This window comes from Peromyscus maniculatus, chromosome 3 (genome assembly GCF_049852395.1).
Source record: "Peromyscus maniculatus bairdii isolate BWxNUB_F1_BW_parent chromosome 3, HU_Pman_BW_mat_3.1, whole genome shotgun sequence".
Classification (NCBI taxonomy): Eukaryota; Metazoa; Chordata; class Mammalia; order Rodentia; family Cricetidae; genus Peromyscus; species Peromyscus maniculatus.
Genome location: NC_134854.1, coordinates 47,582,955 through 47,704,850, shown reverse-complemented (window position 1 = coordinate 47,704,850; position 121,896 = coordinate 47,582,955). Strand labels below are relative to the sequence as shown.

At 39.3% G+C, this 121,896-nt stretch overlaps 1 protein-coding gene and 3 long non-coding RNA genes across 4 annotated transcripts; 3 read left to right on the top strand and 1 right to left on the bottom strand.

The window, feature by feature from the left end:
• The first annotated feature begins 201 nt into the window (after positions 1–201).
• Positions 202–6,053, top strand: LOC121827945 (uncharacterized). Its single transcript, XR_006070288.2, has 3 exons — positions 202–511; positions 918–1,033; positions 5,125–6,053. It is a non-coding gene; the product is annotated as an uncharacterized LOC121827945 (long non-coding RNA).
• Positions 5,023–44,076, bottom strand: LOC143272299 (uncharacterized). The gene is made up of 5 exons (XM_076566408.1): positions 43,915–44,076; positions 42,250–42,334; positions 39,672–39,751; positions 39,264–39,425; positions 5,023–5,195 (listed from the first exon to the last, which is right to left on the bottom strand). Exons 1-5 carry the CDS (start codon positions 44,061–44,063, stop codon positions 5,078–5,080), a joined length of 594 nt encoding a protein of 197 aa, XP_076422523.1. The 5' UTR covers positions 44,064–44,076; the 3' UTR covers positions 5,023–5,077.
• A 1,672-nt stretch (positions 44,077–45,748) lies between these two features.
• On the top strand, positions 45,749–51,678 carry LOC143272298 (uncharacterized). The gene is made up of 2 exons (XR_013049734.1): positions 45,749–45,884; positions 51,556–51,678. It is a non-coding gene; the product is annotated as an uncharacterized LOC143272298 (long non-coding RNA).
• Positions 51,679–103,997: 52,319 nt separating this feature from the next.
• LOC121828289 (uncharacterized) lies at positions 103,998–107,326 on the top strand. The gene is made up of 3 exons (XR_006070773.2): positions 103,998–104,701; positions 105,334–105,469; positions 107,208–107,326. It is a non-coding gene; the product is annotated as an uncharacterized LOC121828289 (long non-coding RNA).
• Positions 107,327–121,896: the final 14,570 nt, after the last annotated feature.

Genomic DNA, 121,896 nt, shown 5'->3' with positions numbered 1-121,896 from the left:
GCTCCATCTGATTTTAATAGGAATTATCATGATCTTTTTCTTTTTTAAAAAAGAGTCATTTGTTTTTATTTTATGTGTTTGGATGTTTGCTTGTATGCACGCATGTTTATTGCATGTCTGCCTGGTGCCTGATGATGCCAGAAGAGGAAAGAGATTTCTTGGAATTATAGATGGGTGTAAGCTGCTGGATAGTGCCAGGAACAAAATCTGGGTCCTCTGGAAGAGCCACAGATGCTCTTAACTGCTGAGACACCTCTCTAGCCCCAACTATCTGTTTTTTTTTTTTTTTGAGATAGGAGTACGTATCACCGAGGGTGGCTTTGAACTCACTATGTAGCTGAGGATGGCCTTGAATACTGATCCTTCTGTCTCTAACTCCCATGTGCTGGGATCACAGTCCCGCATCACAACATCTGTTTGGTGCAGTGCGGGGGATGGAACCTACAGCCTCATGCATGCATCCTAGACAAGCACGCTACCAACTGAGCTGCCGCTGCAGCCCCTACAAATGGTAATTACTAAGTTACTTCTGTTGGGAGAATTTTTTCCATTGGTCATTTGCTTCTCATGATGGAGCAAGAGTTAGTTCTCACTCCTATTATGCAGAGAAGGAAATCCATATAGTCAGTGGTAAGGGCGGAAGGAGAACTCTCGCCCCCTGCCTCCTAGTCCTCTGTGTTTATCTGTGTGTAATGGATGTAAATTGCACTTGTTCAGCTGTGTACTCGCTTGAATGTCTCCAAGTACATTGTCACCTGTTATTGCTGCTCTTTGAAAGTCTAATTACAGCACCTCTGGTAGCACTGAGCCACATTTTGTAACACAAGAAAACAGCTTGTCTGTTTTTATTTCCAAACTTTAAAGTTTATTTTTGAAATAAATGTTTACTTCCCCATGGGCTTCTGAATCCTTTGCAGGTGTGTGAAGGAATGATTCTAGCATTAGAAAATTGCTTTGGAACATTAGAGAGAGCTCTTGGTTTCCTTGCTATCACCTGAAGGCCCCCTTTGGAGCAGAAAGCTGTCAGATTGAGGTATGTTGTTCTTTCAGTGGTCAGCATGTTTTCATTATGGAGGAGTTACGGTTTAAATGTATAATTAGTCTATCTTTGCTGTGGAATGAAAGCTTCCCCTTTTGCTTAGACAATATAAACATTTAAAATATTTAACAAGAGATATAGAAGGGGCAACTTAAACATTATTACACTTTTATTCATTTTATTATTGTGTGTGGGTGTACAAATGTAAACTTTGTCCAAGTAGAGGTCAGAGCACAACTTTTGGGAGTCAGTTCTCCCCTTCCATCTAGGTCCTAGGAGTCAAACTCACATTGTCAGCCTTGGAGGCAAGTGTCTTTGCTGACTGAGACATCTGGAGGACTCAGAATGGGGAACTTTTGACTTTAACTAATGTCTGCATGTCTCTGCTTATAGGCTACAGGTGCCAGCTTCTTGCTAATTATTATAGCAACACTGCAAGACCAGAACCTCAAAAGCTGCATGCTGTCCATGAAGTATATCACATGAGAACTAACAGTATTAGCCATGCCATTATGTACACTTACAACTTCATGTGTCTTTCTCTGGCAAGCCAGCTTGAGTGGAAAGAGAAGAAAGTGAGAACAGTGGGGGGACGGGAGAGACAGAGGAAGGCATAGTCTATGTTGCCTCTGCTTTTGATTCTAGAATTGCAGAGCCAGGGAGCTTCACTTATCTGGATTCTCTGAGAACTGCTGAGCCCCAATGAGAACTTGATTCCTTTTTTCCTCCCAATATAAAATGTTTAAATACACATAAGTTTCAAGACTATGTTGAAGTTCTTGATGAGTTTTTACAGAATGAACACATCTATGTGATCAGTGCCCACCGAGACAAAGGACATTACTCCAAGGTTCTGATTTTGTCATCTTGGTCCCCACCCTATCACCATTTTCCTACCTTTGCAACCAGAATTTCAACTTGTAAAGTCACGAATTAGTTCTTATTTTTACTCCAGGTCTAAGCCAGGGCCTTGCTGTGCTACCAAGTGGCTTGAACTTGTGGGCAAAAGTGATCCTGTCACCTCAGCCCACTGAGAGGTGGGCTAGTACACATCACTTAGTTTTCGGTTTTATTTCAATAGAGTAAGAATGGTATGCATTCTTTTATGTCTGGCTTTTTTTTTTTTTTTTTTTTTTTTTTTTGCTTACAGCTGTGTGTGAGAATTATCTATGTTGTGGCATGAAATAGAAAGTCTTCTACATTTATGCCTATATTGGATTCTGTTTTATGAGCACAATGCAATAGATGATTTTCCATTCTATTGTGTAGACATTGGGTTTAAGTCTGGAGCTTTTACAAGCAAGCTGCTATGAACATTCTTGAATGTGTTCTTGGTGTACATGTGCATGTATTTCTATTGGCTGTATAATCTGGGGAAAATAGAACTTCACTTGAAACTCCCATGTTCTTGTCAAAAGTTCTATCCACAGGGGGCTGGAGAGAAGGCTCAGCAGTTAGGAGCACTTTCTGTTCTTGCAAGATTCATTTTCCAGAATCCATGTCAAGCAGCTTACAGTTACCTATAACTCTATAGCTCCAGGTATCTGATGCTCTCTTCTGTCTTCTGTGGGTACCTGCTCTCAAGTGCACATAATCCCACAGAGACAAACACACATGCATATAATTAAAGCATAAATAAATAATAGCCTGAGCCAGGGAAGCAAATATACTTAATATGCTTTAGAGATATACTTTTATATCTCTTAGGATTATTTTCATATACTATGAAGATTAGATCTGCAGGCATTTAAGGGCACACACATACACATACATATGTATTAACATCTATATATTCTGTTGTGGGATATTTGTACACTGTGTGAAGGTGCATTGCTGTGATTGGTGAAATGAAAAGTTGAACTGCCAATAGCTAGGCAGGAGGTATAGGTGGAACTTCCAGGCAGAAAGAGGAGGTAGGAAGAGATAATTGAGGCACAGAAGAGATGCCAATGAGACGTGGAGGGAGTCAGACATACATAATTAAAAAAAGGGTAAAAAGCCATGTGATAGAATGTAGATTAATAAAAGCAGGTTAATTTAAGTTATAAGAGTTAGTTAGGAACAAGCCTAAGCTATAGGCTAAGGTTTCATATTTTTTTTTCAAGATAGGTTTTCTCTGTGTAGCCCTGGTTGTCCTAGAACTCACTCTGTAGACCAAGTTGGCCTTGAATTCACAGAGATCCACCTGCCTCTGCCTCCCAAGTGCTGGGATTAAAGGCATGGACCACCACCACCAGGCTTGACCTTTCATAATTCACAATGTTTCAGTGTTGTTATTTGGTGCTGGTAGTGGAAAAAAGTCCACTTACATATATCCCAAACCCTTTACCTTCTCCCTATAACTGTCAGGAGAGGCACTCAGGTCAACCTCATTCTGGAGGTTGCTGCTCTGTCCACTGAGATGCTGAGGTGACTCCCTGACTACTTTGCATTTGGAAAAAAATGTATTTACATGTGAAAAAAACTATAATTGAGAGTGTCATTTCAAGGCAGGGAGAGAAAAATTCATCTACTTGTCCCCAGCCATGGGGAATCTTGCCATTGTTTATGAGATGTGTCCACTAATCTCCCTGTATAACCTCAGGCAGAAGTGTGAAATGGTTGGCATGTTAGAGGACTCACTGTGAAGTAGTAAAAATATATATAATATTATAATATATAACTATATATTATATAATTATATATATTATTTATATGCTTTAGAGATATACTTTTATATCTCTTGGAATTATTTTCATATACTATGAAGATTAGATCTGCAGGCATTTAAGGGCACACACACATACATATATGTATGTATTAACATCTATAATATATATATATATATATATATATATATATATATATATATATATATATATATACCTTTGGTCCAGAATACCTTGTGTATGTCCTGGATAAAATTATTTAAGACAAATAACTGAAACCAAAATTGCTGAGTCTTAGTATGTATGCATTTAACTTTAGCAGACATTCCCAGTAGTATCAATTTACATTCTTAGCAGTAGTTTTTCAGAGACTTATTTGCTCAAAACACTAAGGTACACTCAATGTGTGTGGCCCCAGCTCATTGTGGGTGGGACCACCCTTGGCTGGTGGTCCTGAATTCTATAAGGAAGCAGTCTGAGCAAGTCATGGGGAACAGGCCAGTAAGCAGCACCCCTCTATACCCTGTGCATCAACCCCTGCCTGCAGGTTCCTTCCCTGTTTGAGTTCCTGCCATCACATTCCTCAGTGATGGACTGTTACCTGAAAGCGTAAGTGAAATAAACCCTTTCCTCCCCAAGTTACTTTTAGTCATGATGTTTCGTCACAGCAATGATAACCCTAACTAAGATACGCATTGATTTTTAGTTTTAGGCATGGTGATGTTTCTGCCATATTATCTCCTTGTGGTTTTGATTTGTGTTTTGCCAGGTGATCAATGGATTTGATCAGTTGTTTTGCAGGCTTTTTGTCTATGCAAATTCTCTCACTTTAAAAAAATGCAAATTAAGTTACTTGTTGGTATTTGTCTGGGGATTCACCTTCTCCTTACACACTTCCCTCATTTGAATTGTAAACATTCCTTTCACACACTAACATTTTATATATATACAAAGCTCTATCGTGAACCCTTTTAAGTGATAAGTAGTACAAATACACTTTCCACTCTGGCTTATTTTTCACTCAATTTATGGCCATTTTAAAGTCCCAATTTTCATTAACTATGATTTATCAATCTTCCTTTATGCTTAGTGGGTTTTGTGTCATTTAAAAGTAATCTTTCCCTAATCCTAATGTCATGAAGATAGTCTCTGCAGTTATCACTTAAAACTTTAAATCTTTTCTTTAGTATTCTGATCTACATTCCACTTGGAAATGATTGTTATGTTAAGAGTAGAGGTCCAGGTTCATTTTGAAGATTTTATTAGCAGGGATCCCTAGAGGAACAGACATAGAGAATGGATGTGTTATTCAAGGGGATTTTCTAGAATGACTTACAACCAGTAGTGCCTGGGTACTGCACGCTGGAGAGTCTGAGAGGCAGTTAGCAGCTCAGTCCACGATGCAGGATGCTTTAGTAGTCTTAATTCTGGTTCCAGAGGCCTGGAAGATTCTTGAACTGCCATGATCTTCAGCCCACTTCAGGAGGTAAAGAAGCTGGGTTCTGATGCTGGTGGAGAGTGGCAGCAGAGGCAGCAGAGACAGGATAAATGCAATCACCATCGAGAAACAGAAGTAAGCAGATGAGCAACACTGAGCTTTTCTTCAGTCTCTATATCTGGGCCACCATGGCAAGATGCCACCCACTCTGGTGTTGGGTATTCTCCCATCAGTTAATTCTCACTGGAAATGCCTTCACAGACTCACTCCCAAGTCTGCTTCTCAGTTGATTCAGAGTCCAGTCAAACTGCTAATCAAGGTAAACTGACATGAGTATTTCAAAGTATCTAACTAATCCAGCTTTTTTACTTTAAGGATATTACTCCTTCACAAATGTGTACCAGCCTTGTTTTGTGATGGCATCTTTATCAGCACACATCACACACACACACACACACACACACACACCACTTTGGGGTTTTAATTCTGCTCTGTTTGTCTATTTGTCACTTCCCATAAACATCATAATTTATCTTACTTTACCTTTATAATTAGCAAGAAAATTAATAAGTGTTTATAGAAAATAAATGCTAGGCTTTTGATGACAGTGGTATCTGAAGTGCATTAATATGGGGAGTACTGTTATCTCTGACATCTAAGTCTACCACCTCAAGAACACACCCACTTTGTTTCTTAAATGCTAATTTTCTGAGGCTGGAGCGATGGCTCAGTGGTTACAAACATTGGCTGCTCTTCCATAGCTGTGTTCAATCACAGTACCTACAGGATCACTCACAACTGTCTGTAATGCCAGTCTCAGGGGGACAATGCCCTCCTCTCACCTTTGGAGATACCAGGCACACACACACTGCACAAACATGCATGCATGCTAAATACCCATACACTTTAAAAAAGAATACATGTTAATTTTCTGTTTTCTAAATTTCTATTTTCTAAAGTAATTACATTGATTTTTTTGTTTTGTTTTTGCTTTGTTTTGTTTTTCGAGACAGGGTTTGTCTGTGTAGCTATGTGCTTTTCCTGGAACTCACTCTGTAGCCAAGGCTGGCCTTGAACTCACAGAGATCCACCTGCCTCTGCCTCCCGAGTGCTGGAATTAAAGGCATGTGCCACCACCACCTGGCAATTACATTGATTTTTTAAAGTCAATTTCTTTATTACAATCGCAGAATTATGAAAGCATTGAAGATTATGTTTTACCTAGAGATACTCTAATTTTCCATATGAAAAATAGTGTACCCTGATGATAAGTTGTGTCTTAACTTCTAGTTATCCTTGTATTATTTCCAACCTGAGAGGTGCATCTCCCAATAATTGACTCTTCATCTGATTCATGGTACAGGAATTTTTTATAGTTAATTATTTGATAATGGAAGAACTATTTCTAGTATACAATGCATTTTTTAAAAAAATTGAATTTGTGTGAGTGTGCATCAATTTTCTTCTGCACTTTTTGAGATGATCATATATTTCTCTTATTCTGTCAATGTGGTAAATTGCTGCTTGATTTTTCAGATGCTAATCTCTCCTTGTATGGGTCACAGTTTTGGAATAAAGCCATTGTGATTATGATGTATTACCCTTTTTATGTATTGCCAGAATTGATTTGCATTTTCCTCTTTAAGAGAGCTTGTTGTGTAACAAGACTTTCCTTGGGGAGATGCAACATACACATCTATTCACTTCAAGTAGGAAATCCAGGCCAGACCAAAGTATGGATACCATCCAAGTCCATCTTGGTGAACTAGTGAGTTTTATTGGCATTACTTACAGGAATATTGGTGAGGGATTATTATAGGAGCAAAAATGACTCAAGGATAGCCACATCCCTGAAGCCCACTCTAGCATAGGTGACAGCTCACAAGGTTAGGGACCTGGAGCACACTGCACACTGCAGGCAGCTCAACAGGTTGGAGAGTGTCCTTTCCAGGTGCGTCAGTTGCTCTAAATGTCTTCCAGAAAGCTCAGCTTATTTCTACTTCTTCTAGGCAGTTGGTCTGATCTCAGAGTCTTCTTTGCAGTTTTGCTTCCTGTTCTGAAGGAGACTCTCAGCCTTTATTGCTTACTCTGGCAGGGTGGGGCCTAGTGAATCTGGTTTGTTTCAGGGACTTCCTGAAGGTGCTTTGAATGGTTTATTTCCTGTTTCAAGATCTTCCCTGCAGGACTGTTTTAATCTTGACAGGAACTGTGATACAAGAGAGATACACCTTTATTTCTGAAATAGATTGGTAAATATTGTTTGTGTGTTTGAAGGAGTGCAAAGTTCAGGTGTTCTAGATAGTCATTTAGGCCAAATAGCTCAGATCTTTCTTTTTTTTATTAATGCTTTATTACTGAAATCAATGAGACAAGTATGATAAAAATTATGCCTTCCAATATGATTGTGGGTTTTCATGTTTATTTAAGTTACATCAACATCTGGCTTACATATTCTGGGGCTAGGCTATTAGGTAGAAAGTATCCCACAACTTTAATACCTTTGTAGTGAGTTGACTCCTTTGTCCTTAGGAAGTGTGCACATTTCTCCCTTGATTTCTAGTAATGCTTCTTGCTTTGAAGTTTATTCCATCTAATTGTAATGGTGTTGTCTTTCTTTGAGCTATCACTTGCAAGTCCTATCTAGATTTCCTATTTCAAACCCACAGACAATATTATCCTTGTTTAGAAGGCTATGGTTATTTAGACATTGATGTATCTTTACCAGGAGCTGATGGCTCCCATACCTGTGTTTCTGTTCTGTTTTTAGCTTTGAAATGGATCTATTTTATGTTTATTTTTGGGGGATTATTCTACTATGCATACCATCTTAATCTGACAGGTACTCACTTTCAGTATTTAAAAGATTTCATTCTTTTTTGTTTGTTTGTTTATAATTGGGCAATTATCTTCAGTTCTATGGTTGCCTGTTGATGATGAGGCATCTTGTCAAAAAGTTTCTCTTTGATATTGTTTTAATATAGCCATATTAGATAGAGCAGTTTTTAAGTTTTTATTGTATTCTTGCTTGAGATTTATTTTACATCTTGAATCTATACAAAGACAGACAGATGATAGAGTTGTGGACAGAACTTGTGACATAAGATAACTCTCTTAACAAAACTTTAAATACACAGCATAGTGCTTAACTCACGGCATGCTGGTGTGCTAGACTTCACAAGCTCAGCAGGCACCTTGTAAAACTGCATAACTACTGTATAACTGTAATTCGTGTAACTTGTAGAGAGCCTTTCTGCTTCTATTTGCCTCTTAACTTTAAGTACTTCAAATAAATGAAATCATGGAATATTTCGGCTTATATGGCTGGCTATTTCAGTCAGAGGAATGTCCCCAGGTTCACACATGCTATTGTGTATGACAAGGTTGTCTTATATTTTTCAAGATGAATCTCATTCCACTATAGGACTGTACCACATTTTAAAAAATCTATTTATCTATTGCTTGATATTTAGGTTGTTTCTGTATCTTTTCTGTTGTAGATGTTGAGGCAGTGAACAGAGGAGCACAAATATGTCTTTGATTCATGCAAATTAAAAAAACCTTCGAGGCTCACATTAAATGCTGTTAATACCTTTTTTGCTTCCCCTTTGGAATTCCAATTATGCTTTGCACATCTTTTATGTACCATGTCCTTATCTTCATTTTGTTTTTAGCTGTTTTGCTGCTCTGTACTTCATTCTGAATATATTTTGGTTCATTAAGCTTTCTGCAGTCTTTGTTAATCTGTTGCTAAGACCATCTGTGATGGCTAATCTCAATTATCAACTTGATGAGATGTAGAGTCACCTGGAATATGGGCCTCTTGTCATGTCTGTGAAAGATTTTCTTGAATATATTAATTGGGGTAGCAAGGCCCGCTCATCACAAGAAGCAGTGTTCCTCTGGTTGGGATCCTGGACTGCATAAAAAGAAGAAAGTTAACTGAGCATAAACATTCATCTTCTCTCCTTGCTGATGGTAGATTCAATGTGACGACCCACTCAATCATTGTATCTAATTTTCATTTTATTTCCTGCCATTGTTTTCTGTTTAATTGGTATTTGTATGTATCATCAGTCATTGAAAGTTTTTATCTAGCAAACCCTATTCTTGACCTCTTGTTTTAGTTGCTTTTTCTTTCTCGTGGCTTTCTCAGTTGTAACTTTTAAATTTAAATACCTGTTTGTTTGTTTGTTTTTGTGTGTGTGTATGTAGGTGTAATTTTACCTTTTCTTCCTCTAGTAAAATTTCTCTTTGCTTCTACAATCCGTGAGGCTCAGGGCAGGTCACATGAATGTAATCAGGAATCTAGCTAACTAAAAACTGGTCATTAGTCCTGACACCTGATCTGTTTTGATGCAGTTATTACTAAGGCAGTTGACTGTGAGACATTTATCAAGGCCTCTCTCCTATTACTGGACTTGGAGAAACCATTTCTCTGTAAGATCTATGAAAGATCAGAAACTCTGCTCAGTCTGTAGCCTCTCAGCCTTTGCTTGGCTCTTGTCTTTTCAGTGTCTCAGCCAATGATTTGAAGCAACAAATCTCCAAAGGAGAATAGCAAAGTCGATATTCTTTTCTCTCTGTCAGTGGTTCTCAATATGAGAGTAGCGACCCCTTTGGGGGCTGCATATCAGATATTCTGCATGTCAGATATTTACAGTTATATAGTAGCAACAAAATAATTTTATAGTTGGGGGTCGCCACAACAAGAACAGTATTAAAGGCTTGAAGGTTGAAGCATTAGGAAGGTTGAAGACCTCTGCTATAGATTCTTAGTCCAATACTCCTCATGACATTCCCCAGCATATACAATACAAGACAGTCCGAGCAGTCTTTGCAAGGTTGTTTCTCTCTCCAGAGCTGGAACTCAAGGAACCTAGCCAGCCAGTCAGCAAGGAGAGGCTAAGCAGGGAGGAAGGCCAGGAGCATGAGTATAAAATCAGTTTCATTGCCTCTGGCCTTGGTGCTGAAGGCAGTACAGTGAAGCCAGGGTCTGGCACTCCAGAGCTTTGCAAAGCTATTGTGCCTACAAGACAATTATACCAAGGAAGGGGCAAACTAAAACGAGGTCAACTGCAGGCCCAGGTGGTTTATGCTGGTGAAGTGGATTGGCATATTAACAGAAAGAAACGAGTGTAAATGTGTCAGAATGTAGAGACATGTATACAGTCTTGCTTTCCTGTGCTGCTTAAGGTTTCTGAACTGCAGAGAGAGTTTAGTCTCTTTAAATAGCTTCTCCATCATTCAGTCAGTCACACTGGGGGCATCATCCTCTTTGTGTAGCTCTAAATTAGCTAGCGTATAGCTCTGATGACCCGGAGCTGTCATTACAGAGGCTCTTAGGGTGGAGTTTAATTGAGTAAGTGGGGAAAGGATGGTGACGAAATGTCTGCTCCTTCTCGTCCATCTTCCAGGGTCATGAGGAAAGTTCACCTGTCGCCCTTCCTAACTAGAATCAGAAAGGACGAGTTCTAGAGAGTACAATGTACATATCACATAGCTGCTGTAATGCACATGGTATGAATTCCACACCTCATCAATACTCCTGTAGATCCCTCCTCCCCAAGGTGCACTTTCCTGACACTCGGCCTTTGGTTTTTAGCAGCCATCCAACCTGTTCAACTCATCACGACCCACACTTTTTCCAGTGTGATAAGCTTCAGTGACTTCTTTTTCCTCACCAAGCGGGTGGGTAGGTCAGTTGTTCAGGGCTATGACTGGTGAGAAGACCCTTTCTGATGCCTTTCAATGCCATTTTTTTTTTCTTGTCCTTTACATGCCCTGATCGCTTATCTACAACATGAACTCGGTATTTTTCCATTAGTTGGTAGTGAGTGAACAATGCATGATTGTGGTGTGAACATAGTGAACAATGCATGATTGTGGTGTGAACATAGTGAACAATGCATGATTGTGGTGTGAACAGAGCAAAAGGAATTGGCACATGGTAGATGACATCAGAGTCTTCCTTGGGCTCCCTAGTCTTGATCTGTAAAACTTCTAACCACCAGTATCTTACAATGGATTGCTTCTGCCCCTCTTTCAGTAGGTTTATTAGAACAAGCTCATGGTGGACAATTTGGGCTGTACTCTCCCCGAATGCCTGTGTATAAACAATCATGTATTTTTGTCTCAATTAGAAAAATTTTCTCCCCAAAATGTATATAAGTCTGCATTTTGGTTGGCATTACTTCACTCGTGACTCCTAGGGATTTACATCAAAACATAGAATGCCTTTTTTTTTGGGGGGGGGGGGTTGAGATTCTTAAAAATCTTGAATCTCTTGAGATGTTTTGCCCTGTGTGAAAGGAAATGAGATACAGAAAATGGAACTCTTTCTCTGTGTCTCTCTCTATCTTCCACCCCCCACACTCACACTCACACACACACACACACACACACACACACACACACACACACACACACACATGAAATGAGAGAAAAGGAGTTCCAGTTGTGACCATGAATTAATAAGCAAATATCTCATAAAACTTTTAATCCAGACAGCATATGTGGCACAATTTTTTCCAAGAATTCAATATTGATGTGTGGTGAATTTAATATAGATTGGCAGTGTATCCTTCAACAGCAAAGTGATAGGTGATGTGTGCCTTCTAAACAATGTGTATATTTTCAAAACTGTGATTTTTTTTTTCCTTCAAGGAAGTAAATCTCAGAAAATACGTTCTTTCTGGGCAGAGGAAAGTGAAGGATTGCTGGGTGGTGGTGGTGGTGGTGGTGGTGGTGGTGGCGGCGGCGGCGGCGGCGGCAGTACACGCTTTTAATCCCAGCACTCGGGAGGCAGAGGCAGGTGGATCTCTGTGAGTTCGAGGCCAGCCCGGGCTACAGAATAAGTTCTAGGACAGGTTCCAAAGCTACACAGAGATACCCTGTCTCGAAAAACCAAACCAAAAAGAAAAAAAAAAAAAAAGAGAGAGAGAGAGAGAGAGAGAAGAAAAGAAAATGAAGGCTGGGGCTGCTGAGAAAGCTGGAATGTGTGAGCAGAGCACATACGAGGTCTGTGGGCAAGCGTGGTCTTGGAGTGAACAAGGCGATATGAGTTGGTGTCCTTTTCTTGCCCGGCAGAGTTGAGTGTCTGTGCTTCCCATAATGCTTCAGGTTTGTCCTCCACCTAAGCCCTCCACAAACACTTCCTGTTCTCTGGAGTGGGTACAGCAGATTGTTTCTAGCTGGCTTTGTCATGGATCAGGACTCTCTGTGTGTTTAAAAACTATCTAATGAAACCCCCTGTTCTCTCCTGTGTCACCCCTCATTTGCATTTTCTGGAAAAGGGCTAAAATTAAAATTACTGATAGCATAATAATTTGAGAAACAAACACCTTTCATAACATGAAGCTGATTTTTTGAAGGTTGCAATTGAAATATGCAATTTTAATAAAAGCCTGTAAAAAGCTCAGAAAATTAAGCTCAAAATGATCCAACACTAAAATAATGAAAACTAATTTTTGTCCCCATTATTACTTTTTGACACAGCGGTCTACTTCAGCATCTCATTCATCTGTATGCTATTTTATAGAAATTCAAAAGACCATTTCTCAGGCAGCAAATTACACCTCACAGAAATCAATTACACTTCAGGACAACACTAACACTACACATATTTTTATTAGGAAATAAAACCATAGGATATGGATAGTAATAAAACTGGAATTATTTCACTGGCAAAGTCCATAAAAATATCCAGTCATTTCAAAATCAAAGAGGAAAAACAGTGAAGATCTGTTGCTGAAGTGTTAGCAGAGTTATTTTCCCTGAGCTCTCATTAATTTCTTCCTGTAACTTCTGATGTATTGCCCACATTTAGAAAGTCTTGTGCCATTTGCTTACTCCCTGGCTGAGGGAAGCTGAAAACTTTCTCACATTATGCAGCACTCGGTGCCTTTACCCTTTTTTAATTGATTAATGAGGGAGGAGGGAAGGAAACAATGTTGGAGGAAAATTTCATTAGATATAAATTGCAAGACATTTGTTTGAATGAACATAATATCTCAGCTCTATTTTGATGGGCCTTAGGGGAATGCTTCAAGTATTACTGTAAGTACCAGACACGGCACTGAACATTTTAATGGCGCCATTAGAGCATGGCCTTGTGTCTGGATTTTGCTTCACAATGTTCTTGGGGAAAACTTCACTGCTTTATAATAGGAAACAACAGAATTCTTTTGAGTATGCGTGCAATCAACAAACATTTCAGATGGGAGTTTTTGGGATAAACCAACAAGAGTTCTCTCTCATTTTTATTTTTAAACTTAAGTCATTTAATTTATTTTTCCTATAAAAATAAAATCTAGCTATTAAGAAACTATTTTTGGCAGGCTAAGTCAGACTGTTCAACCAAGTGACTCATAGCTGGCTTTTACTATGTTTCTGTGTTTGCAATGACCTGAGGGTTTTTTTTTTTCAATTACTTTCCACTACCACTAACTTCTGCTGCCCCCTCCATTTTTTTTGAAAAATATCCATTTTTTAAAAAGATTTAGAATATTTCAGGGAAAACAGAAGGAAAAGAATAATATTCACATATCTCCTTTTGTCCATCTACTATTGATAAATGTTAATATTTTCTCACAATTATTGTATTTTCTCAATAAAACATCATTGAGTCAATAAACTGCCCACAATTCTGATCTTGAATAAAATATTATATAATTCATTGTTTCCTTCTTTTAAAAAAGCAAAACACAGCTGGGCAGTGGTAGTACACACCTTTAATCCCAGCACTCAGGAGGCAGAGTCAGGTGGATCTCTGTGAGTTTGAGGCCAGCCTGGCCTACAGAGTGAGATCCAGGACAGGCACCAAAACTACACAGAGAAACCCTGTCTCAAAAAACAAAACAAAACAACAAAAAACAAAAACAAACAAACAAAAAGCAAAACACACCTCTGCATATACTATAGATGGGTCTTTTGTTTGCATATTGTGTGTATACGTGTTGTGTGTGTCATACACATTCTGCATGAGAGTTTTGTAATCTGCCACCATGGTAAACTGAACCCATGTTTGCATGTGAAAATTATTTTTAATTTTTTTGTAATACTTCATTATAAAATTGTTTGTTTGTTGTTATGTTTGTGGCTTGGGAATTCACCACCCATCTCTGATTCATATTTTTTTCAGTGACTGAAATATATTGCAGCAGGCATCTTTGTATATGTTTCCCGAGTATATGCTCAAGGATTTTAGGTGGTTTCTAAAGAGAAGAGGTCATTGATCTGAAGGTGAAATAGCAGGAGCACCATGTAATGAGCATTCTGGAGTCTGTAGAACTCCATTGGGTGCCCCAAGACTGCCATACCTATTTCTGTTCTCACAGGCCCAGTGTGAGAATTCTTCTCCTTCAGAGTTTCACTAGCACATTATACTGTTTGACTTGATGTATGGAAAATGGAATCTTGTGTTTGTAACCAGCAAATCTTTGGTTATTGTTGTGGTTGAATAACTTTTACTTTCTGTTTGTCTGTCTTCATTAAACTATTTTTACCCATTTTTATCATTGGAATGATGAGTTTTAACTAGTGATTTCCAAGTATTCTTTATGAATTCCAGACACTTTTTAAATTAAACTTTAATATTATTTATGGTTTATTGATACAGAAGTTGAGTTTTCATATAGAATCATCTCTGAAAGTTTATCTGTAATGTTTTTGGCACTATGTTAAAATAATCTTTTTTTTAGCTTTATTTTATCTTATTTTATTTTATTTTATTTTACAATACCATTCAGTTCTACATATCAGCCACGGGTTCCCCTATTCTCCCCCCTCCCATTCCCTCCCTTTACCCCCAGCTTATCCCCCATTCCCACCCTCTCCAGGGCAAATCCTCCCCCGAGGACTGCGATCAACCTGGTAGACTCAGTCCAGGCAGGTCCAGTCCAAAATAATCTTATAAGATAAAATAGTTTACTTTCCTATTTTATTTTCCAGAGAAGTTTAAAAAGAATATTTTTCATTGTGTGTTTATGTGTATATGTGCATGTATGTATGTGTGTCTGTCTGTGCATGTCTCTGTGTCTCTGTGTGTCTGCATGTGTATGTGTGTGAGCCTGTGTGTGTATCTCTGTGTGTATGTGTCTCTGTGTGTGTAGGTCAAAGGACAACCTGTAGCAGTTGATTCTTTCTTTCCACAGTGTGGGTTCTAGGGATTGAATTTAGGAAAAGGAAAATAAGTTCTCTCTAATGGAGCATCATTGGGTATACCAAACAAATTCCAGGGCAGGACCTGTTCTCAGGAACTGTTAATTCACACAAAATGGACTTCATTTTGTGTGTGTGTGTGTGTGTGTGTGTGTGTGTGTGTGTGTGTGTGTGTGTTTTTCTTTCTTTGTCTTCTTTCCTTCCTTCCTCTCTTATTTATTTATTTTGGTATATGTTAGGAGAGACGAGAGAGAGAGAGAGAGAGAGAGAGAGAGAGAGAGAGAGAGAGAGAGAGATTTGTTTTGTTATGGTATTTTTTGTCTCATTGATTATCTTTTAGTTTGTTTTGAATTTTGCTTTTTGTTTTTGTTTTTCCTGTTTTTGGTGATTTTTTTTTTTTGAGAGAGAAAGAACATGAAGTTGGGGTGGGTAGGGAAGTGGGGAAGATCTGGGAAGAGTTGGTGGAGAAAGAATACGATCAAAATATATTGTATGAAAAAAATTTAAATAAAAATTTTAAAAAGATCTGAGTTTCTGTTCCCTTTCCTTTTTGTTCTTTTTACTTTCTTGGCTGCAGGTCTCCTCCGGTAATATAAACTGATATCTGTCCTAGCTGCCTATTCCACTGCTTGGATCTAGGTCTTTAAATAATATTTGTTATTTTGAAGTTTTTGTTTTGTTTTGAGGCAGGATGTCACTGTGTCATTGAGGCTGGCACTGAGCTCTGAATTCTGTTGCTCCAGTCACCGAAGTGCTGAAATTATAGGTGTACCCTAGTACCCCCATCTTGTAATTGATATTCTAACAAAACTTTGCTTTAAATATCTGTTATTTTTTTTTATCATTTACCCTTCACAATGAGAAGGAAAATATACAAAATTTAAAATATAGAAAAAAGCAGGAGAGAAATAAATGTAAAGTAAAATTAATATCAAATCTACTCTCATTTTCCAGACATAACATTTTATGTATGTTTCATGTTAGTGATCTACTTAGTAATACTTATTTCATGCCTGCCATTAACCAATGTTATTCTAGGACCTGGGTATCTCAAAGTTTCCCAATAATCAAATTTTTAAGTGCTTATAAAATATAACTTCATTTTAAAAGTAATATCGCTATCTATTTCATCCTTCAAAGGAAAAAAATCCTGCATGGCACCCATTGGAAGTGTGCACAGCAATTTATAGGCTGTGATGAGGTATGCTTATTTTTCTGCCTGGTGATACTCTTTTCAGTATAATGACATTTTGATTTACAAATTTTACCTGTATTACATTTTAATAGCTAATCACAGAAGTCCAAGTTTTTATTTTGTCATTTCTTTTTGAAACTCCTGGGTATAATAAATGTATTTCTGCAGCTAATAATACTTTCAGTTTCCATTTCCACCAAAGAGTTGATGATTTAATAATTCCATAAGAAATATCACTCCAGTTTGGCTTATTATGCCTTCTCTTTATCACTGACAGGTCTAGTCTCAGTACAATGTTCTGGTAAAATTTGTAGATTCCTTACATCCAAGTGTTTTCCTACCTGCACTATCTGTGGTGCTCACAGGTCTCATTATATACTGGAGTAAGGATCAGGCAGTACACCTTAGCCATCACTTACATTTCGTTGCATGGAGAAGAAATAAATGTGAGAAGCTAATATATGATAAGTTTGCTTTGTTGCATTTAAATGAAGGCTTCCAATAACCAAGAAAACAGAAGACAAAAGCTCCTGAAGGAATTAACTTCATTAAAATCAGATGGGCAGAGGTTAAATGCTTTGATCTCTGATGAGAAAACATCTTCCCCACAGAGACAGGAAACTCAGACAGAAGGCAGGTGAAAATGAAAACATCAAGAACTTATTTTTCAAGGATTATTTTTTCTATGTTTTCTTAAAATCATGAACTGAAGTAGTATATGCACGTCTTTTATAACCTAAATAAAGCAGATAGAGTTTGCCTTTCCTCTGTGTAGTTTGTTTACATTAAGAGTTTGGCTAATATTGTTCTAGATCATCATCTTTATGAAATCTTTCCAAACTTTTGTCTATTAGAACCTACTCTTTTACCAAGGATATTTGTCATTGTTTAGAGAAAAAGGAGAAATTCATATTTTCTATTTTTTCTTTTTTGATTTAAATAAAAAGGAATAAGAAAATATGAAAATAAAGTGAGTTCTCTTTGGTTCAGCTGTACATATTTAATTCCTGTGCCTAACAAATGCCATTGTTTTGATTATAGCTGAGGTTTTTTATTTTTTAGCCTTGTTCCCTGGGAAGAATGGTCATGTGACAGCTCTGCTCAGTGAGAGGTATGGCGAAGAAAATGTTCCTTGAAAGGAATCTGAGGGCTACAGCTGCAACCCCAGTCATCAGTCAGGCTCATGGGACCATTTCAAGGAGCCACTTAACCTTTTCTTCTTTTCCTACAGAACCTTTCTACACTAAAACAATGGACTCTGCAGTTCCATGGGTTCCAGTTAGGTAAACAAATCCAGTTAGGGATACCTGACCCAGTGAAGCTATTCCATCTTGGTATGGGTCACAAATGCTTCTATTTCATAGGACTGGTCCTATTGGTTGACATCTTGGTAAGGTCATAATGTAGAAAGACTAGGAGAGAGTTTCCACAAAGCCTCCACTGTTCTGTCATTTTAGGAGGTAGCTGAGAGAAGTGCTTATGCAGTCAGTAACTCCTCTAATCCCAAGGTGTCTAAACATACAACACAGTCTATACAGTATATAGTGGTCTATATGTAGAGGGAAATGGGAATCGTGACCTACCTCAGATAACTGTAGGAAGATAAGGCCTATGAGGCTGAGAGATGAGCCATCTTGGAGTCTGTGTGAGGGCCTAGCAACAGGTGCTGTCAGAGGTCCTAATCATGCCTAGCCAATGAGGGGTGACCGTGCAATGTCACCAGATCAGGATGCAGCCTGGGTGCTGCGAGAAGGGTATATAAGGCTCTCCCCATTTCTGAATAAATGAGTCTGCTGTTTGCCTTTTACTTGACTCTCAGTGTCTATGTAATTGACGCCATGCTTTTTCATCCCCTCCTTTGAGGAAACCATTAGGACCCAGCAACATCTGGCACTTGAACAGGGGGCACTGGATAGCACCCCCAAGATGGTGTGTTTTGGTGAGAAGACCCCTCAATGTTGTGTGTTTTCATTACCTTCAGCAGGTAGGCTCTGTTACCCCCCTTTCTTTCATCCTTTTGTGTTGTCTGTCATGCTTGCCTGCCCGTCTGGTTAGGAAGGCACATTTGTTTTTTTTTCTGTTTCAGTTTGCCTGGCACCTCCACATGAGAGCTGACTCCCCAGGAGGCAGAAACAAAGTTTGGCTCCTGAAAGCCCTCCTTCATGAACAACTATGGCCTAAAAAACTGCGGCTGTGGCCTAAAAAGCCATAGAAGTCCCCCACTAAGCATAAAACATAAAGTTCTGACACAATTTTCCAGTCCTGTTTACTGCCCTCTTCTCTCTGACTGTTGCTCGCCTGCTGTCTCCCTTTACAAAACGAGTCACCTCTCCATCATCTCCACCCCTTCCATGTCTGATCTCTCTACAGCATCCCATGAGGAGGAGGCAGACAGTTCAGGCCCCTTGAAACCTACTGAGGAGAGCTCGGCTACAGTTAAGACCATATGTGTGTCTTTCCTGTTAGCCCCATACCCACTGTGGGAGGCTACACCTTCATCTGTGGTACCCTTGAAGTGAAGTTCCTCAATGTCCACTTGCCCCTGAAGGCAGAAATTCCCTCATGCTGCAGTATGATCCCTAGCTGCTGCATCCCCTATCCCCCTGCCCCCAGGCTTCAAAGGCTGGTGGAAGCCTTTCTGGTCAACCTGGGACAAAATGCCACTAGTCAGTCCTAGATTTCCACCCCCATAGCTGAACTTTCCTTTATCCAGAAGGCAGCTAATGAATCTGGCCCAGATTCACCTTACTTTGAACAGGTCCTTACTCAATGAGTAATGCAACAACAGACTTATTTTGATTGATATAGTCTGCTCAAAGCTGTGCTGGAGCCAGCTGCTTTTCTCTGCTGGAAATAGGCTTACAATGATCAAGCAGAAGCTCAAGCACAAATAAACCTCTTAATTAACAATCCAGTGACTCTTGACATGGTCACTGGATGAGGTAACTTTGTCCATCCCATCCATCAGGCACAGATTGGCCATCATGCCTACTACCAACAGGTTTCTGAACTGGCCTTCAAGGCTTTTAAGGAATGTGCTACATGGGACCCTTCAGCTTACTTCTGCAATCTTATTCAACAGCCAGGAGACCTTTTTACTGATTTCCTTGTACATGTCAATGAGGCAATGCAGTACCGAGTAGACCTGGACCTCACTTGGCAAATGTTAATCAAACAATTGGTTTGGGAAAGGCTTAATGCCCCCACCTGCAATGCAGTCACAGTAGTCTGCAATGAGCATATTCACAAGTGGATACTGGCCACAAGAGATCTTGACCCCTGTAATGGTACCATCACTGCTTTCCTGCCCAGAATGTTTCCCTGGATGTCCTCCTTGTGGACAGGCAGTGCACCAATGACACACCCAAGGGCCCTTAAGTAGACAGATCTTGCTGAGGATGTGGCAAACCAGGCCATTTGTGGCATGACTGCCCCCAGGCAAAGCCTAGGACCTGATGCCTCAGATGCAGTAAGGAATTTCATTGGGCAAAGGATTACAGACCACAGCCTGCTGAAGCACCAGCCCCTTTAAATTCCAGGCAGGGCACTCTTAAGTCCCATCTGTAAGAGGAGGCTCTGATAATCCAAAAATCTATTAGATACTGCCCATTTTTCCACACTTCCCAATGCTGACCATCTATCTTGATGGACAAGCTGTTAAAGGCTTAGTGGACATGGGTGAAGACATCACCATATTAACAGAAACAGAGACAGTCTTCTTCCCCCATTGGAAATTTAGTCCTGGCCATCTCATCAGTGGAGTAGGAGGCCAACACGATTCAAAAATTACCACCTGTATGGTCCATTGGAAAGACTTTGATGGCAATAAGGGAACCATTCACTCTATCATTTCTACAGCACTGAGAAACTTCTTGGGCAGAGACATCCTGGAGGACATGGGTACTGTTCTAACTACTGATGGAGCTTTCTTTGATGACCTTGAAAAGACAGGTTTGGGAAATCACAATCCTATGCATGAGTCACACTCCTAATTCTAGGGGCCATTGTCCCTCAGAAATCCACTATGATCTGATCGAACCTCCCAGCCCTTTTCCATTGACATGGCTCTCAAATCAAGATGTCTGGGTGGAACAATGGCCTATAAATGAACTCAAGCTGTCAATCCTAAAGAAATTAGTTGCAGAACAGCTAAAGATGGGGCACACAGAACTGACCACAGTAAACATAATACCTCCATTTTGGTATTCCCAAGAGATCAGGGCACTACCACCTCCTACAGGATCTTTGTGCAGTTAATGATCAGATGGAAAAAAATAAGGTCCATACAACCAGGCCTCCCCCACCCTAGTGTTGTTCCTCCATCTTATTACATTTTAGTTTCAGATATTAAGGATTGCTTTTTCAAATTCCTATGGTGCCACAGGATCAAGACTGCTTTGCCTTTATCTAAAATGCATAAGCCAACCAAGAGATATCAATGAACTGTTTTCCCCCAAGGAATGAAGAATTGCCCCACAAACTGCCAGTTATATGTTTCTCAGGCCTTGGTAAATATTTTCAAGGACATCTTCTTAATTCATTATATGATGGATGATTTCCTTCTGGCACATCCAGATGCAGTCCATCTGCAAAGGATTACTGGAAGAGTGTTAAGAGTGTCATTACATCTGATGGTGGTACCAGATAAGATTCAAATGATGCCCTCTTTGCATTTTTAGACTCTTCCATTGCTATGCAGCTCTGCCCCCTTTCCTTTAAATTGGAAATGAAGGAATTGTACTCACTCTCAGAATTACAACAATTATATGGCTTGGTTAATTGGCTTAAACCCTTTCTGCCCATTCATGGCCAAGAGATGAGACACCTCTTTTCATCGTTGGAGGACCCTACCTGTCCTTCTACTAAGGCAGTCTTACCCAAGAAGCTAAAGATTTGCTACAAAAGGTTTTTGGCTATTTTAGCCCCCTCCAGTCTGTAATGCCATGATCCCCAAAGGTCCTTATTGGCATGATCTTCTGGACACCCAGGGAATTTTGGGAGTATTATGGCAATCTGGACCCCTTCTATGGACACATTCTGACCTGAAGAAGGTCACTTCTAAGTTTGACCAGTGCTTTCAACTTGGCCTTAAGGCATGAATGCTGGCACAGAGAGCATATAGACGAGAGCCAGATAAGCTTATCTTCCCCTTTTCTCTAAAGAATAACCAGTACCTCTGGGCAGATTCTATTGCATTCCAGGAAATGGTTGCAGGATTCGTAGGAACTACTGACAGCCATTTGCCAAATAAGATATTAGCAGGGCTCCCTACACTTCCAATACAGATAAAGTCCCATACAGTTTCCTGCTCCACTCCCATTCCCCACACCACCTTGGCCTTTTCAGGTTCCAATAAAAACAGATATGGTGTTCTTATCCAGTGTCCTGGCTCCAAAGATATTACACATGTTATCCCTAACCCTGGTTATGTTCAATTGGGTGAGCTATTGGCCCTCCTTAAGGTTCTAGTGAAGTGCCAGACTGAGCCTGTATATATATATATTTCTGACAGCCAGTATGCTGTACAGGCAGTTCATGTGCTGGCCTTTTCTCAATCAAAGACTCACTGACTCCCATATGCTGCTCATACAAGATGTCTTAAATTAGAGGACTAAGCCATGGTACCTATCATATATTAGATCCCACTCCAAATTGCCAGGAATATTTGCCCAAGGAAATGAGGTTACAGATACCACCATATTAGCAGCTAGTATAGATGTACTAGAACAAGCCAGGACTCTTCACGAGCAATTTCACCTGTCTCCATACAACCTGCATAGGCTTCTCCCTGAGCTGCCAATTTTCCAATGCAAACATTTGCCTTGGTCATTTGCCACCTGCACCCCTCTTGCCCCTTTGGGGCCACTTCAATGTGCATGGGTCAACCCCCTTGGCTTATTGCCCAATGCCATTTGGTAAATGGACATTATGCATTTGCTCCCTTTGGCAATCTTAGATATGTTCATGTGATAGTGGATCCATGCTCCTCCTTTGTGTATACCTTGCCCTTTCTGGGGAAAAGACTGTCAATGCTATTAAAGCCCTTAAATTGGCCATGTTGGTCATGGGGGTGCTTTGAGCTAAAAAGACTGACAATGGCCCTGTCTATGCCTCTCAACAGTTTAATGACTTCCTGGGATCCTGGAAGATCTCTCATACCACTGGCATTCCTTATAGTCCTCAGGGACAAGCCATTGTGGAAAGAGCCAACAGAACTCTTAAAGAACTATTGGCCAAGACCATCTCACCAGAGGCAAAAAGGGACCCCAATTTGATCCTAATTGAAGTCCTTTTCCATAAAAATTTTCTCATCTTTGATGAGGCAAAACTCAATCCAGCATATAAATACTGAGTGTTTCTGACCCATGGGAGAGGGTATGCTTGTGTTTTTTCTTAGAGTACAACTATGTCAATATGTGTCCTAACAAGAGATGTGAATTCCACCACAGACTAGCCCACCTCCACCAAAGAAGATTTGGCTATGGATGAGTAATGTACATACTCACCACCATTGCCCCTTTTATTCCCTCAAAAGCAGAGGATCTACGGAGTCTGGATTCCTTGCCTCCCATTCTGTTGCCAGTGGTAACTCCCCTGCTTTCCCTGTGATATTTAACACCAACTCTTCCCTAGACCTGCCCTTTATGGACCTTGTGCTGACCACCAAAAAGGTGGAGTGCTCCTGGTCTGTGGAGGAAGCCCTTTGATTTACCCCCCTCCCTTTTTGCTTTCTTTCTCTTGTCCAATGCCTAAGAAATAGAATTAGTAAGAGACATGTCCTTACTGGCCTGCTTCTAGGCAATTTGCCTCACCCCCTTAATTACTCCATTCTATTCCAGGAACAAATATTTTATCTCAATATAACTAGGGTCCAAACAATATCATTGGAGAAAGATTTTTTAAATAAAATCTGGGACAAATTTTTTTTATCTAATTTTTTTATTCATTTTACATACCAACCACAGATCCTCCTCTCATCCCTCCTCCCGCTCTCCCCTCCCTCACCTTTCCCTCCGACCCATCTCTAACCCCTTCTTAAAAGGTAAGTCCTCTCATGGGGGGATGGCAAAGCCTCGTACATTCAGTTAAGGTAGGACCAAGCCCCTCCCCCCTGCATCAAGGGTGAGCAAGGTGTCTGACCATAGGTAATGGGCTCCAGAAAGCCAGCTCATGCAACAGGGATAGATTCTGATGGTCTGGGACAACTTTAAAAGGCTATTTGGTCCATCCTGGATGCTCACATATGCTTTGATTGGCAGGGTGATACTATTAATTCTTATTCTCTTTATATGCCTTCTGCAGCACATATGACAGCAGCGGACAGTGAATAAGGTGATTCTTCAGGTTTTAATGATTCTTGGATATCCTGTCAATAGCTCTCCACAAGAGGTTATGCATGCCTGGTTCTCTGAAATTCAAAAGACTACTGCCTAATCTCCACCTGTGTGGCTGTCCAGGAATGGATGCTCTTTGAGGGCTGGTAGTCAATGACCAGTAAGAGCTTGTTAGCAAGCCAACCTAAGACAGGCACAGTCCAGACAGGGCCAGTTCAGATGCTGAGCCCTCCTGAGGTGGGGTCAACAGGGCCTGAGCAAAGAACTATGACTCCCACTGAGTACCCATGTAATACAATACTGAAGGGTGGATATATAGGAAGATAAAGCCTATGAGGCCAAGAGATGAGCCAAACTGAAGTCTGCCTAAGGGTCTAGCAACAGGTTCTGTCAGAGGTCCTACTCATGTCTAGCCAATGAGGGGTGACCGTGCAATGTCACTGAATCGGGACACCACCTTGGTGCTGGGAGGAGGGTATATAAGGCTCTCCCCATTGCTGAATGAATGAATCTGCTGTTTGCCTTTTACCTGACTCCTGGTGTCTGTGCCATTGACTCTGTGCCTTCTCACCCCTTTCCGCAAGGAAGCTGTTAGGACCCAGCAACAGAAACAGATAATATTCCTGGAGACCTCAGAATAAAACTGTATTTGAAATCAGGATGGATTTATCACTTTAACTTTTTATTTAAGCAATAGATTTTGAGACCTACATTTTAATTTAACATCAAACTCTGATGTAAATTGGAGCAATAATTCTCTTCAAATTTCATCCTCCTGCTCTATGTAGAATAAGAATAGCAATCACTTCCTTTTCTTACTTCAGGAAGTCATGGACATCAGTGGAAGCCTGTGTATATGTCTGGTTTGGAAGTGTGAGATAACATGGAGTACTTCACAAGTAGTTGCAAGACGAGAGTTTATATCAGCACATCCTGGCTCTGCCTCCCAGGTGCTGGTGTGGTTTAGAAACCAAGGAGAACTTCAAAAAGCAGAGCATCATTTTGTTGCTCAGAAGACTAGTCATTAGTGAAATGTTTATAGTGGAATACTTGGCATTTTTATGTAGGACTTAAACAGAGAATGTATTTTCTTCCATAGTATTAAAATAGTGGAGGTTATTATAAAGCATTTATTATATATATATTTCCATAATAAAGTTTACATATACATATGTGTATATAATCTATTTATAGCAATACATATATGTGCATGAATATATGTGTGTGTGTGTGTGTGTGTGTGTGTACTTTTTTCAAAAAAATTTTTCAGTAGCTATTTTCCAGATTGAAACATATTTTCCAATTTGAAAAATTTCCTTAAAGAGGAAAACTCATAAAGAATTTAGATTTATAAGAAAAACATGAGGTGCACACAAAGCCCCTCCTCTAGGGTATAGATATAATAATCATCTGCTGTTTGAGAGGGCACTGGCTGGTGGAGCTGCCTGGAAGATGTGCAGGGACTCTAGTGATGTAGCTTTTGTGAATAATCACCTGTGGTGGAAAGGGCTTTTCATTGATGTAGCTACCCAAGTCACCCTGACTTTTATAAGGAACCCTTTACCCATGCTCTTAGATATGGAAAGAATCATTTCTTTGGTCTGTTGTCAGTGCCTTTCTTGGATGAATAGACTTTTGTTCATATCTCTCCCTAAAAAGTCACACAATGCAGCAAACATTGTTTTTTAGAGAGGTTGAATTTTCAGACATTTCCTATATATCTCATGTCCTTGCATGGGCACAACCTCCTTCAGCAACAGTCCTCAGCAGAGCAGTACATTTGTTTTGACTAATGAACATATATTAACATATGCTATACTGACTGGTTTTATGTGTTAACTTGACATGATCTAGAGTCATTAGAGAGGAAGAAGCCTCAGTTGAGGAAATGTTTCCATGAGACCCAGTTGTAAGGCATTTTCTCAATTAGTGATCAATGAGGGAGGGTCCAGCCCTTGGTGGGCAGTGCCATCCCTGTGTTGGTGATCCTAGATTCTATAAGAAAGCAGGAAGAGCAATCCATGAGAAGCAAGCCAGTAAGAAGAGCCCCTCCAAGGCCTCTGCATCAGCCCCTGCCACCAGGTTCCTGTTGTATTTGAGTTCCTGTCCTGATTTCCTTCTATGATGAACACTATATGGAAGTGTAAGCCAAATAAACCCTTTCCCTCCCAACTTGCTTTATGGTTATGCTGTTTCATCACAGCAATAGGAACCCTGACTAAGATGTATACAAAGCTTATGGTGTAGAATGGTGTTCTCTTATATTGTTTTTCAACCTATGGGTTTAGACAAATGTCTAAGCGCACGCGCGCGCGCACACACACACACACACACACACACACACACAATCTCATTATTGTATATCAGTTGGAAAGCATCTTTTTACCTTTTCCCAATATACACTGTTATTTTTTCATATATATTTGTGTGTATGCATGCTTGCATGTGTATTGGCATATGTATAGGTGTATGAAGGACAGAGGTTGTGTTATGTGTATGTATGAAGGACAGAGGCTGATGTCACATGTCTCCTCAATCACTCTCCATCCTATTTATATACCGAGACAGGGTCTCTCCTGCATGCAGAGCATCTGTTTTCCGAAACCAGAGCTTGTTGATTTGGTTAGTCTAGGTAGTAGTCTTGCTCGGGTGGTCCCTCATCTCCATTTCCTGAGTTCTGGGATTACATGCAGGCCTCCATGCCAACCCTCTATTTATATGAGTGTTGGGGATAAGAAAGAACTCTGGTTTTCAGTGCTGGAAAAGCTAGTGAGTTACTAACTGAACTGTCTGTCCAGCCCACACTTTTATTAATTTATGCTAACTTCTATCAGAGGAAATGAGATTTATTTCAATGTTATGACATTTGCTCAAGTGGGTAACCAAAACAAAAGCAGATAAAGCTCACATAAAGTATGTGCCTACCTTTAAAACCAATGATCTTACCCTGACACTGTACACCTAGCAATGGATGATTTGAGTTAGAAGTTATAGGAACCTGTATTGCTGAAGATGACCAATCACTGGATTACTGTTAACACTGAGAACAGACATAATAATGAGACTCACTGAGAAAGTCACTAGGCAATTTAATCATTGTGCAAACAACAGAGTCTACCTAGCACAGACCAGGATGACTGCAACATCACAAGACAACATAATTCTATGGCATAAGAATAATGATGCAGAAGTGATAGTTTGAGTTAGATGTGGCTGATTTTAGCTGAACTGTTCTAGATGTATACCTTGCCTTTTCTATATGTTTTTCTTTCTCTAAAAATGGAGACTTTTAAAATTGGTTTTTGAAATTAAAATATATTAAAATTATTTTCCCCTTTCTCGTTTCTCTCCCAACCACTCCCTTATACCCCTTACTCTTTCTCAGATTTATGGACTTTGCCCTCTTTTTAGTATATGTATATACATATATTACCTATACTCCTAAATATATAAATGCAAACTGCTCAGTCTGTGTATTCTTATATGTATATGAGTTTAGGGCTGACCACTTGGTATTGTAAAAACAACTGGAGACTCTTCCTTGGGGAAGAATACTTTTCCCCATTCTCAACATTTGTTAGTTGCTTGCAGTTGACTGCTAATACAGATGATGGAACTATCACAAGGTTGAAGCCCTGTGTGATTTCCATCCTCCATGTTAGCATGTCTATTGGTGTTATTCATGTTCAGGCCTTGTTTAGGCAGCCATGTTGTTGAGACTTCATCAATGTAGCTTCCCTGATATTTCTGGGAGTTGCAATCTCACAGGTGACATCCCTTTTCCTCTGGATCTTACAACCTTCCTTCCTCATCTTCTGGGATGTTACTTAAGTGTTGGTTTAGGAATAGCATCATTCATGGATCAGTTAGTGCTGCACACCACTCAAACTCTCATTCTCTGCATTTTCATCAGTTGTTTCCCATAATAATCTTCATCTGCTGCAAAAAAAAGTTTATTAAGATTTGAGAGCTGCAGTTATTTGTGTATTAGGATAGATATTTAGAATGCAGATAGGAATTTTGCTGGTTTAATAACGTGGCAGTTGATAAATTCTCCTTCAAGATCCATGGCTTTATTAGTCCTAGGTAGTTGGCTAGGATTCTAGGCATGTTTTCCTTCTTGTTAAGCCTTGAAGTCCGATTAGAGAGCATTTGGCTACTGCAAAGATATTAGTGGCACCATTGCACCCTTAGAGTTATCATGCGATGCTGGTCAACCTTTTAGTTCATAGACGTTAGGCTACATAAGACTGTTGGTTGCTTTCCTTCCTTGGCAGCTTATACAGAACCTACTGGTATCATGAAAGCTACTAATCAGGGAGGAGGCTTTCAGTTTAGATCCACCTCATATCCTCTGGGTCCTGTGTCCAAACTTCATGTCTTCAGCAATAGGTAGTTATGCCCAACCTCTGGTAGGGAAATAGCTACACAGCCTATAATGCTTTGAGAGTCTCTTGGACTTGACTAACAATGCATTAGACAGCTTCCCATGCTTGGTATTTGGGTTCTTGTTAGATAGTCTATGGATTTTGGAAGAGCATTGCCAGACCAGGTAGGTAATTGTTTAAAACTATGTATCTATATATATTCACAGACTTACATATGCTATATATAACTTTAGGTAAATATATTAGGATTCCTTATGACTTTTTTAGACACCCTTAATGTTATTTTACTCTTTTCCCTCCCTGTTCTTCTATGTTGACCTCCATCCCCTTTTAATTAACCCCACTTCCATCTCCACATTTTCTCTTCAACTTACTTTTCCCCTACTCTCCCCTTCTTGATTGCTTCTCCCCAATTCCCCCCACAACCACCATGGTCCCTTTTTGTTTTTCTGGCTTCTGCGGCTACTCCAGGTTATATACCAACATCTGAAAACTTGGAGCTAGCAACCACAGATGAGAGAGAACATTCACTTTTGTACTTCTTGGTCTGGCTTACCTCATTTAATATAGTCTTCCCCAGTTCCAATCGTTCACTTTCAAATTTCATGATTTCACTTTTCTTTGCACCTGAATAGTATTTCATAGTATATATGTACCATATTTTTTATTATCCATTTATCAGTTGAAAGACATTTAGATTGTTTCCATTTCCTAGCTATTGTGAATGGAACAGTAATGGGTATGGCTGAGCAACTATCTCTGGAGTAGGATGCCATTGAGTCCTTTGGACATATACTAAGAAGTGGTATAGCTGGGTCATTTGGTGGATTTATTTTTAGCTTTTTGAGAGTTATCCACACTGGTTTTCAGGGTGGTTGGGCCAATTTGCAACCCCGTCAACAGTGAGTGAGGGCGCCCTTTCCCCCACATCCCCTCTAGCATTTGTTGTCAGTTATTTTGCTGATCTTTGCCACTATGACTAGGGTAAGATGAGATATCAAAATTGTTTTCATTTACATCTTCCTAATTGCTATGGGCAATTTTAAACATTTTTAAAAGATATTTCTTTGCTACTTTTATTTTCCTTTAGAAAACTCTGTTTAATTTTGTAGTTCATTTTTGAAACCATCATTTGTTTTTCTAACTCTGTTTCTGAGTTTTTTTTATATTTCTGAATATTAATCTTCTGTCAGATTTATAGCTGGCAAAGATTCTCTCCCATTCTCTGTGATTCCTCTTCCCTAGACAGATTGTTTCTTTAGCTGTGCCAAGGCTTTTTAGTTTATGAAGTCTCACTTTGTCAATTATAATTGACTTTAATTTGTGGGCAATTAGACCTGTATCTATTACATGACACAAAATACAAATCCAAATGGATCAAAGATCTCAATGCAAAACCTTAAGCCCTAAAACTTCTGTTAGAAAACACAGGCTGATCTCAACATGATATAGTTGTAGGAACGGGCTTTTTGACATTGGAAATTTCTAAGATGATCCCTCTGTGCTAAGTGAATCTTTAACTGAAAAACTGTCATGAGAAAAATCCAGAAAAATGAAAGTGTAACAAGAGGGAAAAAATGGACACCAGAGTAAACAGTGGGAAACAACAGCGTTCTCTCCCTCCCTAGGTATGGGAAAGAGGAACACGTGTTATTATGGCCATTGCATATTTGGGACTCTGTTATAGAAATTTTGCTTTTACAGGGTAGTAATTTTACTAAGAAGCAAGTGTGTTTCTTACAATTGAGTAATGAATGCTAGACTGAAATTCTCATTGTAGAGATCAGCACACAACTAAAGAGGAACTTATTCTGCTTTTTGCTCTATGGAAATGAACTTTTGGTTTTCTTGATCATAAGAATGATGACACACATAGTTAAAAATTAAAGACTATTAAAACCTTAAAGAAATATAGAGATGATGGACTTCCTCTAGATCCCCATCATTAGTCAGAAAAGTATCTAGGACAAGAACTTAACAGTGCTGTTTCAATTCCATGTTCATATTTTTAGTAATTAAGTGAATTTGTATCATAATAATTATGTGAGGTTAAATTTGATACTATTTTACAAATGAGCATCTTTATTAATTATTCAAAATGCTTCATCCTCTGTTGACATGTCATAAGGATTTTTGTTGATGTATAGTAACATATTTAGTGATGAAAATTTAATTCAAAGTATGTATTATGGTTTAGGGCTTAATTGTCTTCCCAAGACTCATATGCTAAAGGCTTTGATACTGCTGGGAGATGGTGGAATCTATAAGAAGTGAGGCCTGATGGAAGGAGGTTAGGTCATTAGCCACAAGCCTTGTGAGGCTTATTAGGATCCTGGCTTCCTTTTCTCTGTGAATCTCAGCTGCCATGAGGTAACAGATTCTATATATACTCTTTGCCATGACATTTCTGCTACTCTGTAGGCCCTAAAACAATGGAGTTGTTGGCTATGGATTGAAACCCCTAGAGCCATGAGCCCAGATAAATATTTCATCTTTCAAGTTAATTTTTTAAAGGTATTTTTCCCCAGATTCTCACAAGGGCATATATGGAAGATAATTCCTAGTGAAAAATGCTTTTTACAGAGAGATTGATAATATTACTTAGTTATTTCTAGATATTGATAGTGAAGTATTAAAATTAAAAATTTAGGTAATGCCAACTTTAATGGCAAATGACATATTCATCTTTTAATCAGAGTAGGGATGGCTAATGGTTCATAAAAGATGTTGGCATATGCAGTTTACCACTATAATAAAATTATTATGGTTAATATATTTTCAAAGCTGAAAACTATTCATATGAATACTTAGTTTTTTATTATATCAAAGTATGCACTTTGTTTTGGTCAGTTCTCAACCTGTGGGTCATGGCCCCTTTGGGGATTGAATAACCCTTTTAGGGGGGTGCATATCAGGTATTTACATTATGATTCATTATAGCAGCAAAATTACAGTTATGAAGTTGCAATGAAAATAATTTTATGGTTGGGGTGTCATCACAATATTAGAAACTGTATTAAAGGTTTGCAGCATTAGGAAGCTTGAGAATCACTGTATCAAACTGAATGAATCTTTGGTTTTACTTTTATATAGCTGTGTTATTTAGATGCTATCATTGCTAAGGAATATTTTAAAAATAGCCAAGTTTTGCAAATACAAGATGCTTTTATCAAGCTAGGAAAGGTCTATAAATTTTATACCAAGAGTAACCCAGTGCAACTCTGTTTTTTACTTTACGTCCTGTTGTCAGCTCTTTTGAGACTATATGAATACACATGCAATAAAGCCTTCCACTGTGGATGGATGACATTAACATTGCTGTCACACATCACTTGGGGTTGATTTCTGCATCTATATGTGAGTTAGAAGACAGTAGACTCCCCTGTCTACATTTAGATTTTCATTGACATATGTGAAACGGAAAGTATCTTGGAATTTTCCAGAATGTATCAGAAACCCAGATCTGATACCAAGATCACTGCTTTGCGGGTGAGTTCTTTACTATGATATCTATCATGGCCAGTGAACTGTCCAAGGTCTATGAGTTTAAGGCCTTTCTGAGAGAGCCTGTCAGGTTCTATTGGAATCTCCAAATTTTAAGTTACATCTGGATCTATACAGACAAAATGAAAATCGTCTGAATAGCTCATCTTTCCTGCACAGCTTCTTACCCAGATCTGTATATTTATTGGTTCTGAGTGGGGCTGGAATTGGAAGCTTTTATAATTCTTAGACTCTTCTGTTGTGCAGCTAACACTGAGAGCCACTTCTCACAAGAAGGGCAATTGCAGTGGCTAAATTACCCAGGCCATTTATTCTATGAAGGACAAGTCTCTGTATTGAAAGATATTCCTTATAGTAGTCAACATTTTCTGAATATTTAATGTCGTTGTTATATTCTGTTTGTTACATTGTTAATATGTGTCAGGTGTTTATATTACTTGGTTTAATCTTTTTCAAAATATTATTTTATAGATATGAAATTGGAGCTGGAGAAATTAAATATCTTGGTCAAAGTAATTTAGTAACCAACAGTGATGCATTAATGGTTCAGTCTGGGTTAAACTTCTGGATTATAGATCATTGCTTAATGGTTTTCAAAGTAGACTGCAAAGAATAGACTTCGGCATTTGAAATTCTCCAGTCAGTAAAACAGAATGATTTGGTGACCCAGGAGTCTGTTCTCAGAGAAATCTGAATGGGTTTGTGAGCCTGTAAGGTAAAAGACAAATTGGGAAGGTTTGTTATTTAAGCTGAGTATAGGAGGATCTGGTTTTGCTTTATGGAACTGTATTTCCTGCCCCATTCCCTTTGCTTGTAGTCCAGCACATTTTGCATTGTACTGGAGAAAAAGTCTTTAGAATAGCTCATTAAAGCAGTATATAAATTCAGGAATTTTCAAAGACTGAAGGAGACCTAGAGGTCATCTGAGGGCAAGTTTCTCACACTGCAAGCAAAGATAATGAAGCCCACAGAGGTTAGGGGAGTTGCCTGGGCTACAGAGCTCTGGAGTGCTGAGCTGACCTGAACTTTCAGTCTGTGGAGGCTTCTCATCACCACAGCTGCAGCTGTATTCATACAACAGCAGAGAGCAAGAGCCCTGAGCCTGATGTCATTAAAGTCCTTAGTCCTTGGACATTTGCACTCAAGGAGCTGCAGCCTGGATCAGAGTGGAAAACTCAGGAGAAACTCCAAGCAGTAAATTTACTTGTTAGAAGAGCATTAACAATTCTCTGAACATGGGCTTTACAAGGACCATCTTTTTGTTCTAGGGTGATATTTTAGGTTTTAGAGTATGTTCACAGTTACATCATTGGACTCTATATTTAAGCATGTACTTTCAATACTTTTTCCTATAACATTCTCTAGTTTTAAGTTTTCTGCCTATTTTTTGTTCCATTAATTATTTATTTACTTTAAAAATATTCTTTAAGGGGTTGGAGAAATGGCTCAGCAGTTAATAGTATTGTTTGCTTTTCTGGAAGACCTGAGTTTAGTTCCCAGAACCCATGTTGGGCAGCTCACAACCACCTGCCACTCCAGCTCTAGGGGATCTGATGTCCTCTTCTGGCCTCTGTGGGCACTTACATATACCTGCCATGCATTTACACATACACCCCCCACACCCCGACACTATCCTGGAATATTATTTTAACTAGGTAAAGATGTGTTATATTTGTTTATGTGGCATTTGCTTAGTTAGGTAAAGATGTGTTGCATTTGTTTCACCTTGCTTGCCTAAGACACCTGATTGATCTAATAAAAAGCTGAATGGCTAATCGCTAGTCAGGAGAGGGATAGGTGGGGCTGGCAGGCAGAGAGAATAGGTAGGAGGAGAAATTGAGATTCGAGAGAAGGAGAAGAGAACAAGGGAGAGAAAGAGGGAGACATCTGGGGTCAGTCAGGCAGGCAGCCGCAGGGCAGCCAGACACTGAAGAAGCAGGAGAAAGAAAAGGCAAAAATCTCCAAGGCAAAATGTAGATTGATAGAAACAGATGAAATTGTAAGGGCTAGCAAGAAACAAGCCTAAGCTAAGACTGAACATTCATAACTGATGAAAAGTCTTATGTCATGATTTGGGAGCTAGTTGGTTACCCATAAGAACGTCTGCTATAACACACACACACACACACACACACACACACACACACACACACACACACACACGTGCGCGCAAAAATAAAAAAAAAACTTTAAAAAATATATCTTTTAAGTTGAGACATAAAAAATTAATGTTTTAGGAGTACTACAAGATATTTTCCTAAACACATTCATTGGATAAAATGCAAACCAAGAGAAGAATATCTATTTTCTCAAAACATTTATATTTTTGTGATGAAAACATGCTGGATCTTTTCATCAAGCCTTATGAAATATGTAGTGTGTTCTTATTTATATTCACCCCACTATGTAATAGAACACTAGAATTTATTTCCTGCATTTAATGGGTGTATACTTACTTATGAGATCAATTTTTCCTCCATTCCCTCTTGGCCATTCTTTCTATCAGGTGTCAGTCATTATTATACTTCAAATACTGTGGGACTGACATGCTTGGGATTCCATGTATGAGTGATATTATATGGTATGTATCAATCTGTGCTTGCCTTACTTTGCTTAACATGACTGAGTTTCTTTTGATTGGTCCATTTTTATTATTAAATGTGTTCTAGACAATTTCACACATGTACACAATGTATATGGACTACACTCACCCCTGACTCTCTCCTATCTCCTTACCACCCTGTCCCACTCTCCTTCCTACCTATGAATCTCTCTGTCCCACCAGTGGCTGTTTGTTATATTTTGTGACCCACTGAATTTAACCAGGGCCATCTGGGTAACTATAGGTTTGAAGATGTCCTTTGGAGACCAGTTGGCTCAGCAATTGGCAAAAAACTAAGGGCCAATATTTTCCTCTCTCTCAGAATCTATCAATAGCCAACAATTCAGCACTAAGACATAGGACATTGTGAGTACCTCCTTCCATGACTGATTGTCAACAGACCAGTCTTGTGCGTGACAAATGTAGGCAATCACAGTTGTGGTGATTGCAAGGTTGCATCAGATCTAGAAGATGCCATTTCTCAGCCCTTCACCCTATCTTCAGGCTCTTACAAACTTTCTGGCCTCTCTTCCACAATGTCTCCTGAGCTGTCTAGTACTCTGACTGCCAAGCCGTGGGGAGGAAGCATCCAGCACTGTTCTAGCTCTCTTTCTCTATACCTTACAACCAAGATGCATGATGATTTTTTAAAATATGATTTTATCTTCTCATTCTGTGGGCAGCCAAGAGGACTGACAGGAGCCTGCATTGTTTTGGGAGCCTTTGAGACATTCCTAATCTCACACAGGGACTAGGGACTCACTGCTTTTAGCAACAACGCTATCCAGCCATTCAGGGTAATGCTCTTCAGGCTCTCTTTTGTACTTTTTTATTTGGATTACAAGACATCAAGCTTCCATGTGGCTTCTTTATGCTCCCATTGTCTTGGTTACTCTTTCCCCTCTACACCCACATTCTCATCTTCCCACCCCACCTCCTGTTCTCCCTCTCTGCTTAAACCTTCCCTTCCCCAGTGTTCCCCTCATACTTTCCTTTTACCTGTGTTGTGCTATTCCCTGTCCTTTAAAACAACCCCCACTCATGTCTCCTTCTTAGTTTCTTGGCTTCCACAGGTACCCTGTACTAAACAAACAGAACCAAAGAGTCAAAGTTAGGATCCACAGATGAGAGAACGTTCAGTCATGTCTCCCTAGGGAAAATTTAGCACAGTAGAATAACCCTATTTTCCTTTAAATCCAGTAGCAAAGGTGGCCGCTCCTCCCACCAGGAGTGTTTTCTCTCATTCCAGTGTAATCTATGCTGGGACACAAGAAAGCAACATGTTCACATGCTTCACACCTTGGTCAGCAGAGGATACTTGTTATAAAGTACAACTGCTTACTTTTGCATTTACACATGCCACATTTGACCACTCTCTGGCTTAGTAGAATTAGGAATATTTCCTGAAGAAACTGTGTTCCCCTCCAGAAGGATTGTCATACCAGGAGCCATTTCTGATTCACATGAACTACCTGCTGATCCCTTGAACATTGGGCGTCCTAAGGGATAGCCCCAGTGTTTCTATTAGCTCCTTCATGTGACGAGATACCTGACTCCTTGATCTTGCTCAGGTCATTTGACTCAAAGGAGGCCTGTCCTGAGTCTGTTCTGGTTCCTGAGTACTTTTCAGAGGGCTGGCTGTGAGGCAGGACTTTTCGCCACATTTTATATCAGTCATGGGAGAGTCATGAACAGAGTACCAGAAATAATGAGACAGAACGTTTGTTGGCTCCTAGTCTGAGGGGAGACACAGAGTGCTCTTGACTTTGCCATAGGAAGCACTAGAGGTCAGGGACCCCCTTATCAGGTACAGCAAGGGATTAGAAATGTGACACAGCTCATGTGTTTGCTCTGAGGCTCCCACATCTGTACTGTGGCTAACTCTCTATGCTATGGAACATCATCTTTCACATGGCTCACTGTCTGTATGGTGGCTCACATGTCTAGGGCATGGCTTATACCCTTTACTATGACCCACTGACTATGGCACAGTCACTGCCACATGGCTAATGTATCTTTACCATGGCTTGAGCACCTGTGATATGGCTTATGTGTCTGCACCATGGGTTACATGTCTGTAAGGTGGCTATCATATCAGTAGTGTACCTCACATATTTGTCTTCCAACCTTTTTACCAGCTTAGCAGATTTTAATTTTCAGTAGTTTCTTCACCATCCTTTGTCAATAAAAGTAAAGCTTAAGTTGAGGAGATTCAGGGCAATTTGAGGACATATAAAAACTAGTGGGAAGTAAAAGGCCACTGAAGTACTTTCTCACCAGACCCTACAAACTGCTTCTTTTTAGGAGGGTTCTGAAATCACAATATTTTGCCTGCACAAAGAGAGGCTGACTGACTCCCATGAGCCTCCTGCTCACCAGGAAAGGCCTTTATACCTGGGCCATTTGTTTGTTCCACGATTGAACCACAAGAAAGGAGCCCAGAAATCCACAAATGTTTCCTTCCTGTGTGGTCCTGCCAAGTATATTGTTTTAGGAGAGGAGCAGTTATGGTCCTTCTGTCAGATCTTCTAGCTGCTTGTCCAGCTTATTCAAGTTTTCAGTCTATTAAATGGTAACAATGATGTCATTCAGCTAGAAGGTTCCACAGAAGACCCTAAGGCACCATCACTGGCTGTACTCCAGCCTGCTTTTAGCCTGTGGAATGCACAGGTCCACATCACTGCCCACTGAAGGACAGTACTAAGCTATGGATCCTCACACTCTACCAGGCTGTGATCATCTTTGTAGACCTCTCTGGCCACCACAGCAGAATTCTTTCATGTGAATCTTTCTTCTTGTTCTTTTTCTTTCGTTCTATTCTTGAATTTATATGTATGCATCTAATGTACCACAATGAGTGCTAGGCACACACACAGAACATGGTCAGGCTCAGGATATAACAGTGACTGCCCCTCTACCTGCAAAAAATGCCAGTCTTTCCCTTAGGTGCTCTAACTTTGCAAAGTTCCCAAGTGAAATCCACAGGTCCTTATGCCCATGTGCCCCAGAGGAGAACAACCAGGGTCTTCACTGGATCTCTTGATCAGACCAGCGTTGACTCTTAGTGGCCTGTCCTCACTCACCTGTCCTAAAACAAACACCCAAAGCATTTCATGAATCATCTCCTAGTGACATTGCCCCATGATGACTGAGCACACACTATCAAGACTTCCCATAGACTGTTTACCTTCACTAACTCATTTCTACATGCATATGTGGTTGCAGAACTTGACATAGCCACAAGCTCAGAGCTCTATACCAAAATAGAAGCAGCTGATCCAAGAGCCACCATCTATACAGGAGTCCCACATAGATCAAAAGGCTCACATCTGAATGCAAACATACACACTGTAATTCTTAAGCCCTGCCCCCCTCCACTCCAGAGCATAAGGGATATTCTCTGTCTCTAAGAATGGAGCAGGACAGCTTTCGCCAATAGTTACAGGCTTGATAAAAGAATTGGCCCAGCCCTGCATCTGAGTAACTACAGAGGACACAAGGTGGCCCCATAGCCAGCACTTGCCAGCTCTCCTAGTACTACATTTGACCATGTATCACCTCTAACATCTTTTCATGTAAAATAAAATAAAATACTGGTGGCTGAGAGGTGGTGGTTTCAGTCCAAGTGAAGCACAAACTTGCCAAAAGTCTCCAGATCATTGAGGGAAATATATATGTGATATATAACCTTCCACTGCATGAGGCCAATGAGACTGGAACTCCTTAGGACAGAGTGGCCATCTCTTCATTCATTTGGGCTATTCAATAGGAAGCTGAGATGAAGACAGGACAAGAGATACTACGTCTGTGAACTTCTTGTGATGTAGCTGCCCATGACAAATATTTTTCATTTCTTTTAGTCTTTATTCACACTCTACTATTGATTCATCATCTCTTTATTTTTGTAGTGTTCTAGCTAAAACCCAAGGCCTCTGGTATGCTGGACAAGCACTCTGGCATAGTACTTTATCCCAACTCAGTCTTATATGTTATAGTTTAAAGGCAGTAAGAGGACAGGAGGGAAGACAGTTTTCAGTTTCTTTTGTACTCATATCCCAGAGGCAGGAGACAGCATCCTGCATACTTAGTGATATCAAGGAAACCCTGCTGGTAAAATGAGTAGCTAAAATGATGGGGGCAGTGTGTGAGGTTCAGACTTTGGGCTCAGGAAACTGTCATGTGCCCCCTCTTACCAAATCTGATGGTATCTATGAGATGAAGTGCTGACAGAGGTGCATGTGAGGTGGTTCCAATGGAGGAACCTCTGAGAAAAGCTGCAGATGCTTCTGCAAAGCAAAGCATCTCTATGAACATTTGTGCATGGGTCCAACATTTAAACTGAGGAAGACGTATTACCTCCTGTCTTTCTGTTCCCATGGCTGAATGTCCAAACTGAGAGAAGGCAGATTGACTGTGAGCAGATTCCCAGAGAAATGCCTCAGAGACAAGCCATCTGCTATTACCCAAGAACCTCTGAGTGAACTTGAGCAGGAGACAGTGTGAAGTAAGGGTGGACCATGCTCAGGGTACTGAGTGCCTGGGCAGACTGAAGTAGTAACACAACACCAGGTCTCTGTGTCCTCACATAATGGTTACTGCCATGGTGACAGATGCAGTCTTGGCCTGAGGGCAGTTCAGTGTCTGCTATGAAGGGTTAAGATTCAGGAGCATGGGTAGATAGGCAAGAGAAGTTTGTGTAGTGTTGTGGGCTTGACTGTACCCCAATTTCAGTGTTGTGGATGATGGCCTAGTCAGCCCTCAGTATGATGTACATCAAGCTAGAGGATTTGAAGTTTGTGAGAATAATGCAGCACTTGAAGTGTGCTTTTTCTATGACAAGAAGAGGTAGTTGTGAGCAGGAATTGGAGGGGATATCTACACGGAGATAAGTCAAGAATTGACACATGGAAATGCCACTCTCTGCACACCATGGAGAGGTACAACAGGATGAACTCACCCAGGCTGCATTTCTTTTAGCTCTTCAGGCTCCAGACTTGTAGAATTTGAAGCTCTGCTCTCACGCCCATGCTGATGACATCTCTCATGCTTAACAGCCTTTGAACCAGGGAAATTCTTCAGGAGTTCTGCTGTCTGGCCTTCCTGAGAGACCGAGGTTCTGCTAAAACAACCTTTACATTTGTGCTCTTGCATCTACCCCAGAGTGACCATAGTTATTTATGTAACAGGAAACACCTTTCCAGCACCCTCCCTACCCCTTTTTATATTCACATATTTAAGTTATTTATATTTGATTTAGTGTGTGTGTGGCATGTGTGCTCATATATGTAAATTCATGTGTTTTCAGAAAAATGTGCATGCAAGGAGAGATCAGAGACCCATCCCAGATGTCTTTTATCATTCTTACCTTTTTTTTTTGAGACAAAGTGACGTGGAGCTCAAGACAGTGCTAATGAAACCTCTCTCACTGATAATCTTCCGCTGTGCCTGGGTTGGAATATTGTGGGAAAGTGTGGCCAGTCAATTTTTCACAGAGTTATTTGGGAGGAAACTTAGCTGAAGTAAAGCTAGGGGAGGACAGATACTCCTATGAGTCCAGTGAAGCTGAGGCAATGGGGTTAGGTCTGCCAAATTCTCATAGGTTATTTTATTCTTCATTTACATCTTTCCCATTTATTTGTTAGGGAATCCATTTATTTAACTATATATCATTTACCTATCCATTTTGTGGTGCTGAAGGCCAAACCCAGGGCCTCTGGCATGCTATGCAAGGCCCATGGCATAGAGCCTTATTATAACTCAAGATTAAAATTTAATGATGGTAAGGACCGAGGCTCAAAAATAAAGTTTTCAATCACTTTTGTCCCCTGTCCCTACATGCAATAAATGGCACCCTGAAGTGTTAATAACTACTAGAGCACCATGTTGTTGCAGCCTGCCCCTGGGTCTAGTGCATTAGACTGCTGCGAGGTGAACCTTTGTTGTTTCCCTTAACCATCTGTGACATTTGTCATAGGAGCTCACCAGGATAGGTAGAAAAAGCTCCATAGGCATTTTGTTGGAATGCTCTGGGAGGGGGGGGCTCTCTCTACTTGGAAACAGCAATCTTTATACATGTGCTCATGGGCCCTTTCCAGTGTAAGCAGTCATTGATGTAACAGGAAACTCTGTTCTCGCCTCACTGTTTTGTGTTTAGATTTGTATTATATGAAATGTATTGTATTTTGACTCTGTGATGTGTGTTTTTGCAGGTTTCTGAGTACAGGCCAATGTGCTTGTAAGCGCACCTTTCAAGGTCAGGAATTGCATCAGACTATGTTCCTCTAGAATTCTCCATCTCACTCTTCTTGAGCCTAGGTCCAGACTGATGAAGCAACTCTAGCATGTCACTACCTGAGGCTTGTGGACTTGGCACTGTTCAGGACAACACAGGCCTTTTATCTGCTCAGTCATCCGGGAAGGAACTTCACCAAGGACAGATGCATGAGTCTGTGATTCATGGATGTAGTGCTCTTTGCATAATGCCCCTAATTTATTTTAGCCTTTATTCATACTTTATTGACCTATTTTTGGTTTGTTGTGGGTCTAATTCAGGCTTCTGGCATGCTAGACAAGTGCTTTGCTATGAAACCACATCTTATCTCAAACTGGCAGCTTAATGATGACGGAATTCAGAATTTTAGTTACTTTTGTGCATAGGCCCAAGGGGTAGTAGATGTCACCTGTCAGGTTTAGTGACAACAAAACCAGACTATGAAATCAGATGAAATGATTGCAGCATTTAAGACTTGGACACATAGGGTAAAGCAGTAGTTTCCCTCCTTCCCTATATCCTCTCAGGGCTGATGGTACCTCTCAAGAAAAGAAGGACTAGATCTGAAGCATTCTCAGGAAGGACATTTGAGATAAGCCTCCCGGCACTCCAGCAAAGCACCTCTGAGGACACATATGCATGAGTTGAATGGAAGAAAGCATGACTATACCAGACCGGGAAACATCCTCAGGCCTGGATATGCTTTGATATCTCCATAATGGAGATCAGGCACATGTGACCTCACAAGGGATCACTATCATTATTATGGGTGTGGTCTAAGTCGGAGGGCAGCAGAGTATTCACCATTCACCTTGGATTCAGGCTGTGTGTGGCTTGAAATACATCCCAAATTTTTAGATTAAAGGCCTGATCTCATATCTGTGCCTTATGCTTAAATTGGATGGTATTTTTTTCTTTGTAGTATCAGTAATCTAACAGAAGAGGTGGAAAGGTAGAGATATCAAGGACCATAGAGATAGCACAGGGGCTGTCCATTCAAGAGCACATGGAAAGGACATCCACTATGTCTGGATCTAGTATAGAACTGAAACATAAACTCTGGGAGATTTTGAAGTTCTCCTGTTGTTGCTGACCTCTTGTGACATTCTATCAAGGGAGGCTACCCTAGAAATGGTAGATGGGAAGACATTTGCATGGTCCTGAGTTCTGGGCTGTTTGTTTAGTTTTGGCAGTCACCAGCAGGAACTGATAAGATTTCAGTTAACATACATAGAGAGCTGGGGGTCAAATCTAAACCTCAAAGAAGCATGAGCCAAACACTGTAAGACAAAATAGCCTGGGGCAAAGCCCTGATCACAAAGAAGCCTGTGCCAGACTCTGAAGGAGTCTAGGCTCCTTTGACCTTTTTCACTATAATTCTTCATATCCCAGCTGAACATGATTCCTGGTATTTCACCTGAGAATAGCTTGGCCAGCTTTGCCACTCCAAGATCACTGTGACCTCATTCTCGCTCAATAATCGTGATGTTTTGACACCTAGTCATGACCTCACTTTTGCCTGCTTGTTCTTATGCCCAGGCTCTACTCAGGAAGCAGCCCTCTTGGGTCCTGACTGTGAGTCTGATATAGGATGTGTTCCCTCCTTTACTTTAGCAAAGTGCTTCTGTCAGGTCTCTATGTATACTTCATATTAGTCGCCCTGTTAACTGACCTCAGCTTCACTCTTAGGCGGGATCTTTCCATATGTCCTGAGGTTTGTGTCATTTGTGAATTTTTTTCTTTTTCTTTTTGGTTTCCTGTAAGAGAATAGTAAAACACCTGCTTATTCATTTTACCAAGAAAGTTTTATCCATTGGTCCTTATGTTTGGACTATTCAAAATTTCCTTCCATCAAATACAGGCACATCTAAAGCCTGACTCCAAGGAAGGTATGACACAGTACCCTCACTCACGCTGCTGTCCACAGCTATAACTGTTCTGGGCAGATTTTTTCCTGAGCTACTGGTTTCTCTACTCTTTTTATTAGGCTTGCTATCTGTTTCTGGCTCCTAAAACACGTATGCGTTCTTAAGGGGAGAGTTGAGTAGTTTTGTGTGAGTGAACATCAATCAAAGGTTCTGTTGGCCTAACCTAAAGTAACCCAAACCTCCTTAGATCTTTCATCTCTCTAAACATCTAGATGCATCTTCAAATATACCTTTATTCATTTTTATACTTGTTTAGTTATTCTGACTCACTTCTCAGAACTGCTCCTAGCAATTAAGAATTTAGTGAGAAACAATACAAGGAATATTAACTGGAATTCACCCACCCATCCTCTGTTTAGACATGTGCTGGGGCCATGAAGTGAGTCCAACAGGAGAAAATTCAGAGGTTGAATTTAGCTCTTGGGAGAGGAATTTTTACTGTTATCACTCGTCAGGCTTTATTAGGCTTTGATCAATTTCTAATTAAAAAAAGCATGAATCCTCGAATGACAAGGGGAAAAGGTGATTTCTAAGTGAGGCATTGAATGTCTCATCTCTAATTCCTACTCAGTCAAAACAGATCAGAACTCAAACCACTCAGTAGTAATTTTGCCCTACACTTTTCTCTTAGGTATGAGCAATCCCAAAAGCTCCCTTTGAGTTTTTATGCTATTTCTTGAGATCATTTTGGGAAAAGAAATATGCTTCAGATGATGTGGTTCAAAAATGACTAATGTTAATTTCACTTCAGACTCTATAGATGTAATTTTATATTATTCACTTGAGATTTATTACTTTCAGATTTCTGCTTTTGTATAGCATAGTAATTGATCCCATATTTCTCAGATAAACCAGTAACACATATATCATCATGATACAGTATAATTCTGTAAGAAAATAATTTGCATGTGTGAAATACCAAACATAAATTTATTTAATCAAATACCTTTAGAAGACAGGAAAGGAGAGAGGAGGAAGCATGATTGATTCACAATAGTAAGATCAATTTCATACCTATGACCAATTAATAGAAATGCCAGTTTATCAGAAAGCATGCATTTCTGTTTTGTATGTTTAAGTTTGTTTCCCAAACCAGATATTCATAAACAAACTCTAGTTTTGTTTTATATTTCCAGATATCATATAAATTATGTTTATGCTTAAAGCAGCTACAGAAATATAAAATTGGAGAGGCCTCTCAAAAAACCCAGCTCCTAATTTTACATATAAAGAAATAGAAGGAAAGATCAGGGAGAACCTCACAGTGTCTAAGCTACTTTTTAGTCTTTTGAATGGCATTTGCCTGATTCAAATGGGATCATATTTCATGCATACAAGACTCTGTTCATGTCCCTCCCTGACTTGAACCAGAGTTTTGTCAGACATTAAGGAAACAGAGGGAGTAATACCTGTCCAGTGAGTATTCTTTTCCACCAAGCTTCTTTTCACACAAGTAGTAACAACCATCGACTATTAGAAAAATGGTTGACAGTCTCTGCTGGATCTCACCATAGATTCTTCCTCCTTTGCAGTGTGTGTCTGAATTCACACCTTTCATTTGGTGTTTGGGTGTTGTGACACAGACAAGGGACTATGATGTCAAGTGGTTGCTGCACTTTCCTTTGTTAACAAGGAGCCTGGGATAAGGATGATATGAGGGGATGGTTGTCATTCACTGCAAAGAAAGCTGGCCTGGAAGGTCAGTTTGCATGTTCAGTCTAAACATGTTACTTTTTACACGATGGCGGGCTAGCCAGTGGAACTTCATGGAACCAGTTTTCTGAGAACTTGGACTAGATGACTACTTTATCACTCAAAACTTGAGGTTGAAACGTGGATAATCAGTGTCTAGGTGGGGTTAGTGAGGTTGGTGAGTGGACAAAGGTCTTCGAAAGCTTGACAACCTCAGTCTAATCCCTGGGATCATATGGTAGAAGGATTGAGTTAACTCCATACATTGTCCATCATTTCTCTCTCTCTCTCCTCTCTCTCTCTCTCTCTCTCTCTCTCTCTCTCTCTCTCTCTCTCTCTCTCTGTCTCTCTCTCTCATTCTTTTACACACACACACACACACACACACACACACACACACACACACACACACACACACACCTTCCTAAATAAATGGAACGGAATGGCTAGGTTTTAAAATATGAATATCTATATGGACTGCGAATGCTGCACATATATCCGTGTATCCTAATATCCTAAACAGTCCAAATTCACACCAATTGAAAACATTTTGCCAAATATTGGTGAGAATGTGGAGAACTTACATATTTCAGAAAACTATTTAAATTAGTTTACTTGTTGTAGAAAACTGTTTGGCAACTTAAAATATATTTCTAACTTATGATCTGGAGGTTAGCTCCTGAGGATACTCTTTCTAAATGAGTTCTTATATCCAACAAACATATGACAAGACTGTTTAAAGCAGCTCATCTCACAGACTACATTATATGACTATGCAAAGTTTCAAAAAAAAGAAAATATTTCTGTGGTCATAACTCTCAGAATAGTGTTTTTTAATCTGGGTAATTCGGGTAAAAGTTGTGTGGCAGCTCCATGGACCTTTCAAATCCCCTATTGGGCTAGTTCTACAAGTATGCATGTATAAACATTCCCTGAAAATGTGGGTACTGTAGTGTCTCTAAATCATCTGCTGAATAATGAAAAATAAATCAGGCATGGTGGCACACACCTTTTATTCAAGCACTCTGGATGCAGAGGCAGGCAGATCTCTGCCAACCTGGTGTACACAATGAGTTCTAAGCTAGCTAGAGCCTCACAGTGAATCCCTGTCTCAAACAAACAAACAAACAAACAAAAATAGAGAAAGCAATAAGCAAAAAAATAAAAGAAAAAGAGAAAGAAATATTTATTGGTAGAAACTAAATTCTGTCTGTGGACAGAATTCTCCCTGTAGTCAGTCACTCCACTTTTACTGGATTCAGTGATCTCTAAAGTTCTCTGCAGATGAGACAGTCAATGATTGTTTGAATAAGAAAAAAAAATGGAGGGTGAAAATTTTGGAATGGCTGAGTAAAGTTAACACAGACTTTTATAGCCCAATATTATGATTGTCAATGGACCCATTAACAAGAAAATGATACTAACCATAAAAACCCTAAATTGCTGCGTCAAGTCCCCACTTTCCTCACCTGAGAGCTATGGTTACCTGGTGCATCATAACACTGACTGTAAATTAAGAAATTCATTTTACTTCTGTCTTCAGAGACCTGTGCTTCAAGAGGGTGTGTTGGAGAGAATTTTACAATTCAAATTTAGTGGCACAGAATTTTACTACTCTGTGATGCTGCTCCCTTCGATTGCAATCAGAAAAGCACTCGAGTTTACAGATCATCTATGTGTAGCTACTGTAAGTATAGAGATTCAGACTAAGCTCTGATTTAAATGTCTAAGCTCTTTAGGGCCAGATAACATCAGCAGCCACTGCACTGGCTTATTTGGTGGGAAGCAAGATGCTGTCATCCACACATTAGTGGAGCCTTGTCTTCTTCCAGGAGATTCCAGCTGCATCGACAGAAGTCTACATCATTTGCTGTTGTTGTGATGAAACACCATGACCAAAAGCAACTTGGGCAGGAAAGGGTTTATTTCATTATATAGTCCATCATCTGGAAAAGTCAGGGCAGGAACTCAGAGCTGGAACCCGGAGGTAGGAGTTGAGATAGAGACTATGGAGGAGTGCTGCTTACAGGCTTACTTCCAGGATTTTTATAAGAAAAAAAAATCTGTTTTCTTATGTAACTCAGGACCACCTGCCCAGGGATGGTACTCTACCATTGCCACTGTAGGCTGGGCCTGCCCACACCAATGATTAATCAATAAAATGACCTCAAGGTGCCCACAAGCCCATCTTATGGAAGCATTTTCTCAATTAAGTTTCTCCCTCAGATAATCCCAACTTGTGCCAAGTTGAAGCAAAAACTAGCCAGCTCATCATGTTTTGCAAAACATTATAGGATTGGATGTTCTTATGTGGCATGCTTATGTGTGTATGTGTGTGTGTGTGTGTGTGTGTGTGTGTGTATTTTTGGGCAGTGTGTAAATATGTCCTTTAAATTAAGATATAAATCATGTGAAGAAGAAAAGGATATTATTGAGGTCATCACATATATTTAAGATGTTATTTTCCCCTTCATTTAATCCTAAAACACAATTCCCATAGTTTAAGAAAGGGAGGTCCTGTGGATGTAAGCACTGAGCCATTGGTGTGACTTTGGATTCATCTGGGTTGGACTGACTTTTCTCTTTCTCAGCATCTTTCTGCATCTTTCCTCTGTAGAAAGGGGTATTATAATTTGCAAGATGTCGAGAGTCATCCATAACTTAAGGGCCTGAAATAAATTCTAGATAAGTTATTTAAGAGATAGTATGTCTTGCTTTCCTTCCCTACGAATCAAAGATATTTCTTTTGTGTTTTATTTTCTGTGATGGAGTTATGGCTTCAATCCTAGCTATTCTTGCTTTTAGTGTGATTTCCATTCCTGAAGTTACTGAAAGGTCTCACAGAGTTGGTAAGGAGTATCAGCTTGGCTAGCATCCATCTCACTGGACAACTTAAGCCATAGCTGCTGTCATCCAGAGCTCAAGATATCTTTAGTTGTGACTTGAGTCTCATACTTCTTTGACTTGCCTTATCTTCTTAAGGGAAATGCTGGAGGGTTTCTCTGGTCATGTTGCCCTTCTTTACTAGTGGCCCTTTCCTGCTGCATGGATTCATGTATGTGCTTTGGAACAGGATTAAAGAGAAAAAGGACAAGACTTTGGTATTTTGATGCTTTCTAGTCTCTCTTCTAATGAATGTCTAAGCTTGTAGTTCTGTTGGTTTTCTATGTTAAACCTCACTACAGAAACTTAATAGTCTGAGAAAAATAGGATGGTTAGATGGTATTAAATAGCATATTATTTCACATAGTTTTAATGTTTCATAGGTTGCTTTTGGTTCTCTGAATTGGTTATACATAACACTGCTCCCCTAGATGTCATGAATTGCAAGCTAAGGTTTGGAAATCCTGGGGAAAATGTATATTCTGTGAAATGTTACATATAAATGTTACATAAATAACACATATACTTATATAACAAATGCTGAAGTCACTTTCTGCCAAGTGTGTTATCAACATTTAGCAAATTCTTATTAAATTGGAATAAGTTAAATATTACAAAAGCGATAATAAATACATTGTCATCAATTTAGGCATTCTGAACATGGATGATGTGGTAGTTTGGATGAGAATAGATCATGTAGGCTCATATATTTGAGCCTCAGTTGGTAGAACCATTTGGGAAGTATCAGGGGGTGTGGCCTGATTGGAGGAGGAGTGTCACTGGGAGTGGTCTTTGAGATTTCAAAAGACTTGTATCATTCAACGTATATTCTCGAGCTCCTGCTTGCAGTTCTGGGAGTTGAGCTCTCAGTGGTGGCCTTAGTCACCTGCCACCTGTTACCTCTACTTCACCATCATGAACCTCTAAACCTTTGAAATTGTAATTTCAAAATAAACTCTTTTCTATATGTTTCCTTGGTCATGATGTTCCATCACAGCAACAGAAAGGAAACTGGCAGGGAAATTTAAAAAAAAAATCACCTTGTTGGGGGTCGGGCTTTTAAATTCCAGATTTCTAGGCTCCCTCAAGTTTAAATCTAATGCATCTGAGGACTCATCATTGAAGAACTTAAAACAGAAGCAAAAATCATCCCTCATATAACTGGGCACAGTTAAGAACTCTGATTTGGCTGTTCTGATTATGCATATTTGGTATTACCTTAGGAAAAGCAGAGTAGGAGCCTAAGAAAATGAGACATTAAAAGAGACGTTAGCATTAGAAAAACTGAGACGATATTTGAAAATTCTTAGAAAATACTTGGAAATATAAAATTGTGAGCATATATTTCATTTACTTCAGGACAAAGAAATGGATTTGGGGGTCCATGTAATATTTCTTCAGAGACACATTGCCTCTTTGACTTTTAATTTCATTAGATCAAATGGAATTTGATGTAATTTATTTTAGCACTAAGATTAATTTGCACTAATGTATTAAATCCCAAACCATTTGAACTTCAGCATTATTTTTTTAATGTTGAAGTGGAGGTTTGTTTACTATTAAAAGACTTTCAGGAGTTTAAAAGCTAATCTGAAAGGTATTTTTTAGAGATAGAATGCCCTTATTTAAAAAAGTGCATAGTATCTAAGGCTTGTTTTGAAATTAGACCTGTGTTGGTAATTTTAGTCATATGTCAGTAGAGGAGGAAGCCTGAGGGTATAGGGTAGCAAAGAGCTCAGGATAATACAACTGACTTCTTTCCCTTTGTGACAATTGGTTGTAATTTATATCACTCATGCACAGCTCCAAATGCCCATGACTAGACATTATTGGTAGTAATTAGAAAAATGGATCAGCAAACATGACTTTGGCTTGGGAGAATTTACAGTCTAGAGAAGGGGAGAGACACAGACATGCTTCAGTACAACTAAGTGATATGGCAGCAGTCCAGATGGATCATCACATAAGACAATCAGCCATGTTTAAGAAAACAAAAGCCTGTTTCTCTAGAGATATTATGAGTGAACGAGGCCTTGAAGGCTGCCTAGGAGCTGGGGATAGGATTGAAGAATGAAAATTTATGAAGAAGGTGTAAAGGCAGGGTGATGAAGTCATGGTTAATGATTATAAAAGTGTGTTTAACTGGGTAGAATGACAGGTTACTGGGCCAAAGATGTAGAGATTAGTGTGGATTTAAGAAGGTCATAATACATCATTTCAATGACAATGATAGTCTTTCCTGGGGCAGAAATCAAGACAGTTTATTAAACAAGAAAGTGTCACGACAGAGGGAGGACTATGTATGGTGTACTGGTTAATTTCTATTGTCACCCTGACACAACCTAGGGTGTCTTGGGAAGAGAAAATCTCCATTGAGAAAATGCTCAGATTAGAATGGCCTATGGCCATTTCTGTAACAGGTTAATTAATGATTGATAATGGGAGGGAGGATCCAGCCCAATGTGAATAGCACCATTGTTAGGCACGTGGGTCTGGGCTGTATAAACAAATCTGCTGAGCATGAGCCAGAGAGTGGGCCAGTAAGCAGCCTTCCTCTGTGGCGTTGTCTTCAGGTTCTTCCCTTTAGTTCCTGCTCTAAATTCTCTCAGTGATGGACTGTGACCTTGAAGTAGAAGCTGCAACGCACCTTTGCTCCCCTGTGTTGCCATATTGGCTATGCTGTTTTAGTACTGCAACAGAAAAGAAATTAGGACCTAAGGGAAGGTCCAGATAGCCTCCGTGGCAGAAGAGGAGTGTTTCTATGGAAGCAATAGTAGAGGAAATGAGAAGAGGATGGTGACTAAGAGGCAAAGGAAATAATTAGAAACAGCAGGGCCTGGCATCAGAAAACTTTCTTAGTTTGAGTTCTTTGAAAAGCAGATGACCCTGAGACAAATGTGTGAATGGAGGAAGCATAATTCTGGATGGAGAGGTAGAGATATGGAGGATGCTGAGGAAAAGGTGTTGCATAAAAGGCTTTTTATTAGAAGACACAAAATACACATATCTATTCAATTTTGAAAGGGAACTCACAACAGACCAAAGTAATAATTGTAGCCACATCCAACTTGGTTACCCAATATATTTTATTTGGGGTTATTAGCTTGAATATGGGTGAGGGGTCACTTAGAAGAGCAACAACACTAACAATCACTAACAATCACCAGCATCACTAAAAAGCCCACAATACCATCATGAATGATGATGCATGAAAGCTGTATTCTTGGAGTTCTTTGTATATATTGTAGGCAGCTAGACATGCCAGAGAAATCTTTTCAAAGCTTAGCTGGTCAATACATCCTGTGTCAGCTGTAGCTTTCTGTTTCTAACTTTGAGAAGGTCCCTGGTGATCCTTTCAAGTTTCAACTTTCGAAGTTTGGTTACTTCCCAAGTCTCAAGAGCCTCCCTCCTCCATACTGAAGGGGATGTTTTAATTTTGAGGAAACTGTTACACAACTGGAGGGAGACATGGCCTATCAGTGCTACACGGTGACCTTGTGACCGCTGCTGAACCTTGGGGAGATATTCCTGAAAGCTATGCAACACAGCTTCCTCTGGGGAGTGAGACACTGGAGTAGTTTCACATTTTCTTCAATTGTCAAATTGTGTAGTAGTTATTGGTTGCTTTCAGAATGCTTGGCAGCAACAACCTAAGTAAGGGAAAAGGGAGTCACTCTGATGGAATACATTCATAGTAAAAGAATATAGTCCATCCCAGCAGACAAGGCATCATGATTTGATTGGCTTAGTCTTTGTTGGTAGGAGCATGAGGTGGCTGGTCACACCATGGTAGCAGACAGGAAGCAGAGAGCTTCAGTGGAATCAAGCCATCTCCTAGTGATCCAAACCACACCATTCATACCCTTTGCTGAAAAGGTTCTACAACCATATAACCATCAGCTGCGGACCAAGTATCCAAATACATGAGCCTGTTGGAGAATTTTGAATTCAAAACATGGCAGATAGAATAATGAGAAGTTCAAAGTCATCATGGGTTGTTTTAAAGAGTTTATGCTTTGCAAGAAAATGATATAGCTAACAATTGCCAAATCTACTCCCAAAGCAAAGGAGGGAGAATAGTAACTTCAGGAAGATACAAGACCAAAAATATAAAAAGAATGGATTTTGGAAGTTCTGTTTCCAGAAAAGGAGCAACTGAAAAATGAAGAGAGGAAAATGGAGAGACAGAGAGGAGAAAGAGAAAAAAGTAGAATATAGTTTGAAATAACTGACTCCTTAGGCTGTTGGGAATGCATAGTAGCCACCCCATAGTTTAGATTGGTGTCTGAGGGAACGGGGCAAGCTCTTCTTCCTCTGAGGTGAGAGGGAAGGAAACTAGGCTGGGAAGGCTTATGTAGAAAATATTTAGATGGAAGGAAGCTTAGTTGCAGTATGGTTTAGTGTCTGATTGTTTCTTTTCTCTGTGCAATCAGAAATAAGAATGAGGCTAATACAATGATTTGTCTTCCTCACAGATCCACAAGAACAGAAAACATCTGTTGACTACTCGATCTTCAGTATTCAACAGTATGGCTGAAAAGTAAGACTGCCCCATAGAGTTGAGATGAATGACTAAATTAAAAATGGATCATACTCTATCTAGACTCAAACTGTACATGATATGGACTCAATAACGTAAATATTAATTATTTGCTCTATAGTAAAGATTGAATAAATAGATGTGCACTATATTTGGTACACAGAAAATACAATGAAAGGTAATAGGATATTGTTAAATAGCTCTGATGTAAGAAAGCAGAAAGCATACTTTAAAGCTTCATTTCCGATAAGTGATTCTTAAATGTTGTAATTTGCTCCACCAAAACAAGAGCTCATTGCTGGAGCATGGAGAATTTTCCATCATATTCAGAGAAGTGCACTGATTTTTCTCCTCCTACCTGAATTAAATGTAGCACCTGAAGTTTTAAAGGTATGTTATTCAATGCTGTTAGATTTTAAAAACTACTAAATGTTATCCAGTGCCAGGAGGGATAGCTAATTTCACAGAAAACAGATTAATATACAGCTGGTTTCTGAGAAGGAAGAGAAAGAGCAGAAATCAATAGAGTGAGGTTTAATCAAGACAAATGGAAAGTGATTCACCAGGGAAAGATCAAATATGAAGGAAAAAAAGTATAAGGCAGAAAACTGTAGATCAGAAGTTGTTAGTGAATGAGTGAATGAGTGAGTGAGTGAGTGAGTGTGTGTGTGTGTGTGTGTGTGTGTGTGTGTGTGTGTGTGTGTGTGTGAGAAGGGGACAGAGAGAGGCAGAGTCCATGTGATTGTTATCAGTAAATTTGGTGTGAGTTTAAAATGGGATGGTATTGCCACAAAAGGGAAAGTATTAAGGGATTCTTCTTAGATATCACCTGGGGATAAGTGTCCTCTTTTCTCTCAATATTGCAAAGACCACAGATAGAACACTATATCTAACTAGTCTATGGTCTTTAGTTTATGAGTCTCAAATTAGTTGTAAGATTAGAACAACAATTACAGAAACGTAGCTGATGTACTAGGAGTGTTACACCACACTCCTAGTGTCACATCACAACGAGCTGTTGTTCTTCCTTACATAGGCTGCCTCTTAACCTCTCAGCCTCCCACTGTAGCTCCATCTGTTTTCTTCCCTGTTCTAGTTAGATAAGTCTACCCTGTCAATTCAGGCCAACCTGAAATGACATCCTGCTGATGAAGACTTTCTTCATTTCTCCCATTGTCCTCCATATGCCATGCTACCTGCTGTTAGTGATCCCTTTCCTGAGGAGCAGATTGAAGGGGGAGGAAAGCACTACAGTGGAAATCAGGGGTGGGAGCACTCCAGGGTTGCTCTGGGCAAAGCTGTATATAGACATTTCAAACCCACCCACATTTGAGAACTAAGAAAGTCCTGACCCAGCTTCTAGGAGCACAAGGTAGAACATACACTGTATGAGGTATGTCTCAGGAAGAAAGATGATGCTTGGGAAATGAAGGATCTCTACAGGACTCCTTGATTACACATATGCCTGCCCCAATATCTGTGTACTGTTTGTCAGCTCCAAATGCTTGGTTGAACATCCCAGAAGGCAAAGGCAGACAAGTAAAACTCATCTGTTCAGTGGCTTGGTTTTTGTTTTTGTTTTTGGATACTGAATTCAACACCTCAGCTAGTACCCTTGTCTAGAGGATATATTTATCAAGAGATACTGTGACACTGAGAATATTGCTCCTTCCAGTACATAGGATACCTTTGGGACATAGTAACTCATATAGCAAGCAAGAGCTCTGGAGAAGTTTGAGGCCACCCTGACTTTTGAGTCATAGAATCCAGCAGAGCATGTGTTGGTGGTGCTGATAGTTCACAGCAGATGTTTGTGTGGCTAGTTAGGAAAAGCTTAATAAAAAATTGTAACACAGGCCCCTGTAGTTTGAAGCAAGTTCTTGCCAACTGCAGCAAAATACACATCATTTTTACAACTAGTTCCTTGCATGTTATTGGGCAGCGATATGCACTGAAGCATGGATCACAAAGTACCAAGTGATTATGATTGGAAATAATCTTCTCAAGACTTTTTAAAGACATTCTCCTTCTTTATCGTGCAATTTCCCGATTGCAGATTATTTATATTCAAATAATAAGAGAACTATTTACTCTGGCAGTTGTCAACAATTAGTGTATCCCTAGCCCTAATATCTGTTTATTTGGCAAATACAAAGTTCCTTTGTACATTTTAAGTAGTTTGCCAAGTTCAGCTCAGATTTAAACTTTCTTTATAACAAGGTCACTGAACTATATTAATTCTAAGTAGCAGAAATTCTCTTAAGATGTTTCAGCGAAGGTAAAACAACACTGAATAGTGTAAAAGTGTATCTTGGCAACTGATGAGTGATGGGAACAACAGTGCCAGGGAGAATATGCACTTGGGATTTTCTCTGATTCTTTATCTGTTATGATTTATTTTCAGTTTTACTTCTCTTTCTCATGATCCCCTCCTCTTAGCTCTCTTCTTCCTTTCCTGTTTTGACTCCTCTGGTTTCCATACCTCTTCAAGTATTCCATCTATTACAGTCTAAGGCTGGACTGTCATTTGTTTTCAAAATCTTGTTTGTAGTAAAGCAAACCTGGTTGATCTGAACTCATTTGCAAGTCTAGATGACCTAGGGCAGGGGTGTGCTCACTGCCTCAGGTTATTTCATCCAGTTGACTGTGTTTCATGAATTGTCGGAGCGTTTGCTATCAGATTGTTGTTACTGTCTCATACAAGTTTAGGTTGTATGGCATTGGAGGAGACAGTCATCGACCGTAAAGAGATGGTTAGATGGATAGGAGGTGAGGGCTAGAGACGAGATGGCTGGATAGGAAGTATCTATTAGGTAATTATTCACTATCATCAAGAGTGGCCTTTTACTTCTTTAAGATGGGACTCCTTAACGGCATAGAAAAATAAAAATCTAGCAGTCAAATGCTCTACCACTGAGCTCTGGGAATCCAATCAATGAGAGAGGAGGGATTCTGTAGGGAATGTTGAGAAGTGTAGAAATGACCAGATACACTGTTGGAGGCCCATGAACTGTAGGCTAGTGGCTGTGAAACCCCCAGGGGACTGGACTAGGCCCTCTGGATACGGAAGATGGTTGTTTGGCTCAAACTGTTTGGGGAACACCCAGGCAGGGGGATTGGGATCCATCCCTGGTGCATGGGCAGGCTTTTGTGAATCCGGTGCCTGTGGTGTGACACCTTGCAGAGCCTTGGTACAGTGGGAAGGGGCTTGGACCTGCCTAGGCTCAGTGTGCCTGGCTCTGCTGACTCCCCATGGCAGACCTTGATTTGGGGGATGTGGGGTGGCTTGGGAGGGAGTGCTGGGAGATGGAGGGAGGAGGAAGGAGGTGGGATCTGTGGGTGGTATGTAGAGTGAGCAGAAAATTTCTTAATAAAGAAAAAAATCTAGAACAATCAGTTCTCAATAAAAACTGCTGAGCAGTCACCCTTTAGTTCCATTGTTACTACTCCTCTCCACCACCCCTGGGGATTACAGCTTCCAGTTGTCCACCTGCCCATTGACAATTCCCTCTGTTTCCTACTTATGCATTTATTGACATATGGAGTTCTCACTTGATATTGGGAACTCATTGAAGGGTTACGTGTGTTAGGCTGCTTCAGATAGCATGATGGTCTAGTGCCGCTGGCCTTGTCATCAGTGCTCACCTACTTCTGGCTTACCATTTTCACCTTATCTTTATTATTATTATTATTTACATTTACTCTCTCCTCTTCTCCCTCCCAACCTTTCTCATTCTATTTCTCTCTCTCTTTTTTTTTATCACAGAAATGTCAGTTGGGACTGGACTCCACTGCTCTGAATTTTGATTCATTGTGGTTTTCTCTAGCAGTATTCATCTGATGCAAAGAAAAGTTTCCTTAATGAGGATTGAGGACTAAACTTATCTGTGGCTATGACTTAGGGTTTTCATTGCTGTGACAAAACACCATGACCAAAGTGTGAGTTGGGGAGGAAAAGGTTTATTTGGCTTACACGTCCACATCACTGTTCATCACTGAAGGGAATCAGGACAAGAACTCAGAAAGGGAGGAAACCTGGAGGCAGGAGCTGATGCAGAGGACATAGAAGAGTGCTGCTTACTGGCTCACTCCTCAGGGCTTGCTCTACCTTCCTTTTTATAGATCCCTGGACCACCAGCTCAGGGATGGCACCACCCACAATGGGCTGGCCTATCCCCATCAATCAGTAATTAAGAAAATGCCTCACAGGCCTGCCTACAACTCAATCATATGGAGGCATTTTCTTAATTGAGGTTCCCTCCTTCAGATGACTTTAGTTTATGTCAAGTTGACATAAAACTATCCAGTTCTGGGCATAAGGACAAATATTTAGAATGTAGTTATGGATTATTCTGGTTAGTAAGTGGCAGTTGTAGATTCTCCTCCAAGATCCATGACTTCACTAGCCCTGGGTAGTTGGCTAGGTTTCCAATACCAGACATGATTTCTCTTGGTATTCAGGTCTTAAGTTTAATTAGGGAGTCGTTGTTTACTACCAAGGCATGCATGCTACTACTTTACCTCTTTTTAATGTATCATGTCATGCTTATCTTTGTTGTGGTACATAGGAATCATAGCTGGGTAGGACTGTTGGTTGATACCCTTCTTTGGGAGCTTGTATGGCACCTTCTGGTATCATGGAAGCTAGTCTTTAGAGAGGAGGCTTCCAGGGCAGTTACAGCTTTGAGGCCTCTGGACCATGTTTCTGCAGTTTATGGTGTCTTCAACAATATGGCCTTATCTTCCACCTCTGTGAACAACCAAGGGTAGTAGCAACAGCATGTTACATTTTGAGAGTCTCTTGGATGGCCTTGACCAACAACCTACAAGAGGAAATCTTATGACTTGGGTTGAAATTTTGGTAGTCTTTGGCTCATGAGATGGGGCCACTGTAAGCCCAGATGGAAAATTTTCATTTAAACTATATATGTAAACTTACTGATTTGTAGCTAGAGTTTTTCTGCCTTGTCCACAGTCAGAACAAATCTCTGTCACCCACCAGTCCCTCAGCCACTCAGACCCAACCAAGTAAACACAGAGACTTATATTGCTTACAAACTGTATGGCCGTGGCAGGCTTCTTGCTAACTGTTCTTATAGCTTAAATTAATCCATTTTCATAAATCTATAACTTGCCACGTGGCTCATGGCTTACTGGCATCTTCACATGCTGCTTGTCCTGGTGGCGGCTGGCAGTGACTTCTTTTGTCTTCCTGTTTTTTCTTTTTTCCTCTCTGTTAGTCCTGCCTATACTTCCTGCCTAGCCACTGGCCAATCAGTATTTTATTATTGACCAATTAGAGCAATACATTTGCCATACAGAACATCCCACAGCACTGATTTATATAATATATATATATATATATATATAATATGTATTTTATATATATATATATAAATATATATATTTATATATTTGTATTTATATAATACATGTATATTATATGTATTTTAGGTAGATAGTTAATAATATGATTTCTTATGACTTTCTCAGACATATTTACTGTTATTTTATCCTTCTCCCTCCTTTTTTGGTTTATTCATCTCTCCTCCATAATTAGAGCCCCTTTGTCTTGTTTATTCTATTTCCCAATTCAGATAATTTATACCCTGGTATTCCCCTCTCTTCTGCTCTTTCCCACTCCTTTCATAGTGCTCTGATTTCTGCAGTTACTCAAGAATATGGACTCACATCTAATGCCTGTAGTGGCTAATCATTGTTGTTGACTTGACACACCTGGGAAGAGGAAACTCAATTGAGGAATTGCCTCTATCAGATTGGTCCATGGCCATATCTGTAGGACGGTTTCTTGATTGCTAATTGTGGTAGAACAGCTCAGCCCACTGTGAGTGGTACCATCCCTAGGCAGGTGGGTCTGGACTATATAAGAAAGGTATCTGACCAAGCAAGAGGAAACAAGCCAGTAAGCACCATTCCTCCATAGTCTTTGCTTCAAGTTCTTGCTTCCTGGGTCCTTCCTTTGTTTCCCTCATGATGTACTATAACCTTAAGCTGAATAAATTAATTTTTTTCCTAAGATGCTTTCAGTAATTGTGTTTTATCACAGAAAAAGAAAAGAAAGAAAGGAAGGAAGGAAGGCAGGCAGGCAGGCAGGCAGGCAAACTAGGACAATTTCTATCATATTTTGAAAGAGCAAATGATTTCAATCTTGCAAGCCATTTAAAGCTGGCTCTTATAACCAAGATATTTCATTTTATTTTGAAAATATATACCTTTTTGTACTAGGACATGAGGACATGGGCAAATATTTCATTGTCTATGTAAAAAGAAAATGGAACAATGATCATAGTGGAAGACTGTAGTCAGACCAGTGGACCATGGATTTGTTTTCCTGTCTTCTAATTTACATGTTTTAGGGTCAATGAATTCAGATAGACTACTTATTTTTCCATTTGTTTAAATTGGCTTTGCTTTGTATTTAATTTCTGAATTGTAGAACATTTTTAAATATTATAATTTAAAATGAAATAAACTCAATAATTTAAAATGTTATGTGTTATAAAAAAACCCAACAACTCAGCCATCACATCCATCCAGTATGGTTAAATACATAATTTGCTTTAAAATAGTTTTATGTATACTATAGTAATTCACAAAAATCAGCATGGGAATAACTAAACAAATCATTTTCAATAGGCTTTCCCATCTGAATACTATTTTTGAAACCCTACCAGGATATAAAGGAAATTTGTATTTAATAAAGAATTAGAAAGAGTGATTAGGGATTTAGCTAAGTAAATCAGAGAGGATTTTAAAATATGAATGAAATGCCATCAACAGCCTTTTGTAGAGGAATGTTAATAAAGTGTGCTGAGAGTTCGGCAATACCTTGTGCATCTTAAGTGCTGTGGATTCTTCTTGGTAATGATGCTGCATTATAAGAAGAGTCAATATTTGGATGACGGAAGATTAAACAATAGATTGCCTGAATTGGCACTATTCATTTGTTTTGCAGGATAATGTGCCCTGAGTTGAGATGCATATATTAATATTCATTTTGCATTTTGAAATGCTAAATTAGGCTATGAATCCAGACCCAAATATAGCAAATGCAAATTTTGAAACACAATAACTGACATTTCAGGGGTCAGGAAACAGAAAAGTCTGTGAAAATCCAGGAAGTTTTACCTTCACTTGCTCAGTTTCAATGGGCTATGTGCATTGTCACCTGCTACAGAGAGTGAGGAGTGGAGGGAAAGGGAGTTAGTAACTACAGGAGGCATTGAATAGACTCTTCACAGTGACGTGGCATGCTGGACATATCCTATGTGATATACGTTGAGAAGCATGTCAGTTAATGCATTCATCTGGAACCACCAGTCCCAACCACAGAACTTTAGTAGTGCCATTCAGGCTCCAGGTGTTTCTCCCAATCAGTGCTTCCTCTATCTGTTTGCAGTGCTGAGTGTTGAACCTGAGACCCTGCACATGCTAGATAAGCATCCTACCAGAGTGCTAAATCTCTCTACACTTTTTAAGTAGTTTAATGTTTAACGTTGAGATCCATCATCAAGATGACCCAGTTCATCTTGAACTTGCTCTGTAGCTCAGGCAGACCTTGAGCTTGCCATCCTCCTGTCTCCTTGAGGTTGCAACCTTGTGCCACTAGTCCCCAGTACTTTCTTTGGCTTTTGTCCCTGAAGACTGGATTAAATTTTGTGTTTACTGTTGTTTTAGCCAATAATAGCATTATACGGAAATGTGTTTACAAACAATGTATTGTTTAGTTTGATAGTCTATGAATTATGAAAATTACTTGATTATATACATGACTTGAAATTTGTTCTCACTCAACAACATAAAGGTTCATCCATGCTGATGCCAGTACTACACTCACATTCACTGTTGTACAGGGTTCTAATTCATGAATATGTCATAATTTGCCTGTTCCTTTGTCGGTGAGTGCTGAGACCCATTTTTAATGTTCAGAACTGTGAAAATGCTCTGAAGGATGCTCTTGATACATATGCTGGTAGATGTGTAGAGGTGTCCTGCAGCCATGCCAACCCAGTTTCTGTTTTGATGCTGTTTGATACTGCCTCACATTTACACCAGCTCCTACACAGGCTTTTCAGCTCTTTCTGTGTAGCAGAAATGAGTTCTTATTTAATTCAATTTAGAACTGGGTAAAAAAGGACAAAACTATATATATATTATATATGCATAGGTACACACATATATTATAACAATTTTTATTGATTTTTTTTGGAATTTCACATCATGCACCCTAATGCCATTCACCTCCCAGTCCCTCCATATCCACCTCTCATCCCTGCAGCATGCCCCCATGAAAGAACCTCCCCCCCAAATTAATTAAAAACAAAACAGAACAAACAAAAACCCCACTTTGCTCCTGCATCTTTTCAATATCTCTTCATTCATCCTAGTGGCATTGGGAGCTGCGGTGTGTCACATAGTATACCAATTTTTTCCAATCAGCTCCACCCACAAAATGTTCATTGCAGTGAGTCATTGGTCTGATTCAAGGCCTCTGACACATCATTACTGGACCCTCACCGAAATTCTTCTCAGATATACTGCTGTTGCCCTGAGTCAGGGAGATCCTGTGGTTATCTTTCTGCAGGACCAGTCCCTTCATGCACTCCAGTGGGTCATAGATAAGGTAGATGTTAGGGTAGACCAACCCAGGGCCCAGGATATAGGTCTGATTGGTAGCTGAGTTGGTGGTAACAGGAGCCACTGATATCAACTCACCCTGGCTCTTGCAGTGCCATGAATCCATACAAGACCCTAGGCAGCAGTCTGGGCCTAGATGACACCATTGGCCCCCTAGGGCAGCACAGGCCACCGGGATCAGCACAGTCCTGGTGGTAGCATGGCCCTCAGACACCAACATCGTCACAGGTTGCAGTCTAGACTCCGGGTATCCAGGTGTCCCTTGGTAGCACAATGGACCACAGATATTGACACAAACCCTACTGTGGTAGGACCACAGACCCAGACATGGTCTCGGCAATGCCCAGGCCCCAGGTGCCACTACAGTCCCAGGTAGCAGCACAGGCATCTCAGATTGGCATGGCCCCCAGGGCAATGTGGTCCTTGGACACCAACATGGCCTTAGATGGTGGCCCAGACCCCTGGCATCAGCATGGCCTTTGATGGTATCAGTAGCCATGAATATCAACACAGACCTTGGCTACGGTATAGCCAAGGACCCAGACCTGGCCCTATGCCACAGCCTGGGCTCGGAGGTTGTCATGGCTCTGGGTAACAGCACAGACCACCCGGATCAGCATAGCCCTGGTGGCAGTATGACCCTCGGACACCAACATGGACATGTCTGATGAAACCCTAATCACCTGCACAGGCTCCAGTGGTTACCATGGACGTCAACTCAGATATGGTTCTTGGGCCTGGATGTCATCTTGTCCCCCAGTGGTAGCAGAAGCCACTCAGATCAATGTGACTCTGGAAATGGCACAGCCCTAGGACACCAAAAATGGCCACAAGTAGTGGCCTAGATCCCAGTCAATTCCATGGCCTTGGTGGCAACATGGGTCATGGATGTCAACACAAACCCCTGCTGTAGTAGGACCATGGATCCAGATATGGCCCTAGGCGGCAGCCCAGGCCTGGATGTCTGTAGATGCCTTTAGTCAGCACTGACGGTGAGGACCTAGGCTGCCCTGTGGATGTCTTCGCCCACCTGAGCCATGTGGCACTGGGTGGGTTCCCAGATGCCTTCAGCCATCCCGGACCATGAAGACCCGGGCTGACACATGGGTGTCTTTCACCTGCCTGAGCTGCATGGCATTAGGTGGTCCCATGGATGCCTTCTCAAAACTATATATCCTAAAAGAATAGACACCACATTCTCAGTGCTATACCTATTCAATATGGCTGAGAATATTTTACTTAACTTTTTAAGTTTAATTAAAATGTGTCCTCATTTAGAGAGAGTGGGTGGAAGGTGTATTCTTGGTGATAGATGTACCAAGTACACACACGGTCTATTTTCTATAGTGTATCAACTTAGACTTCACTAACAATGCTTGATTTCCTATACCTCTACTGATTCACCAGAGCTTTGCAGGTCTAGATCATCATCGTTTTGTCACATGTACTTCTTTGTATTCCCGTTTCCAACCTGAGAATAGTTTAAAAAAGGATTACTTTCCCCATGCTCTTGTACAAATTTGTGATCGGACATAAAGCACTATACTCATTGGTGTTGCTTGTATCTATTATATGTGTATGGGTGAGAGCTCACCCATACATGTGCATGTGTGCAGGTTCCTGTGACTGTGTATGCAGATGTGGAGGCCAGAGTGTGATGATGAAATTTTTCCTCTGTTTCTTTACATCTTATTTTTGAGAGAGGTCTCTGACTGGACCTAGTGCTTTTTGATCATCTAGAGCAGCTAGTCAGAGAAATGTGGGCATTCTCCTGGTGCCACTAGCTCATCACTGAGATTACAAACACTTGCCACTGTGCCCAAATTTTCATGTGGGTGCTGTGATCCTAACTCAAGTGTGTACTCATGCTTTTGCAGAAAGCACATTATACACTGAGTCATTTTCCCCAGCCCTGAAACATAATGTTCTTAAGCCCATGTTTGTATACTTTCTTTTGAGAAATGAAGTGATGACAAAGAAGTACAATAGAAAAATACTTCTCATTTTGACCTCATTTACCTCAGGAAGTACTTCTTGCTCTGGAGAAATAATTGCCCCCCCCCCAGCAGCTTTATGTCTGTTGTGTTGGGAAGAAATGATTCTGAGTGGTGTCTGACTTTAAGTTGGCTGCACTGGCAGCCTGCAGAGTGAAGTAGTGGATAAGAACAGACACTGAGCAGCAGCCTTACCTAAGACAAGTGTAGGGTCTTGTATGTATCTCTGTTTACTTTGCTTTATATTTTATTATATTTTATATTATTTATAATATAAAATTATTATTTTATTATTGAAAAGAATTGAGGGAATTATCCCATGTGAGGCCCAGTTTGATTTGGAGTAAATGGCATTTGAAACTCAATTGATAGGCTATTTCATTTAATATTGGCCTAAAAACTCATGTTATAATAAAACAATTGAAGTGGTTTTTTTTTTGTGTGTGTGTATGAAATAAGGTGTAGTAGTTTGAATGTAATTGACCTCCATAAACACAGGGAATGTGTAGCTAGAGTTTTCCTGCCTGGCCCACAGTCAGGACAAATCTCTCTCACCCGCCAGTCCCACAGCCGCTCAGACTCAACCAAGTAAACACAGAGACTTATATTGCTTACAAACTGTATGGCCATGGCAGGCTTCTTGCTAATTGTTCTTAGAGCTTAAATTAATCTATTTCTATAAATCTATACCTTGCCACATGGCTTGTGGCTTACTGGCGTCTTCACATGGCAGCAGCTGACAGTGACTCCTTCTGCCTTCCTGTTCTTTCTTTTCTCCTCTTTGTTAGTCCCGTCTATACTTCCTGCCTAACCATGGGCCAATCAGTGTTTTATTTATTGACCAATCAGAGCAACACATTTGCCATACAGAACATCCCACAGCACTCCCCCCTTTTTTTTCAAAAAAGGAAGGTTTTAAACTTAACAAAGTAAAATTACATATAATTTGGAAATTTGGGCGTAGCTTCTCTTACTACTTCCTGATGGAGGGGGCGCTGTATCTTATGGGGACACAAAGAAAATTTTAGAATTATGGAGTAGTCAATGAGGGTGTATCATCTGAGCCAGTTGCCTTGAAACGGTTTTGGATGTTGGATCACCTGGGTTTTGGGGTCATCGGAGACCTTTCAGGGGGTCTTGGCGGGTCAAACCTGATGTATCTTAATCTGGAACAAATCCATAGCCTCTGGCTTTCTGTGGAAACAAAAGCAGAGTCTCCTTTCCAAAGCAATATATCCTTATATCCAAATTTTAAAGTCAAGGAATCTTTAAAATATACATATTGGTTTAACTCAACATCTTTTACGATCAAATGTTTTTCTGCAGTTAAAAATCCCAAAGACAACACTATCCAGATTCTCTGTGTAATATTCATCTTTACATGGCTTATTTTTTATATTAATTTTACTGTCTCTTTAAAGACTTTATTTTTTAAAACTATGTATTTGTTTATATAACTGTGTATATCACCTTTTTTGTCTCTTTCAAGCCTACGTATATTTTACACACATTGTAAACTATTACATCTGAATCTGTCTTATTGTGAATCTATTGCTTTAAACTGCAGCATTTGTAAGACTGAACCTGACTCTGCCCACCTCAGCTTCCCAACATGGTGGTGGTTTGTTTACCGCCAGCTCTGGGAGCTATCGTGGGTCTATGCTTTTATCCAAGCAGCGTGTAGTCCAGATAATTTTTTTTTTTTGTTTTGTACTAGCAAAGGCTAAATCCAACACACAGCTTAAGGTGCCACTTGCAGAGGCCTCATTCCCGCCATACTGCAGATTGAGCGTGCAAGCTAGGAACCCACAAGTAGCTCAAACCGGCAAGCTGCCGCTCATTTGAGAGAGACAATTAGGAAGCTGTTTTTAGCTCCATTTTAGAATCTTTTCTCAGGTTTTAGGTGGAAACTCTTGCCAACTCATTGGGTGCCATTTGTAGCTAGAGTTTTCCTGCCTGGCGCACAGTCAGGACAAATCTCTCTCACCCGCCAGTCCCACAGCCGCTCAGACTCAACCAAGTAAACACAGAGACTTATATTGCTTACAAACTGTATGGCCGTGGCAGGCTTCTTGCTAACTGTTCTTATAGCTTAAATTAATCCATTTCTATTAATCTATACCTTGCCACGTGGCTTGTGGCTTACCAGCATCTTCACATGGCAGCGGCTGGTAGTGTCTCTCCCTGCCTTCCTGTTCTTCCTTTTCTCCTCTCTGTTAGTCCTGCCTATACTTCCTGCGTAGCCATGGGCCAATCAGTGTTTTATTTATTGACCAATCAGAGCAACACATTTGCCATACAGAACATCCCACAGCAGAAATGGCATTATAGGAGGTGTGGTTTTGTTGGAGTGGGTATGGCCTTGTTGGAGGAAGTATATCAGTGTAGGGGGCAGGCTTTGAGGTCTCTTTTGCTCAAGATTCTCTCCGTGTGACTATCAGATGACTTTCTGTTGCCTGCAAGATGTAGCACTCTCAGCTTCAGCACCACATCTGCCTGCACACTGCCATGCTCCCCATTATGATGATAATGGACTGAACCTCTGAAACTGTAAGGGAGCCACCCTGATTAAATGTTTTTTTTTTTTTTTTTTTTTTATAAGAGTTGCCGTGGACATGGTGTCTCTTCACAGCAACAGACATCCTAACTAAGACAGAAGTGTTGTGTGAACACTAGAAAAGAATAAACTGAGAAGAAGAAACAGGTGGTACATGAATATGGGCAGCAAGGTTGTGCACACATGGTGGAAAAAAAGTAACCATAGTAGGCAATGCAATCATCTCACCATTCCCAGTGTTGCAGTGCTCTCTGTGAAGTTCATTTCAACACAAGCACAACCACGCATACACACAGTTCCAAATCATCTGCATGGGACATAACTTTTCCTGGTATCACAGGAAATGAAAATCAAAAATATGACAAATTTTAAAAAGATTCATTATTTTTGTGTGTGTGTGTGTGTGTGTGTGTGTGTGTGTGTGTGTGTGTGCCATCTGTGTGTGGCTATGTGCACATGAGTGCCAGTGACTAGGAAGGTGAAAGAAAGGCATCGCATTGGCCTGAAGCTAGCGTTACAGGAGGCTCTAACCTGAGTGCCTAAGGACCAGAGCCTGTCAGGTCCCATGTAAGAACAGTTCTTAATTGCAGAGCTGTCTCTCTAGCTCCTAGGGTGAATATTTTTATCAGTTGATTTTAAGGAGTCATAAATTATTATTTTCTATTCTTTCTATTAAAAAATGTATTCTTAGAAAGTTTGTACAATGTAGTTTGATCATATACACATGCACTCCTTCCTTCCAAATTTCTTCTGGTCCTTCTCAAAACATCTCTTCCATCTTCATTGTCTTCCCTCCCTCCCTCCCTCCCTCCCTCCCTCCCTCCCTCCCTCCCTCCCTCCCTTCCTTCCTTCCTTCTTTCCTTCCTTTTTCACTCTTTTTTCTCTCTCCATCCTTCTTTCTTTATTCCCTCCTTCCCTCCCTCCTTCCTTCCCTTTTCTTTCTTTCTTTCTTTCTTTCTTTCTTTCTTTCTTTCTTTCTTTCTTTCTTTCTTTCTTTCTTTCTTTCTTTCCTTCCTTCCTTCCTTCCTTCCTTCCTTCCTCCCTCCCTCCCTCCCTCCCTCCCTCCTTCCTTCCTTCCTTCCTTCCTTCCTTCCTTCCTTCCTTCCTTCCTTCCTTTCCTTTTTTTAAAATAACACATTGATTCCAATTAGTGTTTTCTGTATGTATATGGTGTGGGATCTTCCATTGGGGCAAAAAAGAGACATCCTCTAACAACTCTAAAGTTCTATATTAGTAAACATGATTTTTTTCTAAATAAAATGTCAAATTTTACACTTTTGTTGGTCTTTTTTTCACACAAGCTGAGCACAAAATATTAATCTTAGTAACTGAGTGCCTTAGTCCGATGGTTGTAAATATTTTCCTTCCTTCCAGCACTGATAAAGTGCCCCTCCCTTGCAAAAGTATCCTTTTTTATTGAACTTTTTTTCCCCTCAAATGAGAAACAATTCCATTCTGAAAGACAGGAAAAACATTGTGATGATCATGGCAGCTTACATGGACTAGCAACACCCCTGGGCTTGCTGGCAAATGGGCCATCTAGATTAGGTAACCTTCTGGGTCTATCTGTGAGGAGCTTCCTAGGCAGAGGTAGGGAGATCCCTACTGAATATGGGCAGGACCGCTCCCTGCCCTTGAGGTCCTGGAATGAAGAAAAGAGTGAGCAAGCTGAGCACCAGCATCCATCATTCTTTGCTTCCCGACTGTGTTGCAGTGTGATGGACTGCCTCCTTCTTGGTCTCTGTGACTGTCCTAGCATAAGAAAAAGTGTTCTCGTAATGTGAGCCAGAGCAGACTCTTCCTCCACAAGGACTTCGTCAGTTATTTTGCCCCAGAGATGCAGAAAGTAACTAACACAGAAAACAAGCCTATCTGAGCACCTATATTGGTTACCTTTATCAAATAGAACCAAAATTGATTATGAATATTAATAAATGGTTACCTTATCAAATAGAACACCAGTATTGATTGTCAATATTCACAAACACTGAAGTGCTAATATTTAGTATACTTTTGAGGTTGAAATCCAATGAAAGTCATAAAGTTTATTATGAAATTATACCTAATCAGATCAGGATCCCGAGGAGATACCCTGCAGCCCTTGGATCATAGTGTTCTTATCACTGAAGGGCTGATATAGTCATCTTAGGAGAACCATAGAGTGATGCTAACTACACATTTTCCTATATAGCCTTTATTGAGTGAGGTAGCTACTTTTTATTTCTATGTGGTTGCAATTTTTTAACAAGAATGGTTTTGGATTTTGACAAATGCTTGCTTTTTTTTAAAATACACAGATTGAGATGATTATTCTTCAGTTTGTTAATGTGACAGATTGCATTAATTCTATATTTTAATAGTCTTTCTATTCTTTGAAATAAAAATATAATTACATTGATCCTCTCCTTTTTCCTTTCTCTAACCCTACCCATGTACCCAGGCCCTTGTGCATGACCTCTTTTTCTTTGTGTATATATACATATATACATATATATATATACATTATATATACATATATATACATTATATGTATATATATAAATATATAAAGTCACACACATGTGTACACACATATGTATATATTCTTAAATATATAAATACACCCTGCTTGGTCCACATAGTGTTGTTAATTGCATATGATTTTAGAGCTGACTACTTGGTATTGTAAGCACATATATAAAAGTTGCTTAATTTTAACAGCTTAAAATACATTTTATGCATTATGAAGGCTACCTACTTAAAAAGTAAGATGTAGATGGTTTATAGAACAAAGTTCAGTGGTGTACACTACACCTGGCATCACATTACACTTACCAGAAACAATTTTGGATCATTTTAGTCTTTCCCCAAAGCAACTTCAGCCATGGACAGTCACTCTCCGTTTCTTTCTAATTTTCTTTTTCCCACATCTTCACCTCAACCATCCCTAGCCAGCTTTGTGTCTCTATAGCCTTGCTTATTTTAGATGTATATTAGAAATAGAAGCTTAAAATATGGTCTATTATAATCATATTCTCTTATATGACATAAAGTTTCATCCGTATAACATGTATCAGTACTTCATTTTGTTGTTGTTGTTGTTATTGAGGAACATTCCTTATGGACATACCACATTTTAGACCTCACCAGTTGATAACTTGATTACCTTGCATTCCAAGAATAAAATTCTACTTGCTTTGGATGTATTATCTTTTCATATATAGTTGGATTGAATTTACTTTTTCACTTGTTTGTTTTTATTGTTTATTTTTTGCGGGGTGGGGGGGGTTGGATGGGGGTGGCCGGGTTTCTTTGTGTAGCCCTGACTGTCCTGGAATTCACTCTGTGGACCAGGCTGACCTCAAACTCAGAAATTCCACCTGCCTCTGCCTCCTGAGTGCTGGATTAAAGGCGTGCACCCCCACACCTAACTATTTTTTCATTTCTTTAATATGTATATGTATATCAGTGTCATGAGACACATTAAACTAAAGTTTTTGTAGTATTTTCCCATAATTTTGGTGTCGGTAGTGCAGTTTGTACTAGAACTTTCTTTGGACCACCAATTGCCAAATAATGACAAGAGACTTATTAATTATAAAAGCTTGTCCTTAGCTTAGGCTTGTTCCCTGCTAGCTCTTTTATTACTATTATTATTATCATTATTATTATGCTTTTTCGAGACAGGGTTTCTCTGTGTTGCTTTGTGCCTTTCCTGGAACTCACTCTGTAGCCCAGGCTGGCCTTGAACTCACAGAGATCCGCCTGCCTCTGCTTCCCAAGTGCTGAGATTAAAGGCGTGCGCCACCACTGCTCAGCAGCTCTTTTAACTTAAATTAACCTATTAATCTACATTCTGCCACATGGCTTGTTACCTCTCCTTTACACTGTACATCTAACTTGCTCCATATCTTGCTGACTTAATCCCATGTGCCTCAGATTCTTCTTGAGTTCCTCTCTCTCCCCAGAATTTCTGCCTATTCTCTCCTGCCTAGCTATTGGATATTTTATTAAACCAATCAGAAGGCACCTTAGGAGGAGACACATTTTTACAGTGTACCAAAAGCTCATCCCACAACATCAGTCCTTGCATAATGCAGTGGGAGATATCGTTTTAATTTTCTAAAGAGTAAACAGAGAATTGGTATTATTTCTTTTTCAAATACTTAATAAATTTCACCAGTAAAATTATCTAGGTCTGCCGGGCGGTGGTGGCGCACGCCTTTAATCCCAGCACTTGGGAGGCAGAGGCAGGCGGATCTCTGTGAGTTCGAGGCCAGCCTGGGCTACCAAGTGAGTTCCAGGAAAGGCGCAAAGCTACATAGAGAAACCCTGTCTCGAAAAACCAAAAAAAAAAAAAAAAAAAAAAAAAAAAAAAAAAAAAAAAAAAATTATGTTTCATTTTGGGGAAGGAATTTAACCCTGATTTCATGTCTTCAGTAGATGGAATATCTTCCTGGGCCAATTGGAAGAAAATTAGGGAGCTTTTCATTAGTAATTTTAGGAAATGTGGGCTGTATGAGTTGACCAAGCATGTACCCGCCTCCACCACTTTCGAACCTCCATGCTTACCATTGATTTAACTCTAAGGGATAACAAGCACTCTCAAAATTCCCTTCTGGCGTGATTGCAAGAAAACTAAAGGAGCCACAGGATTTCAATGGAAAGTCCCCTCTGTAGTCATTTCCCCATAATGTAATCAATAAGTCAGTCATCTCACTCTATGCACTGGCTTTCAAGGCTTAATGTGACTGCTTCTGTCTGTGCTGACATCACCGGACTGTGAGGTTTGAACTATAGCAGATTAATGAGAAAGCCGCCCTCCTTTGAAGGCACATGGTGGGTTTGGGAGAGGACTTTCTTTAGCTTATTTTACTCCTTTCCCTCTCAATTACTGTGCTGGCTAACACAATCCTTGATCTATTTGAATTTCTAAACCTGTAATATAAAATACATTTCTAAAGTAAATGATTTAGCCATACCCAGTTGCTGTGAAGGGAAGGGGAAAACTATGTAGAAGTTTCAAAAGTCAGTATCCAGCAGATAAGAATTCAAATTCTTCTCAAGCCTCCGTTCTGCTTCAGGCATTACTACATGAAAAGATATACTGCACCAGAGAAGGAAATCAATATCAACTTGTGAAAAGCCCAAGTGAAAACGTCCTGAATGAAGTCTCACATTCAATAGAAAGTTCAGAGTTATAGCCGTCTAATTGTCTAGTGAAAGAAAATAAAAATTCGTGACCTTCCTTAGATCATAGACCATGAGGAGAGTTTTGAAAAACTGAACAAAAAAGGGAAAGTTCAAACTGGAGAGTTTAATAACCCCCTGATAAAAGCCACTGAAAGCTAACAAACAAACTGTCCAGAATAAAACTCCAAATGAATAAACATGCTAGATTGGAGTGTTGTATATAGTAATAATTTTAATAATTTTTAGTCTCTTTAATGAGTCTGTTATATATATATATATATATATATATATATATATATATATATATATATATATTTCACATGAGACACAATTACCATGGGAATGTGTACAATAACAATGCATGCACACACATTAAGATACTTCAAGTTAGAGATTTCTTTGGTTTAATTTGTAAGGAAGGTTTGTAATTTTACGTATGTTGAATGACTTAAATGAGATAATTGTTTCTTCAAAATTTTCTTAGGTTTTTATAAGTTTTATCATGATTTATGTTGTCTCATATCTGTCCAGTTTGGTTTTCTAATGTCTCTTTCACCTATTAGAAAAGATACCAGATGTGGTGCACACCTTTAATCCCAGCACTTGGGAGGCAGAGACAGGCAGATCTCTGTGAGTTCAAGGCCAGCCTGATCTACAGAATGAGTTCCAGGACAGGCACCAAAAGCTACAGAGAAACCCTGTCTGAACGCCGCCGCGGCCCCCCCTTCCCCCTCCCCCCAAAAGAAAAGAAAGTACACCAGAAACCAACTAAAGTCTATCAGTATAACCTTTGTGTATGTATCTGTTTATACACATGTATGTACTAAATACAGGTAGGGATACCTTCTAATATGCATTTGTGGTTGTCAGAGAACCCTCAGTTATGGCTCCTCACCTTACAACTTTTTGAGTCATGGTCTCCTTGTTGTTTTTTTCTGCTATGTATGCCAGTCTAGCCTGCTTCCAGCTTCTGGGGATTTTCCCATTTCTACCTCCTATCTCCCCATAGGAGCGTTGGCATTTTATGTTCTTAAATTTTCCCCCCAATCTTTACTTGGGCTCTTGGGATTTAAATTCACTTCCTTTTGCTTGTGTAACAAGCAGTTTGCTTTCTGAATTATCTCTCTTGTCCCAGCATGATCACTTTTTAACAAAAGGGAAAACTATGTTTTCTAAACATATGTGGCCTGTGGTGATATTTTAATTGTGCTGAAATGTGATTTTATTTGTATGTTAATAAATAAAGTTTGCCTGGCGATCAGAGGTCATAGTGAGCCAGGAATAGGAATTCAGGTGGTGGTAGCCCACACCCCTAATCCTATCACATGGCAGGCAGAGTCTCTGTATACTCAAGGACACAGCCAAGCGTGGTGACACAAGCCTTTAATCCCAGTACCAACCATAGAGACCTGTATAGACAGACGGTGAGGACGAAGTCATGGGGTTGGGCTTAGAGCCAATGAGAAGGCAGAACAGGGAAGCAATAAAAGCGCAAGTTAGGTAGGAAGAAGCTCTCATGTGGGAAACTGCGGCTTGGTGGTAAGCTAAAGGGTAGTCCGTGGCTCTTCGCTAATTCTCTGATCTATTTAGCTATTGTCCCTGTATTTGGTTCTGTGTTTCTTATTTACTAAAACTGTTTAGAATTTCATCTACAGTGGCCAGACCCTCCAAAGTGGTATATACAGGTGCAATGAGTTTGAAGAAGAACTATACAGTAATAGCTAGGAAGTGTGACGATGCACATCCCCCCAGAGCAGCTAATAGTTACACATTCCATTCCCTGAAATTGAAGAATATGTCTATATCTATGTCTATATCTGTCCATGTGTCTCTGTATGCACAGGGACTAAGATCTACATAAGAATGTACAGGTGCTATGTGTATATAGTCATAATTATTTTATATTCTTTAAACAGAAAAAATTCAGCAATAGGAATCAATAAGTAGTGATGTTTTCTTTTTATTTATTTATTTATTTATGATCAAATTTCATTTGTTTTCTTTGTTGGACTTTAAAAGGGCTATTTAGTTTCCCAGTTTTTGGGTGAGGATCTCAATTTGTAGCAAAACCTGGTCTCCTGGCATTAACTAGGTAGTTTAGGCTAACCTTGAACTCCAGGCAAACCACACGAATGCTGTTGTTAGAAGGTATGATCCATCATAGGTTTTATGTTGGGGCTCCCACTTTTGCAAGTTTAATACCCTCCTTTGGCTCCTTAACCTTTTGTACCTTGTCAAAGATGCAAACATAAGAACTGTTTGGGTTGGGAAGCAAGGATGGACTTTTTGTAATACACTTGGGAAAGGCATATTTGATCCTCAGTTTCCCACATGCTTTCTCAAAGACACTGGAGATTTTTTATCATCTGGTCCATGCTTATCCACAGGTGGTGTTTGTGGGCCTCATTTTTCTTTGTTTCTGCATTTGTTGTCCACACTTTGAACTCTGGTGATTAGGACAATAACTTGAATCCTAGGGATCTGGTGTCCTCAGGTTTGTTCATCAATGTTTCTTGTTTTAGCTTTTCTTTTAGGTTGGCCATTCCCAGAGATAAGAATATTCATAGCACCATCAACCATCTCAAGCCAAGGACATTCTGGAAGTCCTTCATCACTGTGGCAAGGACCACTCATCATCTTGGTTATATTTGACTTTTTCTGCATGGCCATCCATAGGTGGCCTGAACAGCACACCTCACTGAAGTAAAGGAAGCCTGTGCTCTGTCCAATAGCCTAAAGACCAGGGTCTGGAAGTCATGGGCTATCAGAATGGTCACTTCTGGCTACTCAGGCCCAAGTCATGGACAGTGTTCCAACCCCTATAGACTATGTTGCAGGGGTATAGCTATGATGGCTGTAATGGCTTAGGCATCACCAACATTGAAATATATTCCTTTAAATGAATATTAAAATTATTGTAATTAAAGTGAATAAATCATATATATGTGCATAAAATACCAAAGTAAGATTTTTTTTTTGAGACAGGGTTCCTCTGTGTAGTCTTGACTGTCTTGGAACTTTTTTTGTAGACCAGGCTGGTCTCAAACTCACAGAGATCTACCTGCCTCTGCCTTCTGTGTGCTGGGATTAAAGGCATGCGCCACTACTGCCCAGCTACAAAAGTACAACTTTAAGTAAAAATAGTGCAAATTGTGTGAGTCTGTAGTAAGAACAATAGAACTTATTTGTAGCTTGGATACATACACAACACTGTCATGACATTGAAAGACATCTATAGTCAATGTATAAAAACAGGTGGGCAGCTGGGCGGTGGTGGCGCACGCCTTTAATCCCAGCACTCAGGAGGCAGAGACAGGCGGATCTCGGTGAGTTCGAGGCCAGCCTGGGCAACAGAGTGAGTCCCAGGAAAGGCACAAAGCTACACAGAGAAACACTGTCTCGAAAAAACAAACAAACAAACAAACAAAAAAAACAGGTGGGCAAGGCAGAAAGGTTCACACCCTTAATCCCAGTACCCAGGAGGCAGAGGCAGGTGGGTATCTGTGACTTTGAAGTCAGCTTGATACACATAGCAAGTTCTAGGACAAGGGATACAAAAAGAGACCCTGTCAAAAACAAAACAAAGAAAACAAAAACAAGCTGTAGGTGGAACATGAATGTTCACTTAGGATAGTAATTAGCACTGGAAATAAAAGAGTGATGTTTCTATGTGTGATGTGTTTTTTTTTTATTTACGGGTAAGTGGCACATGCAGCTATTTTATGTATACTTTTCTCAGACTGAAAACCTTTCATAATTTTAAAAACGTTTAGTCTGTTAATTTCATAGTATTTATTGCACCTCAATATTCTATTATAAACCATTTAACTATTTTTGAATATAAATTTTATTATTATTATTTTTACTCATGAAAACTTTTACGTTTGTAATTTTGGCCCAATGTGTAATTATTTCTTGTAGGCATTTCTTCTTAGTGAGATGCTATGACCTTTGAGCTCTGAAACACCAAGTCTTGTTCTTTCCATTTCATCCTAAATTGAATTATTTGATTTTTTTCTCTCCTTTCTTTTGTGTGTTTTTTCTTACTCCTTCAAGATTGGATGGGATTATTACTTCAAAATATTTGTCTTAAAATTTGACAATAAAATGACGATAAAGCAAAACAATAGCTTCATTTGCTGATACATTTTTTCAAGAGCATTTATTTTGTATTTATTATTTTAACTTTCTTTTTATTTATTCTGTCTTTCACCTCATGTATTTTGATCCTATTTATTTCCCCATCCCTTTGTATCTGCCCTCTGCCCTTGCAACCTCCCTCTGCCCCAAAAGAAAAAAAATTAAGAGAAAAAAGAAAAGATTTTGTCATGGAAACTGTAGTGTGACACTCAGAGAGTCATGCAGTAAACCCTTTTGTCCATATATTTTGACTTGCAAAGAGTCATTGGTCTGGTTTGAGGCCTCTGGTTTCTGCTTACACTATGGATGCTGGGCCCTCACTGGAAGTCCTCTTGGATATCCTGTTGTTTGCCCTGTGTCATGGAGATCTGAAGCTTTGGGTTTGCAGGACCAGCCCCTTCACATGCTACTGCAGGTCGTATATGGGGGTAGATGTTGGGGTGGGCCAACTTATAACCCTCATTCTAGGCCTAGGTAGTTCAGCTTGCCAGCTCTCCCCTGTCCTCTCTCTCTCTCTCTCTCTCTCTCTCTCTCTCTCTCTCTCTCTCTCTCTCTCTCTCTCTCACACACACACACACACACAAAAAAAAAAAAGAGAGAAGAAAACGAAGTAGTAAAGTGTAAAGTGTGCTCTAACCACCTTTCCTGAGTAAGCGTTGCTACCATCCCTTATCAAAGAGGCCTCTCTTTACAGCAAATGGAAGCTGTCACAGAAAACCACAACTGGACACAATAAGAGAGGTCAATGGATCGTGTATGGAGCCTGTTCCCAGAGGATAAATCTGCATCACAGCCCTGGCATCTATGGCTAGGGAGTATTATGAAGGAGGGATAGAAAGTTTCTATGAGGTAGCACACCAGGAAATCTGCTGGCTGTGAAAGTCTCTCTTAAAAATGGCTGCAGAAACAAGACCAGAACAACAGCAATATCAATGGGCATGTTAACATGGAGAGGGGAAAATTTCGTGGGGCCCCACCCCTAGAAAAAGAACTACATGCAAATACTAACTAACTGCTAGGAGAAAGAGAATTAGCTTCTCCAGGGATGAACCCTTTATTTGGTTGTTCAGTGAAGAATGATCAGCTTTGAAACGATATGTATATTGATATTTGTTGCATATACAAAAAAATAAGCAAAGAAAAAGAGGCTACCAACTTGAGAGGTGGACACGGTTTGAGGGAGGGTAACTGGAAAGGGATGGAGGGAGGAGAGAGAGGGAGGGAATGATTTACTTAAGTCTATTTCAATCAAAAACATTTAAAACAATTTTTAAAAAAAGTATTTTAGTAGACTTAAGATGAAGAAACATATGCTGAAAAATTCTGTTGTGACATTTAAAGGCAAGTTAAAAGCATCAGTATTTCTGGAAAATTTTAGATGCTTGATAATGATTTACATTACATCATGTTAAATTTTAAAATACAAACAGAAAGGGTTGGGGAAGTTAAAGACCATCCTTTCTGTAGGAGTCATAACAGCAAGGGCTCTTCTCCCCAAAGGTGTTGGAGAACTTTTACTAACAAAGACTTGGTGATTTTAAAAGTGAATGTCGAATTATTTATTTACAGCAGAGATATACTAAATTTATCTGGCCTTCTCTTCATTCTCCTATGAGTTATCAGTCCCCACGTTAATAGCTCTAATAGGACTTCAGCAAAAGGGACAGAACAGGAGCCTCAGTGACAACAACATGGAGTTGGGCAGCCATGATCAGGCCAGGCATGTGAGGATATGATGGAGACGGACCTGGGTAGGAGCACTTGGCTTCTAAGATTGAATATATGTTTCAACATGCTGACAAGCGCTGGTGAAATGATGGTCTTTTGATGATTTATTAATTCAGGGCAGTCACTTTAAATACAGTGGGAGCATATGGATTATTTTTGGTATCTTCTAATTGTCTGGTGGGTCTGATATTATTCTATTGATTGCACTTTTCCATTGTGTGTCCCAAAGGCAGAGAAGGGCAAACAGCAATCATGAAATATGAATGAGATGCCTCATTAACCTTTGGGCTGTGGAGGACTTGGAAACATCTAATCTATGTCTTTGGCACTGAGAGCTGGGGAACACCACAGGGGGTGCAGGGAGAGAGGTGGGGCTGCTTCCTTTGCTCTGGAAAACTGGGCACCAAGAGCTGGTGAGACGCCTATGTGCACAAAATAGGCTCCTGCTTCAAAGGTTCTGAAATTTGAGCAAACCTAAACATTAGTAATGCCTGCTGGAACTCAGATCGGGCTGTCTGCAAAGACTTAAATACATTCTGGGGTATATTGTCAGGATTTGCTGTTTATAGGTACTCAGGCATCTTGTCCCTGGGGCATCTGTGACCCATACTTTGAAAAACATCCCATCTAAATACACTCAACAAAGAGGTGTTACACTGACAAAACAGAATTCTTTTGGCTTTTAAAAGAGCATGTTAAACTTTTTACTTTGGTTTATTTTCATTTGTAAGAAATTTCCTTCAAAAATACATGATTTGGGGGTTAAGGGTATTAGTGTCATATTACCAGAAGTTGCTATCTAGACTCTTTATGGCATGCCTGTCTAGACGTTACAGTAGCCTTTCAGACATAAATTTATAATTATAAAAGTACTGTCTATTAGAGGAAACAGAACTCAAGAATTTAATATTTTCAGGCATTAATAAAATGTGACAGACATGGTTCTGGAAGCTGACATCGTATGATGTCATAGCCAATAACAGACAGGTTTTTAAAATAGAATGAGGAGGTAAGTAGGCCGAAGCAATAGCACAAGAAGAAAGCCCTGGCTTCACAGCGGGACATATGGAGATGTTTAAAGGAACAAGAAAGGGAAAATTGGTTCCAACTGAGGCAGCGCCTCCAGTTCCCTCAGAATCCACCCATGGCGTCATCTGGTGACGAGTGTCTTGGGTTGTCTGAGTCAGTACATCCTCCCTTCTTTTCTCTTCTCATTGTCTTTAGCGGGCCCTCTAGTTCTGTAACCTGTCCTTTTACAGCACTGCTTTTAGTTAATTTATTTTATAGAGCAGCCGCTTTCTCATTTCAACTGCTTTTCTTCTGCCCTTTGACAGGGCTGCCTCATGCTTGAAAAAAAATCTACAGTCAGCCTCCCCTTTCTTTCTTCAGTAGAGAGGTTTAAGAAAACTCTCCACAATTGTGAAGCATAAAGATTATGACAGCCACGTGCAGCACGAAGTAGAAAATAATATATTTAGAGATATTTAGATATATAATAATAAGCAAAAAAAGGTATCAAAATTTAAAATGTCGTGAAAATATTCAGGAACTTTCCATAATTCTTAAAATATCTGTCTCTAACCAGCTCACAGTGCAAGTGTTAGCCATCCTGAACCATTTGCCACTTTATCTGGTGTGTTGGTTTATACGAACTGCATTCAAGATTGTCATTTTTGTTTTATTCAGTTTGGAGTATGTATTGCTTGAACACACACACACACACACACACACACACACACACACACACACACACACTCATTTGTTTTAATACATTAAATTTAAGGTGAAACAGATTTTCCTGTGAGGGTTGATAGGTTTTGCTTCATTTAAAAACATTGGTCCTGAAGTGACACAGACCTCTCCAGTTATAAAAACCATGCTCTATTGAACTTCTCAGGGCAGAGTGGTAAAAGAAACGAGAGGGGGTAGGAGAGCGCCTGAGCAGCCAGCTAACTTAGCTCCTTCATTCCTTCGAAACAGGATCTGAACAAGAATGGGAGCATGGGAGACCAGTGACCGAGTTGGGAGTGGAGCTCATCAGTGGATCTTCACATCTTGACAGTCACGCTTCACATTTGTGGCCTGTGTTTCCCACAGACTGTGTCCATCAGCTCTTTGACTTTGCACTGTGTTGCGCTGCTCCTGTGCTTGAGCCCATGCTAACATCTCAGATGCCTAGATGGCAATCAAGTAGTTTCTGCTCTCGTGTTGTTCTGAACGGGATTTTAAATACTGATCTATAATGTTAAAAAGAGGTTTGTGTCTGAACATATTTGATCTGCATCTACTCCCAGAGCCTGATGGTGAGCATGTCTGTGTTCAAACAAAATTATAGCAGAACTCTGAACCCTAGGCTGCAATGAGTTTGATCTTGCTCGATAGCTCCTTTCAAGAGTTACTTTGTCAATTAATTAAGAATTCACTTTATTCTAGAAATGTAAAATACCTTAAAATTATGTTTCTTGTAAGTAAAGTGATATCTGGGAGAAATTTGGAGCAAGAATTAATCCAAAACTCAAATGATGTAATATGAAATCTAGGCATTCTTTCAACCATTATTTATTTCACTGTAAGACAAAGATAACACCTACCTCCTTGGATTTTCTGTTTTAGAGATGAGAACATAAATAAAAATATAAACCAATAGACAAGATAACCCCAGATTCTGATCACTGCTGTGAAGTAACTAAACATGGCATTGTTGCAGGAGAAGGGTGATATAGAAGAAGAACATCTTGTAGATTTGATATTTGGAGTGTGTTTCTCATAGTTGACATTGAAGGTGGGATGTGAAGCACAGCAAGGGACCCACCAAGGAAAGGTCTGAAGAGAAGCTGGTCCAGGGATGCAGTAGTGATGGTGTGAAAGTGAGACTACAGTGTTGTACTCTGACAGGCAATGTGAAGAGGTCAAAGACAAAGGGAGAAGGGATGTGATGCAAGCCTTACACGAGATGCAAAAAACTTACGTTTTCATCGGTAACATATTGAAGTTTTTAAAATTATTTTTTATGATAAAATGATGGCAAAATACATTTCACCGTGTGTAGTGATTTTAGCAGTTGCATTAAATCACAGTGACTTCCAGTCATGAAACAGCACAATCTCACCATCTCCCAAACACTTATGCTCTTGCTGCTCCCTTTAAAAAATTATATTTTTATTTTATGTGCTTGACTGAATATATAGATATACATACTACATGTGTTTCTGATTCCAACAACAGAAGAGGACATTGGATCACCCAAAGCTGGAGTTATAGATGGTTGTACACTGCCACATGAGTGGAAACAAAACCTAGGTCTGAAAGACCAGGCTTTTAACTGCTGAGCCATCTCTCCGGTCTCTACAGTGCAGGTTCAGTCAACTCATTTCTTTTCTCCAAACCCTAGACCATATCTCTGTTTCTATCAGGCTACCCCATCTGTGTCTCTCTACTCATTTGCTCACACTGTTCTCTGAGCATTATCACATTATCATTCTTTCTAGTCTGGTGACAGCAAAAGTTGATCATTGATTTTGAGTTCTCACTCTAGCAAAGCTCTTCTGCCTTCACAATTTTTATCCTGAGCGAGGGAGTTAACAGTCATCACATGCCAAGAAGAACATAAACTCAAAATGCTGAAGCCTGGGATCTGAAGGCAGCTATGAATTGCTCTCCAGGCGACATTCTTTCTCCTGCAAGTGACCATGAACAGATTACCTTGAAAATATGCTATCTGCCATGTATGAGTTAGATCCGCAAGTCAAAATGGTTCCTGGAGCATTCTAGACCTTCTCCAGCTCTTCTATTTACCCGTGCTTCAAAAACTCTATGTTATGAAATCTGAGCAACTGTTATTGAGCATATCCAGGATTTATTCCATAGGATACTTTCAGGCAGCTGACACAGGCTGGGGAGTTTGAGGAAATAATCCCTGTTTTTTTGCTGTGATCTCAGGACCATTATATCTTGAAAATCAGATTTTTTTATTCCTGGCCCTCATGAATTAAATTAGAATCCCATAGAATGCACACAAAGGTAATAAATAGTTATACATTTTCATATTTTGTCATTGTCAAGGTGGCCTTCAAGTTTGTAGCTATTTTATTTTTATAATGAATACTTCCCCAATATGCTAAGTAGTTCTATACTTGTTACCTTATTAACTCCATGTATTATAGTCTTCATTATTTAATAAAATATGCTATTGGACATCACTTTTTAATCTTGTGCAAACAAATAAACAATGAATTGTCTTCTTTCAATTATCACCTCATTTGCATGTTCTTCCGATGCAGACCAGAGTATAACTGTTCAGTGGATGGCTGGTATTTGGAGAAGATGTGGGCACCTAAGTGGTACAGTTAGAATGTCAGGCAAAACATAAAATACCCATTTGAATTTAGATTCAGGCAAAAACACTTGTAGTAAAGTTATATGTCAAATATTGAATGTAAAATTTGACAGGCTCTGGCTAACTTCGAAGAGAATGTACACATAATATAATAGTATGGAATAATGCTATCATATACTGTTCTATTATTATTGAACTTCATGTTCAGATGGCTTACTTTTATTGTTGGATCTTCAGAATATCAAGAAATTTTAATATTACATTGCTATTGATTGATTTTTTTCTCAAAAATCTTAGGTCAAGATACTGATCACTATGTGATGTCATTTGAGATGGCTTCTGTGGATATTATTAGTTCAGGTGAGTAGATCCTTCATGATAGGACCAGTGCTTTGTCACAATGATCCAGCTTCTTTCAGAATTTTGTCCCTTGAAGTCATATTTAGAAGAGGCTCCTCCTCAGGGTTCAAATGGTAGGAGCTTCATTTTAGACTTCTCTCTCCAGAATTATGGAAGAACAGTTTCATTTGGGCAGTTCAGTATATGGTATATTTGTTTTAGCCTTCTGAATTAAGATACTGATTAGCATATTAAGATATTGATTAAGAAATTCGCTAGTTCTACAAAACCTTTTAAATTGTTATAGCATTTAACTCCTGCTTATATAAGAGGTTAATTTCAAACCTACTTATTTGCAATTTTATTATTTTATCTTTTACCTCAGAAAGTGACAGTCTATGTATTTATTGCATATAACACAGTGCTTTGATATACATGTACATTTAGAATGATTAAACTAGGCTCATTAACATATCCACTTATCATTTTCAATGACATATTATATTGATTACTTACTGCATGTTTTACTGCCAAGAGATAAATACTGTGTAATATTGCTTGTGGCATCTACCAAAGTTGATCACAGGACTAGAAAGAAGAATGGTAGTTTTCAGGAGCCCGGGACAATTGGAGATAGGAGAGAGTGAAGTTGGGTAAAGAAACAAAACTACAAAGAAACAAAACTTTAGCTGGATGGACAGACAAAATTCAGAGTTGCCTATTTAATATATATTCAGATTTTGTGTATCCTTTCAGTTATTATTATAAAATTTTTAACAAATCAATTTTGGGAAATTCAATGTTTTTACTGATGAGTTACCTTTATCTGCATTATTGCCAGTGAGCATTTTTGTTTTTTTGCACATTCTCTTTCTCTCATTCTTTTAGCTAAAATAACTTAATACAATATAGTTTGATCTTCCTTTTCTCCTTCCTTAACTCTTCCCAGATTCCTCTCACCTCCCTCACTACCCAACTTCATGTCCTTTTCGATGATTGCAATCTGTTTATATTTTAATGCATATATACTAAATACCCACATGATGCATGCATTCATAATTTTTATCAAGAAGTTATTTGTCTTTTTGTTTTTATGTCTCAGTTTTAAATATTTCTCTACTATTTTAATCAGTTTCTTCAAAGTTTAGAAAATGATCCTTTCAAGTGGCAAATTTGTCTTCTAGGAATTTGGATTTTAATTTTTCATGTTTAACTGTCAAGTTTTCTGGGATTTCTTTTAGTGTGAGTTCCTTTTTTTCCATGCCATGTTTTTCGAATGTACTGTATTTTTTTTTCAAATGGAATGAAGAAAAAGTGACTTTTTAGAAAATGACATGTGCTTCTAGCACTGTGGTGCAAACATACGGCTGGCATTTAGTGTTGCAGAGGAAGCTCCGTGGACACCAAAGGCCACCGATGCTCAAGACTTTTATAAAATGGAATTGTATTTGTCTATAGCCTACAGAAATCATTCTGGATACTTCTAATCATCTCCAAACTCCTTAGGGCATGTGATGCAATGCCAATCCTATGTAAGGCATCATTACACTGCATTCTCTAGGAAGTAATGACAAGAAAAAAAATAACTGGCTTGTTTTGTTGAGCTGCATCCATCCTACGCCCAATACTACAAGTCAGCAGCAATGAAACACGTGAAGCTTAGTTTTGATCTGAAATTGACAGACTCTATGGCTGCAGAACCTGTTCCCTTCCTTTGCTCTCTTCATTCATTCTCTGTTAAAGACTCATTGATCACCAGTGTTGGGAGGTTAGAAGTGGTGGGTGAAAGCATGCAATGGTGTATTCAGTTTTTGCTTCCAAAGACCTCATAGCCTAGCATGCAACAGGTGAGTGAATAAGGAATTGTAATGCAGTAAGATGAAAATAAACAATGGCCATAGATATGGGAGATGGGCTAAGGAAGGTTTGGGAGGAGCAGATACCAAGTGGAATTAAGAAAATAGTGAGATTTCTGTACCCCCATCATTGTCTAATGATAAGACTGTTTTAATCCGACAATTTCATTAAAATTAGCCTCCTCTACTCTGTCTTCATTCTTGGTTACCTTTTAAATTTATGTATTCTTTTCTGAGAAAGGAGACAGGACTAACATAGCAGCAAGCTTTGTCATCGTGAATACATGCATTCATCTTGTAATTTACAAACCTTTCATTTGTTTATATTTTTTGTTGAGTCAGTGAATACATGAGATCCAACTACTTATTATATACTAAATTTCTAAATGGGCAAATCATTCCCTCAACACCCAGAATTTAGGGCACAAAAATCAACATTTGATGGCCAAATTAATCTTTTTCTACATCATAATATCAGCACTGTACAGATGCTACCATAATTACAGTCAGCCCTGGGGAAACGTGCCTTAACACAGAGAAAGAACATTTACGGTCATGGGCCCAGGGACTCGGCTAGCACATCAATAACTGAAACAAAAAGATACTGTAATCTTTTCCCACTGAAGAGAACTGAGAGATTTGAAGGAAAGTCTTGAGGGAGGAAAGTATCTTGTAAACTAAAAGTAATTCTACTTTAAAGTCCGTGTTGAATGTGTAGCCAGGTGTGGAAAAGAGAAAGGTGTTGAACAGGGAGATTACATGAATGCTTTATGAGTTTTCCTGATCAAAAAGGAACTCTTCATTTTGACCCATGGATAGAATTGAGAATGCTATCATTTAAAAAGTCTTTTTCAAGACATTCAGAATCAAGTAAAATAGGAAACAGCATTTTTAAAGGAAAGTTGATGCACTCAAATACAGCCTCATATTCAATGAAAATTTGATGTCCATTTTATTGGACTTGTGAGCCTCATCTTCTAAGTCAGGAAGGGAAAACTGTAGCCTGTTTCCTTTATTTAGAAAGAGGCTCCAGTTTATACTTCATTGTTTTTCTTCTGGAGTCAATGGTGTACTCTGGAAGCATTATTAGTCATTTATTAAATCTAACACAGTGCTGAGGATATGGTGCACATTCAAGGGTTTCTCAAATGAATAAATGTACAATTGCATGCTAATAAGATACAAGCTTAATTCTTTGAAATAATTATCATTTTTTCATATCCAGGAACTTTACCACCTTATTAGTGTTCATAAACAATTTTGTTAGGTTACATCAAGTCCAATGTAATATCCTAGGAATGCAATTAGACATCTCTATTTAGATCTCACCATTTGAAATTATGTTGCAGTTAAGATAATTATCTTAATTTTTTCTAAAACATTATATAGGAGCTAATTATAATTACTTTCCAAAGCTCAATTAAGATATACATTATCTATTTTATCAACTAATTTTATTTAAAAATGAAATCATTTTGAAGTTTCATCAAGTGATTTGAACTATAAAAGGCAATAGTGATGATGGACTTTGATTAAACTATTCTGGAAATGCTGGCACTAGCAATTCTATAGATTTTTATGTTTTAAAAATATGAACTTTATTTCAACGTAGTTTGAGTATTACAGCATCTTTTCATGGTTCACCATTCAGTTCACCATTCAGTCCTAAGTTTGTGAATTCTAGAACACTGGTACCATCTTCAAAGAAGACTCTTAACCACTCTCAGGTGCTTTCAGTTTATTTCTATTTCTTCCAGCCTCTGGCAAGCACATGCTTTTTGTATAAAATAGCCTAGTCTAGAAATTTTATGTAAACGAAGCCAAGTGTATGACCTTTTGCATTTTGCATAATCTTTTCAAGGTTCATACATGTTATCACTTGTATCACTTTATCATTTCACTTTATGGCTTGTGGACATTTCTTTAACTGTGTAAAGATGTGTTACATTTGTTCATGCTGTGGAATATTACTTTAACTTTGTAAATGTGGGTTACATTTGTTTATGCTGCATTTGTTTAACAATGTAATCATGTGTGTTTAATTATCTAAAAATGTGTTGTATTTGTTTCACCTTGCCTGCCTAAGGCACCTAATTGGTCTAATGAAAAGCTGAATAGCCAGTAACTAGGCAAAAGAGGGATAGGTGGGGCTGGCAGGCAGGGAGATTAAATAGGAAAAGAAATCCAGGCTGGAGAAGAACAAGAGGAAGAAGAGAGGAGAGGATGAGGGAGAAAGAGAAGCAGATGCCAGGGGCCAGCCAGGCAGCTGCTAGCCAGCAGACACAGAGTAGGACATATAGAAAGAAAGGTAAAAAGCTCTAAGGCAAAACTTAGATGAAGAAAAACATTAAAATAAAAGCTAAGATAAGGCCAAGCTTTCATAACTAAGAAGAAGTCTCCATGTTATGATTTTGAAGCTGGTTGTTGGCCCAAGAAGAAAAGCTTGGTACAATGGCTGAATAATGTTCCAGCATATTATATTATATAATATATACATTATAGAAAATTAAAAGACTATTAAGAAGACATATTATAATTTCTAAAGTGAAATATATTGGCTATGTTTCTTCACTATGTATTTTCCCTTTTGAGTTGAAGGAAAAAATAATGCTTCTAGGGTTTTAGGGACAGAAGATGTGATACAGGGCATGTTGGGGAGAATTAATCAGATAGATGGAAAATGTTTCACACTATGAGAGGAAGCAGCACCAGGGAAGGGCAGTAGAAAGGTAGGGTAGTGAAGTGGTTATACCCTTTCTCTGTGGTAGGGTATAATCTTCTGTGAATGTGTAAGGAGAAAGATGACTATTTTACTTTTAAATACTTTTCATGAGAAAGTTGTAGAGGCCAGCAGAGGTTGCAAAACCAGTTCTTACTAATGGACTAATCGCTTCATTTGGAGCTATTTGACTAGGAATATATTATATTCTACAATACTATATTCTATATATGGCATATTCCTAGTCAAATACTATATTGGTATATATAGAATATAGTATTATAGTGTTATAGAATAACTTGGTTATATAATTTAAGATTATTGCAAAAAAAGAAAAGAATTCCACTGAGCTTCAGGGAATCTAGGCAAATGGAAAAAATGGGTAACACCGGGGAGACTCTGAGTGGGTGAAGAGATGGGAATAAATGACCTGGTGATGCCAGTGACCTCGGGCAGTGTATGAAGTGGAGAAACCAGATCTCCGAGAGGATGGGAGACTGTGGTCATGGGCTGCAGTGTAGGATTAAAGATTGCAGAGCTGTTTTGAGTGATGGCAAGGTCAACCGTGTAGCCGTGGGGAAGGCTGACTGAGGTGAAGTGCAAGCAAAGTCGGTTCAGCCGAGAAAATTGTGATGGTGAGCATTAGTTTGAGTCACCCAAGTGAAACTTGAACTTAGCAACATAGATTAAAGTGCTGAACCAGCTGTCAAAAACACCGTCCATAGGTTTAGGTCATGTCCTTTCTTGTTTTGAGAACACTTCACTGGTCATTAAGCAATCCAGCTCTCTGTGAACTCACTTTGTTTCTGTGAGCTGCAAACTCTCCACTTACAAATGAACAAGTCAAACAAATGATTTATGGTATCATCATATTTTAAGTGTTTAAATTCTTTACATTTAAACTTTCTTCATTCTCAGTAATCACCTTCCTGGCCTTTGATTTCTTGATACTTCTATAATGACTTTTAATGAAGTACTTGGTTTGATTTATGCCTCCTATGTCTTATTGTATCTTATATCTGAGGATCCTATAGATTGCAGTAGGTGACTTGTTTAGTAGAGCCATACTGGAGATCTGGATGAGGAAAGAAAGAAGAGGAAAGATATTGCACATTTCATTATTTACTTATTAGGCAGTCTCATTTCCATATTAAAATAAGCTTCCAGAGATTTATTATAGTTATATTAATATATAAAGAAGTTTAGCTTTAGGAAATAACAGCCCATATCAAAATAGCAAATGGTAGACACTCTGTTCAAGCCTGTTTGCTTAAATGCAGAGGCCATTTTAAAACTCCCATTGAAACATTAGCTCACTACACAGACACATGTGTTTTCCACAGGCACACAGCTATACTATCTTGACCCACTTCCTTCAAACAGTCTGTATAATATGTTCCAGCTCTATTAGTTTATAATCTAGGAAATTTATTACATTTATCTATTTGCATGTATGTGTGTGGTCATGTGTGTGCAAAAGTGTGTGCGCATGGAGATCAGAGGACACTATTGGGTGTCAATTGTCTCCTATCTTTTGGGTCCTGGGAATCAAACTCAGATTGTCAGGTTTGGTCACAAGTACTTCTGCCTCCTGAGGCCTATTGCCAGACCAGTCACTCAACACAGGTTTCTTTCTTTTTAAAAAAAATTAGTTCATTTAATATTTTTATTCTTCTCTCATATATCACATTCTGATTGCAGTTTCTCCTCCCTCCCCTCTCCCAGTCTCTCTCCTCTACCTCCCCTCTCTCCCAGATCCACCCTTCCTTCTGCCTCCCTTCAGAAAAGAACAGGCTTTGCAGGAATATCAACCAAACACCACATAATAAATGACAATAAGACCAGGCACACACCATTACATCAAGGCTGGACAAGGTAACCCAGTAGGAGGAAAAGGGTCCCATAAGCAGGCCAACGAGTCAGAGAGATTCCCCTCTCTTTGCACTCCCACTATTAGGAATCCCACAATAACACCAAACTACTGAGCCATAATGAATGATCTCTGTGAGCCCCCATGAATCCTGGCCAGTTGATTTTTGTGGGCAGTGTAATTGTGGTGTCCTCTATTCCCATGGTTCCTCTGGTCTTTGATCCTTTCTCCTCCTCCACAGGACTTTCTGGGCTCTGCCTAATGTATAGCTATGGGACTTTGCATCTGCTCTCATCAGCTGCTGGAAGAAGCTACTCTGGTCTCTTTGATGATGAATCTTCTAGGCTCTAGGTCTAGAACACTCTGCAGGCAGGACAGACTGTAGGTCCAAAGTTTTGTGGCTGGGTTGGTGTCCCAATCCCTCCACTTGAGGCCTTGCCTGGTTAGAGAAGATGGCTGGTTCATGCTCCATGTCCCCATTACTAGGAGACTTTGCTGGGGTTACTCTCATAGATTTCACAAAGTTTCCATTGCACTAGGTTTCAACTTCATCCCTGAAATGCCCCCTCCCCCCCCAGTTCCAGTCATTTCTCCCAGTATTTTTTCCCTCTCTTTCCATGTGATCCTCCCTGGTCCCAATCGCACCTACCCTCAGTCCAACCCCAAATCTATTCTATTTCCCTTCCCAGGGAGATCCTTGCATCCTGCCTCCCTCTTAAGGCCTGCTTGTCACTTATCCTCTTGGGTCTGTGGATTGTAGCATGATTATTTTTTACTTTACAATTAATATCCACTTATAAGTGAATACATACCAAGTTTGTCTTTCTAGACCTGGGTTACTTTACTCAGGGTGATTTTTTTTATGGTTCCACCCACTTGCCTGTAAATTTAATGATGTCATTGTTGTTAACAGGTGAATAATACTCCATTGTATAAATGTACCACATTTTCTTCATCCATTCTTTGGTTGTGGGACATCTAGGTTGTTTCCAGTTTCTGGCTATTATGAATGAAGCTGTTATGAATGTAGCTGAGCAAATGTCCTTATGGTAGGATAGAGTGTCCTTTGGGTATATGCCCAGGAATTGTATAGCTGGGTCTTGAGGTAGATCAAAATTCCGAATTTTCTGAGGAGCTGCCTTATTGATTTCCAAAGTGGCTGTACAAGTTTACACTCCCACCAGCAGTAGAAGAGTGTTCTCCATGCTCCACATCCTTGCCCGTGTGTGATATTAATATTAGCCTTTCTGACATGTGTTAAGATGGAATCTCAAAGTCATTATGATTTGTATTCCCTGATTGCTAAGGACTGGGAGCATTTCTTTAGATTTTTCTCAGCCATTTGAGATTCTTCTGTTGAGAATTCTCTGTTTAGATCTGTAGCCCATTTTTTAATTCGATTATTTGGTTTGTTTGTGTCTAGTTTCTTCAGACCTCTCTCTATATTTTTGATATTAGCCCTTTATTGGATATGGAGTTGGTGAAAATCTTTTCCCATTTTGTAGGTTGTTGTTCTGTCCAATTGAAGTGTCCTTTGCCTTGCAGAAGCTTTTCAGTTTCCTGAGATATCATTTATTAAGTGTTGATCTTAGAGTCTACACCATTGGTATTCTGTTAAGGAAGTTGTCTCCTGTGCCAATACTTTCCAGGCTATTAAAAATTTTCTCTTCTATCAAGTTCAATGTATCTGGATTTATGTTGAAGTCTTTTATTCAGTTGGATTTGAGTTTTGTGCAGGATGATAGATATGAATCTATTTTCATTCTTGTATATGCTGATATCCAGTTATACCACCACCATTTGTTGAAGATGCTTTCTATTTTCCATTGTATATTTCTGGTGTCTTTATCAAAAATCTTGTCCTTAAGAATAGATTCATGTCTGGGTCTTCCATCTGATTCCATCAATCAATTCATCAGTTTTTCTGCCAATACCATGTGGTTTTTATTACTATAGTTCTGTAGTATAGCTTGAAATCAGAGATAGTGATACTACCAGAGTTTTTGTTTGTTTTTATATAGGATTGTTTTAGGTATCCTGGGATTCTTGTTTTTCCACATGAAATTGATGGCTGTCCTTTCAAAATATTTAAAGAATTGTGTTGGAATTTTGATGGATATTGTATTTAATCTGTAGATTGCTTTTAGTAGGATTTTTTAAAAACTATGTTAATCCTGCCAATCCATGATCATGAGAGATATTTCCACGTTCTGATATTTTCTTCAGTTTTCTTTTTCAAAGACTTGAAGTTCTTGCCATACAGGTCTTTCATTTGCTTGGTTAGAGTTACAGTAAGATATTTTTATTATTTGTGGCTATTGTGAAGGATGTTGTTTCTCTGATTTCTTTCTCAGCCAATATGCCATTTGTTATATAAGTGGGCTATTGATTTTTTTAAGTTAATCTTGTATCTAGTCACTTTGCTGAAGGTGTTTATCATCTGTAGGAATTCCCAGATAGAATTTTTGGGTCACTTATGTATAGTATCATATCATCTGCAAATAATAATACTTTGACTTCTTCCTTTCCAATTTTATCCCCTTGATCTCCTCTAGTTGTCTTACTGCTTTAGCTAGAAATTCAAGTAGTATATTGAACAGATAAGGAGAAAGTGGACAGCTCTGTCTTGTTCCTAATTTTATTTTATTTTTTTAGTGCATAAATGCTTTATACAGTTTTATTCTCAATCACATAACTATATGGAAGATTTTGCAGACATATACATATTATTTTCATATATTATTTCTATTTTTATGTTTCTAATATTTTTCAAAATTATTTTAAACTAAAAAAATAATGAATGAATTGTAATACAAATTGAAAGAAGTATGGATTTTGAAAAAAATATGACAAACTTTGATGGAATGATAAAAGTGTTACTGACTTAAAATTACTTGCTTTTTTGTGTGTCTTTCTTTTTTTTCCATTTAATTTTATATATATCAGCCATGGATTCCCCTGTCCTCCCTCCTCCAGCTCCCCCCACTGCCTCCCCCCATCCTATCCCCCATTCCCATCTCCTCCAGGGCAGGGACTCCCCTGGGGATTCAGCTCAGCCTGATAGATTCAATCTAGGCAGGTCCAGTCCCCTCCTCCCTTAGCCTAGGCTGAGCAAAGTGTCCCTGCATACTCCAGAGAGGCTACCTAGAAAACAGGACCCTAAGAAAGACACAGGGATCACCCAACGACAGAGAAACGGATGAGATCTACATGGGCAAACTGGACGTGAGTAATGAATGGCAATGGTTGAGGCAAAGAGAGCTTAGGGGAGCGGGAGATCCCAGCTGGATCACGAACAGAGAGGGAGAACAAAGAAAAAGAGATCATGATAAATGAAGACCCCATGGGAATAGGAAGAAGCAAAGTGCTAGAGAGGTCCCCAGAAATCCACAAAGATATCTCCACAATAGGCTACTGGCAATGATCAAGAGAAAGCCCGAACTGATCTACTCGGGTGGTCGGATGGTCAAACACCCTAACTGTCGTGCTTGAACTCTCATTCAATGACTGATGGAAGCAGATGCAGAGACCCACGGCCATGCCCCAGGTGGAGCTCCAGGAGTCCATTCAGCGAGAAAGAGGAGGGATTGTATGAGCAAGAATTGTTGAGACCATGACTGGAAAAAGTACAGGGACAAATAGCCAAACTAGTAGAAACACAGTAAGTATGAACCAATAGCTAAGGAGCCCCCAACTGGATCAGGCCCTCAGGATAAGTGAGACAGTTGATTAACTTGAAAGGTTTGGGAGGCCCCCAAGCAATGGGACCTTGGGACCTGTCCTTAGTGCATGAGCTGGCTGTTTGTTCCTAATTTTAATGGAATCACTTTGAGTTTCATTCTAATTTGATGTTGGCTACTGGCTTGCTGTATATTGCCTTTACTATATTTAGTTACGTCCCTTATATCCTTGATCTCTTCAAGACTTTTATCACGAAGGGGTATTCAATTTTGTCAAAGGATTTTTTTCAGTCTCTTATGAGATGATCATGTTTTTTTCTTTCAGTTTGTTTATATGATGGATTATTTTGACAGATTTTCATATGTGGAACCATCCCTGTATTGCTGAATGAATCTTACCTGATCATGGTGGATGATCTTTTTGATGTGTTCTTGGATTTGGTTTGTGAGTATTTATTGAGTATTTTTGCATCAATGTTCATGAGGGATATTGTTCTGTAATTCTCTTTGTTGAGTCTTTGTGTGGTTTGGGTATGAGGGTGACTGTGGCTTCATAAAATGAATTTGTTTCCATTTTATGTTCCTTCTGTTTCTATTTTGTGTAACAATTTGAGGATAATTGGTATTAGGTCTTCTTTGAAAGTCTGATAGAATTCTGCACTGAAACCATCTGACCCTGGAATTTTTTTTGGGGGGTTGACAGAATTTTAATGACTACTTTTATTTCCTTAGGGGTTATAAGTCTATTTAAATTGTTCATCTGATCTTGATTCAACTTTGGTAAGTGGTATCTATTGAGTAATTGTCCATTTCTTTTAGATTTTGTGGAGTACAGATTTTTGAAATATAATCTAATGATTCTTGAATTTCCTTAATGTCTGTTGCTATATCCTTTCATTTCTGATTTTGTTAATTTGCGTATTCTCTCTTTGTCTTTTAGTTAGTTTGGATAAGGATTTGTCTAGACTTCTCAAAGAATGAATAGCTTTGTTCTGTTGATTCTCTGTATTGTTCTCTTTGTTTCTATTTTATTGATTTCAGGCCTCAGTTTGATTATCCTGCCATCTAATCCTCCTGGGTAAACTTGCTTCTTTTTGTTCTAGAGCTTCCAGGTATGCTGTTAAGTTGCTAGTATGAGATCTCTCCAATTTTTTTTATGAAGGCTCTTAGTGCTATGAATTCTCCACTTAGCATCACTTTCCTTGTGTCCCATAACTTTGAGTATGTTTTGCACTCATTTTTATTGAATTCTTGGAAGTCTGTACTTTCTTTACCTATTCGTTGACTCAGTAGTCTTTTGGTGGGGACTTGTTCAGTTTCCATACATTTGTAGGCTTTTTGTTGCTGTTGAAATCCAGTTTTAATTTGTGGTGGCCTGACAGGATACAGTAGGTTATTTCAATTTTCTGGTATCCATTGAGACTTGCTTTGTGACTGAGTATATGGTCAATTTTGGAGAATGTTCCATGAGTTTCTGAGAAGAAGTTATATTCTTTTGTGTTTAGGTGAAATGTTCTGTAGGTATGTTATGTCCATTTGATTCGTCATGTTTATTAGCTCCACTATTTTTGTTTAGTTTCTGTCTGGATGGCCTGTCCATTGATGAGAGTGAGGTACTAAAGTCTCCCAGTATTAATGTGTGAGGCTCAATATATCATTTAAGCTTTAGTAATATTTCTTTTACTAATGTTAATGTCATTGAATTTGGGGCATAAATATTAAGAATTGAAAAGTCATCTTGGTGGGTTTTTCCTTTGATGAGTATGAAATTTTCCTTCTCTATCTCTTTTGATTAATTTTGGTGTGAAGTCTATTTTGTTACATACTAGGATAACGACACCAGCTTGCTTCTTAAATCTGTTTGACTGGAAAATATTTTTCCAACCCTTTACTCCTAGGTAATATCTTTGATGTTGAGGTATGTTTCTTGTATACAGCAGAAGCATCCTTTTTCATATCCTGTTTTTATATCCACTCTGTTAACCTGTGTCTTTTTATTGAGGAATTGAATCCATTGATAATGAGAGATAATAATGACCAATGATTGTTGATTCCTGTTATTTTGTTGTTGTTGATGGTGGTGGCAGTGTGTCAACACAGATTTCTTAAACTTAAAAAATAGAATGACAATACATTTGAATTCTATGGATGATGCATTCAAAGGAATTAATTAATGAAAGTGAATTCATTTAAAAATTATACTCCTAGGGAGTTAGCAAGTGGGAGAAACTATCATTTTATGGCAAAAAATACTGAAAACTACGTGCTATCAGGGACTTTCCAACATATTGGTATATATTACACATCATAGTAAATAATTTTTGGATGCTCAGAATGTTGCCCACCTTCTCAGGAACTTTCTTTACCCACTCTTGCTCTAAGTCTGTTCTCTTGGTTATTATTAGTTGGCTGTGGAACCCACCTGATTCTGGTTGGCTGAAATATTCTCTCCCAGTGTACACTGAGCTACAAAATGCCAGCAAATCTCTGTGCGCAGCTCTAGTCTATAAATGCAAACACAAGAGCCATGTGGCTGTCACATTATAGGATATATGTAGGGAAAATGGCAAAATTGCTTCACAAAGACAGAACATCAGGTGGAAATGAGAAAGGAATTAAAAAGAGAGATTGACAAAGAGTGCAAAAGGATCCTTAGCTCTTTTTTTAAGAATACTTATATTTAGGCTTTGTGGGGTGTGTGTGTGTGTGTGTGTGTGTGTGTGTGTGTGTGTGTGTGTGTGTGAGAGAGAGAGAGAGATAGAGAGAGAGAGAGATAGAGAGAGAGAGAGAGAGAGAGAGAGAGAGTATGTGTGTAAGTTTTTGTGTGTGTGTGGGCTTGTGTGTGCCCCAGTACAAATATCCAAGTCAGAGGACAACCTTGGGTTGTATCTTCACCTTTTGCATTGTTTTATCTAGGGTCTCTATGAGCTGAAAGTTTCTCTGTCTTTACCACTCTTTTATCTGTAAAGGTTCTTGGATTGAAAACACGCACTGCATATCAAGTCCAGGTTTATAGAGGGTCTGTGCATCTGAACTCAGGTCCTCAGGCTTGCACAGCAAGTGGCTTGTGCCTTGAGCCATCCCCTAGACCCCATGTTCTATTTTTGCAATTAGTTTTAAAATGTTATGAACATGCTAAGCTAGTCTTAAATAATTCCCAAAATGACAGGCTCTGGATATAGACAGCAGCAAGAGATATTATTATCATTTTATCGTGGATTAGGAGTAGGAGGCAGACAAGACTTCATTGATGTTAGTTGAATTTTGAACACGGAGTAGTATTTATCATTTGGGCAGGCTTGAATATTTGAAAGAGTTCTAAAGACAGAAAAGCAAAGATCAGAAGTTGATGTAATGTGGTAACTCTGAACCTTTCCACCTGCTACTATACATAGGTATTCTTAACCCGAATCATTGTGTTCCTGCATATAAAATCAGGGTATTGACCAACCTGATTTTACAGGGACAAAAAGCTCTAGTAATTTCCCAACTGAAAGTCCCGTTAAAGCAAAAAATATTCAGAAACAAAACAATCCCCAATGATTCAGAAAGTGTGTTTTTATGTCTGTAGAAATGAGGAAAGCCCTAAAGATTTTTAAATTTTTTTCCCATTGATAACCTCTAATCTTCAAGTTCTGACATATTTTTCTCAATCAGTACTCACAGAAAACTATCTACTGAAAAAGTTTATTAGGGAGAAAGACTTACTACAGCACGAAAGATTTATCATAGTGTCTTTCTACCTGAGTCGGTCTCAACATCCAAGCCCACGAGGGAGAGAAGAGAGCAGTGTACACGCGACTCAAGTCTAGGGTAGACGGAGGTCACGCCCCGGGGGCAGGTACTTCAAGGTCATAGGTAGGTAAGAGAGTTATGCACTACATCAGGATCTTACTGTCAAGTTCTGGAGAGTACCCAAAATGGTTTACAATTGCCTGTAATGTTTACGGGTCTATTGGAACCCACTGACCAATAACTCCAAAGAAATAACTCATTCCTGGGGCTGGATTTTTTGTTAGCCTCTGGTATCTAGCAGAGGCATTGTTGCCCCAGTATAGGCTAACTCCATGTTAGCTCTTTTAATTTATTTGTATAGACATATTTTAGGCAGAATCTAAGAAGTAGGTTTCCACATGAGTTTTTGAAGTCTTTAGTTTCATTTATCACACTTATTCTACGTTCCCTTCCCCCAACAGTTTATTTCTTCTTGTTTCATAACCCTTTGTACTAGTCCATTATATCTCTCTTATCCATTAAGCCCCTCCCCAAGGCCTCTTAACTACTTCCTGATCTCGTGGGTGTTCCAAATGAAAGGTACCTGTCCAAATATTCAAAGCTAACATCCATGAATGAGAAAAGCTGCAATGTTTGTGTTTAGGGGCAGAGTTACTTTACTCAGAACCATTATTTCTAGGTCCATTTATTTTCTGTGAATTTTATGATTTCCTTTTTAAAAAATATCTAAGTAATATTCCATTATGTAAATATACCATATTTTTTTTTTACCATGCATTCATCAATTGTAGACATCTAGGCTGTTGCCATTTTCTAGTTACTATGAATAGAACAACAATGAACATGGATGAGCAAGCATCTCTGTAGCAGGATATAGAATCCTTTGGGTATATACCTAAGAGTTGTACATTTGGACCATGTGGGAGAATGATTTTAAGCTTCTCAAGGAACTCAACACTGATTTCCATAATGGCTGCACCAGTTTGCACTCACCAGTAGTGAATATAAGTGTTCACCTTTCTACAGATCCATGCTAGCATTTGCTCTGATCTATGTTATCAATATATAATTATTGAGCCTCTTTATTGCTATGTTCCTTTAGCAGAATGATAGTAGTAGGTTTTCCTACAGACATATAACCTAATTAGTCTCAACTTCTTGTCCACATTTCTAGAGAACCCAGCCTTAAATGAGATGTTGTCATCAAACTCCTCCCATTGGTGCTCTGGAATCTATGTAGAAGAGGGGGCAGGAAAATTGTAAGAGCCAGAGGTGATGGATGACTCCAAGTAAACAGAGTCTTCTGCACACAACAGGACCATTACACATATGAAGTCAAAGAAATTGTGACAGCACACACAAGACCTGTACAAGTTCAAACCAGACAAAATCTCAGTACAGAGAAAGGGACATGGACACAAAATCCCACACCTAATTCAGAAGCAGTTTGCTATTTATACTTTCTAGGAAATGGATAATTTGTTTTATCTAATGGTGAAATACTGGGTATATCAACCACTTTCCAGAGTAGGCCTCATGTCCAGGAGTTGTTGACCAATATAATGAGCCTCATTGTGTGTATGTGTGTGTGTGTGTGTGTGTGTGTGTGTGTGTGTGTGTGCGTGTGCGCGCATGCACATGTGTGGATGCCTTTTTCTCTTATGGCTTTTTAAAAAAGAGAACATGAAATTGAGTGAGGATATGGGAAGAGTTGGAAGAGGGAAAAGATTATGATAAAAATATATGGAAAATTAAAAAAAATTATATGAAGAATATATTATTATATTAAAAATGATCATAAAAATATAAACAATTATGTGAGGGGTTGTAAATTATGGGAACCTTTTATCACCTTATACTCCTTAATTTTGTTAGAATTATCTAGGCTCTGAGTTAGATATTAATATGCAAGAGGGTTATTGAGTGCTGATACTGAGAACAACTGTAAGAGAGAGAAGGATCAGCTGAGGAAGAAGCTGAACTGTAAGATGGATACGGTGTAGAGCCCTGATGATCCTTTGTTGGCTCTAGAGCTGGGTGGCTCTCCAAAGAAACTTACTTAGTGGTGGCTCTTATATCTTACCAGGACATCCAGAACTCTTGTTGTCTCCTGCTGATATCATCTTTTATCATCTCGCACAATGTCTAGGGAATAGGTCAAAAACCTGTCACCCACAGACTAATTTGTCTATTACCTGTCCCCCCACCTCCCCTCCCCTGTGTGTCTGTGTGTGTGTGTAAGGTATGAGTGTATGTGTGCATGTTCATGTACATGAGTGTGTGTATGTGTGCGTGCTTAAATGCATGTATGTATGTATATTTTACGTGCACGTGTGGGTGTGGGTGTGTGTATGTGTGTGGTTTGTAGGTATAAAAGTGTGCGAGTGTATTGCATGAGTGAGTTTGAGTGTGTGCGTGCATGTTCATGTATGTGAGTATGTGTATGTATGTGAGCGTGTGTGTGTGTGTGTGTGTGTGTGTGTGTGTGTGTGTGTGTGTGTGTGTATGTGTGTGTAGAGCTTGAAATTTAACTTCAGGCCTTAAACTTAATGTGAGCACATAAAGTGCTGTACTTCTGAATTACCATATAGCTTTAACTCCCATTTTTTTCTGCCAATGAAATTGTACTGTAATATAACTATACCAATGGGCTAAGGAACTGCCAGTAGCTATTTTTAGACTTTTGTCTATAGAGTTGCAATAGAGATTTACATGACTTCTGATATCTCAAAAACATCATGAATAACCTTCATGGAGAAGCCGGACAATGTGTGATCCAGTCCATCTCCAGACTATATTGTGGGAGAAGCAAATAGACAGAGCGCTGTAACATATCCATTTATTTATCCCTACACTTATGCCCTAGAGATTGCTATCATAACCTTTGCTAGTCAAGTCTCTGACCATGACTAATTATTCTTTTAGTTGTCTTCCTTCTTTATTTTTACTAAGCTTAATTTTTGACCTTACTGACAGCCTAACTCCACTGAATTAGATACAAATCCACCAGCCACTCCTCCTTTCAGGGACTGTGGCCATTAGTTTGTTTCCACAATTTCTGTCAAACAAACAGCTACACCCATTCCCATTACCTCAACACGCAGAGATTTGTACCATTCAAACTTTATATTACCTACCCTTATCTGGCTTCCCATGGGAAGTTTGTATTAATTTAAGATCAGCTCCAAACTTAAAAATAAACTCCTCTAAAGTTTAGCACTCTCTTGATAATTCCTACATATACTCCACAGGAGTGTCCAGTCTTCTCTTATATAAAGAAATAGGAGGTAATTTATCTTGAGCTTGGACACTTAAATTTTTATGCTTCTATGAGCAAGGTAAAATCCTGATTTCTTTGCCCTGTGAATCTTTTTTTCTCTTTTCTCTTGGGACACATTGTCTATCCCCTATATGCAGCAATTAGACAGGGCTTTTCTTTCTTTCTTTCTTTCTTTCTTTCTTTCTTTCTTTCTTTCTTTCTTTCTTTCTTTCTTTCTTTCTTTCTTTCTTTCTTTCTTTCTTTCTGTCTCTCTCTCTCTCTCTCTCTCTCTCTCTCTCTCTCTCTCTCTCTTTCTTTCTTTCTTTTTTGGAATGAAACTTACATCGTCTTATAAATTCCTTGCTCCAATATTACTTAAAATACTATTTGTGTGACAATTATTTTCTTAAAGTCTGACTTCTGAAACTATCATCTATCCCTTAAATAAAAAGACCCTGACTAATAATGGTGTGTCTCAAGTTATCTGTGATTTCCCTTCTATCATTTTCACTTTAATTCTTCTAAGATTTATTATAGATGCAGAGGAGTCCAAGTGGAGAATACAAAGTGTCTCATAACTAAAAGATTAGGCTGCTACCCAGATGTATGTTACATAAATCTATTTATATATTTGTGAAATAATGAAATATAATTTTTTGTTTTCCAGAGCAGTTTTTATTTTTATTTTCTAATTGTTTTTTATTCATTTTACATATCAACCAGAGTTCCCCCTCCCTCCCCCCTCCCCCTCCCACTCCTGTCTCCCCCGGCCCACCACCACCACCATCCACTCCTCAGAAAGGCCTCCCATGGGAAGTCAACAAGGCCTGGTACTTTCAGTTGAGCAGGACCCCCCCCCCCCAGCTCCACAGCTGTCGGTCTAGTGTCTGTTAGCTCCCACAAGTTCGAGTCTTCTGTGTCTGTGCGTTTCCCCATCATGATCTTGACCACCCCTTGCTCCTATAATCCCTCTTCCCTTTGTTTGACTAGACTCCTGGAGCTCGGCCTGGTGCTTGGATGTGGGTCTCTGTGTCTGCTTCCATCAGTTCTATGATGGCAGCTAGGGTAATCACCAATCTGATTACAGAGGAAGGCCAGTTCAGGCACCCTCTCCACTATTGCTAGGGGTCTTAGCTGGGGTCATCCTTGTGGATTCCTGGGAATTTCCCTAGCATCAGCTTTCTCTCTAGCTCCATAATGGCTCCCTCTATTAAGATACCTCTTTCATTGCTCTCCCACTCCATCCCTCCCTCAACATGACCTCATGTTCTCATTCCCCATGTCCCCCCCTTTACCACCCCCATGCTCCCTCCCCCACTCCAAGTTTACCCAGAAGACCTCATCTCTTTTCCCTTCCCAGGGCAATTTATGCATCCCTCTTTGGGTCTTCCTTGTCACCTAGCTTCTCTGGAGAAGACACTAAGAGACCACGGCTGGGAAATATAATTTTATCTGGTCATGGAGGTGAACATGTATAGTCACAGGACAAGAAATAATAGTTCAAATTTGAGGGCAGCCTGAGCTACTTAGGTTAAGAATGTCTCAAAATAGATGATGAGTAGATGAATGAATAAATAAGAACAAAAAGGAATGCATGATGAAAAACTTCTAAGTTGATAAACAAGCATCTTTAACTATGTTTCTGAACAGATCATAGTTATGGATATTTAAGGTGGCTTCTTCTGACATTTCTTAGATGATATTTTTACTTTCTATTATATGTTTAATATTATAAAACTGACAGAATTACTTCAGTTATATTGTCTTTCCCATTTAATATCTTAAGCACTTTGTTAATGACATATCTGCTTCATATTTTCAAAAGTTGAACTGTTTTCACACATATTAGGTCCTCAACATTTTTATTATTCATTCATAAATGAATTCCTTACTCTTGTATGTCTTTTAAACTCTATTGAGAATATTTAATTGGGAATATTTAACTGAATGCTTAGGGGGCAACACAGGAAAAGAGAAGACAGGAGAGTCATGGAGAGGGAAGAGAGAAGAGGAGAGAAGAGAAGAAAAAGTGTATTCAGTAAATGAGGGATTTTGAGAGAAATAGTAACTATATTATGTGCTTATTGATGTATTGATTTGAATTGAACCTGGAATAAAAATCTTGTTGATATACCATTAAGATGAAAATAGTTTTGATTATATATGTACACACACTCTTATAAAGGACTGATGATGGATGTCTTTGAGTAATTTAAGGAATGCCCATGTGACTTCTTGTTTGTATCTGTGCCAAAAGCAGAAGGAAGGAGAAGAGTACCAAGCTAATGTGAAGATGTTTTACAGCATGCAACTACAAAGCCAGGAAGGTCTTCATATGGACAGAACAGTTCTCCTCAGTAATTTTAATACCCTGACAACCTGTACTCTACAGAAACATCTCTGTAAGAACATGTCACTGACAGATGGTTGATATAACATCACTGTTGGTTAATCTTCTTAGGTTACTAAAATAATTTTTCTTTCATGAAATACATATATGTGGGGATGTTATGTTCCCCAAAATATTGTGCTCCCTAATAAACTTATCTGGGGTCAGAGAACACAGCCACTAGATAGACATAGAGGCCAGAAAATGGTGGCACACACACCTTTAATCCTATCACTTGCGAGGCAGAGATCCATCCGAATCTCTGTGAGTTCAAAGCCACACTGGAAACAGCCAGCATGGTCACTCATGCCTTTAATCCTAGGAAGTGATGGCAGAAAGGTATATAAGGCATGAAAACCAGAACCTAGGGCTGGTTAAGCTTTTAGGCTTTTGGGCAGCACAGTTCAGCTGAGAGGCATCCAGTCTGAGGAAACAGGATCAGCTGAGGAATGGGCAAGGTGAGGTGGCTGTAGCTTGTTCTGCTTCTCTGATCTTCCAGCATTCACCCCAATACTGGCTCCAGGTTTGTTCTTATTAATAAGACCTTTTAAGATTTGTGCTACACATATACTTTTGAGAAATCATTTCAATAGCTACAAAACCTTTTAAATGAGAGATGAAAGAAACACAGTGATGGAGAAGAGCTGACAAGTAAAAGAAAAGGTATATGTATTGGAGAATTAAAACTCAATGGAAATATTCTGAGCTTTTAGACTCAATAGTTCTAAGAGCAGACCATGGAGCCATGAGTTGCTTAACCACAATGCCCCTGTACTATTTTACTATTCAGATTTTCATGGGTTTGGAGTGCAAATGAAAGCACTAATTGGAGGGAAGTGAGAGTCTACCACTCACGAACCAACAGTTCCATGTTCATACTTTCTCTTGAATTCTTCACTTCTATTTCACAGGTCATTGAGACTTCTCTACTGGGAGGTTGTACAGATGTTTTAAACTCATTTCCTTTGATGAACACTTTCATTTTAAGCATACATTAAAAAAGCTTTCTACCTACTACCTGCTTGATAACTATTTCTTGAGTAAATGTAACACTTTTGCTTCAATGAGTCTGTTAGCACAATAATCATTATTTATTGATCTGCATAGACAGAGAATACTAAGTTTAGACAAGACTAAAGACACCATTTAGTTCAAAATCCACTCATTTTATTTTGAAAAAAAAAAAAAGACATGAGGGGGAAGTAAATTTCACAGGTGACAGATGTAGGCTAGAACTCCGATCTTTGGCTCAAAGTCAGATGTACCTTCAAGCCTTAGTTCTTCATAGTAGTTTGACTCATTCAGTCTAATTAGTGTTTTATATTAATCATGTCTCTACATCATACCTAAGATACTTTTCAGTATAGTCAAACTATATCAATATTGGCTTAAATTAATTCCTTTGTTGATTTTAGATTCAACTTAGGACATGGCAATCTATTTTTTACCTGATTTATTTCTCTTCCTTCCAGAAAAACACAACTGAAATCACTCAGAGTGCCTCTCATTTCACTCGGTACAGTCTCTGACTGCCATGTAGCCAACCATCTCCCTAAGAAATGTGCTCAATTTAAATGGTACTGATTTCATGTCAGTGCACAGAAGTCCTTGTCACTTGGTAAAATATCTTGTGCAGTGGGAATCTCTTTTTAAAAAGGTCAGCAATCTTCAGGGTTTAGTGAATCGATACCGTCTATTCAGGGATGATCTTGCACCGCTTATTCATGGCAGTAGATGGACACATTTATAAAAGCAACAGAAGAGGTTTCTGGAAGAATGGTGACACATTTTAAATTTCATGTAGAATTGGATGCAGACTTGGACAGATGAAGAGATAAAATGTCAGCCAGAGAATTTGGAGAAGAGAGAGCTTGAGGGTGACAGCAAGAGAGAGAGATTCAGGAGGGGAGTGGATTAAACACTGCTTCAGATTGTCTGACATCTTTCTCCGTAACAATTTGGAGTCCTATGGATCCGCAGTTGCCATAGTCTGTAAACATTAAGGTGATTGGTACATTGAAAGAAGTTAATGGATGTCTCCAAAGTAAAGATATAATTTTGGTATAATTATTCCTTTGTACTTAATTTTGTTATGCATTAATCAAATTGTCTGTTTACTCAGTATCTACCCTGTGCACACTACAACCTTATTAAGAAGAGAATGAGGCTGCATTTGTGCCACAGAAACAAAAAGCTGAGACTGTAGACAGAAACAGAACTCTGCGTTGACCCTTTCTGTATTTACATTTCTCAGTTTCTAAAAGTCATGAAAGTTGTCACTTGTAAGACTTCAGCGAGAATTGCTGAAGCCAAGGTTGGATAAAGCACAGGGACAAATAACCAAATGAATGGAAGCACAGGATCTATGAACCAAAGGCTGAGGGGCCCCCAACTGGATCAGGCCCTCTGAATGGGTGAGACAGTCTTTTGGCTTGATCTGTTTGGGAGGCAGCTGTGCATTGGTGCCGGGTCCTGAGCTCGTTGCATGAGTTGGCTGTTTGAATCCTGGGACTTATGCAGGGATGCTTGGCTCGGTCTGGGAGTGGGGGACTGGACCTGCCTGGACTGAGTCTACCAGGTCGATCCCGGTCCTCGGGGGAGACCTTGATCTGGAGGAGGTGGGAATGGGGGTGGGCTGGGGGGAGGGGGAGGAGGGCGAGAGGGGGAGAACAGGGGAATCTGTGGCTATTATGTTGAACTGAATGGTGTTGTAAAATAAATTAAAAAAATAAAGGAATAGAGAAACCATCTATAGAAACGTTAAAAAAAAAGACTTCTGTTTACCATGTGCTTATAGTTCTTTTGAGTGGCAGCTGCGTCTCTTTTGTCCTTACACATCTTCAGTGATAATGAACTCAGGATTTGCTGAAGTAGGAGGCCATTTCCTTTTTGGACAACTTGAATTTTAGAAATTGAGATTTTTGTAGGAAGTAATATTTTTATTTCAAATTTTAAAAACCAATGACCAGTGAGTTGTCTAATGCTGATATTTGCATTTTTCTCTGAGACATATCAGTTTTCCTTTTTTCTCTCTGAGTTTAGAATGAGTTACAAACTATATAAGTAAATAAATAGATGGATAAATCAATAAATGAACCTCACTGAAGTATGGGGTATATAGTCATCATTATGCAGCTTAGCAAATGCTGAAAGACGTCAGTCAGCTTTGGCCAAACAACTTCCTCCCCCCAAATACACAAACATTCTGGACATTGGAGTATACTTTTGTATTCATATATGCTGTGGCTTGTTTTATGATATCCCAACTGAACAGACAGCCATTAGCACTGGCTAGAGAGGTTTCCATTTCACCCTGACTCCTTTACTGCCTGTTCAATTGTTTCTGGGCACACTGCTTAAGTTTCTTGGACATCCCAGTAGAGTGATCTCATCTCAGCTGCCCTAACTTTTCCTATATAGAGCAATTTATCTGTGTTTAAACAGCAAGAATGGAATGCCTGTGCATTAATCCCTTAAGGGCTAATTCTTTCTTAGGTTCATGAGTCTTCTTTATGTTTCTTGTTTCTTCCTCCAGGGGCTGTGAAGAAGTTCCCTGGTTTGTTAAAGCCAGATCTGGTTTATGCACCTTGGGCTGGAAGGAGTGACTTGGGCTAGGGTAGGAGACTGACATGGCATAGACCACAGGGAAGCAGAGGCAAATCACACAAGATGGAGGAGTTGCCAAAGAATTCAACCCAGTTTTCAGATATGGATGGCATCAGTTCAAAGCTGAAAGACTATCTTGGTCAGAAATTCTCAACCCATGGGTTTCAACTCCTTTGGGGAGAGGATGACCCTTTCACAGAGTTGCCTATCAGATGTCCTGCATATTAAATATTTACATCCTGATTCAAAGCAGTAGCAAAATTACAGTTAGGAAGTGGCAACAAGGACCTAAGTCCTAGGTCCTCTCTGGTCTGTGTCTTACTTATAGCTTCACCAGATCCCTCTGCTCAGATGGCCACATACAAATGGGCTCTGCAAGAGTGCACTGCTGAGATCCTCCTGTGCTATCTCACCTGAGCCCTCCCAGTGTGGTGCCAACTTCACAGAGCTGCTCAAAGGGATCCCCTCATTCATCACATGTTATATTGAATCATGGAGAGCAGTAATCTAATCATTGGCATGGAGAGTCAAGGCTGAACAGACTCAAACTAACTTTCTGGCTTTGCTTACCCTTGCACAACTTTATGCTCTTTGCAAGAAGCTCTCTCTACTTCCATCAATATTATGAGATCAACATGAGGACAGATTTCCACAAAATAAGAGATTTAGAAAAGTAAAAATTGAGTGTGATATAGTGAACCTGGTATGTTTTGGTGTCTGAATGCATTCTGATGCAAAAATTGTGAAGAAAACCTTTAATCACAGATGGCAAGTCTGTGTCAGCAATGGAGACAATTTTCAGAGAAGAGACATGAAACACTATGAAAAATTAGGATCATCTTCTCAAAGACCCAGAATGGGCCTAGGAGCCATGGAAATTCACCCAGGATGCTTTCTACCTAACCGGTCCATGTCTAAATAAATTGCATTTCAGCATCCAAACCCCAGAAGTGTTGTGAGGATATATGATTTGCTGATTACATCAAGGAAAATGTGTTCTATTGGACATCAGATTTCAAATAATTCAAAATTGTACTTTGAAGGTACGGTCAATTGTTTTTTAATATTTCTAACACTGAAGTTGTTAAATTATCCTTGGTTTATATCTGACTTTGTGGATTAATTTGTCAGTCAACTAAAAGTAGTTTTATTATTGTGAAAAAAAGTTTTAAAATCATTCATTAAACAGAATATAGTCAGTTTTTACATTGGGGAATGCCCTTAGTTATTAACTAAATAAATGGTTGATGGAGTTTAACTTTAAAATTAAAGGCTAGTAGAGTACAATAATGCTGTAATAAATATCAGCTTGTTATTCATTAAAATTTGATTTGGAGGAATATTCTGCCTTGTTTTCTGACTGTGCAGAGTTGAACAACACTGTAATTGCAATGATTGATAGATTCCTCATTAAAACTTCAGAACTACTTTTCTTCATGGGATCAAGCTTCCAAGCTTCTTTATAAAATGTTATTATTCTGAACAACTGATGCTACTGTTTTAACAGTCTCTAGCCCAAAACAATAAGAGAAGGAAAAGATTCTTCCAAGAAGTAATAAAACTATATGACATACAATAAAGAAAAAAAAAGCAAAATTTTAAGATGCTGTATTACTGTGCATAGATATTCAAGTTTAAATGTTAAAAACAAAACTCCAACCATTCCTCATTTCAGCAAGAAGACAGGAAATGAACAAGGGCACATACTTAGAACCCAGGACTCTGAGAACCAAGCTCCAAATGCAACAGAGACAACACATCAGTTCTTCAAAAGTACAAATTAATTCCAGGAGGGTAATAGGAAACACAAGGTAATAAATGGTTAATATTTATTTTTATTTATTTATTTATTTATTTGTTTGTTTGTTTATTTATTTGTTTGTTTTTTGTTTTTTGTTTTTTTGTGTTTTGTTTTTCGAGACAGGGTTTCTTTATGTAGCTTTGCGCCTTTCCTGGAACTCACTCGGTAGCCCAGGCTGGCCTCGAACTCACAGAGATCCGCCTGCCTCTGCCTCCCAAGTGCTGGAATTAAAGGTGTGCGCCACCACCGCCCGGCCTAAGATATTTTTAATTTTTTTTTTTTTGATTTTTCAAGACAGGGTTTCTCTGTGTAGCTTTGCGCCTTTCTTGGGACTCACTTGGTAGCCCAGGCTGGCCTCGAACTCACAGAGATCCGCCTGCCTCTGCCTCCCGAGTGCTGGGATTAAAGGCGTATGCCACCACCGCCTTAATGTTTATTTCTACATGCCATTTTTATTACATCTTTTCATTTAGACACAGAGTGGAATATATTTTGTCCACCACTGATGATGAATTTCAAAAGATTTTCTAATGTGTATATTTAGGGTATTAAATATTTAATTAATATAAAATCCTTATACAACTTGGATTTTTATATTTAAATTTGTTCAAGTATTTTATCCATGTATACAGCACTTTCTAATTACTCTCTTCCCCACCATCTCTTAATTTTCTCCCACACCTGCCAACCTCCCTACAAATCCCTTTCCCACATTCTTGTAGTTTTGTTAGAGCTTGTGACTCACTGAGTTTACATTGTTTTAAATTTCACAGGAATCTACAAAGAGAGTAGAGTGCAGTCCTAGATACCATTCACTCATTTCCTTACAGTGGTCAGTCCCACCTACACAGAGTCTAACAATAAGACCAGAACAGTGACATCCATGGAATGTACATATATGGGCATCTGTCACCTCACCTTAGGTGAGTGTGTGTAACCACCGCTGTGACTGAGACACAAAGTCACTTTGTGATAAAAATGATTTTTGTCTTTCTGTCCCTCTGTGGACACCACTATATTTCTCTCTGAATCCTTAATTTGTGGCACTGATTTGCTTTTTTGCAACTCTGCGATTTTATTTTATTTAAATAGAATTTTATATTTATTTTATTTATAATCTCTATATTTGCATTTATTAATATATTTATAATCCATATAAATAGAATTAGATAGTGTTTGGAATTTTGAGAGTAACTTTTTATTTCATTTGGCATAATGTCCTTTAGTTGCATCCAAAGACTCAAGATGTATAAACAATTTCTTTATTTTAATCACTGATTACAGAATAATATTCTAAAAATGGGTCTTCGTGTATGTATTTCTAACTGATATAGATGTTGGATACTGGGGTAGTCCCTTGGAATAATGAGGTACAGAGAAATTTCCATCTTATTAACTAGCAAAAATTAAATATTTGGGCAAAAAATATGTTTCAAAAAATTTTAATCTATTATTTAATATATATAATTAACTTTAATTTCAAATGTAGAATTTGAGAAGTGTTTGAAGGAGCATTCTAAATAATGAAAGCCAAGAACATTTATATTAAGCCATCTGGATTATGTTTCCATTAGAAATCACTCTTCAAAGAAAAATAATAATGTAAAGTAAATTAGATTTTTTAACTGTGCCATGTTGAAGTGTTTGAACTTGTAAATGAAACACTATCTTTTCATAAGTATGATGAATAGAAACATAAATTGGGTAAACTTTGACTTCCCTTCCCAATATGTGTTAATAATTTATAGGCATTAAAATGATACCAAGATCTACCACCTGGTGACAGCTTATCCTAGACACCTCCACAGTGAGTAAATGTTGATAGTAGGTGGTAGTGGTGGTAGTTATCAGTGTGTGTATGTGTGTGTGTGTGTGTGTGTGTGTGTGTGTGTGTGTGTTTCTGTGTGCTCATGCACACATGTGCATATTTACCTCTTTTGATTTGTTAGTCTGGGATTATTTAATCCTTGTGTTTTCTTGAATGAGGTTAACCTCTTTATGTAGCTGAAAGTTTTCCTGTGTAACCCCTGGTCCATAGCAACTCAAACCCAAGTAAACACACAGAGGCTTATAATAATTAAAACTGCTCAGCCATTAGCTAAGGCTAACTATTGACTAGCTCTTACACTTAAACTCAGCCATTTCTGCTAATCATTTTCTGTGGCTTTACCTGTGTGCCATTACATGCTGCTCCCTGGAAAATAGGCTGGCGTCTCCTGACTCAGCCTTCCTCTTCCCAGAATTCTCTGTGTCTGCTTATCCTGCCTATACTTCCTGCCTGGTTACTGGCCAATCAATGTTTTATTAAACCAGTGTACAAAAGCATTATTTCACAGAATCTTTAGGTTGGAGTTTTCCTTCTAAAGCCTTCTGTAGAGCTGGATTTGTAGATAGGTATTGCTTAAATTTGGTCTTCTCATGGAATGTATTATTTTCTTCATCTATTTGTGATTGAAAATTTTGCTGGGTATTGTAGTCTGGGCTTGCATCCGTGTTGGTTAGAATCTGTTGAAAATCTGCCAGGCCCTTCTGTCTCCATTGAAAAGTCAAGTGTTATTCTAATAGGTTTACCTTTCTATGATATTTGGTATTTTTACCTTGTAGATTTTAATATTCTTTCTTTGTTGTATATGTATAGTATTTTGATTATTATGTGCCCAGGGGAATTTCATTTCTGATTTAGACCATTTGATGATCTGTATGCTTCTTCTACCTTGATAAGCTTCTCCTTTTTAGGTTAGGGAAAGTTTCTTCTATGATTTCAATGAAAATATTTTCTGTGCCTTTAACCCGTGTTTCTTCTCTTTCCTCTATTCCTATTGTTCTTTTATTTGGTCTTTTCATAGTGTCCCATATTTCATGGATGTTTTATATCAGCAGTTTATTTTAGATTTAACATTCTTTTTCTCATTTATCATCTTTTTTATTCAGCCAAACATTACAATCAAAGCATTGTACTTCCACATTCAGGATAAGTCTTCTTTCCTGAATTAAACCTTTCTAGAACCACCAACATATACCAAACTAAACATGAGTCTTCTAGGCCATTCCCAGTCCATCAAGTATTTAATGAAGATTAGTCACAATATTGCTTACTTTTGCCATTATCCTATTGTGGTTGATTGAACTGATTTGTGGTATCTTAAGATTTGTGTCCAATGTATTTTTTTTTTAGCTTTAATTGATTCTTTGTGGGTTTTTGAACTGATTTGTGGTATCTTAAGATTTGTGTCCAATGTATTTTTTTTTAGCTTTAATTGATTCTTTGTGGGTTTTACATCATGTATTCCGATCCCACTTATCTCCATGTCCCCTCAAATTCATCCTCTGCCTTTGCCTACCTCCCCCACAAAACCAAACCAAATTTAAAAGAAAAACCCAAAACTAAACAAAACAGAGAAATAAAATAAAACAAAACAAACAAAATTTTTTGACCAAGGTATCCATTTCTCTATTGTGTCTTCAGTGTTTGAGATTATCTCTTCCATGTTTTGTATTCTTTTGCCTCTGTAGTTCCTGTTAGAGTTCCTGAATTTTTCATTTCCTTATTTCCATCAGTTTGGGTTTTCTTTTTTTTTCTTTTATTTTACAATACTATTCAGTTCTACATAACAGCCACAGATTCCCTTGTTCTCCCACTTCCTGCCCCCCTCCCCTTACCCCCAGCCCCCCCCCCCCATTCCCACCACCTTCAGATCAAGGCCACCCCCGAGGACTGAGATCGACCTGATAGACTCAGTCCAGGCAGGTCCAGTCCCCTCCTCCCAGACTGAGCCAAGCGTCCCTGTATAAGTCCCAGGTTTCAAACAGCTATCTCATGCAGCGAGCCCAGGACCTGGTACCACTGCCTAGATGCCTCCCAAACAGATCAAGCCAATCAACTGTCTCACCTATTCAGAGGGCCTGATCCAGTTGGGGGCCCCTCAGCCTTTGGTTCATAGTTCATGTATTTTCATTCGTTTGGCTATTTGTCCCTGTGCTTTATCCAACCTTGGTTTCAACAATTCTCGCTCATATAAACCCTCCTCTTTCTCGCTAATTAGACTCCCAGCACTCCACCCGGGGCCTAGCTGTAGATGTCTGCATCCAGATTCCTCAGTCCTTGGATGGGGTTTCTGGCCAGTTTGGGTTTTCTTTATTGATTCTATTTTCACTTTCAGGTCTTGAAATGTTTTGTTTGTTTGTTTTGAAGTTCCTTCTACTTCTTGTATTTTCCTAGATTTCTTTAAGAAATGTATTTATTTCCTGTTTAAGAACCTCTATCATATCCATAGGGCTGTTTTAAGGTCTTTTTTTTTGTTGTTGTTGTTTCATCTATGTTGAAATTCTCAGGCTTACTTTGGTAGGCTTACTGGTCTCAAGTAGAAACATATTGTCCTGGCTGTTATTGATTGTGTGTTTATACTAGTGTCTAGGGATTTGGGACTGGGAAGATTATAATTTTAGATACTGATATCTGGTCTTGTCTTTGTAGGATGGGTGCTGTGTTCCTTGGTTTCTGTTACCCTCTTTGGTTCTTTGGAGAGTGTGGTGGCTGTGTGTTTGTTGCCTGGTAATAAATTCTTCTTGGATCCTGCTAGGTATTCTGGGTAAAATATGTTTCTTGTTATTGGGAGCTGACACTTAGGAATAAGGATGGGCTAATGTTGATGGATTTTTTTTTTTTTTTACTCTTTGGGAGGCCACCACCTAGCTTCCAAATAAATACCTTGAGACTTATTCTTACTTATAAATGCCCGGTCTTAGCTTGGCTTATTTGTGGCTCTCTTTGCTTAACTTAAATTATTACATCTATCTTTGCCTCTGGCTATTTACTTTTCCCTGTTTTATATACCTTTCTTTTCTTCTTACTATGTGGCTGTGGCTGGTTATGTGGCTGGGTGGCTAGCCCCTGGCTCTGTTGTAGAATATTAGTTAAGGATGTGTTAACATTCATTTATGCCATGAAATATTTGTTTAATGATGCAAAGAATGTATTGCACTCTTTTATGTTGTATTTGTTTAACTCTGTGAAACTGTGCTCCTTTGCCTGTCTAAGACACCTAATTGGTCTGATAAAGAGCTGAACAGCCAACACATCTTTGTATCATTAAACAAATATTCCATAGTATAAATGAATGCAACACATCTTTAATATTTCACAACAAGCCAGTAGTTAGTTGAGGGGGTCCACAGGAGGGAGAAAACTAGTCTGTTCCATCAAAATTTTCTTAGTCTCTTGGGATTGGGGACAGAGAGTGAGGAGAGGCCACAATAGGTAGTCTGCTGCAGGCCTTTGGATGATGCTAGGATATTGGATTTGGAGGAGAGGAGACATAGTGAAGATCTGCAGTTAGCCTACCTGCTTCACTGTCAGGTTTGGAAGGGAGATTTTCAGGGAATGCCTGGTGGAGTTGAGGGCTAGGATAACAATATGAGGAGTTGGAAGGTTGGAGGACAAGGTCTACTTGCTTCACTAGAGATGGTGGCAGAGAGCAGGGGAAGTTGAAGGAAGTTGTCTGCTACCAAGTTGGGAGTTCGGCTGGGAGATTGGATTTTGAGGAGAGGACAGGGAGGTAAAGATCTACTTTATTTTTTCTCAACTTCTATTGATTCTCTGTAGATTTCACATCATGCTTCCCAGTCTCACTTATTCCCCATCCCCTTGCTTCTGTCCTTTGCCTGAGCAACTTCCTCCCATCACCCCTACCAGAAAACCAAAAATTTAAATAAAACACTCAAAATCAACCCTCCCCCAAAAGGAGAAGAATTTCATTGTGGAAGTTTTAGTGTGCCCTTGTTGAGTCACACAGTTTACCCTTTAGTCCATTCACCTTTACTTGTAAGTGTTCATTGCTATGAGTCATTGGTCTGGTTAGAGGCTTCTGGCTTTTGGGGCTCCCCTTGGATATTCTGTTGTTGTCCTAAGTTTGGAGATCCTGCAGTTTTGGATCTGTAGGTTTGTCCCCTTTACATGCTCCAGCATGTAGTAGATGTAGTGGATGTTGGGGTGGGCTAACTCATAGTCCTGGTTTGGGGCCTTGGTGGTAGCTGGGTTGGTCAGCCCACTAGCTTTCCCTCATGGTCACTGCCCAAGTGAACTCTCCTGCACTGCCTGGGCTAGCTCACCCAATGCAACCTGCAGCAAGGGGCTAGACCAGTTCTCCTGTTCTCAGGTTCCAAGATCAGGCACACTTACACTCACATCACCAGGGTCAGTTCTACTGTTTTGCCCAGGAGGATCTGCTTTTAACCTACTTTCTTCCCTGGGTGGAATGGCTGTTGGTATCAAGGGAATGCCTTCTAAGGTTTGGGGATGGGATGATGGGATGTACTGAGGGAAGGAAGTTTGGAAGGAGACAGGAGGAGAAGAGGTGAAGGGGAAGCTGCAGCAGGTGGTCTGCTGCAGAGCTGGGGATGAGACTGGGGGATTGGACTTGAAGGAGAGGATGGAGAGGAGAAGAACTGCAGTTAGTCTACATGCATCTCTGGTGGCTCTCATACAGTTTCTGTAGAAATTGACAAAGTTCTTAGAAAATATTATAAGACAGATATTAAAAAGGATAGGAAAATAAACTAAAAATAAATTCTAAAACTTATTACATCGGGAATTCTACATGAGGTATCATGATACCCTGGTTCATTGTGTGCAGACTGGGAAACGGACCCACATGGGTTTATATAGAGACTAGAGGAAACAAAATCAGGCACTGGAGAAGACCACATCTTCAACAAATGGTGCTGGTCAAAGTGGTTAGTTGGATGTAGAAGAATGAAAATACATCCATACATCCCACATAAAACTCAACTCAAAATATATCAAGGACCTTACCTAAGACTGGATACCCTGAATCTGAGAGAAGAGAAAATAGAGAACAGGCTTGAACTCATTGTCACAAGAAGGGATTTTCTGAACAGCACACTAATATCATAGGCATTAAGACCTGCAATTAATAAATGGAAGGTCAGCGAGATGGAAATCTTCTCTATAGCTATGGACACCATGCTTCATGCAAAATGGTGGTCTATAAAAGAGAAAAATCATCACTTAAACATTTGATAGATGGTTAGTATCTGGAACATACGAGGCACTAAAAATACTGAATAGCATGAAATATATTTGGAAAGGCTGACAGTCATAATATTCTGCCAGTTGTGTTCTGTTGGGCCATTATATTCTGATTTTAGTACAAACATGTATTTTTTCTTTTTGTATTTTTCTTCCATGTCCACTTATTAGTATATTTCAAAATCATAATGAACATATCTAGAATGTCCTTGGATTCACATGAATTTTTTTCTTATTGTTACATACTTATAAAATTGATCTTTATACTCCAGATCCATGCTTAAGATAGAAGAAATAAATCGTCAACAGAATAAATGAAGAATTCGAGGTTGATAAACATAGACTAAGTGGGATACAGACAAACTGAGACACAGATAAGCTGACCAAACCATGAGAGCAAAAATAAGAAAGGTGAAGAGTGCAAGAGTGAGAATGTAGCAACATCTCTCAGGTCTGGACAAAGTTCTCAAGGCATGTTGGATGCTCCAAGTTGAGGTGCCTAGTGAGACAGAAAGAAAGTGCCCACTACAGCCCATGGTCATGCTACTTATTTTGTGTTTTGTTTCAAGACACTTCTGTACCTTAGCAGCAATTATTTATAAAGGAAGGAGGTGTTGATTAAAACTGGTGGAAGGGTAGGAAAGTGGCACTGGTTTCTCAAACAAAGAAAACATAGCATGGATTCCTGAGGGCACTGCTAGGGAATTAAGGACTTCTAGCTCATCTGTCATACTTATTGGAGAGTAGTAAATGAAATATAAATATATTGTTTTCTTAAATAAATAAAAGTTTTAATTCTTAAAATACATTTTTTGTTGACAACAAAGAACAAGAGAACTATAAGTATTGCATTAGAATATTTCTATATAGCATACAAATAGAAGGCAAACATACTTTCAGAAAATCATGGAATGCACTTTTTGAGTGGCCTGGACAATTTTTATTTTCAGTCCTGGTGACAAATCTCAGAGCCTTATATATACCAGGAAAGTTCTTTACCATTGAGCTACATCACTAGCACAGACAAAGTTTTAAAATACATCATGCAGCTGGTGTTCAGCAGCCCTGATTTTTTGTAAAGCTCATCTGTTGCCTTGGTAACATTTCCTCTTCTATACTGTGCCATGGTACCCAGTAACCTCAGAAGCCTAGTTGTTACTGCAACTCCCCCCCCCCAAACAAAAAGGAGCTCACTGTAGTAGTTATTTACTCTTTGGTATAAAGGAAGTGGTTCATGTATACAAGTATGTGTACATGGATTCTTGTGGTGTGTGTACATGCATGTGAAGAAGAGAGATTGACTATGGGTTTTGATTCATTCATCCTCTACCTTATTTTTCTCTCGCTGAAGCTTGAGCTTTTCAATTTGATAGGCTAGATAGCTACTGAGCTCTGGCGATCCGGCTATCCTGCTGTCCCTTCTCCCATGGTACTACTGTTGCAGACACGTGCTGTGGTGCCCAGGTTTCTCCTTGGATGCTAGAGAACTAAATTCAGGTCCACATGACTGTGCAGGAGCACTTTATCCACCGAACCATTCCTTCTCCCATTTTTCTAAATAAAATAGTTGCTACTGCTAAAAATCTTTAACTTACCTATAAGCAGGCAAGGAGAAGGAATTTCTAAAGGCTGAATGTATTTCCACTATAGTTAATCTGTACCTCAGAAACAATGTGTCTAGATTCTGGGCTGTAATGGGACTATTGTTTGCTGAAAAACAGTTAAGTCAATATGTGAGAATAGAATACATGTGTAAGTAATATACATTATATACACATGGGAATATTAGATGTCTCCAACGAAAAGCTGACCTTTTCTATCATTGTTCAACTCAGTGGTTCTCAACCATCCAAATACTGAGACCCTTTAATACAGTTCTTCATATTGTAGTGATCCGCAACCATAAATTATTTTCATTACTACTTCATAACTGTATTTTTGCTACTGTTATGGATTGTAATGTAAATATCTGATATGTGAATGGTCTTAGGTAACCCCTGTGAAAGGGTCATGACCCACAGGTTGAGAACCATTGGTCTAGATTTTTTTTTCACAAAAACTTAAATCAATGTTATTCAGTTTCCATGAGCCTTAGTGATCTAGCATGGTGATCTGCAATAGACACTTAGATGAACTCTCCTTTTATTGCTACTGCATTTTGAGTGGGGTTTTCAATCCGGCATTATACTTCTTTCATTCAAACTGAAAAATTAATTCCCAAGTTTCAAACTGTCTTAAATACATCAGCGGTGAATGTGAGCCTTCTCATTGTACCTGATGCTCAGGAGAAATATTTCAGTCTTTCTTGCAGGACCCCAAAGCAGCAGGGTCTTCAGGTCATTGCTGAGTCACAGCTGCTCCTGCACCTTCAAAACTCCTGCCTTTGGCTGCCAGGCAGGAGCAAAGCCCTGGCATCAGTGGGCCACTAGGCTCCTCATGAGTTTAGGGAGAGACTATGAATTGTTTACTGAGCAGGATGGACTGCCCAGAGTGGTTATAAACACTTGGAGTTTTGAATAATGTTCAACCTGCAAATACAAACTCAAGGAAATGGATCTAAATAAAAGAAGTTTGTTGTTTGCAGGGTATTGGTGTGAAATGGCCTCTGCTATTGGCATTTTTGCTCACTTGTGTTCTTCTCCTTCACTCCATGGATATGATCACTCAGCTTATTAAATCAATAAATCTGTGAGTCCGACATTTATCTAAGCCTTATTACAGGACCCGTGCTGGGGACCACAGAGGCGTTTTTGGAAAGCAAATGCATGCATTTCCTTGCCAATGACATTACAAGCCTATTGGGGAAGAAAGTGCCACTACTAGACTCACGTTAGATCATATTTTGCCTGTGAACTCTTGGGACCTTGGTGACATTTTAGCTGTTCTTGAATGTCTATTTACACAATTGTTCTTTGCCTTGAGGGGACAAGGGAAAAGGTTTGAGAAAAGGCAAGTGTGAATTTCCTGGGCTTCCTGGATGGCTGAGATGAACATAATCTAGAGGGACAGTCATGGCTTCTTTCCTCACAGTTACTTTTTCCTGCTTATCAATCTGACTGTGTATCCATTCCATCCTAGGCAGAGTAGTAGTTTGAACATGGTCAGTGGCATTGTATTGGAAGATGATGGAATCTTTGCGAGCCTCTGAGGTCATTAGTTACGTGAGGCAAGCTCCTTCAAGAATCCCAAGAGGATTGTTGGAAAAGGAGCAAGTTTGGTCAGTACCATCTTCTGCTTCCTGATGAGATGAAGTGTTCACCTGCTTCTGCCATCCACCATTGTCCTGAGATCCTCACCAGAATTGACCTAATGCAGGTACTGTGCTTTGAACCTCTTAAGCCATGAGTAAAATGCATTTTTTTCTTTATGTGTTATCTGCTTCAGGTCTTTCATTGTGGTGATGCAAAGGTAGAAAAAATTTCTGGAATCTGCTTTGCCTGTGCACTTTGGGATTCTCAAAAACTTCCCTACAATGTCTGATCATTCTTCTGTGTCAGACTGTTTGGGGACTCATCAGGACTTTATTTTCACCTGATACCTCAGTCTTCACTGGATTTATGGGTCATAAGTGATAGTTGTAGAGGGTCTCTAAGACCGTGTTGGTGGGCTTAAGGTCCAGACGATTTGGGGCATCGTTTGCTTTTTTTTTTCCCACTTTGTTGATACTTGTCTCTTAGGGGCAGTATCACAGTGAGTTGAGCTGGTGGAGCCTTAGCAGAAGTCAGTATAGTTATATCAAGTGAACATGGAGTTTCTAGTTGTCACACAATGTACTCAGGGTAAAAAGGTAAAGGTTTGATTAAGAAGTTCTGGTAAAATAGCAAAGGTATCTTTGGTGTGTTTGCAGGTACAGGTGCACATATACACATAGGGGCCAGAGGACAACCCCGGGTGTCATACACTGGTTTTGTTTGTGTGTTTGTTTGTTTGGATTTGTTTTTCTTAATCAGGCTTTCACTAATCTTTGATCTTGCTAAATAGACTAGAGTGGCTGGCCAAGGATCCTGAGGGAGTCTTCTGTTTCAGCTTCCCTAATGTTGATATTACAGGCTTATTCCTGGATCTTTCTTTAACATGGGCTCTGAGGATTGAACTCACATCCTTGTGATTGCAAAACAAGCACTTTAATGACAGAGGTAGCTCTTGAGCCCCAGCTATGCATTTTTTATTCAAAGAAGACTGTGTCTTATTCTTCCATTTTTGAAAATATAATTGTTTTCATAAAATGTTTTTGTGGTTCATGGGAGGTTTTTCTATCCTTTGTCGTGAGTTGAGAAGGATGCAGTCAGCATACATGCTGCATGCAAACTCTGAGGGACGTCTCAAGAGACACTTTGAGGCTATGTTACTCAGGCAGTATTTCTCCAAGAGATATCATTTCTCCATAAATGAGCAGCTGATGCAGAGACTCCCGTTATTCCAGCTCAGGCAGTCGGCAGCTGTTTTCTTGAAAATGAATGAAGTGAGTATGTTACTTTCAAGAAAACAACAGGATTAGGGGCCAAGGACAATATTAAAGCAGTTAAGCAAAAGTCACGAGTAAAGAATATGTTTGGTGCTTGGAGCTGAATAGGTTTTCAATACTAAAAGTTTTTCTTGAAGTGAGTGGGGATTGTAATGATGTGGGCTTTGGATATTGAGAAATTAAATATGTCAGCCTCTGGAAGTTATTATGAAATTAAACATGGGTAGGAAAGTTCATCCCAAATAAAGACATTAAGTATTATACAACTAATTGCAATAAGTACCATTTCTGTATTGCTGTAGATGTTAAAAAAGCTACCCTTTACTGACCAGGCATGGTGGAGCCCTGGTATAATCTCAAGTCCCAGGAAGCTAAGTCAGTAGTGTCACGGATTTGGGGTCAGTCTGTGCTACAGAGTAAGTTTACAGCCAGATCGAGATACATAGTGACACTATGTCACAAAAATATAAGAAAAGAAAAAGAAAAATTACTCTCTGTCTAAAATTTGAAATGAGTAGCAAAGGAAAAAAGCAGTCCAATTATCTAAAAAGCTACAAAATATTTTTGTCACTTCCAACTTCATGTCACTGTGAGGCAGAACACTCTTTAACTACTTTGAAATACTCATTACAATAGACTGAATAGAGGAGATAAAAGTCCCTGTCAGAGATCTTCAGTGGATCCCATTACTCTTAACTGCTGTCCATAGTACAGGTCAAAGATTGGAAAAAATCCTATATTTGTACATTTTGTTTATCCATTGAAAGGTTGGGGAAAAAGGTGACATAATGGGGTCTTTGACTCCTTGATCATTGTGACACCTTGAAGTGTCCAGTAAGTGCAGTATGATGGCCTTTGGGATCCTGGGTGTCACTGTAAGTAACAGCCCTCCGACTGTTTTGAGTGTCTATTACTTTCCTCACCGGCATGGTTGCTCTTAGAGATAGATGGCCATTTTCATAGGAAGGTCAGGGGAAATGGTGATGTCCTATATCTATGGGGATATTTCAGGACTATTCTTAGACATTGCCTTCCCACCAGATAATGGGATCTGAGTATCTAATATGTCTTAGAATTAGATGAAAGATTACAACTCTGAAATCTGTAACTGATATCATCATTCTGATAAACAATTCTCTCTTTTTTCTTAAGCAAAGCAAGTAGCTATTTCCTACCTTCTCAATCCCTCTGAGTATCATATTCTATCAGTCTTGATGGATAGATTATTTTGGGTTAAGGTATTCTGATTGCTGCTCCAGCTCTGCTGCCCATTACAACAATCTCATGCATCTTAAGTTGACTGTTTAGAACTACTGCCTCCTTCCTGTCATTCCAGACACAATTCACACTGCTACTAAATATCCAAGTTCCTTGACAACCTACAGAAGACAATCACCATCAATCTCTTCAAAGCACATAAGCCTCTTTACCTGAAAATTCATTATTGTGTTGGTAGAGAGCTTGTTCTCTGGTCCCTCCTGGGAAACATGGATGGCAGTTTCTCCAATACTGTGTAATAAATCCATTCTAACATTTCATGCTCCTGAGTTGTTCATTAGTACTTTGCTAATGCAGTTCTGGCATTTCTACCACACTTGTAGGTCAGTAATACATCCAAGCTTCAAAGAACCATTTCAGAAACATGTTAGGCTGGCACTGAGTATTCTTGTCAGAGTTATTAATCTCTGAATCATGGGAGAGCCTTCCTGTAATAATACACTATCACCTTTCCATGTGCAGTTCTCTCTAGAGCGACAGCATAAAGATTCATGGTTTCCCTGCTTCCCCACTGTCTGTACATGCACATTTAGTTCTCTCTTCTCTGTTGCTCTGGTGAAACACTGACCAAAAGCAACTTGGAGAAAAAAGGGTTTATTTGACTTACACTCCATGTCACAGTCCATTATCGAGGGAAGTCAGGGCAAGGCCCTAGCGGTAGAACGTGTAGCAGAGATCATGAAGAAAAGCTTCTTACTGGCTAGCTTCCCCTGGCTTGCTTAGGTTACCTTGCTTATATGACCCAGACCCACTTACCCAGGAATTGCACCACTCACAGTGGGCTTGGCCATTTTACATCAACAGCAATGAGGACTGTGTTTCAGATACATGTCCACAGTCCATTTTAGCAGAGACAGTTCCTCAACTGAGATTCCTTCTTCCCAAAGTCACTTCACTGTGATTTCTGTAAATTCACAAACAAGTTGCACACTTTTTTATCACAAAGGAGAAAAACTAGGGCACAGTTACAACCAACTAAAAGCAAAACCAGCATCCATCAATGTAAATCAAATTCTATAACTCAATGTTTGTCATATGTAATTCACTCATGATCCTTTGGCCTCCAAAGAGTTTGGTCAGCTCTGCTTCAAAGTCTCTGCCATCTACAGCACTCACATACATCTTATAGGCTCAGGCCAGCTCCATTATAGCCCCCCCCCTTACACACACACACACACACACACACACACACACACACACACACACACACACACTTGTCCTTGGCAGTCATCTCATGGTACTGGCATCTCTGAATATGCTGGAATTTCCACTGTGGCCAAAGCTGCACCTCACCTGTGGCTTCTACTAGCTCTTCAGGGACTCTACCACATGAAGGCCAACCTAGTTTTCCCTCCATTATCACTTCCATCTTCAGTGTTTCCACTATAATTGAGGCTGAACAATGTCTCTTGTACCATGTCTTCAGTGCCAAGCATCAGCTATTCTTCATAACCTCTTTATGCCTTGAAATCTAGTAGTTTGTGGGAGACTCTTATACATTACTAAGTTCAAGTGCCAGCTTAAGATGCAGCCTCACACTCTCTTGACCAGAGCTTCTGTGTGCTGATCCAGAGGAAATACTTCCTAGATTTCACTTAAGTGGTACTTTTGTTGTTGTTAATCACACCTGATTCTTTAGTGCCAACTACCAGAAACCACAGATTCTTAATTCAAAGCATCATACAAACAGCCTTAGAGCCCTTGCTTCCCACTCAAACTTCACAAGCTAGGCCTCAAATATCTGCATTTCTTTAAGGATTCTTATCTTCCATGTTCCTCTAGAATAGCCCAAAGTTCGAACTCAATGGTTTTTCCAGCCCAAATTTCCAAACACTTCCCTAATCCTCCCATGAGACAACACAGTCAGGTCCTTTACAGCAATACTCCACACTCAGTAGGAACTTATGTTCTGCCTGCTTTCTGTTGCTGGGATAAACAGCATAACCAAAAGCAACTCGGGGTGGAAAGGATTTATTTCATCTTACAGGTTATAGTCCACCATCGAGGGAAGCCAGGGAAGGAGTTCAAGGCAGGAACCTGGAGGAAGGAACTGAAGCAGAGACCATGGAGGAACACTGTTTAAGCTTTGTTCTGGTTTGTTCAGGGCTCCTTTTACAACCCAGGCCCACTTGCCCAGGGATAGAACCACTTGCTGGGCTCTCCCCCATCCACAGCAATGAAGAAAATACCCCACAGACATGTCCTCAGGCCAGTCTGTTACATTCACTACCTCAGCTGAGATCCCTTCTTTCCAGGCATGTCTGTTTTATGTCAACTTGACAAGAACTATTCATGATAGAAGGTGTCTGCCATTTTCCTTTGGAACAATCAATATATTTCCTTATCTGGACTGTGCTGTGAACCAAACCCAATTATTTACCTAGAGATAATGGGATTCCACATGGGTGACTCTAGAGTCTGTACAACTTGAAGTAAGGCTTTGGTCGCATGTTTCAGGGTTTTCAGACATGTGACATTTCCTCTGCTATTCATGGAGAGGGGTTGGGTTTGCACATCTGAAGTGCTCCGGGCATTTTTGGGGTTCACGAATCTCAGGTTCCTTGGTGATTGTGAACACAGTTTCATCTCAGGAACCCAGCCCTTGCCTGTCAGCTCACAGCAGGCTAAGGCTGATTTATTCAGCCTCCTTTGCTGCTCTGACACCTTTCCAATTAAATCCTGGGCATGGTTTTCAGCCTAGTTTTTTTGGGTGTGTGTGTGTGGTGGATTCCAGATGTTAAAGGTTCCTTTTAAGATCATAATGGACATTTTTTGACCTACACAGCCTGTCTTGAGTTGAAGGTAGACTAACTCTGAACCTATCAATTTCTTTTCTAAGACTCTTAAAGAAGTAGTAAATGCCACAATCCTTAAAATTAAATTTTCTTCATATGATTTACTGCCACTCACTGCATTTACCTTTCAAATGTGCTTCATCCAACTTGTCATCTTGAGGATCGGAGGGCTTAGCGTTGGCTCCTGAGCATTAAGGTTTGTGAGCAGCCAGCTAACTTCCATATAACCAGTTATAGAATTCCATCTTGAGGGGCTTGCTTTCCAGGGTCAACGCTTTTCTATTTTAAATCAGTTCTTTAATAGTTTCAATAGAAAACATAAACTAGCGCAGGGGTTTGTATGCAACTGTTTATTTGGAGGGAGATGTTTCCAGGGAACACAACTAAGAGAACATGAGATAAAGTCAGTACATTTTCACCCGTGCTTCTGTTATTGGCCACCCCGCTGTTGCTAGGTCATGCTGGGATTCTTTCAGAATATGTGCATAATGACCTTCAGAATTTCAAGCTGCAGGAAAACACACAGAATCCAATGTTTCCAAGTTCCTGCACGGAGCCAGCTTTGCCCCACTCTTGAGGTCACCCAGATTGCCAGGGTGCTGGATGCTGAAGAGCGTCTTAGATTCCTAAGCAAGGTTGTCTTAGCAGAGCTGGGTTAGAGTAAAAGTGCAGTTTATGCAGGTTGACCTGTAGAAAATGGAATTGGGCAGCTCTGTGAAATGGAGCTCAGGGCAGGTTGAGAGAAGGTGGTATAAACACCGTAAGCCAGGATTCCACAGCATCATCTCATGCTGACTGCCCTATGGCTGTCATCTGGCCATAGCATTTCACCATTAACTGTTCTACATTAT

What these genes read in the sequence shown, in the direction of transcription:
- LOC143272299 (XM_076566408.1), bottom strand. Translation starts at nt 44,063, where the DNA reads ATGAAAGGTGTGAATTCAGACACACACTGCAAAGGAGGAAGAATCTAT. An exon ending in AAAGAATACTCACTGGACAG is followed by an intron (nt 42,335 to 43,914) that starts GTATTACTCCCT and finishes ATTCTCTTACAG; the next exon opens with GAAACCAAAAAGAAAAAGAA. An exon ending in CGCCTAAGAGTGAAGCTGAG is followed by an intron (nt 39,752 to 42,249) that starts GTCAGTTAACAG and finishes ATTCCAACCCAG; the next exon opens with GCACAGCGGAAGATTATCAG.